The sequence below is a fragment of the Epinephelus fuscoguttatus genome, linkage group LG6 (genome assembly GCF_011397635.1).
Source record: "Epinephelus fuscoguttatus linkage group LG6, E.fuscoguttatus.final_Chr_v1".
Taxonomy (NCBI): domain Eukaryota; kingdom Metazoa; phylum Chordata; class Actinopteri; order Perciformes; family Serranidae; genus Epinephelus; species Epinephelus fuscoguttatus.
This window is the reverse complement of record NC_064757.1, coordinates 36,378,610-36,522,788: the sequence shown is the minus strand read 5'-3', so window position 1 is coordinate 36,522,788 and position 144,179 is coordinate 36,378,610. Positions and strand designations below refer to the sequence as shown.

The 144,179-nt window shown below is 42.0% G+C and overlaps 1 protein-coding gene across 1 annotated transcript; it reads left to right on the top strand.

Moving 5' to 3' along the window:
* Positions 1-69,731: 69,731 nt before the first annotated feature.
* Positions 69,732-133,466, top strand: rtn4r (reticulon 4 receptor). The gene is made up of 2 exons (XM_049578587.1): positions 69,732-70,279; positions 131,470-133,466. The coding sequence occupies exons 1-2, from the start codon at positions 70,258-70,260 to the stop codon at positions 132,849-132,851; spliced, it is 1,404 nt and encodes a 467-aa protein (XP_049434544.1). The 5' UTR covers positions 69,732-70,257; the 3' UTR covers positions 132,852-133,466.
* Positions 133,467-144,179: the final 10,713 nt, after the last annotated feature.

Below are 144,179 nucleotides of genomic sequence, written 5' to 3'. Positions count from 1 at the left end.
TAATAACTACAGTTGCAATATGCCAGAGTTAACTTTCTCCACTGTTTCTACATCCTTGTCATTTCTGTCTGACGCACGCACAATAGGTGACAGTTTCTGCCACCTTACGTTTTAGCATACAGAGAAACAGTGCATAAAGTAGTTCTCACTTTATTAAAAGCAGGTTATGTGTGTCTGTTAGTGTGTGCACCAGTGTGTGTGTGTGTGTGTCGTAGTGTTCGTTGACTGGCTGACAAGTACCAGCCAATCACATTCATACAAGTGTAACAAGATGTCTTTATAAGGACTGGAAGTGAGACAGAAACCCTGTGCCTTCAAAATCCCATTGATATTTTTGACAACACAAAGAGCTAAAAATCCAGCCTGGGGTTTACTTCATATATCTAGATGAGGTCGGTAATAATAATAATGATAATAATAATAATAATAATAATAATAATAATAATAATAATATTGTTCAGTATTTCTGTTTAGTGGCCTTAAACAAACACCATTTCCAGTAAACCACAGAACTTGTGGGTTAACAGCCATGGTTTAACAAAGAGGCTATTCCATGGGTGAGTTGAGGGGTCAGTTCTTTAAATGTTAAATAACAGGAAGTGGCAGGTGTCGGTGAATGACAGCCGATGTCCTTGCCAGTGAACAAGCTGGGAGGCGGGTGGGCTTTCAATGAAATAGACAAGCAGAGCTGTCTGATATCAGACAGAATTTTCAACTTGTTACACTCACTGACTGTTAATAAAGATGGATTACGTGTCTCCACTCCCTGAAGCCAAAATATCCTGGATACAGTCATGTTGCACTATGGACCTCAATTGGAGCTGGAGTCTGGGCAGTAGCAATCGCATCAGTATTGAGTTCCCGCCCATACAACAGTCCAACACATCACAAGCAGTGCCATTGATCACAAGAAAGAACTAGTGGTTCTTGTTCAGTGGTTAGCATTGTTGCCTCATAGCAAGAAGGTTCCTGGTTCAAACCCTGTGGATGGGGGAACCCTTCTGTGCGGAGTTTGCATGTTCTCCTTGTGTTAGTGTGGGTTTTCTCCGAGTTCTCCGACAGATGTTAGGTTAATTGGTGACACTGAATGGCAGTGGGTGTGAATGTGAGAGTGTGAATGCTTGTCTGTCTCTATGTGTTCGACCTGCGATAGTCTGGCAACCTGTCCAGGGTGAACACCAACGTCAGCAGGGACAGGCTTCAGCACACCCACAACCCCTAACAGGATAAATGGGGACATTTTTTAGTTTGACCCATGTCTCATCTGCTAACATGGAGGGGGCGGAGCTTCTGATCTATACTGAAGCCAGCCACCGGGGGCAACCAAAATGTCCAGTCTTACTGATTTCCGTTGGGGATGGGGATCCGATTTTTCCTAAACCAAACACTAGAGACCAGCATATCTTCCTGGATCTAACATCATTTTAAGTCCACACTGATGCGTAGTCATGCTCATTTACTTGTTTTGACAGGGCTTAAAGAGTGGAGTGAAGCAAAGTAAAAACAGACCACAATGTAGGGCGACATTACGAAGACATGCTAATTTAGATCAGCTTTGGTAGCAGCATTTATCTTGTCTATAGTGCTCACCATGTTCTTATTATTCCTCATTGATTCTGGCACAGGGGCGGCACAGTGGTGTGGTGGTTAGCACTCTCGCCTCACAGCAAGAGGGTTGCCGGTTCGATCCTGGGCGTGGGAGCCCTTCTGTGCGGAGTTTGCATGTTCTCCCTGTGTCAGCGTGGGTTCTCTCCGGGCACTCCGGCTTCCTCCCACAGTCCAAAGACATGCAGATTGGGGACTAGGTTAATTGATAACTCTAAATTGTCCGTAGGTGTGAATGTGAGCGTGAATGGTTGTCTGTCTCTATGTGTCAGCCCTGCGATAGTCTGGCGACCTGTCCAGGGTGTACCCTGCCTCTCGCCCAATGTCAGCTGGGATAGGCTCCAGCCCCCCCGCGACCCTCAAGAGGGTTAGAAGATTCTGGCACACGACATGACAGTGCTTGACAATGACGTTAGTCCTGCCTCAGTGCTGATCGGCTAATTGGTAGCTCATTGGATTGTTGTCTTACTATATCTTACTATCTTATAATGACGAAAACTCTGTCTGTGTGTGTGTTCCATGTTTTTCTCCTCACTGACTTGGTCAATCCATGTGAAATTTGGCACAGTGGTAGAGGGTCATGGTAGGATGCCAATGAAGCAATATTACATCAATTCGCCAAAGGAGGGCGCTATAGCAACTGATTGAAATTGCAAACTTTGATTGGGCATATCTCATGTATGTTGTAGAGACATGAAACTTTGCACAGAGATGCCTCTCCTCATGAGGAACACATTTGCCTCAAGAACCCATAATTTCCAATTATATAGATTTTGCCCCATTTTGAATTTTTTGAAAAACACTTCAAATCGATCTCTTCCTAGGAAGTTTGACCGATCTGCATGAAACTGGGTGAACATAATCTAGGGACCAATATCTAAAGTTCCCTCTTGGCAAAAGTTGGAAAACTTACTAAAACTGAGCTTCTATAAGGCAATGACTTTACCTATCTGCCTTTCAACGTGCTACCTCAACTACTAATGTACAGTTTTAGCCCACTAACTATCCCACGTTTGGCAATGGTACTACTGTACTTTCAATAAAGCAATCGTACTATCAAATTCACAAAAACTCTGTCTGAATACACTGCTCTTCTTAATGGGTTCAGTTGACTATTTAATCTGCAATTTCCTATGACCTGTATCCCAAACACACACCATGTGAAACTGTACTGTTTTGCTGTTTTTATACATGGCCCCCATTTACTTCAATTCATGTAGAAATACAAAAGGTAACACAGGTTGAGTAATTAATGTACATATGATAAATTGGGGGGTGAAATATTACCTGTTTGAGAGATGACTGCATTACAACTATCTAGGATGTAACACCAGGATTTCAGTTCTCACTATCACTCTGCGAATACGGCCAAACAGCTTGCTGCAGCAACTGCCTCAACATCCCAGCCTCCTGATATGATTGAAGCTTTGGCAATTTTGTCATGCTAACATCTAATGTTCATGCATATTTACAGCAATCTCTGATTCTGCACCATTATGTGTCAGGGAGAGATTAATTCTCCCAGTAGATTCCTTGTTGCTGCTTGAATTCTGGAAGAGCTCCAGGGCCTTACAACTGTATAACCATTTGCAATACATTCTCAGTCAGACGTGTCACAGAATTGACACTCACTCACTGTTACATTTATGCAATCAGTTATAAAGCACTGTGAAAGTGGAAAAACCAACCTTGTCACAGGATCACATGTAACAACAGCGCAGCATCCACATCTGTGAAACTTCATTTAAGAGGTGTCGCTATGGCTCACGTAATTCTTGGCATGGCTGGCTCCATACGCCACGAGCCAGTGCCATTAATTCAAATATTTCCTCCAAAGAGGTCTTCATTTCCCAAGACACGGCAGGGAAAACACATCATCAATCATGCAATCCTGTTGAGCTCCTCCAGTTCGACTTGCCTCATTGTTCATGGGCACACAGATTCAAAAGCTCCCCTGTGAGATGATTATAGTTGGGACTCAACTGGCAATCTCAGCAATTTGTAAACTTGGAGATGGCATTTATTTAGACGTCTAAATGCCATCATAATTATCTCAAAAACACAAATCAGGAAATCATTAGAACGTTAATATAATATGAATGGAGTTAGGAGTGGCAGAGTAGATGTTATGCTAACCTAATGTTTTAATAGTCCAGTTAGAGGCTTGTTAAAAGCAATAAGTGAGTGAGGATCAGTTCAAGGCAAATTGCAGGTCAATCACAATCTGGGTCATGATGACAGATTTGGAATATTTCACAAATATCTGACAACCCCTCTGAATGATAGCAGTTTATATAAAATGGCTTTGCTCTCATCGCAATCAGCAGAGAGTGATATGTTGCTTTGACACAGCGGCTGAGGCCTCTAACTGGATGTCGTTAGGATTAAGCAGCAGAATGAGGGTTTGCGGTTAAAAGGTGGGCTGAATATCCTCTCTATATTTCCAGACATGATAGATGCAGTAGGTACACTGAGCGAGAGCGCCACTGAGATTTTTATTTTTTTTCGAAAGCAGGGATTAACCTCCATTGGTTGTAATTAGATGAAGCAGTCACTTCCACTCCACTACAATGGATTTGTGTACCAGTGGCTCCAACACACTGGTGCTCCATTTTCTCTCTGATTCATTTGTCATTTGTCTGTGCCGAGTGCTCACCTTGGACAAAGAGCTCAAGGAGGTAAATGGGCTCCGTGCCAGGGAGTTTAGGATTTGGCACTGATCTGTCATTAGACCCCTGCCCCCCTAAACACAAAACACGCGCACACTTACATGTGCGCTTTCAGAGGTAGCCATTCATCACGACACAAATGACAATTCTGCGTCATTTAACAGCACTTCACATGCTGTAGTTTTACTTTTTAATTGTGTTTAATTGCAGATGAACAGCAGCATATCATGTAGTGATCCACACGAGCTCTGTGAGGTCTCATTGTTCCCTTTGACTTAATTGTCTTGTCACTTGTTCTGGCGCTTATGGTGGTGTAATAACAATCAGCCAACACAGCCTCTAATTCTCCAATTTCAGTTGTTTCACAGAGCTTAAAAGGAATACTTCACCTACAACATTACCATTGGTATTTTTGAGTCACTCACCACGTTATGTTGAATTTGTGAAGAAAACATTTTCTGGTATGCCTCCGTGTTGCACAAAGAATCCAGAAACGGGGAAACTTACAATTTAAACACTTCATGCATGGTCAAGCACATGCATTTGAACTTTACTCATGCATTTCATTGAGCACACTGAGCACATGTACACAGGTGCAAAACCTGTCCATGTTTGAGGCTGTTTCTCTCTGTGTTTTAAACAGTAAGGTTTTTAGCAAAAATACATGTGTTTGAGAGGTACTGAGCATATGACTGGATAAATGAGACTTGAGCTGAAAACACACTAGCGCTGCACGTCATGTGATGCGTGTCACGAGCCACGCCCACCACACACTGGGCGCGGCCTGCTGCAGCTCGTCAACAGACAACCATGCAAAGTTATCACTACTTTTACTTAAGGACCTGTACTTCCTCCACCTCTGCTTTAGCTTAAAATCATGTGTGGAGAGCCCCCGATTAACTTTATTTTTCACCTGAAGAGCTGATCTCCAGAGCCATGACTTGCCAGGCAATATCTTTTTGGCCATTGTACTTCTAATGATGGGCTTGTGGGTCTTTAAAGGGATAGTACACCCACTTGTGCACGCTTGCGTGTGAGACCAGCGAAAGCACGTGAACACACGTGAGCGGGGTCCACAGAGAGGCAGTTAGAGCTATAGGCTACAGTGAGGCTAAAAACAGAGTTCAAATGACGTTTTTCCAAACAACTTTTTATGTTGGGGCTTCAGGACACTTGGATCACTACGGACGAGTAGTATGGAGATATTTTGTGGTTTCAGTTATGTGTTTTTGGACGTTTGAATCTGGGGCACAGTAAGCCTCCATTAGGTGGAGTTGTGTTGCTACCCCCTCTCCCCTTGGATCTCCATGTGTGAGGACTCTAAAACTTCACCTGAGCCTCCCTTGGCATGCGGGTGAGTAGATAATGGCTGAATTTTCATTTTTGGGTGCACTATCCCTTTAAGCAGAGGATATTTCTCGACCACAACAAGTCAGCAACAGCTACAGAGTTACATCTATGTTGAGGAGAGGAGTCGAGCTGCCATAGGAGCAGAGAAAAAGAGCTGCTACAGGAGCCGGTATGTATAAGCAGAGAGTAAGTGGGGGAAAATGCAATTGATTCAGGAGGCCATGAGGCCAGAACTGCTGGTGTGTTTTGGCCTTATGATTACTCTGCATGCATTATGTGAGAGTTTGTAAATGATGTTTTGATATAGTCTGCTGTTGTTAAATGTGGCCCCCATTTACTCCAATTCGTCAACAATTTCTCCAGTTGTTGGGTTCTTGGATGACCACGGAGGTATGTGAGAAAAACAAACACATTTAAACACAACACAGGGTGACTAATAGATATACAAATGATCATTTTGTGGGTGAAGTGTTGCTTTAAGAGAGAAAAACAAACAGAACACCAGCACTCACAGATACTGTAAACAGGAAATGCTCAAAGCCATGTTTGTTTGCCATTACTGTGCACATGATACATTGTTCTGAGATTTGGTGCTGCCCACACTGCTATTTTTTCACTATTTCCTTTATGAGAGAAATGTCTATTCAACACCAGACCTATTTAATCAACAACATTAGATATGTGGGTGGTGATTCAGACATCTGTAACCTGGCTAGACTAGACGAGACTAGCCTGCAGCGGGTTGACCAGTGGGTGCAACACTACTTGATTTCCATGGTTAACTTTCTCTATGACACTTGGAATAATTCTATGCACATATTCATACCCTTTTGAACAGTTAAACATGCCTATCTGCTTGACGTACGCTGTCTATGGCCTTTGACATCAGCAGATGTGTCCCAGAGAGAGAGCCCTAACAATGGCTGATGTGTGTTTTGGTAATACATCTTATCACTGGGCTGAGATCAAACTGACAACACAAACACAGGATATAATACTGATAAAAGTTAGATAACTGAGATGTGACTGCCATGTAGGAAGTGAAATGAAATAATCATCCCATAAACCTTATCAGTATGCGACCTTTATTAAATTTCTCTTTGCCTTTTTTCTTTTGTCCATGCTCTTTTGAAGGGGTTATCGATTTAATGTCCATGCCTTTGCATTTCATTGTGTATATGTGCGCACTGCCTGCACCTGTTATGAGCGATATTATATTAATGTACTTCAGAACTCTGAAAGAGCATTTCAATCTATGATTTATAGCACTATCTATTGCATTAACCATTGACACATTTGAATGATGCATTTACTGCCTTTTCTGTTTCTTTCAGCTTGGCTTTATTCACTGGAACCAGTGTGGCGACTTCCCATCACCGCTTTGATATTCATCCAATAACATCCCACTTCTGTTTGATGGTGTGCAATATATCAGATATGTCTTAATGTTTTAGTTGACTTTTTCAATGATAAAAAGCAAAGATTAACCTCCACCGGCTGTAATTTTATGGAGGAGCCACTTACAATCCTACAAAATGGATTTATATACAAACAGCTCAAACCTGCTGCTGTTCCATTTTCTCTGTGACTCATTTGTCATTTGTCTGCGTTGAGGACTCAGCTTGGACAAAGAGCTCAAGGAGGTAAATGGGTTCTGTACCAGGGAGTTTAGGATTTGGCAGTGATATGCCATTAGACCCCTGCTTCCCAACATGCACACACATTCGCACATCCGCTTTCATCCCGTCTTGGCCAGCTTGTTAATCATTATGTAGATGACACAATCCTTCATGACAGACACGAAATAGCACACCATCGCGTCTAACTCTCTTATAAATCATTACGCTGACGACTCAATCCTGCACCACGAGCAGCTCGCCATCATGTACAGTGTAATTACTTTATCAATAAATGTTAACTGTTGCAGTTAAAAATCAACCTGACACCATTTAGATGTTCAAAAGATGATCTACACGAGCTCTGCAAATTCGCAACACTCCAGAACAATGGGGTGAGGACAGTGTGATTAATTCATCTCCTGGATCCAACAAAGCGCTCTTGTATGACAACCACCGGGGTCAGAATAGATAATCTCTCCGCTGCAACAAAAAGCAGATAAGACCAAGGGCTGAAAAACACATCCACCGCACACGTCTTATTTGCCAGCCAGAAAATCAAAGCAGCCACTTAATGAATCAGCACATCTCCACACAGTCAGCCATTTCAGAAGAAGACAATACTAAACAGCATTAAAATCCATAGTTCCATTGGAGACAAAAACCCAACGTGGAGGATTATCCGTTCAGCAAATTAGGCCAAAGAAAAACAGCTAATGTGTTAAAATGGGAGAGAAAAGGGAGGAAGAAAAATCTTTATGGGTGTAACAAGATACAAACAGCCCGATAATCCGCTTTTAACAAGATGAGTGATCATGGCCTTTTGTCAGTGCGTTGAAGCTGCACAATCAATGGTGGTGATTTAGCCCCCCGTGAGCTCCAGGGCCCCCTCTGTAGCAGATGTCTGGATCTTCATTTATCAGGCACATGTCCTGCACAAGACAGCGCCCTCGCCTGCGGTGCGGCTGATCAGGAGTAGTGGCAGAGGGGTGGAGAGGAGTTTAAGGGGAGGCAGGAGAGGATGAAGGTGGGGGGGAATTGGTGCAGACAGAAAAGGGAAAGACAAAGAGGACATGAAGAAGGAGGAGGGAAACACTAGGGATGGAGAATCGAAGGGAGGCGAAGGCACTGCACTCGTCCACTGCCCTGCTGTCAGGTAAATGCCATCTGGGTGTTTTACAGATGAGACTGTAGCTGTTGGCATTTTGAATGCACCTCCTACACTTTATCCTACTCGCCTCCTCGCTTACTTATTCTCTACACTGTGTCTCCTCTTACACATGCTCCGTGGGGAGGAGCCCAACATTTGACATTATCTAAATCTGGTTTACTTCCAGAAATACCAATTAGTAATATTCATGTTGGAAATCAGTCTCTGAAGTAAAGAAAGATGGAGAGGATAACCATCCTGAGGTACGGTGTTGTTTTTAGTAGCAGGGCTGTGACCTTATACAAATCTTGATCGTTGACCCTCCCAGGAAAACACTGTCAGGCTGAGGCTGTGTGGCTAAATACCTTGTAGTATTTACCTTCACCCACACTGTTAACAAAACCACAATGGAATTCCCAAGACAACCCATCAAGTCCATATTATTCCCATACTGGAGTAGAGAAAACCATAAGGGGGAACCTCCATTGTGACTTAATGAGTGTAATTTGATTTTCTTTGTGGTCGCCATTGATCATAGTCGGTCAGACTATTATTATCCCCACCAGGCATAAGCCCCACCAGGGTTTGGTCATGTGTGACCGAGTGTGCGTGTGATTCAATTTTTCCACAGGTAATTTTGCAAACTATCGGATCAATCAGCCTTATTTTTTGTGTGCACATGTATGACTGTATGCTCAAGGATCCCTCTTTGTTGTGGTGATTCATAATTGTGGAGAAAGCTGCTTTTTCAACTGTTTCATACTGTCATTTACTACCGACTCCTCACTCCTTTTAACTGGCTGATAGGGGCCGCATGCTTTCCGGAAATTGGCTTGACTAAAAACAACAAGCCTTACTCTCTGTTGGAGGCCACATTTGGGCCTTTGTCGTGGCTCAAAAACTGACATCAATAGAAAAGTTTGGTCTCATTTTGAACCAGAACATCTGCACATTAATTCCATACCCAATATTATGATCCACTAAAGCGAAACACAACACAGGATAAATAAAGCCCCATTTCCACCGAGCAGTCCAGTTCAGTTCAGTACCCTTTTTTTTTTCCTGTTTCCACTGTGAAAAGTTGTGGATGGTACCAATGGAACCGTTCCGTACCGTCCCCATTTTTGGTCCCCCCTCTGTTGGGGTACCTAGCACACAGATCTGGTACTAAAAAGGTGGAGCTGTGAACACTGCAGTCTGATTGGTCAGTAGAGGACGATCACTGCTGCTTAGGGCTGAGCTGTGGCTGGTTTTGAGGCCCATGTAACGACAAGTTTTACATACATTAGTAGACTATAAGTGTAAAATGAAAGGATGTTTTGCTGCCTCTCACAGCAGCTGGAGTCTGAGAAAAAATAACTCAATTCACTGGGCCGACTCCCAGCGACTTTTAAGGCTGAACTTGTGATGCTACTCAATGCAGGAATTGATGATGTGAATCCATCAGCACACCTTATATTTCACTGTGACAACTTTGACCATTGCTTTAGTTTTTATTGTCTCTCTTGGATGACACAGCATTTTAGTAATAAATGGATCTTCAGGTGTTTAAGAATATATATTAATTTCGACTGGATTATGTGAACTGCATATATTCTAAGCTTCACTTGAAGAGAAAAAGAATTGGAGAACTTTGTGGGCTCTGGCCTGAGAAGTTTTAAATGCACAAACCTGCTATTTTTAAATATCCCATGGAGAGAGACTCTCACTGCAGCCTGTTTTATTTTGTTCTGAAAATGTTGGCGTGCAGCCTCGTTCTGTGGACGATAAATGAGGTGCAGACGTTCTTCTGTGTCACCAGTGATGAGGAAATACAGTGAGTGCTGGACGGAGCAGTGAGTGACAACAACCCCGCCCACATTTAAGAGTAGTGTTTATGGTGGAAATGCTAAATGGACCTAGGGTTTTGGTACCATGTCTGAAGGGTTACTTTTGCTTCCAGAGGTACTGTACTGTCAGTGTTGGGTGGAAACAGGGCTTTACCATTTTGTTGGCTTGCTGCCCTCTTGACTGTAAGGAAGTCAGGAGGGCCAATTCCACCAGGCAGTGTGAAGTGTTTTGCCCGCCTGATTTTGCAGATTTTGTTGATTTGGTCATTTTTCCACTTCTATTTCAAAGAAGAAGACAGAAGTCTCAGTAGTTGAATTGTTACTTTTTTTGTCCATTTTTAATGTGTTTATTTTCATTTCTGTTGTTTTGTAGCCTACAGACAAAATTAATACGGCTGCTGGAATAGAGAAAAAATTGTCTAGAGTGGTCACATTGCACAGATTTTTTCTAGTTGATATCATCCTGTTGGCAGTTGCTTATTAAATTTTAACATTAAATGACTGGAGGGGATTTTTCTAGAATATCTAGAATGTTTAAACCCAGGTTCTGCAAATGTTTTCCAGATGCTTTTCAGTGCAACTGCAGGTTCTTGGATATGCTAAGATTTCCTTCTTTTTTTCCTAGGAAAAAAACACTAGCCCACTCAGATTTAGACCATGGTGACAGCACCATGCTGACTTTATCAGCTATCATTCACAATTTTTTTTTGTTCATGTGCAATTTAGGTTTTACCCCGCAGCTTCCAAAATATTTTGAACATTTGTGTCCTACTAAAATGAACGGTACCCTCCATAGCAATTTTCTCTGAAGGCCATGAAGCTCATGAAAAATAGATTTTGAAAGCCTTGAAATATTTTTACTCTGCCTCCAAACCTTTCTGCTCATAGAATAGCAACAATAACAATAGATGTATTATTGAGACAGGAAATGCCTGACAAAAATCATCCTCTGCCTCCAGTAATATGAGTGATTGTCCCGGGAGATTTGGAGGAACTGTGAGCATACCCACAGCCGGGGCATCCTGATAAAATTGCCCTGCTTGCTCTTAATTCCACAATATTCTCTCTGCTGTTATTGTCCATCTCTGAAAATGTAGGTCAGAGGCAGGATGTTGATGTTCTGCTGAAAGGTAGATTTACACCACCGCCCAGCCTGTCACAGCTCCTGACTCACTGACTGGATGTCGAGTTCACACCTATCCTCGGAGATAAAGCCTGAAATTTAATTCCTTTTCTTTCCTCTGACTTCTATTTGCCCCGTAAGAACAAACATGAGTTGGCTCTTCAGCTTCAGCTGCAGCCATTATTATTGCATTAAAGCTAATGGGACAGGGTTCCTGATGCTCATCTTAATTTCATATCCACTATCCCTCCTGCGGAATATGCAGAGTACTACACAACACAAATATTCTGACGACAGCAGCAGACACCCTGTTTGTTCAGCCAGGTTTTTCACTCATCTCTTTGTCCATGCATCTATGTCCAGTTGAAAGAACAGATTCACTTCTAGTACTTGATTTGAATAAAACTTCAAAAGGAATACTACAGTACACCTTCTCAAATGGCCATTCGTACATCAATTACTTAGTCCGTGTTGCGTGTAATTTGTGAGGAAAACTTTTCCCACATACTTTAAGTGAACTCAGAATGCAAAAACAGAAAACTCTTGATTGATGAAAGTAAAAGGTGTTTGTGTTTTACCTCGCTAAACATCTTCACTTTCACTTCAACTTTCGGTCTGAAAGGGCTTTGTGTTTTGGGAGTACTGAGCAAACAACTGGATAAATATGACTTGGAGTATACTGAATGAGCTGTTTGGGAATTTGTAAATGTTGGGATCACTTCATATAACTTTGTTGTTGTTAGACGTGGTCACCTATTACTTTAATCTATTATGATTTTTCTCCTTTTTGGATTCTTCGTTCACCAGAGGCATGCGAGAAAAAACAAGTTTGTAATGCAGGGTGAGTAATTTATATGGAAATAATCATCTGGGGATGCAGTATTTCTTTAAGACCAACTGACAAAATTCATAGTGTTTCTTTGCCCTTTTTTAAAATATAAAAGTAACGCACACCAAGAATTATAATGAGGTGCTGGGCACTGCTAATGGACTTGATTGTAGAAAACAAGTGTCCATATGCATTTCTTTTATTGTGAGGATTTTTCGGCCTTTGGGCCTTCCTCGAGATCAGCAAACATATTTAGGCACCGGTACACTGATCTGTTATATGGGCCTCACCTTTGTCACACAGCTGATGATGATTAGGTGATCATGCTATACCATAGGTTTGAGCGAGTCATAGTCACATAGCTGACGGTGGGTAGATAATCATGCCTCAGCATTAGGTTGAACAAAAAATATATCTTATACTATATGATGATGAAAACTCTCTCTCTCTCTCTGTGTGTGTGTGTGTGTGTGTGTGTGTGTGTTCCACGTTTTTCTCCTCACTGACTTGGTCAATCCATGTGAAATTTGGCACAGTGGTAGAGGGTCATGGGAGGATGCGAATGGAGCAATATTACATCAATTGGCCAAAGGGGGGTGCTATAGCAACCAACTGAAATTGCAGACTTTGAATGGGCATATCTCATGCCCCGTATGTTGTAGAGACATGAAACGTTGCACAGAGATGCCTCTCCTCATGAGGAACACATTTGCATCAAGAACCCATAACTTCCAGTTATATAGATTTTCCCCCATTTTGAATTTTTTGAAAAACACTTCAAATGGATCTCTTCCTAGGAAGTTTGAGCGATCTGCATGAAACTGGGTGAACATAATCTAGGGACCAATATCTAAAGTTCCCTCTTGGCAAAAGTTGGAAAACTTACTAAAACTGAGCTTCTATAAGGCAATGAATATTGCGGAGGGCGTGGCTCATCACATAAAGGTGTATAACATCAAGGGATTCACACATCACCACGCAACTTTGTAGGCATATGACCACACATAATCTGAGGGGACCCCTCCATTATTGACCCCATCAAACAAAATGGGGGCGCTAGAGAGCTCATTTCTTATCTAGGCCTAACCGCCACATGGATTTTTACTAAACTTGGTACATGTGTAGAACAGGACGCCTCAAGGTGAGTGGAGGAATTTAACTCTAATTACACCTGGGTGGCGCTATAACAACAGAAAAATGCTTAGAAATGGCGACCGATCGCTGTGGCTCCCCCTGTGGACCAATGTTTGTTGTTTTTTTCAAATTTTTGGTATGACTAATGTACATAATCACGGAAACTGTCAGTGTGTCATTCTGTCTGTCCCATGTTTTTCTACTCACTGACGTGGTCAATCTATGTGAAACTGCACATAGGCATTGAGGATTGGCATAGGTAGAAGGTGACAAAGCTACGAATGGGTATGGACTAGTATTTATATATATATATTTTGAGGCCCTCAACAAATCAAGACCATTAAACCCAAATGTCGTCAGGAGCTACAGCCAATCACGTCATCAAAACAAATGACAACAGCCATTACATAATCTTTTAGGTTTCTTGAAAACTTTCTTGCCCTCTGAAGGGCGGCCACTGAGGTTGAGCCAAATACGCGGATGACACAATTATCATCCAAGTAAAATGTGTCAACACCTGTTCCCACAATTACGAAAAAATCTTATTTAGGTAGTTGTATTCCTGAGGCTGTTCTGTAAATAGATTTCTGAATAATAAATTCAGCAATTTCTGATCAACCCTTGAATGAATGAATTTCAGGCGTAAAATAACTTTCAGTTAGGTTCCTCCAATTTCTGGTTCAAACCACACCATCTCCAGTATCAACTCTGTCCATTCCACGTATGAATACAAACACAGTTTATTTCATTGGTTGAACAGATACAGATAATGGTGTACTGGCTCATTCCTTGCTGCCAAACAGAAAAGACAATGAAAATGAAAATATCCTTGACATGACTATCTAAAAAGGAATGCATCAAAAGAATTAAAAACACTCCTACCTGACATGAAGCATATTTGCAATTCCTAGATGTCAGCTGATATACAGGCAGCACTACTGCAGATTGTGTAATATGTAAGAAAATGTGACAGTGGAAAGGAAGGAGAAGGAAATGATCCTGAAAACCAGTCATGATATGACTGGTTTATTTTGCACTATGCAGTATGAAGCTTTATATCAGGTCGGTCCCATTGTAGCACAAGACCCTGGAACAAGTGACTGATCGGCTGAGGATTTCGTACAGTTGATATTGAAATACACTGCGTTTAAATACTCTTTTAATCTGAAATGCAGTGTTGTAAGCCACACAAGAAATAGGATACTTAATATATATGTATAACAATCATCCACTGTAATGCCTGTAGTGTTTCACTGTACAATAATCTATCTCGAGAGCAGTGGTGGACATTGAACTGTATTCAGAATGCTTAGTGTCATCCATTATGCGCGAGTCTGGATTACAATGATTTGAAAGAAAAAGATTAAGACCCTGCTTGTCAAACTGTCAAAGCATGAGGGTCTCCACTATTTTAATCTCCAGAGTATGAGCTGACTGAATTGCTTGAACAATCCTGTGAGATGAAGTCCTTTTGAAAAGGTGTCACTGGAGGATAAAGATTTAAAATCATTGATTAAAAACCATTGATCCATCCCTGGCCACACCTTAACTATTCTTTCAGCCCGTTACCTGAGCTCTGAATCACCACCCATGTCTCAAATTTTCCCTTGCGATTTAATGAAATGGCCATTCAGTCAAAATCAGGCTACTACTCCATTGCTACAGCAGGCAAAATGTCAATGGCTAATTACTAATGGTTGCCGTACTGTGGTTCCCAAGGTCTCAGCTAATTGGCTATTTAGACCCAGGGAAATGGCACTGCCTCGAGGCCAGTCACCCCTGGATACCTGGGAATAAGCAACCCCAGCTTCATGAGCGGGAGACAGAAGAGGATTAATCAGTCAAGTGCGAGCAGACAACGAGGTAATGGGTTTAAAGCCTCAGTACAACGTATCTTTCAAGGTTAGAGCACCAACCTAATGACCCATGTAGGATAGTATAAAGGGTTAATGGAGCCTGGTCTTGTGAAATTTAGTGAAATCAGCGTGTTGTGTATAAAGGAAATAACACGGTCCATGCATGTAATTTGAGAGAAATGCATTTCCTAACCGTGGGAGGACTGGCGGAAAATGGGCTACAAACTAGCTTGACAATGATATAAGGCAGAGGCGAGTGAAGTGGTGGGAGGCTAAGGGGTCGGATACATTTCCAGGAACACAGCTTTGTCTCCCAATTAATGCAAAGACCTTTTTTTCTTCTCTAACCCAGTGAAGGCCAGTGCTAAAGTAACTAATAACCCTGACATTAAACCTAATTTAACCATACAGTAGCTCCTGTGCCTGTAGTGACAAAAGAAACAGTCCCACATCATTGAAAAGACCTTTAAAAAAACATTTGATGGATAATATGAGATTTGTAAGAGTAACATATATTATAAAATCAGTCATGACAGCATGCTCTGTGATGTAATCACTTCCGGCCCTGTGGCTCTGAGGATTATGGGTCGCTGTTTGACAAGCAGTGAAGCGCAATCAGATGTGTTGAAATGAGCAGAGCACAGATCTTGAAGTAAAACGCCAGCTGGATTTTATTCTGTTTATTGTGTTAAAAGACTGTTTAGGAAAGGCCTGTCGTGTCGTTCTTTCTGGAAGATGATACGCTTCACTTTGAGAATGCGGACGGGCTACTTTGGAGTGCCTGTGTGACGCCGCCGAATCGTCTTTATCTTATAATCCCAAATCCGTGGCAGATATGATTGAGTTTAGAGATATTGAGGCTAAAATTAGATGTAAATTTGCAGATTAAAAGACGAGCAAGAGGGACTTGTTCTGGAACTTTTCTGCATACATTAGAGGTCTTATTTTGCTGTGTTTGCACTGAACCTTACTGCGGGTAAAAATACAGACCTCTGTGTGGATCCTAAATAAATATGTATCAAGATGAGATACAGCCCGTGTCCTGACTGTAACCTTGGAGCTGTTTGACTTGAACTTAACCGACCTATTCTTTTCTAAACCTGAGTGAAAATGTATTCAACTTGTGCGACTGCAGAATCCTTCAGAAGTGTGCTCACTTTATTCCAGTCCACTACACGTGCTTGAGTCTATTGGGTTCACAGTTTGATGATGCTGTTAACATCAATGTTGTTCTTGTGCAGATACATGTGATGTAGAATAAGATGGCTAAAGGTGCGATATACAACACTCAACACATTATTGTTTAAAGATAGAGGAGTTATGGTGTCCTGAGCAGATAATGAAATCACTCCCTGTGTGTGTGTTGTAATCCAACCTTTTCCATTCTTTGTTTTAGTCGTCAATCTGGCCATGCAAGCATGTGCATGTTAGTGTGTGTGAGTCCCCATGTGTGTAGCTCACTGGCAAACTAATCAACGCCGCTCTGCACCAGTGGTGTGGCCAGATGGGGCCACTGAAGCTGGCACAGCTCAACCAAGAGCCATAACTGAATTTCAGGATTATGCTGTTCAAGTTTATATGCTGGTTGAAAACTTTGTGAGTATGGAGAGTTAAGTAATCGTCTACTGATGCATAGACTAATACTGGTACAGTTAACATTTTGAGCTCCACAACAGTCCTGTTTTAATGTGTTATGTAACTGTGTATACATGTTGGGTGACTCATTGTTCTTCAAACAGGCTGGTTGTCCTTAATCCTTTAAAAGACAGATATAGAGCTTTAATATGAAGGAGTGAACAAATTATTTCCTGGGAATGAGCCTTCTCACGTTTAGGGGAGACTTGTGGGTACCCATAGAACTCATTTACATTCAGATATCTTTAGGTGAGAGTTCAAAGGACCCCTTTGAAACTGGCCTTGACAGTTGTTCCCTTGTCAAAATGTAGGCTAACTCTGTCTAGTTAGCTGTCTTCCTGATGGGCTTTGATGACAAGGTTGGTTTCCACGGATGCCTTGGGTTGTATAATTTTAATAGTCCACCAAACGTTATTTGACCAGAAAGGTCATTAGTCAGCAAGCTTTGATTGTTTTCTGCAACTAAGCGACCAAACAAACAAAAACAAACAAACGTGAAACTCTATTAAGAGCTGCACCTTGTGAAAATAAATCAAAACCTAAATGACTGGACCATGTGGGAATTTAATTTGAAAGGACAGACACAGGAAGTGTCCACGCTCAGCAGTCAGACAGGAGTCAGGTTAATTTCCAGGGCTGGTACCTGCGGTTATTCCACAGGCTAGTTAATAACATGTCGGGCAGGAAATCCAAAGTGTGGGATCATTTTGAGAAGGTGAAGGACGAACCCAAGGTGATATGTAAACTCATCTTCATTGGTCGACTACAAACATGACATATCATCTGAAACATGGAAGTAGCTACATGCCCATTAGCCCACAGCGTCATTAACAGGCGGCTCGCTCAGTGTGTGACGTGCACTTGTAGATAAAATATAGGCCTATATTAATGAAGGTTCATTAGTACGGTTTTGTATTTCTCTATAATGTAGCACAGTGTTAACAATGTTACTGATACTATTCTTTCTCACACCTTCAAACTCAAACCACCAAAATATATCATTTAATAATTAAAATAATATCGTAAACATGCGGGCGATGAGTCGACTAATGGCCCTAAATGATTAGTCGGGGGCAGCCCTAGTTTTAAGGTGTGGACACACCAAACCGATATCAAAGAACTAGTGGCGACGAAAGCCAACTGTTGCGTTGTCTACGTCGCCTCACGTCTCCCTGTGTCAGTTGCATTTGAACGCACTACAGGGACTACATCCGACGGCCAAGTGGCACGTACGTTCTGCGCCTGTGTGAGAGAGAGCGGAGTGAGAGTGTGGTACATCCTGACAGCCGAGGGGTTTCCTATCTGTGCAGCCGAGCACCGCAGCACCTCCACAGACTATTACATCCAGAGGGTCCCGGTGTTTCCTCCGCAGGCTCCACTTCACTCAGCTGCCCGACAAACCCGCTGCTTCTTCCCACTTTAACCTGAATAACAAACCAGGGCTCAGTGCTCCGGTTGGATCCAAACAGAGAGCCGGGGCTAGCTCAGAGACTAGTGGAGGCTAACTGGCTGTGCTTCCCCCCGGTCATGCTGCGGCTAACACTCCGCTAGCCGCTCCCAACTAGCTCCAGCTCTCCGTTTGGATTCTAACAGAGAGCCGGGGCTTGCTCGGAGGCTAGCGGAGGCTAACGGAGGCTAACGGTGGCTAACTGGCTGTGCTTCCCCCCAGTTGTGCTGCGGCTAACGCTCCGCTAGCCGCTCCCAGCTAGCTCCGGTTTGTTATTCAGGTTAAAGTGGGAAGAAGCAGCGGGTCTGTCAGGCAGCTGAGTGAAGTGGAGTCTGAGGAGGAAGCACGGGTTAGCCCCGGTTTCACTACAGGCAGATTCACTCGCTACAGGGGCGAGGAGATAAAATCTGACCAGCCAATCAGAATGATCTCTCTTACCAATGAGCTCCGCCTCCAATTCAACATGCTCAATCGGCCGAAAAGCCGCAGACGCCGAAGTGCTGACGGTGCGGGACACTCCGCAAAAACTAGGCCAACAGATGCTCACCGACGGCCAATGTCTTTGTTGATGAAGCTTAAATCTCGGTCAGCGCTGCTCTCGCTGTTGGCCCATAACTGCCAGTCACCGGCTCAGCCACCTCCATGTAGAGAACTGAGTGCAGACAATCCCAGCTCACACTCTAAAGCATAGTTATGCTCTGAATGTCGTCTCAAGCTCCTTTAAGATTCTTTAAATTTATTATTTCCAGGAATCCAAACTATCATGAAAAGGAATTTGCAGGGAGTCGAAAAAAAAAAGAACATCTTCCTGGTGGGCCACTGTCAATATTAGTAGTACAGGACTACAGATACTATAAGCTGACATAAGCCAGTGTACACGGAAGAGATGATCTTTACATAATGAAAGAAGTACAAGTTAAGACTGAGGCTGCTGCTGAAGAAACATTTATCCTGTGTTCTTTATTCAGGGAAGGTGGATGTATCACACATGGTCTTTTTTCAGCACTTTCCCTCCCTCACACTCACCTCTGGGAGTCACTGAGTATAACCAGAGCTGTGGACACGAGAACACTTTAAAATAGATCACAAGGCACAGGAGAGTGGTGCAGGCTCGCACTGGGCTGGAATTTGAGCAAAGCCTTTCTCGCAGGTGCTTAAACGGTTAAACGGCAGTCTGAGTTATGAACAGCGAACCACATTCATCAGAGCGCTCTGCCAATCTATAGGCCACTACTGTGTAACACCAAGCAGCTGAGTTTGAGCTAGGTCAGCTTAAATAGGACACTCAGTGACTGTTAGCGTAAATTATGAATTATGTACAGCTGCTGTGGCACACATGACTAAGCATCTGAAGTATCACAAGCCCAACAGATAACAGATCCCTGTCCTGTCATTCACCTAGATGAAAGCGGCAAAAAGATGGGCAATGTATTTGATATCTGCTTTAATGTTTCAATTTTGTATTTAAAACATTTAATGGAATTAAAAAGGGGATGTTTTATTAATTTTCCTCAAATCCTGCTCATGATTCAAACCATCTGTTGGATGCCTTAGTCCCTTTTTTATGTTGCATAACCAAATAAACCAGACCAAATAATAGATTAATTATTCATGCCCCTAACCCCAAATATCAGAGGTGTGTTTTTTTCCCAGTGGCACGGAGAGGAAAAAAATGGCAGCAGTCAGCACTATGGGCTCTTGCACCGAGGGCACCGAGCACACAGACAGTTCTATTTCCAGCCCCATCCACTCTGCGCTCTCCCGAGAGGGAGACGAAGTTTTATCCCGGCGCAACAGAATGTCAGCCAAAAAAAAAAAAAAAGTGCATCCTTCTCTGTGAGGATGTAAAGCAAATGAAGTGGCTAAAACAGTCAGACATATTGTGTTTGTTTACAATTGGAACAATGACCCTCACCTGCCCACTGCAGCCTCCCCAGACAAGAGATTACACACTGCTGAATGGTTAATCAGACTGATGAATAGATTCATGCTCCGGAGTGTGTGCATGTGTCATGTACTATTGGGCTCAGTACAATAGGGTTTAACACAAGCCCCCATACTATTTGCAGTCTGAACGGAGATGACAAATCTTTGAGGCGAATTGGACCAAGGAGAGGTCAGACCGCCGCCAAAAGCAATTTCCCCTCCAGAAACACTCCACACACACACACACACACACACACACACACACACACACACACACACACACACACACACACACACACACACACGCTTGGTTTTTAAAACAGAAATCCACCCGTTGTAATCACATGTATTTGTGTGTTTGTTTTTGCCCCGTGGTGTTACCAGATTTGTGTGTGTATTCATTAAAATGCATCAGTAGGAAACTGCAAGATTTCCAGTAACCTGTGAACATAATCCAGACCAGCATTAAGTGATTAGCAGTTAGGCTGTTAGTTCAGTGATGTAATGGTTGTCGAGTTTCTGAAGCCACAAGATGGCATTTGTGTTAAAATTCTGACATGGTTGCATTTAACATGGATTAAAATGAAATTAAAATATTAATCTCAGTGAGTGCGGATTCAATACAATGGAGGGACTGTTCTTTGTTTATCAGAGGAAAGGCATGGATGGTGTGTGAGTATGTTTCTTTTTTATTATTTTATCTTATTTTATTTTTCTTGAACCTCCATGAAGCTACAACATTTTCTTTGAGCCTCCCTGAGTGACTGGGGGATGATCCGTGACCCTCCCTCCACCATAAATAGATTCTAACCAACCTAACAGCAAGAGGGTTCCTGGTTCGACCCCCAGGGTGGAGGAGACCTTCTGTGTGGAGTTTACATGGGCGTGGGCTTTCTGCGGCTTGGATACTCCGGCTTCCTCCCACACTGATCCCACAAAGACATGCCGGATAGGTTAACTGGGGACTCTAAATTGCTGATCTTTCATCCCTGCGATAGTCTGGTGACCTGTCCAGGGTGTACCCCGCCTCTCGCCCAGTGTCAGCTGGGATAGGCTCCAGCACACCCTTGACCCCCGACATGATAAGCGGTTATGTCAAATGAATGCATGAACACCAAATGTAAGCAAATGCACCGAGCAAACAGCTTCACAGTGAGCCAAAACTAACACTAATTTCTTCAGCAAAATGCAAATCTTCCTTACTAATTGCATCATGATCATCACCACACAAGCTGTGTGCATTTCAGCAGAATACGGGTGCATGACAGCCCCCCGTCATATTGCACAAAACCAACAAAATTGAATGTGCCTACACATCACACACACTCCAGCATGCTTACATGCATCACAGCGTGCACGCAGCTGACATTAGCAACATGTGCTTAAAGACCGTTTTCGCACATAAACTCTGAACATCAGCAGCAGCAGCTGGCCACAGTATTGGCACGGCAGACGTTATTAGATTTTAAATACCATATGATGTTTGAAAGTTTAAAAGAAAACCCTGGAGTTAAAATAAAATATATATTTTTGACTATTGTCATGCACACAGGGGTGCAAAATTTAAGGATTTTACAGGATCTGGTTTAAGCCCGATGGTTTATTTTTGGCGAAAACTTAAGAGACATGTCGACTAAAATAATATTTATGAAATATAACTACTACTACTAGTGTTTGTTGCCCATGACATGTTCAAAGACCATCGAAAATCCTAAACTATTTCTGTTCAGTTTTTGTCCATGATAAATGGTGTGATTTTGGTGATTTTCAAAAAAAGAAAAAAAGAGTGCCTTTTATTTTTTATTTTATTAATTTTTTTATTGGTGCAAAATGAACACAGAGGTGCCTTTACAGGTACAAAGCGACATGCCTTTTAAATCCACTGGGAAGCTTTAGAGCTCCGATTGTCTATAAAATAAATACAAATACAACAATTTAAAGTTGTATATCCCTCCCTAAGCCATAAATAATAAACAGTCCCTAAGACACATTGCTCAAAAATAATTTAAGAGCTTGCATTTGCAGAAGTTCATTATTTCATACATACAACTGCCCACATATCTATGGACATTTATTGCATATAAGATTTTCTTAATGTGCATGAATCCACAATATGTTCCTTCTCATAAGGAGCTTCTTTTGCACAGAAAATCTCAGGATAAAATATGTGTGGGGGAAAAATGCAATTCCATCATGTCCCAGTCTTGTCAGCGCTATAGCAGCTTTGCAGCTGAATCTCAGCTCTTACTGCAACGACATCAGGCTGTAATGACATTCTCCCAAACCTCTGGAGCCATCTGCATTTTATTTAAAGAGTGAAGGAAATTAATCCTTGATTTCTACAGCATAAACCATAGTAGGGTGCGTTTGAGACTGACGTGTTTGCAGCACCCAAGACGTTTAATATAAAACGTTGAAACCATTGCAGTGGTCTGAGTCTGTTTTATACCTCTCCCCACTGATGAGCCCCTCAGCTGCACCTGGCTGCACGTTAGCGTTAAGTGAAACCTCCCTGTAGGTTAATTGATCAACAGCAGCTCCTGCAGGAGATGCGACAGGAGCAGGGAGCCAGTGGAGGGACAAAGGTCAGGTTTATGTTTTTCAGGGTCTCAAAAACTGGAGCTGTGCTGTCACAGTGGCAGTGTTTTTTCCACTTCACTGCACAGCAAGGCAAAGTTGTTTACCTTGATGATGTGTTGGAGGTGTGCCAATAACAAACGTAAGAGCCTGTTGCCTGCAGCCTTTTTCAGGTCACTGTGGTTGTCTCTGTTTGTACTATTCCTCCCTGAAGTATTTAAAACTGATCTGCCAACCAAACAGCACAGAATATGTCCATATCTGGTTGGGTGTTTATATTGGAAGAAAAGCACAGTAACCTAACACATCTCCAATACGGATGAAATAGTAAAATAAAGCTGATATCTGAAAGTACAAACAGAAACACGGGAGTGAAACGAAACTCCAAACTGCAGAGACTCAGTTAGAAGCTACAAAGCACTGAGAGCAGAGCACAAAGAGACTTTTAAAAACAGAGCTTTCTCTGTAGTCTAGACAAACATTAGTTTAGCCGCTGAGGACACAGCTGAAGAAAAGGAGACAGGCACGGACTGGCCGTGGTCGGCCCTGCTACAGTGCAGCTATCCCCTGCTGTGAGGCTGCAGAGGAAGTATATGTTATCACAGGTTTGGATTGGCACAGGCTCATGGGAAAAAAGAAATATTACAGAATGAAAGTTTGCATTTGGAGACCAAATATGTATACAGGCTGACGAGTTACTTTAAAAAGGTGTCTGCATGCATCCGTCTTTTACTGGGAATTGGGAGGACACAATCAACACGTCCTCCTCAGCAGTACTTTGTATTACATAATCCACTGCGCATCAGTTAATTGTGTAATGGGAATATCGTGATCAAGTCATCATTAGTAGGTACTTGTAGTCAGGTAGTAATCAGTCACTGATAAATTCTGTGCATCTAAGACTTTTCATGCCACGTTAGAGCAATTAATTATCACATCTTGATTAATAACTCTTCAAATAGTAAACTATTAAAACACTGCAGGGTGTAAATAATGACAGCTCCTGTTTGCACTTGTAAGTAAAGTGGATATATTCATCTTGAACCTGACACATTATTTGCCAGTTTGCCTGTTTCAGCATTACATGTCACAGCTCATATTATAACTAAATGTTACACTTTTTCCACACTTGATAAGTGCAAAATCCTGGTGATTTAATTTACTGTGAAGTTTGGAGCAACACTTGCGAAAGCAGCTTACAACCATTATACATCCTTCAAAAGAGAGCAATCAGGATAATACACAATGTGGGGTACAGGGAACACTGCTTTTAAGTCAGGTGCATTGGCATTTTTAGATCTAGTCAAATTTAAAACTGCAATAATCATGTTTAGAGCGAGAAATAATTCACTTCCAGGCAACATACAAGAACGTTTTGTGTCAGGGAGGGGGGTTATAATTTAAGGAACCCGGTCTCACTCCGAAGTCATAGAAATCTGTTGCTTGGGCAGTGACATAGGGCATCAGAAATCAATGAAAAAAGGCATCATTTAACATCGACATGATACGCGGCCGGTTGCCGTTACAGTTTAGTAGCACCCGGTGACGTCATGGGGAAACGCAGCGGGACAAGGATGAAAGTTAAGGCGGTGAAAGTCCAACTGGGGGGCAGGCAGGAGGGGTGGTGGATGGGTCCAACAGCCACGGACTTTTACCCAGGAGAGCAGTGTTTGTGTCCCGTAGATTATAAAGCCAAACCCTGTTCTTTTATCCTAAACCTAACCATGTGTTTTTGTTGCCTAAACCCAAAAATGTGTGCTTGTTGTCATTTTGCAGGGTTGCATGTGACAGGCAGAACTTGACACGGCGTCCCAGAACGTCAACAACTAACACACCCAGGGTACCTTGCACGTCGTATGTAGACGTGGAAAGTCCATGACCAAACGTCAATATGTGACGAGGTCTGAGTGAGAATGTGTTGATTAAAGAGGAAAATTTAATTTTAACAAATGATGTGTTTGTACAACTAAGAAGAGTTTGTGTATTTCAGTGTGTGGCGTGGACTTGTGGAATGGGCTGCATGATGAGTTGAAACAAAGCGCAAATATTAATCGATTTAAAAAAGTATACAAAAAATATTTTTGTAACACTGGGTGGTACTTGGACTGTAAATAAACTGGATTTATTATGTATTTATTTAATTAGGTGGTAAATAGACTGGGGATGGTTGTATTTTAGTTGAAAATACATTTTTATTATGTTTTCTTTTTTTAATTTTGGTTCAAAATGAAGTCATTCATTCATTCAATTATTCATCTTGGAGAGTTCTGACTTTACAAGTTGAAAGAAGCCAACAGAACTCACCATTGGTTATTAGGCCCAGGCTCAGCTGCTGTTCAGCTCCCTGGACTGTGTCCTAGATCAGGGATCCACCGAAGCACCCGGCTTTGTTGGCTGACTCCTTTTGAGGATCCCTGAACTGCGACACAGCGATACAAATGAACCACACACAGGTTTTACATGCAAAGTTAAATGATAATTGGTACACATAAATCCATACTGCCATGACCTTTAGAACATCCAGTTCAAGTCTCAGCTTCATGTTGGTACGTACATTCATAAAAAAAAGCAAATAAAACAGCAGCACCTTTAAATCTACAGTATTAGAGTTTCGCTACAGAAGTAAGTCGAAACATAACTTTATTACCTCTTCCTTAAAAAAAATACAGGGACTTAGAAATATAGGGCAAGTCCATAATTTAAACCAGAATGCATTTGCAAATGTTTGGCAAGCCAAGCATTTGCAAATTATGTAAGGGGATGTTTTTATTGAGTCACTAACACTTTCAGACATAAACACATAAACCTTTAAACAGCTGCACTTAGAGAAGCAATGACCCGTTGCATTTTTAAGCAAAGTTATTGTAATTTTATTTTGCTTTCCAGTTAAAGGGAAGATTTCTCTTCTGCTAAAACTGCACTGCACATGCTGTCCATATTTATCTGCTGTTTTTTTTTCCAGCTAAGAAATACCCTGTATAAAATGCAGAAATAACAAACACTCATTACCTGCAATGAGTTACTACAGAAGTAAGCACGATGCCTGCAATGCCTGCCCTTTTTTTTATTTTAAGTAGCAACTGAATCTTTGGTCAAGTGTTAGGGCTCACTTGAGAATTTAGCTAATGATCCATTTATCTGACTTATGTTGTGAATTATCTACACTTGACTCAGTTCAGTTTAGGCGTACATATTACCAACTCCAAAGCTTGTTGGAGTCAAAGGACTCACTGTTTTTTTACTTAAACAAACACTCTCAGTGTGTTCCAATACCCATACTATCAGACTATTGAGTATACCAGAAGAGTGTCCCAATACAGAGTATGTCACATGCAGTATGCCAAAAATAAAAGGATGTCCTACAGCATCTGATTGATTTTGCAGCGTGTAAGCTAGCATGCTTTTCCGTCTTTCTGTGACCCACAATCGTCTATAAAGCAAAACGTACAGCTCCGCTGCAGACGGATGACAGCTCACTGACCAGTGCTGTCTCATATCTGAACAACAGAAAATGTTGATTTCCACAGATTTCCAAAACAACTTACATCACTGATGCAGCATGATTCTTTTCTATGCTACCAATTGGCAAATCTCATTCAAGGTGCCCTAATTAAACTGCTCTGGCCTGCCTACTGTTGCTGCTTCCTCTGCAAGTCGCTTTGCAACCTGCCTCCACCCAGCTCCTCCTTTTCATGCTGTGTCTGACTTATTAATGTCATTTCTGTTTGTCATTGATGCTGCTCTGTTCTGTTCCCAGGGGGTCTTGGCTGCTGCTCCCTGCCGTAGGCTTTCCATGTAGGCACATGGAAGGGCAGGGGAAGTTTGCTCTCTCTGCCGCAGGCTTTCCTTGTTTGCACGTGGAAGGGCAGAGAGGTGTGCTCTGTCTGCCTTAGGCTTTCCACATAGGCATGCAGAAGGGCGGAGAGGTGTGCTATCCGCCTTAGGGCTCATTTATGCTCCCTTCAGATACGAAAATGTATACGTCCGTTTCAAACGATGATACCGTCACTGCCCATATACTTCCATGTGTCCTTTACATTGGCATGGATGTTAAGCAATATATCCACCAGGAGGCAGCCCAGTGCCAAAAGTTTATGACAACAACGAACTCAAAAACAAACATGGCGACTGTGGAGGAGATATTGATATCTTGCATAAAAGACAAAAACAGAGGCAGCGTTGAAGGAGGCGGTCGTCGGTGAGGCCATTAAATACATTGCGACTGGAGGACGGAGAATTCTTTTCTCTAGTACTGCCGATGAGAGAAATTGAATTGTTATTTCTTCTTCGTGTCTCACTAGAGCTACGTATCGGGTAGTGACAGCAACACTGCCCCCACGGTTCCCGGTGGTACTGCTCCGTTTGGCCCGTATCCATAAGCTTTATGGAAACGTGGAGAAATATGGACGAAATGAATGCTGAGCACGGACAGAAGGCTCCGTCCGTATCTGGATCTGTATTTAACGTTGAGCATAAATGAGCCCTTGCTGCATAGGCTAGAGGAAAGGTAGAGCGGCCCTAGAACAGAGCCATACCGCCAAATATAATACTGCAAATGGAAAAGTATTCTTTGACTAAAGTGGTCCTGGCTGAACAACATATATTACCATTCCAATGGTTGCAGTTATAAACATGTCCTTAACATAATGAAACAGTCTGCCCCAAAACTATGTGGCTAGGTCTGGGAAAAACATCATGGTTTGGCATTAAATAAGTAAGTTTGTCACCACCATAACATACCCCTATCATGTCACATACGTCACATACAACACATCACATACATCACTAGTGCTGCATTCTACACATACTAGCATACTAGGCCATGTTGTTATTAAAAGAAGTCAGCTCTGACTTTGGGATGCTAACATTGGTCTCCTTGATGAAAGTTCTGTTTGTGTGACTCATCCACCATCTTCTGCCCACCATATAGGGGCTTCCTTGATATTTGTACAACATTACGTGGACATTTTTGTTGTTTTTTATGCAACGTCTTGTCACTCCCTCCTCTGCTCTTGTAATAATTACTATGGCCACTAAAGGGCGTCCCATTACAATAAACGTTAGTATGGGTCACAATAAGCTACTTGCACAGACAGCCTATGAGGTCATTTTTGCAGTGAGAGGAGCCACAATGACTATAATCAATCAATCAATCAATCAATCAATCAATCAAGCAATCAAGCAATCAATCACAAACTATCTACAATACATGCAGTTATAACTTAAATGTTTACATAATGACACCCACTGAATGACGGTCTAATGCCCATGGGTGTACTACAAGGACCATGCTGGGTTTGTGGAACACAGGCCTGTCCATATCTGCCCCAAGGGTGGAATGAATGTTGTGGACTCACGCAACCTGGACTCCCATACCAGGCTGAGCAGATGCAGGAAGTTAATGAGATTACTAAATTGGAATCAGCTTGGGTGGTGAAGAGGGATAAGGCCCAACCTTGGACACCTAATACTAGAAAATTGGCTTTGGGGAAAAATGGGTGGTAGGGCTCTCTGGGGTTTGTTTTGGGGTGACTTTCTTAGCAGATCATATCCACAGCATACGGTATGACTCATAGGGTTTGCTAAATGGACAATGATAGGGCTTAAAGTACTGCAAGTACTGCAAGATACACTGAGGAGCCATTGGTTGACTTTTCTTCAGCATGAGAGAGCTCTGGACTTCATTATGGCACATCAGGGGGTTGTGCCAGACAATGAATCTGACTGAGAAGAATTGCTTCACTTTGATAGCACATAAAGATACAACCATGACCACTGTGATTTGGGCTTTGGAGAGCATTCAGCAGGCACTCAACCCATCTAGCTCAGCGGGAACTAATGCAATGGCTTGGCTTAGTGAATATGTGGTGACTTGGGGAGCCACTCCAGATGTTAGTCCCAGTAGCCATGACACTTTTCAGTCTGATTTGCCTTGTTACAGCCCAAGTGATGTGTTTCAAGGCCATGGTGTGCAGGTGTAGGGAGGGTGGCAGATCAGTTTGTTCAGGTTCCCCATTGAGATCCATGAAGCCTGACAGACATAGTCATCACCTTTCACAAGGTGCCAAGTGAGATAGAAGAGCAATACACCTGGACACAACTGCTCAGCAGGACTTACAAGGATCCCAGGTGGGGTGATAGTCTGGGTAAATGATTCAAGCCAGTGCTCTAGTAACATCGCATAGGTGGAGATGGAGATGGAGGGGGAGGGGGAGAGGAGGGCTCTCTACTTTGTGTACAGTACATGGGAAAGAGATATCATTATCCAAGTGACACACCATATTAATTAAATGGACTCTACATGATCACAGATGTAAGCATGAAAACTGCTGTAACCGTATTGCTCCGAAAGTTCTGATATAGTTGGTTTAAAAAAAATAACAGACAAAAAAAAACCAAACCCACAACCCTTGCATAAATTGCAAGTAACAACAACAACCGTGCTCTTGAGCTTGACCCCTATCTCTGGCGAGCTTAGCGCCAAGGTAACGTAAAGTGGTAATGTTAACATTCCAAGTCACATAAATTGAATTTAATTTAATTCAAATTTTGTGTTATGGATCATAAAAAAATATATGAGCAAGAAGGTCAAATATCAAGGTGCAACATCACAACAAAGTAGTATGTCCCAACTGTATTCATACTTCATGCAGCAGTACTTACATTGTGAGGGCAGCTGCGGTACTGACTGAAAGCAAAAAGAAAAAAACCGATTTGACACCCAGGCTACGTTTAGAGTCAATGCTTCAGCCCCATGAATGGCTCCAGTCATGGGTTCATGATGCAGCAGGCATTGTTGATGGATAACAATTGTCAGTGTCAATAGACATCAATTTTAATTTAATTAGAAACAGAAGAGGAGTATAATAAGGTACACATGGTTAAAGCTGAGAAGCCTGCAGCTAAATTTATCAGAGCAAATAATCAGTCCAAATCAAAAAACACAGAAATAATTATGTTTACTGAAATTTGTAGAGATGACAGGACGTAGATTATGGTCTACTGCTGCTGCTTCCCAATGGATGCCTAGCGATTATGGATTGTTTGGTGTGAAATGATGTGATACAGTATGGAAATCTATACTGCATTAACACTCAATTAAGGTCTCATCCTAACCAGACCTCAGTCCTATTGGTATCCCACATCCCAGGAATGGATCTGCCATCTCATGCTACACGCTGACACACAGCATGGCGCCAGGACCAATACCACAGCCCGGGCGAGAAGGCAGGGAGATGAGAGGACTCAACGTTTCAACCGGCTGAGCAGAACCCGAGCCCTGGAATCTAGTGGAGCCTTGCGCGGGGGAAGAGTGACAACGGATCGATACCTGTGATTAATTAACTTCTAATGAGTTCATTTGAGCGTTGAGAGACCTAGAAAGTTGGACACATCCCATCATCTCTTTCTCTCTGACCTATCTCGCCCCCCGCCCTTCGTCTCATCCTCTCCTGCATCTATTGATCTGATCTGAAGGCAAATGAGGATTATCTCATGTTTGTATTTGTGATGTCACTCTTTTGGGATCTTTTTTATCGAATCGTAAAATAACAACATTTGAAATGTATAAGCAGTGCAATAACTTGAGATGGATTATTGGTTTCCAATTTTGGGTGGATGGCTGTCTCAGCATCGCAGCACAATGCAGGTACCTCATTGTTAACCATTCCTATTATTGTGCATCAATAACACATAGCACAGTGGAGATCGAATGCTATTGGGCTGACCTGATTTCCCATAGCTGCTAAAGTTAGAGCTGCGTAAGTCATGGTAAAGTCAGTGACAGCGATGGCAGACACACGGGTTCCCACATGTGATTACCACAGCAGTCATTATGATCCTTCAGAGAGTGAGAGTGAAAGCTGGGAGTGCAGGAGCAATGGAGATGAATGGCCGTGTGAATAGGGAAGTGGATTGGGGAGCCGAGGCTCCCCGTGTAGCTTGGTCTGCCATTTTCTCTCTCCATTCCTCAGCTCTGAGGCCCGAGCGCAGAGTTATTTGTCTCGCAGTGAAATTAGTAATCGCGCCGCCATCCATCATTGGCTGACCTGCTATTGATCGCCGGTGCACCTTCTCTTTTCAACTAAATTATATTACAAAAAAAAGAATAACAAATGTCTGCACATTCTGAGTGGGCCACACTTTTGCCAGCCTCGGCAAAAGACTCAGAGAAAGACTTTTTTTTTGTGTAACGTTAGTGAGACATGTCAAGCAGTTCTATTCAAAGAGATTAGTGTTGTTGTTCCGAAGGTGACAAGTGTGGAGCAGCTTTAAACCAACGAAGACTTTGAAGCAGGGGGGAATTTCAGCTATAGCACGGCTTGTTATACACCAGTGACACCTCAGTGACAAATGCTGCATGCTGTTCCCTTGTCCTAAACAATACACTGTACAGAATGGAACATGCTGATACAAGCATCGACTTGTAAATGTTTCAGAGGTGAGATACGTGCCCTCTCCCGTAGAAAGATCTTGCACAACATCCTGGATCTAAATATAAACTTTCAATTTCGAATACAGCTATTAAAATATACTGCAGTGCGCCAAAATGAGGTCAAGAGCAGCTTTTTTTGTCTAGACTTTTTTCCATTACACAGTCGATAACAAAGACAGGCACCGCACTCCCGATTAGCCCGCTATTGATCACTGATGCCCCATGACTATCAAAACACTGTACACAGAGGTCACTTGTCACCGCATATTCACTTGTGTCCCTTACAGTGGCATGACTACAATAGGATTTGCTGCTGCGAGTTAGATTATGAGCTTAGTGGCTTGCAGTTGGTGCATGATACAAATACTGACATGATACAGACGGACCGTTTGAGGCTGGCGTGAGTGGGAGAGAGCTGCACAAAATACAGTGAAGCGAAATGTCACTGTGACAGGGAAGCACATTAAAGCAGTATTAATTACATTACAGCTTTCTAATTGCAGAAAGAGAAAGGGATTGTGGGAGCTGAGCATATTGGTAATAGCTGGTCGCAGCTTCCAAAACCTGCAAAAAGCCAGATTAGAGAAACTGAGATTACCGTCGGGGGAGAGCACTGTTTATCAGGAAAGGGGTTAAAACCTAGTGGTGCATGACACACAACCTCTGCATTAGCTGCGTGTGTGTGTGTGCATGTGTGTTGGTGTGTGCAGAGTGCAAAGTGACGGGATGGGATGGTAAGGTTCATGTATTAAATCCCCTTAGGAGGAGATCAACACCAGGGCAAAGCGCTGAGGTACACGGCCCTCTACACAGAGCCCACTGTTTCGCATCTGACCAACAGGCTTCACTCACATTTTCCTATTTACAAATCCCTAATCCCCAGCCCCAGAAGTGGGACACTTTAGCAGAATTCTCCACCATATAATCACAGTACAGCAAAGTGTAATCCCACAGGCTCCATGATCTCTCAAGTGTACTGTACATGATGTGTAAAAACGATGTTTGTCACACAGCACAACTCATAAACCCTGATGAAAAGATGGCGCATTTGCTCAGCCTTTTTTTTCTTTCCTGGCTCTCGAGCAGTCTGATAGTCCGCTCTCTAACAGACACATGAACTTTCTCTATCCTTATCTCAGTCCTTCCATTCCTCCTCACCTTTCCAACCCCATATCCCCGTGGATTCTTTCACACACATTAGATAGCCTCTCAGTCATCCAGCGTTGTGTCTTCTTCAAATGTCTTTGCGCTGTGGACTTTGAACTGTGGATGCCCCGGGCACCCAGCAGAGACCTGAGAGGGCCTGCGGTTTTGGTCTCCAATCTATCATATCTCGCCTGCAGCCACAGAGAGACAGACTCCCTCCATCCAGCATAATGTTAGATTCGCTGCACACATCACAAGTATTGACCCCATCAACAGGCCGTTGAAGCCCAGTGCTTCTCAGATTGCAGTCAGATTGAGTTTGTGTGTGGAAAAAAAAGATAATATGACACTATACTTAACGGGGAAAAAAAAAGAAAAGTGGTTTAGCCACATGGCAAATCTGAGGCAACACTTATCAGTTCTGGAGCTTGAACAATATACTGGCTTCTAAGGGAAGTTTTTAGAGTTCCCTGAATCAGAAGTACATCTATGATTACCATAAACAAGAGGACTTGAAATACTTTTAAAATACTAAAGTCTTCCACCCTTTCACATCTAAAGTCACACACTAGAAGTCTTAGCAAAGACGAAGGAACTTGCAAGGTCACTATTTGCGAGACGACATCTACATTCTATTTGAGAATATTTCCCATCCTGCTCCTGGTGAAAAATATTACGCCAAACTTCCTTTAAGAAATATGAAATATTAACAATTTCTTATGTGTCCAACTCAAGAAACACAAGATGAAGGGTCTCAGATGTTGACAGTATTCTTTTCAGTATTCTCAGTTCAGCATGAGTGTAATCCATAAAAAAAACTGTTTTTACACACAGACTTTAAATTTTGGATTTTGTCACCTCAACTAGCCTTCATTGGTTAGCTGCACTATTTTAGTGGAAGGAGACATTGGGAATGAGAGGCACACCATTTAAAAAACAATTTCTCACTAAAACAAGTGCTGGTTGGTGGATCAGATACACTCTATATTAACACGGACTCTTGTTTACGCCACAACACCACCAGTTTCTCCTTCTCGTCACAGTACAAGGGGACTGAGACTTGTTCACGTTCTTGTTCCTCCCCCAACCCCATCTCACTCCGAAGTCATCAAAATCCGACGCTTGGGTAATGACTTCCGGCATCAGACACCGCCAAAAAAGCCGTCCTTTCACATCTGCATAGTACACAGCCAGTCACCTTTATACAGTAGTTTAACAGTGCCTGGCGGCATTAGGCGGTAAAGTGGCAGGACAAGAACGAAAGTTAAGGCGGCAAAAGCCTGAGTAGGATGGGTGGAAGTGGTGGTGGATTGGTCAAACAACCACCGACTTTGACCTGGATGGGTGGTGTTCACATAAGATTGCAAAGCCAAACCCTGTTCTTTTGTCCTAAGCCAAACTGCATGTGTGTGTTGGCAAAATGTAACCACATGCATTTGTTGTTGAAGGAACAAAAGCATCAGTTCCCTGAGTTATACTGCCGTAGTGCTTTTATTTTGAAAGAAGACAACGCATGTAACAGGCAGAAGTTGACACGGTGTCCCCGAACGTCAACAACCAACACACCCAGGGTACCTTTCACGTCATATCTGGACATGGAAAGTCCATGACCAAACGTGGATATGTGACGAGGTCGGAGTGAGAATGTGTTGCATCCCCAGAGTCTCCTCCATGTTTACTGTCTACCCAGTCTGCTGCTGGAGAGAGTGCAACAATCGGTTGCTGACAATGTCCACTTCATTGAACTTAATTCAACAGAGGCAGAGCCCTGTCCACCATTCAGAAGATCAGAGGTTCGATCCCCAGCTCCTCCCTCAGCATGTCAAAGTTCCATCAGTGTGTGAGTGTGTTAAAAACTAGGTAGCAGGTGGCACCTTGTATGGTAACCTCACCCACCAGTGTGTGAATGGGTAAAAGTGTAAAATGTGCTTTGAGTGGTCAGAAGACAAGAGAGGCACCATACAAGTGCAGGTCCATTACCATTTCTGGTAACTTTTAGCTTTTTTCTGGCTTATTTGAAACAAACCATGAGATGCAAACATGAAATCACATGGACTGATGAGTAACTTGTTAACTGGACATTTTTGGTGGCCTTTGTAAAATCATGTGAGTCATGCTGCTCATGTGCTTCGAGGTTCTACCCAAGTTCATAAAATGAAAATAAAAACTACACTCACTGATGAAGAAGCAGTGCTGGTAACAGAGAGCTTGTGGGTTTGAATTCCACAACCCGAGGTCCTTTAGATTTGTATCTTGTGATTCTTAAGGTAAAAGAGAACAGAAGTGTTTCCCCACGTTGTACTTCCATACTTAGATTTATGTTATGGCCACCAATCTGATATATTTCAACTTTGTTCCCAAGAAATAATGTGTCAGACATCATTAAGCATGTTGGACGGTCATGAGCCTTGGTCGCTGTTGCTATGGAGAGGAAGTCAGTCAGAAGTGCAAGTCAGGGCAGCAGCAAATTCAACATCATCACAGACATTAAAAGCGAACTAATTTAAGATGTATATTGCATCTCTGTTTTCTTAATAAGGTAATCTTTAGCTTCTGGTTGGAGATAGTTTTGCTGAAATACATCTTGAGGGTCGTAGTTCACTTCTTCTCTGATTTTTTTCCCTATACTCAGACCTTTGTCTTTTTATCAAAGAGCCACACATTTTCTAGTAGAGATGCTGTCTGTGGGAAAAACGATGGGTGTTTCTACCATGGGCGTCTGAAATAGTTCTTCCCACTTCACAACTCTATTTAACCATCAGAGATCATCCGTCTTGTTTTGTTGTTGGCGTATTTGTAAGACGTCAGTATGGAGCGGACTACAGCTATAAGGCAGACAGTATTTTCTTTGTTTTGGATCATGGAGATTCAACTACAGGCTTGAAAGTGAACATTGAAGTCACTAATTTAATAGATGACACAATTTTAACTGAAGTAAAAGACAAACAAACATATTTAAAAACTAGGGCTGCCCCTGACTCAGAATTTTCCTTCTCGACTAATAGTTGTCATTTAGGGCCCGCAGTCACCTGCATGTTTACGATATTAATTTAATTATTAAATGACATATTTTGGGTGGGGCAACACAATGGTTTGAGTTGAAGGTGTGAGAAAGAATAGTATCAGTAACATTGTTAACACTGTGCTACATTACAGAGAAATACAAAACCGTACTAATGAACCTTCATTAATATATGCCTATATTTTATCTACAAGTGCACGTCACACACTGAGCGAGCCGCCTGTTAATGACGCTGTGGGCTAATGGGCATGTAGCTACTTCCATGTTTCAGATCATACATACAGCCCTAATAAAAACACCATTGGGGTATTGAGATAAAGATGAGCTGAGTTATTGGTACTGCCTTGGATGAGGTCTATTGCACTGAAATGTTCAAAATTAAGCTGTTGTGGAAGCTCAGTTTTCTCACCATGTTAACACACTGCAATGACATTGTTCCCTCGCAGCACTGCCTGGACAGAAAGAGCCTTTTTGCGATTGAATCATCCCTTTTACAAAACTTTGCTGTTGGCAGAAACCCAGCGCTCCCTGAGCAATGCCTAATTGACCGCTTTGCTCTCAATTGTATTAAAATCTCTTTTTGGGGGGTCTGAAAACAAGTCTTTCTGAACAGATACCATTCTTTCCTCTGCCTCCCCCTGCCACTGGATAGTTTATAAATGGTCTGAATACCTCCATTAGTATCTGCATGTGTGATTTATTGGGCCCGGGGAGACTTCCGCCGAGGTGTAATGTAACAACTGGACAGTCAAGGCTGTATTTAGCTCGATATAATGGATAACTACACTGAAGAGCAGACGAGAATCTGCTGAAAAGCCAGAGATTTAAATGCAAAAGAAGAAGACGGCGTTCTCCAGGAGAAATGGCTCTTTCATTTCAAGTTGTATACTCTGTGCTAATAATTGATAGTTGTATAAAAGAGTAATTATAATGTGAACAGTGTTTTCAGGTTTAAAAGTGTCACCTTGACATTTTTTGTCCCAATCTATCACACGCTAATTAACACAATGCACCAAATTTATGCCTCTGTGAAGGTTGGCCTGCCCTCATCACAAACTCCCACAACTCTGCACCACTCTTCTGATCATCCATTCTAGAGGCAGCGCTGGGCGTTTGAACATCAACTGCCCGTAAACCTTCCTGACAGGAGAATGAAGACATATTTCCCTCGTCTGTCCATGTATCCCTGGTGATTGTCTGGGAGGATGAGAACATCATCAATAACGCAACGTTAGAAAGCGGGTGGGTGGCTGTCGCAACGGGTACACAAACCTCCCACTGACACCTCCACGGGATGCAGGGAAATTAAATCGAATCAAAAGGAATCACTTTGCTCTCGATGGTGGTGCACAAACAGTCCTCACGCGCACACAGATGTATTATTGTAACATTCAAACACACATAACAGAGTCTGGGAAAGCTCCATCTGTTCCACCTGCTCTCTTCCACTGTCCGGTTTTGTAAGAAAACACTGAAGTCGCACCCTCCAATTTCTGAATTTATCAACACAAGAGGAGCGTCCATCTGTTTCCGGTCTCCGTACATGGCCGAGTGTGCGTTTACCTTCTCGAAGGCATCCTCCAAGTCAATGCCGGCAAATTACAAAGAAAGAGAGAGGCAGCGATTGAAGGCTCAAACCATTAATTTCCCTGGAGAAAGTGTGCACTCTGCTTGGAGGGCCAGAGTGACCTTTTGCTGACAAGACTGGAGCGGAAGAGACAGGCGCAGTGGACAAATGAGATATTAGAATACAGCAGCAAGAGAGGATGGAGGAGAATACAGACAGCTGTGGGTAGATATGCAATCACTGCAAGCATGTTGAGTGACTCATATGTATCCAAGGACAGATTAGGTATGCTGTAATACTATTTTTGTGTGTGTGTGCTGACTATATAAATGCTATAATTGAGTTTTGATTTCATCACACATAGCCATGCTTTGTTTTGGTCCATATAGAAAGATGAACCTCTGAATAAATATTAGCTCGCAGGCAAATTGCCTTTGGCGCTAGTCAAAAGCATTTGATTGAGTCAAAGAAATCTTTGTAGAGTGTCTCTCAACAAAAATCAAATAACAATCCAAAGCAATTTTTTGTTGTTGTTTGCAACCTAGCGCATATCACATGTCAATCAAAAAGCCACTGAGGGCGCTCACAGTGCTTTACAACTTTGAACAGTGCAATTTAAAATAGCAGTGCTTGCATTTTTTTGTTGTACACTATTTTTCCGCTGCTGAGAACAAGCTTTTTTTTTTTTTGAAAACTCACTTAAAAATGTATCCAGCAGTACTGACGGCTTGTCACTCGGCATGACGCAGATGAAGTTGAGTTTAAGTTGTCAGCCCAGGTCTTACTGAACATATCAGCATGAGGAAAAATGTATATTTTTAAGTGGAAATATAAGAGTTAAGCTCTTCTGAGGAAAGGAATTTATTTTCCAAGTTCCAGAGTTACTTCTTTTGCAGTCGAGACGCCGCCTGAGATGACTGTCTAGCGCTCCCCAAGAAATCATGATTGTTTTGTCACAGTCCTGGTCAACTTTAGTTCCAACTCTGGCTTTTTACCCAGCTCTCCGGTATGTTGAGAATTGAGGTTTTATTTATGTGCACATGTGGTAAAAGATAAAACAGAAAGAAAAAAGTCCAGATTATGCAGAAGAGATACAAAAAAACCCCAAGGGGGTTATAAAAACTCCTCACCTCAAAATAAACAAAGAAACACAAGTTTAAAAAAAAGAGAGAGCGTGGTGATGAGAAACAACCGAGTCTGACTGCAAGTCCTATATGATCCAAGATAGAAAAATAACACCTGTAAAGGCAATACAGCCATATAACTGAAATCCAAGGCCATAACTGTCTCTTGGACCGTGAGGCAATTTTCTGATTGTGTGTCATTTTGATGGACAAGGTCACCCCATACAGTATACGAGTCTGTTGCAAGTTTCTTTCAGTTTTCTCATGCACACCTCTTCTGTGAAATTTATGTGTATTGTTTGCTTTGAGACCATACTTACCTGGCAGGGCTGAAGCTGAGAAAAGTAATAAAGGTAAGAGGCAAGGAGCCATTGTGGAAGTTATAACCACACTGTGAGTGTAGTGGCTCTGGTGTCTGGTCTCAAAGCCACTGTGGCTGTGTCGAAGAAGCCTGATATCGCTTGGACATTTTTTGACCTCTGCCAGCTTATACAGGGTCTAATGCTTGCACAAGAAAAGGGAAATTCCAGTTTTATGCAATCTGGGTTGTATTTTTTTTTATAGTTTTGGCCATCACTCCTGCATTCTTTGGCAAATACAATGTTATTGTAACCACTAGAAATGATGGCTAAAACCATGGAAATAAGACACAAATTGTAATAATGTTGAATTTTCATTCAAAAGGAACCTCCACACACATCTACAGTACATCTGGCTTTGTCCTCAAGGCAAAACTTCCCCTACTTTTGGCCTTATTTCTCCAGCATTCCCAACACTTGCCTTGCATGAATGCAGCCTATAGTGGAAGCAAGCGTTTGTAGCACTCCTCTTCGCTGATGTATAATGCTCACTTTTGAATTTGGATGTTAAGACATCGAATCACCTTTAAATGCTGATAGTGCTGAGGTTATGACTGGAGCTATTTTTGCCCACATAGGCCTCTTACGGTGTACAGAAGCCCACTTTGCTTTTAAGACATCAAATCACAAAACTTCAGGAGGCTCCTCAGATAAAGAACAAGCATAATAAAGTACCTTGTTCAAGGGTACATTAGAGAGTTTGCCTGGACTGAAAACCAGCAAGCTTTCAGCCAACCTGCAGTCCTGCATTAATTATAACTGTGAGGATGTGAGGATCAGCGCGGTAATCTCATAATATACATCCCCTACCCACACAGAGAGAAAATCAACAGCAACCCCAGCAGTGACTAATGACTAACACCCACTTGCTTGGTCTAAATTACACAGTAGCCACTTCAGTTCAATGGATATGGTGCACTAATGCGCATTGCTATGTTGGGGACTGAAAATATATGACAGGCATGGGCACTGGAAAATATCTGAGAGTGTACTTAGGCCGGAATGTCTAAGGTTATATAATATATAAATCAATTGAAAAAGCAAAAACATTAACGGTGTCATAACCAGCGTGGGAAATTGTGTTTTTGGTCAAAAAGGCACAGTAGCTTGCAGTTACCTCACATCTACTAGCCACTCATGATTTTACCATTTTCCCATTTTTTATATCATTACTACTATTGAATAATAGAATCCAACCCACTCGACAACCTAAGCTACAGTAACTTTGGTGCATAAAACACAGCTTATTTGTATATTTGAAATAGCTGGAGAATTACAGCATTTGTGAAAATACTTTTGAGAAAATAGTGTTTTAGGACGGTCACACTGATTTCATCATGGTCAACCCATTCGCCAGAATTGATGTTGGCATCGCTCCAAACACATCTGGAAATGTCCTGACCTATTGTTAAAAAATACCTGACTTTGTTGCCTCAAACATGGCTGGAAATTTCTCAAACTTTTCTGAAAAAAATATCCACGTCAGTCACTATTAATACAGCTGGAAATGTCCTGAAATACAAATACTCATTGAAAAAACAGCTTTTGGTGCTACAAACACAGCTGAAAATGTCCATCTGTTTTAAAAAATATCCCCCTTTATCACTACAAACACAGCTGGAAATGTCCTGAACTCTCTTTAAGATACATGCTTTTGATGCTAAAAACATAGCTAAAAATGTCCCAGCCTGTTGTTGAAAATGATCCACATTTATCCCCACAATCACAGCTGAAAATGTCTGTCTGTTTTAAAAAATATCCGCCTTTATTGCTACAAACGTTGCTGGAAATGTCCCAAACTCTCATTAAATATACATGCTTCTGTGGCTACAAACACAGCTGAATATGTCCCAAACTTTCAGAAAAAAAATACCCACTTGCTTTAAAAAAAATACTTGATTTTGTCCTTGGAAACAGGGCTGGAAATGTCTCAAACTCTCATTGAAAAAAAAACTCTTTTTTGCCAAAGACACAGCAGGGAATGTCTCAAAATGTCATAATTAAATACCTGCTTTTGGTGCTACAAACATGGCTAAAAATGTCCCAGCCTGTTGTTGAAAATGATCCACATTTATCGCTACAATCACAGCTGAAAATGTCTGTCTGCTTTAAAAAATATCCGCTTTTATTGCTACAAACACTGCTGGAAATGTCCCAAACTCTCATTAAATATACATGCTTCTGTGGCTTCAAACATGGCTGGAAATGTCCCAAACTTTCATAAAAAAAAACCTACCTCAGTCAGTATTAACACAGCTGGAAATGTTCTGAACTCTCTTTAAGATACATGCTTTTGTGGCTACAAACACGGCTGGATATGTCCCAAACTTTCATCAAAAAATACCCACTTCATTAACTACTTACACAACTGGAAATGTCCTGAACCTTTGCTAAGAAAAATACTTGATTTTGTTGCCATAACCATGGCTGGAAATGTCTCAACCTCTCATTGAAAAAAACTCTTTTGCTGCCAAAGACACAGCAGGGAATGTCCCAAACAGTCATGATTAAATACCCACTTCTGGTGCAACAAACATGACTAAAAATGTCCCAGCCTGTTGTTGAAAATGATCCATATTTATCACTACAAACACAGCTGGAAATGCCCCAAACTCTCATTAAAAAACACACACTTAGTGGTCTCAAACAGCGGTCTTATTCTGTCTAATGCCTGGCAGCTGTCTCGCCCATGTGTCATGCCCTCCACCATCCCCACCTCTTTCTAATGAGAAACTCAGCTTCTATCATGTAATCTAAACTACATCATATGTATGGATGTGCAAATGCCTACAATGCCATCATTTTATTCTGGTGACTGGGCTGATCTGGATGGTGAAAGTGAAAACACAACTTGCTATTAGACAAGTGGATGGCTTGAATATCCCAGCCACTCATGTTTTCATCATTCTGTCATTATCATCACCAGGGTGCACTTGAGCCAGACCCCTAACACCTGACTGCTCCAGTTGAGCTGTGCAGTGGCCGGCAGATTAGACTGTGTTTGTACAGGACAGGCTCCAGATGTGAACATGTGTTAACTGAGTGTGATCAAGATTTCCCTGCAAAATTAACGGTCTGAAATGTTCTTTACGGGATCCACTAGAATTGACACTCATAAAACAACATTCTGATAACCACCTTTTTAAAAACCACCATTAGGACACTGAAAATAAAAAGACAAAGGGCAGCAGCTCTGATGAAGCTGGAACATCGCTTTATTATCTTATTCTTGTAAATAAATGTTCCTAATAATCCAGTAACCCAAAATCAGTTTGCTGTGCATCTTACAAACTGAAATGTTGAGCACCTATTTCTTATCTCTTACATGTGAGCGCCTCTAACAGCCTATGATGCCAGAACATATTTAAATATTTCATCAGCCATTAAATGTTTTCCACAAATCTATAGCAATATACTGTACATGCATTCTTAAATGAAACACTTTGTATAAAGTAGCAATGCTCTGAAAGCATCACTGGTAACTGTAGCACAGAGGGTGTTCTCAGATTGCCAACCTGGTCGAGTAAAATTAATAAGTGTATGTATGAACAAACACATCCGCAGACATGCACTTACTGTACATGTAGCGTGTACTGTTTGTCAGTTGTATGATATGCTTCTAGGAAGGCAATGGAATTACACTGAATGTGTTCAGGAAGGAGTCCTTAATTGGGTCTGAGTGTATTGACCACTGGGTGCGTTATAGGCGGTCGATATACTGGGGCTAACAGTCAAAGGGGAGAGAACGTGCCCTGCTGCCTATATCCTCTGTCCTCAGGTCATTGGTGTGTGTGTCCATGGGCAAATGTTAAGAGAGGGGTCCGATGAAAGGCTGCAGGTTAGAGGGTTAAATTTAGCAGCTATCTGACCTGACTCCCAAAACTACAATTTCAATTTGGCTTAACCCATTACAAAGGTGCAACTTAAAGTGTTAAAAAAAAAAGCTTTTACACTGAGAAAGACATCTTATAATGACAGCTGAATCCAATGTGCTGTTGCCAACATGTTAAGCAGTTTATTGTCTGCAGTTTGCTCTTTTAGATTTATTCTGAACTTCACTGAAATATTTCCAAAACTGTATTCCATCCATCCATTTACAACCGCTTTTCCAAAGCCGGGTCATGGGAGCAACAGGATGAGCAAAGCACCCCTGACGTCCCTCTTCCCGGCCAAACTTTCCAGCTCCCCCTGAGGGGAGTGGGACATTCCCAGAACACCTCCAATGGGGGGCACCCAGGAGGATCCTGATCAGATGCCTGAACCACCTCAGTTGACACCTTTCAACGCGAAGGAGCAGCAGCTCTACTCTGAGCGCCTTCCAGATGTCCAAACTCCTTACCCTTTTTCTAAGACTGAGCCCAGCCACCCCACGGAGGAAACTGATTTCGGCCAGTTGTATCCTTGATCTCATTCTTTCGGTCAAAATGCCAATCTATCTCACGCTTCATTCTACCCTCATTCGTGAACAAGACACCCAAAATACTTGAACTCCCTCACTTGGGGCAGTAACTCACTCCCAACCTGGAGGAGGCAATCCACCTGTTTCCTGCAGAGAACCATGGCCTTAGATTTGGAGGTGCTGACTCTCATCTCAGCCGCTTCACACTCCTTCACACTGCAATCCGCCTCAGTGCACGCAGGAGGTCATGGTGTGATGAAGCCAACAGAACCACATCATCTGCAAAAAGCAGAGGTGCAATTCTGAGGTCACCAAACCCAACCCCTTCCTCCCTCTGTCTGTGCCTCGAGATCCTGTCGATGAATATCATGAACAGAATGGGAGACATGGGACAACCTGAGAACTGAGAAAGTGTTTGACTTTGTGCCAAGCCTTTTCCAACTTCACAAAGCACTTGTAGACAAACTCTCACGACTCTTCCAGCACCCCTGCAAGGGTAAAGAGCTGGTCCACTGCTCCACGGCCAGGACGGAAACTGTGTTTTGCAGAAAAATATCAGAGAAGGAGGAAGTGGTTTTGAAGCTGTCGACGTGTGAAAAGTTTCCCAAACAATACACATTTAGAAATTTGCATTAATTATTTAATTTCAGTATAAAGGATCCAGTTAAAGAATACAAATTCTACCCACATGAGTTGTTGCATTATGCCGTACAAATTACATACACTCAAAGGAATATTATTCACAATGGATGTAATTTTCTATGACTGTGTACAAACATTCAAGATTATGCAGCCATACCTGAGAACGATCTCGGCATGTTTTAACATACTTCCTTCTTTGATGTCATGAAAATAGATCAGAAAGCCTGCTTATTACTGGCCGGAACAACTAGATGGAAATGTGCCTCCGCCGTGTGTTCAAAGGGGATGTGAACTGCCATTTTGCATAGTATCAGAGAAGAAAATACATGAATAAAAAGTAAACACATTATTTTACATAAGCAATGTATGCAATTACAGGATCTGCAGTTGACATCTATAATGCACCAAACCACATCTCACACACAAAGAGCTGCCATGACAGCCATCATGCTATTTATATGCGTTTACATGCAAAAGATTGGTCGTAAAGCATCACAGTGTTATATCAGTGGACATGTTTAAGCTGTACATTTCTTTGTTCAGCTGGTGTGAATCGTGCCTGAAATAACCTGTTTCATTATCACAGCATAATTGCAGGCAGCTCCATAGCATGATTAATCAAAGTGTTTTTCCGAACCGGCTGGAATTGCCTCTCTCTCATTTAGAGGAGCACATCCAATCATGACATCACAGGCACATCACAACAAATTAGACGGGGCGGTTTCCATCTAATGATGTTTATCGCTTGATGTGTAGATGTAGGGACTTAATCACATTTCCTTCACTTGGTGTGAAACTAAGTGTTTATCCTTGAGCTGGGCTAACACGTTTGTGTTTAGTGATGCTGTAAGTGCATCATGACTGGAAAGTTATCTACAGAGGACGTTCAATTACATCCTGACAAGAAGGGAGGTTTTTCAGACTCTACGCAAATGCTTTTCTCCTTTAAGCCAATTAAGGGCTTTTGACGAAAACACTTCTTTCATTATTCATCATAAAGCGTGTCGGCCTTGTCAAGTAGGACTGCTCTCACCCTGATCTAAGTGCTGTTAAACACAACACCACTGTGAATAGTGAAACGTGTCAGAAACACAGATACTGGCTCCGGGTGCTGCCGGTCTGTTTCCACCAGCCCCTGCCAAGGATTTAGTCCTGTGAAGATGGCCTGCCGAGCTGACGGTAATTAAACTCCACATTTCCATTGATCTCCTTCATCTCTTCCTACATCCTCCCTGCCTCCTCCCTCATTCCCATTCTCGTCCTAAGGAGGGTTCCTGAATAAATAATGCAGGTTTCCAAGTGCGGGTGTGTTAATTGGCCTGTCTTTATGAGCTCAGAGGGTTCCTGCTGACCTTTTTGTGGAGATAGCCAGTAGCCCGGGGGCAGACGCCTGCAGAGAGACAAAGTGAGAGCTGTTAGCTGTGGGACTGTGCGGAGGCAGCTGCCCAGATCTTCTAGTTTAGCAGGGATAAAGTGCGGCCTTTGAGCTCATCATGCCAGGTCTAATACCACCTCACCTGTGATCATCCCATGAGATCTGTGATCACTGCAAGCCTAATTGGTGGCCATATTTATTTGAATCTTTATTTTTGAGTTATTTCAACTGAGTGAACATCAAGAAAGCAATAACACGTTACTTTGGATACACGTAGTTCTAGTAGTCACGGTACGGTTTTAAGTGTAGCACATGCTAAATGAAAACAGGGTGTTACTATTATTAATTGCTGTCATCCACTGTTTCCCCCTTTAAACCAGGCAAACCCCCAGCCACAAGCTTTGCTAACCATTAGCCTACCAGCTCCCACCAATTAAAGTGCTGTACTCCATACACAATTGAAGCCCATCCGTGGTTAATCATCATGTTTTTCTTTAATAACACCAGTAATGGTCAGAACCATTATTTTAAGCAGTAATGTGCTTTGAATGCAGGAAGAGGAAGTAATAATTGACAGAAATGTAATATAATATAATGTTTTCTTTGATGTATAATCATAAGAAAATTGAAATTGTTGTGTTTTTGTTACCTTAGAATGAGCTGTTTAAATCTGCATTAGGGAGATGATCCTTGTCCACAGATTGTTACACCGAGTCTGCTTCTTTTATATATTTTTGGAGAGGAGGAGACCTCTGTGGATAATTTGGCCCCAGTAAAAACCTCCTGAGAGTTTGGATCTTTAAGTTGTCAGAGAAAAAGGTCAGCACACATTAGCAGGTGCTGGGCTAGCAGCTTGTCTCTGCCGAACAGCGTGGGAGAAACAATGATTTGTAATATGAAACTGCTTTTATTCAGTGTTTTAACCAGTTTTAATACCCTGGTTCATTTGTTCTGTAGAGGAAGAGAATTTGGCTCCTGGTAAAAACCTCCTGAACAATGAACACTGAAGGAATTCCAACTGTGAGAAGTTTCAGCTGGTTGCAATGTGCAATCCTCACCACTTGATGCCAGTAAAATCCGCCCAAATCTTACACACTGTTCCTTTAAAGTCGACCGCCACTAAAAAATGTGTTTTATAGTCTGGTCCTGACTATACTGACTTGTATCTGTGACTTGCAAAGTTTGTCACTAGAGACGTATTTTCACATTCCTCTACTGGAGGGGACGATGTCTGTGCACTTCCCTAAAACCTGACATTCAAACGTACGCCAGGCAAGATAGATTTGGCACGACTCTAATCTGAAAGCCAATTGCTGTCAATGGTAAATCATATATCATTGGAGTCTGGGTCAATGAGTCAATGAGTCTGGGTCTGACTGAGGCTAAAACAAATATGACTTAATCTCTCCAATGCTTCCTCTAACGCCATCTTGATGCACACTGCTCTTAAGGCCTTGGCACACAGAGTCTGAGTCCGTTTCCTTCGGATGCATTTTCATCAGAAAGAAATTTTTACGCATAGAAACGTTTTATTGTTCTATCTGTTGCAAAAATCTGCACTACAATACAATAAAAAGACACTCTTCTCTCCACTGGACTTCCCTTTCTAGCTGTTGCCACTCTTTCCCCGTGTCTGGTATTTGGCACAGTGGCTAAAGGGGCCGAGTTGGCCTCCCTCTTTGTCTCCACACTTTTGCTATCTCTCCATCTGTGTGCGGTCCACATCCTCCTCCTCGTCATCATTATCCACCTATTACTATCTGACCTGTTGAAAGTAAGCTATCTGATTTATAAAAGGATACTGTACAACCCGTTTTTCTGTCTTGTCAAGGATGTCAGCAAACAAAGGCCTTTACGCTGGTCAACCAAGCGTGAGCAGCACAGGAGAAAGTGGAAAGTCAAGCCAACCATAAGCTGTAGATCTACTTCTAGCCTCTTCTCTGGGTTGTTTTATAACTATTATACTGTATGGGAAAACCAGGTTGAAGAAAATGTTAGTAGAAGAACTTTCTACAAACTTGTCTGGAAAGAGACTTTAAATCTTACTACTGATGGAAACTAGAAATGTCCAACAGAGCCACAAAAATGCTAACAAATGGTCCTTCCCGGTGTGGTGCCGGGCTCCGCAGATGGCAGGTTCACGAGTCAAATCTGTGACTGCAGGACACATGACGGGTGTCACAGGCTGATGTGAGCCATCAATCACTTGTGAATTTTTCAGAAATGTTTTGGACATGGACAAGAGGCGGCATAGACTTCTAGCCAACCCCTGAATATATTGACCATTTGTTGAATTGTTTTCTGTGGTAAAGTGGCACAATCTATGAGTCTGTCTATACATGCTCCCCTGGTGCCTGTTATGAGGAATGTAATGGATTTCAGTCCATTTGTTCATTAATTTCTGTGCTAAGCGCTAAGCTCATAAGTGCCTTGGGTTCATATAAAAGAGCACCATGTTCTCCTTGAGAGATCATGCCAGCGTGGTGAGGAGTCATTATTTCACTTAGAGTGGATCATGTTTTAATGTAAATGATGGCAAGCTTATACATTGTTGGATAGATGCTTATACCCACTGGGAAATATATTAGCTCTGCCTGCTGTGGAATGCAAACTACAGTCACAGACATTAGCAAGCTTCTACTTTAAACCAAAATTGAATTCGAAAAAAAGACCTTGGATTTAACACCGTCCCTTTTCTTGGCTATCTAAGTAGAGACTCCTCAGGCTAAACCCCTTGTGATTTTTCATCAATTTCACAAGCAAAGCTGGCAAAGTAAGCAGATGCATCCTGCCAGGCTCAGGGTTACCCAGCTTCCTCTTTCACTTCCTGCTCAGGGCTACTTTGAAGCCCCTTGCACATTGGACAAGTTCTTTAAATCAAATGGACTGCCTCATCTGTAATTCATTTGGCCAGAGTACCTGTGAAATGGATAAGGAAGATTTACACAGTATTTCCAGGAAACTATGTATATTTATATGTTCTGCTAAGAGGCTTTTAGGGTTGTTTTTGGCAGGCAGAGGGGATTTCTAAAGAAAATGAATAGTTGTGAAGCCAGACTGGCAGATTACTGACAAATCTGAGAAAACATAGCATGTTTTTTGTGGTTAATCATGTGCTGGGGTCATTCTTTTAGTGACCAGGGGCATGCAATCTTGATGCTTGTGTCTTATCGCCTTTCATAAGCTTGGGGGAAAAAAAGATTTACATTCTACGCAAGATTGATTGGACAATTTCACTGAATCCCATATCTTACAGAAAACCATATTATTGTGAAAGATTTAACAACAGGCAACCTTTAAATTTGAACATGGACGTGCCATCAGACTATCAATCTGACTCTCACGCTGTGCGATACATGTATGCCACAAACTATTGATGTCGTAGCACGATACCATCTTTATATCTAGAGAGTAAGAAGATCTCATTATGTGATTTCACATTACAAACTCAGTTAACTGTGGCCAGGGACTGCATTTGAATTTTAATATTGGACTCCAGTGGATTGAAAGATCTTCAATTGATAAAGCTCTCTGAAATAACTTTGCGGCGTATCATGTTACATTTCCTGAGAAGGAATGACTTTAGACGGTAACTGTCTTGAGGAATAGGACAAATCTGATTGTGCTGGGGAAAAGCACTGCATCATTGCACTCCTTGTGATGCTTTCCCCCTGAGACGAATACAATGAGAGAACAGAAAAAAAATAGACTAAGCTCATAATCCAATCTGATTCAGAACTACAATGAGATCTGCCTTCACTCAGCTTGTGAACAACGAAAGCCCCAAAATAGCCTGGAATTTGGTGGCAAATCCTAGACTCCCTTAATAAATTGAGAGATGGAACTGAGGCAACCTTTTGTCTGGGTTTAACCGTTTCCTTTGGCTTAGCTGTGACGAGTGTGACTTCTACGTTTAAAAGAGAGCTACCCATTATGTCTCAATATAACCATACTATGGGCAGCACTTTTTCAGGTTCTGAGTTTGATGGTGAGAAAAAAGATCGAGTCAAGAGAGAGAGTTGTTGAAATGAGGTTGGCAGTGGAGATTACACTGAATGAAGTGAGGCAAATTACCTAATTCCATTTAGGGACGGTGTGTAATCGGTTTTATCTACCGTAGAGATCGTATTAGACCCCTAAATAATCTGAAAAGAGAAGGATTTAAAAAATAAGGAACTGAGAAAGAAGTGCCTCAACTGATGCTTGTCACCTCACTTTGGAGACTTTTAATCTGACCTGCATTGACATGGAATCCAAGAGAGCCCAATATGGCTTCTTTATGTGAGACTCCATTATTCTGAGTTGTTTCTTTGTTCAGGGCAAGTAAGGACAGATTGTTCCAGCGTACGGCTGTTACACAGTAACACAAAGAAGACTGTTGGCTATTTAAGCCAAGTGTTTGATCTTAAGGGTGGTTGAGAAGCTTGTTTTTAAAATGCAATGACCCACACTCCTAAAAAGAACCAATAAATCCTTGTCCTTTATGAATAAATGATGTTGAATTTAAGAAAGTCTTTCAAATGACAAAATTCTCAGAGAGTACCAGACAGAGATGTGTGTAAAATAGAATATTTGGGAGCTGTGGATAAGTACCTTACAAAATGTTCTTTAAATTTGGCCCTGCTGGAGGGCCCTAAAGGCTCATTTATACTTGCTTACATACGGAAACAGATACGTTCATTTGAATTATTGAGACTGTCATTGCTCACATACCTCCATCCCAGGCAACATTTGTATGTGGGCCCATATCGGTCTCAAAAGGACGGAAAAATGGGCCCTGTGTGGGATTGTCCACAGGTTCCACATTGGTCCTATGCCAGTTGCCAAGTGGGCCCCAGATACAATGTCCATTTTGGGCCCATACTCACTTCGTACCCAGGTAGCCTTAGAATAACCTATATGGGGACCACTTGATTGAATCCAACCATGTGGGCAACTGGCATGGGGCCATTATGGAACCCATGGTTAATCCCATATAGGGCCCATTTTTAATGCATTTACAACCCACATGAACCCCACATACAAATGTTGGCTAGGATGCGTCCTTTATCTATGAATACATTCAACAGATGGCGCTGGAGGGCACAAACGTTTTTGACAACAACAACAATGACGACAATGGAAAAAGTCGTAATAATGTACCTTTTAATGGAGGCAGTGCTGATAAGGTGGTCTTTGAGGCCATTAAATACATCACAGCATATGGAGGGAGAATTCTTTTCACTATATCAGCAAATCATTCCATTCGGCCATTTTTAAAATGTCTTTGTCGTCTCTTATGATTGCATCTCTTTTGAACTATGCTACACTGGTCCCACAATCTCCAGTGGTAGTGCTCCATTTTGTCCCAAGCTTTCAGAAAACTTGCACAAATACAGACAAAATGAACGCAGTGTACGAACAGAGGGCTCCGTCCATGTCCGTATACGTATGTTGAGCAAAGTGTTAGTTCAGGCAGGACACAATGTCAAGCTCAGCTCACATCCCTGCTACATCAGCTGATGTCATACAGCCCAATCGATCAGCTGATTGAGGGAGGGGAATCAGCTGATAGATTACACGATTCCCTTCTATGCAACCAGTTGGTAAATCTCATTCAGGGCACCATATTCAAACTGCTCTGGCCTGCCTGCTGTTGCTGCTTCCTCTGCACGCTGCTTTGCAATCTGCCTCCCCCCAGCTCCTCCTTTTCGTGTTGTTTCTGACTTATCAGTGTCATTTCTGTTTGTCATTGATGCTGCTCTGTTCTGTTCCCAAGGGGTCTTGGCTGCTGTTCCCCCTGCCTTAGGCGTTCCATGTAGGCGCATGGAAGGGCAGGGAGGTTTGCTCTCTCTGCCTCAAGCTTTCCTCGTTTACACGTGGAAGGGCAGAGAGATGTGCTCTCTCTGCCTTAGGGCTTTCCACACAGGCACACAGAAGAGCGGAAAGGTGTGCTCTCTCCACCTTAAGCTTTCCATGTAGGCACGTGGAAGGGCAGAATGGCCCCAGAACAGAGCCAGACCACCAAATATAAAACTGCAATGGAAATAAAGTTTTCTGTGTCTAAAATGTTCCTGACTGAACTAATGTTAAGCATAAATGAGCCATTAGGACGTATACTGCTTGTCTGTCTGTCTCTCGGTCCAGACCAAGTTGTCTCAATGACTGCTGGCAAAATTTACATAATTTCGCACATCTGATCATGTTTGTCAAAGTGCCACAGTGAGGCCAGCATTTCAAATTTTAACTACTCTTGCTGCATGCCCAGGGATGGCAATGTGCTGTCGGTCTGTTGTGGTGTAATTAGTTGGACCCAAAAGCAGAACACAGACGAGGAGTCAGCTGAAGGTTAATAAGTCTACTGTAATGTTACTGTAGAGGGTAGAGGAGATGGGCTGAAGAGAGGGAATAGCTGGTGACAGCAGAGGGAAGAGGAGGAAAGAGCAGCAAGGCAGTGTAAAGGCAGAGGCGGCAAAAAAGGGTAGGTTAAGAAGCAGTTCAAGTTATTTGTTTATCAAATGCACACCAATTACAGAAGCAGTCACTGCCATTGAAAATCTTGGGTCTCAGGCTCCCTCCAAAAATGTTAATTAATGACACAACCTAAAATTTTAAAAAGTGACAGATACAGGGATAAAATATAACATAATAAAATATAAAATGAGATTAATATACAGTACAGGCCAAAAGTTTGGACACACCTTCTCATTCAATGCGTTTTCTTTATTTTCATGACTATTTACATTGTAGATTCTCACTGAAGGCATCAAAACTATGAATGAACACATGTGGAGTTATGTACTTAACAAAAAAGGTGAAATAAGTGAAAACATGTTTTATATTCTAGTTTCTTCAAAATAGCCACCCTTTGTTCTGATTACTGCTTTGCACACTCTTGGCATTCTCTCCATGAGCTTCAAGAGGTAGTCACCTGAAATGGTTTTCCAACAGTCTTGAAGGAGTTCCCAGAGGTGTTTAGCACTTGTTGGCCCCTTTGCCTTCACTCTGCGGTCCAGCTCACCCCAAACCATCTCGATTGGGTTCAGGTCCGGTGACTGTGGAGGCCAGGTCATCTGCCGCAGCACTCCATCACTCTCCTTCTTGGTCAAATAGCCCTTACACAGCCTGGAGGTGTGTTTGGGGTCATTGTCCTGTTGAAAAATAAATGATCGTCCAACTAAACGCAAACCGGATGGGATGGCATGTTGCTGCAGGATGCTGTGGTAGCCATGCTGGTTCAGTGTGCCTTCAATTTTGAATAAATCCCCAACAGTGTCACCAGCAAAACACCCCCACACCATCACACCTCCTCCTCCATGCTTCACAGTGGGAACCAGGCATGTGGAATCCATCCGTTCACCTTTTCTGCGTCTCACAAAGACACGGCGGTTGGAACCAAAGATCTCAAATTTGGACTCATCAGACCAAAGCACAGATTTCCACTGGTCTAATGTCCATTCCTGTGTTTCTTGGCCCAAACAAATCTCTTCTGCTTGCTGCCTCTCCTTAGCAGTGGTTTCCTAGCAGCTATTTGACCATGAAGGCCTGATTCACAAGCAGTCTCCTCTTAACAGTTGTTCTAGAGATGGGTCTGCTGCTAGAACTCTGTGTGGCATTCATCTGGTCTCTGATCTGAGCTGCTGTTAACTTGCGATTTCTGAGGCTGGTGACTGGATGAACTTATCCTCAGAAGCAGAGGTGACTCTTGGTCTTCCTTTCCTGGGTCGGTCCTCATGTGTGCCAGTTTCGTTGTAGCGCTTGATGGTTTTTGCGACTCCACTTGGGGACACATTTAAAGTTTTTGCAATTTTCCGGACTGACTGACCTTCATTTGTTAAAGTAATGATGGCCACTCGTTTTTCTTTAGTTAGCTGATTGGTTCTTGCCATAATATGAATTTTAACAGTTGTCCAATAGGGCTGTCGGCTGTGTATTAACCTGACTTCTGCACAACACAACTGATGGTCCCAACCCCATTGATAAAGCAAGAAATTCCACTAATTAACCCTGATAAGGCACACCTGTGAAGTGGAAACCATTTCAGGTGACTACCTCTTGAAGCTCATGGAGAGAATGCCAAGAGTGTGCAAAGCAGTAATCAGAGCAAAGGGTGGCTATTTTGAAGAAACTAGAATATAAAACATGTTTTCAGTTATTTCACCTTTTTTGTTAAGTACATAACTCCACATGTGTTCATTCATAGTTTTGATGCCTTCAGTGAGAATCTACAATGTAAATAGTCATGAAAATAAAGAAAACGCATTGAATGAGAAGGTGTGTCCAAACTTTTGGCCTGTACTGTATATATATAGTATAAGTATATACATACAGAGGTATAAACAGCTCGGTATATAAAAAGTAAAGTGACAGCATGATGTAAAGTGACAGTGATAAAGTGATGAGCTCAGAGCTCAAACTGCCAGGCAGGCTCACAGGAGCACAGGAAACAAACAAGCATTAACACAGGTTACAGGAGCTACTGAGCTCGACCTGAATGTAGCTAGCGCAGTAGAGGAGATAACAATCTGGCGATGAGTGGGATAAGAGCCAGGGTTGATATGCACGAGAGCTGATTGCAGCCAGGTGTGTGGTGAGCTAGAGCCGGGAGAGGTGATGAGCTGATTGCGGGCAGGTGTGCTGGGAGGCCGAGTCCAGGTGATCAGCAAGACAGGATTAGACACACACATACACACACAAAGAGGCAAGCTGGGGACATGGAAAAACACAGAGGGAGTGGGGAACATGGGGAAATACGAGGGAGAGACAGAGGAACTGCTGTGGCTGTTACATGGTCAGTCTACCACTTTGTTCCAGACTAAAATATCTGAAAAACTAGTGAGTGAATTGCCATGGAATTTTATTCATGGTCCTCAGAATAAAACAGACTTGGTGATCCCTTGACTTTTTATCTCTAGCGCCATCAGCAGGTCAGCAGATATCACAACATCAAAAAGTTTGATGTGCACCACATTTTGTACATTTGCTCATGGTTCCCAGACAAGACATCCAGATGACTTTGGTGATCCAAACTTTTCATCTAGTGCCACCATCAGGTCAAAATTTCACTTTTTTCACTGTTTTGGTTTATGACCAAATATCTGCAAAGCTAACGTCATTCCAATGAAACTCCACTGTGCATTGTTTTTAGTGCTAATTAGCGAATGTGAACTAAGTGGCTGATCTAGTGTTGGTGACAGTGGTAAACACTATTTGTGTTAAACATCAGCATGTATGTGTGAGCATGTTTGCATGCCGACAAACTCATCAATGCTGTCTCACATCTAAATGCCAGAATAGATCGATTTCCACTGACATCCAAAACAACTTTTTTGACCGCCCCCAGAAGACATATATTACTACCTGGTTAAGTTGAGGCAGCAAAACTACATGGTTAGGTGTGGGGGAAAAACATCATGGTTTGGCATTAATTGAGTGCTTTTGTCAACACATCAATAGCGTGACATGCTACACATACTACCATACAAGGCTACATTGTTTTTCAAAGACGCTGATGTTGAATTTGGGACACAGATGCTGGTGTCTTGGGTGAAAGTCCTGTGTTTGTTTGACCAATCCACCACCCCTCCTGCCCACGTAGGTGCTTCTTCAATATTTGCACAATATTACGTGGACTTTTTTGCCGACCTCATCACGTATTGACGTTTGGTCATGGACTTTCCAAGTCGATATATGACATGCAAGGTACCCTGGTTGTGTTAGTTGGCGACGTTCTGGGACACCGTGTCAAGTTCTGCCTGTTACATGCATTGTCTTCTTTCAAAATACACTTCTTTTTTCACAGGAAATGTACCGCTTACATACAGTTTCTTTCAAAATAAAGCAGTACATTGGTATAGCACAGTGAATTGATGTTTTTATTTCCTTCAACAACAAACGCACATGGTTGGGTTTAGGCAACAAAAACACGTGGTTGGGTTTAGGAAAAAAGAAAAGTGTTTGACTTTACAATCTCACAGGGTGCAAACATTGCTCTCTCGGGTGAAAGTCAGTCTTTGCTGGACCCATCCACCACGCCTCAAACCCACCCAACTCTGACTTTCACTGCCTTATTTTTGTTCTTATCCCCGCCACATTTCCCCCGTGACGCCACCTGCCGCTTTAAAACTATAATGGTGACCGGCTGCTTATCATACCGACGTTAAAGGGTGGCAGATTTTGACGACTTCGGAATGAGACCAGGTTGCATTTTCTTCTCTGCTTCTGTAATAATTACTACAGCCACTAGAGGGTGGCGCCTTACAATACACGTGGGTCATAATAAGCTGCTTGCACAGTCGAGTGGGCTGGTCTCACGGGGCTGCTAACATGGCTATTGACTCTTAGTGCGCGTCCCAAATTCATATCACTTATTAATTCTACACACTATACTACATATGTAGTTATCATAAATTAATGTTTGAGCCGTTGATGCATAATAAATCAACATATTTTAACATTTGTATCAACAGGAAATGATCCAATATGCACAACATCAGACATCAGTGTAACTGCAGCTTTGGACTGCTGCTGTCTGCTAAATTTTAAGGGGATAAAATAATGTCTTAATTGAGTTTTTTTTTTACTTCATGGCCTATTATTTTTCATTTGTGTGTGTGTTTTTGACTATCTTTCTGGAGCTGTCTCACCACCACCCACTGTTTTTTCCAGCTGAAAGCAGCTCCTCCATTTCATTTGTGCATTGCATTATGGGAGACTAGTGTCCATTGACAGCTCACTCAAAAATCGACCTTAATTAGCGTGCGAACTGCACAGTTTGAGAATACTTCATTTTATCACTTTTCCAGTGTGAACACTCTGCGTACTCAAAATCTGCTTGGCATTAGTATGTAGCATGGATTCAGAACACGCCATTAGTCTTGTCCAATCATGTATAACATACTGTATTTGGTGTAGCAATGCTATGCAATTTGCTGAACACATTTATGCACTTAAGGGAGCACACTCTGGTGCCTCTAATGGCCCCATGGCCTTCCATAGTATTTAACTCTCAAGAAAAAGCTTTATATTTCCAGCCCTAAGGCAAGGTAACAAAAGCAAAATTATCAGTGTGTTGTTATAACCTTTCTAACACTTTCGGATGAGGCGTAAAGAACACTGCCGCCTCTGGGAGCTGCTAGACCTTAACCCTCTTTTGAGCTAATAAAAAATGGAACGGTGTGTGTAGTTGCCAACAGGTTTTCACAAGTTCCTAAAAACTTTTTTAACTTGTTTGAAATTAATTTCAGGAACTCAAATATTCCTCATTAAGTAATGACTTAGCCACCATAAGCCACCCAGAGACTGCAAACGTCTGCCAACAGTGGATTATACTCAAACGTGCTACTGGAAATTTGATCTTCACATTTAAATTTATTTAAATTTGCTGTTTCCTGTTAGAGATGATGGATTTTAAAGTTTGAGCCAAGGGTTTGTTTTACATCTGTGGAAATAACAGATCTGATTACACGTTCCTGGGCCCAAAGGCTTGATTTGTGCATCAGTTTTCAATGTTTTTTAAAATTTCAGACAGCCAGAAGCAAATTTAAAATCCTGATGTTGCCGTCATCAAATACAAAGACACATTTCTCAATCAGCTGAAAGACATTTCCCTGAGTATACACTGCTGTGGATGGAAACGGGAAGAAGCCATGGCTGACATCTGCTATCTGTGCCCCTATCACCCAGCAGACAAGACCAAATCAAATCCACATGAGACAGATGCACAAAGGCTGTGTTCATCCAAGCATCACTCTCTCTCTCTGTCTCTCTTTCCTTTGCCATTTTTTCCCCCTCTCCGGCTCTCACTTGAAAAGGAAGAGAAAATCAAGGTCAGGCCACCGATCACGTGAAGTTGCAGGAGAATAAATTTCCACATGCTTGTCCTTTCCGACCCATTGGCAGTCTCAAGGAATGTAGCCTTGTCAAGCCAGGTAATATACGACTAGTGAAGACATATGGCATGTTTGCATGAGACCCTTTGTTACAGTCTACCTTCCCTCTCCTATCTCCTCTCTCCTCACACACACACACACACACACACACACACACAGCACACACACAGCACTCATATAAGGAGTGATGGGTTGGTGGGTGGACGCTTGATTCATGAGTCAAAAGCCACAAGTCCACATTGTCAGTGTTTGAGTAGAGGAGAATCTAATTAAAATGGCAAATGGAAAGAGAAGAGAGAGTGAGTGAGGGAGGGAGAGGGAAAGTGAGTAAATCAGCATAATTACAGCTTAATGCAAACAACTCCACATTGTCTTTATTCCAATGAGTTAATGAGGTTACAGACTGGAAAAAACAATTCCATCACTGCTTTTGTCTTCTGCAGGCCACCAAGGAAAATGAGCTGTCACCCGATCTTAATGGCGACAGGGTTTTCACCCGAGCCAGAATTAATATCTGACACCCAGGCCTAATGAGCAAGAGCCGAGAAAGCGGCGTGAACTCTCTGTCCTGCGAGTTTGGTGAAGAAAGGAGAGGAAATGCAAGAAAATAAAAATAAGGAATGGACGGCGCGGAGAGTGATAGCACTTGTGGGGGAATACATCGCTGTGATTGGATTCTGCTCCTCAAGGGCTTTTTCAATTCAGAGATGCCTTATCAGCGTGACCATCGGAAAATTAACAGTCTTCTCAAAGTGCTTCAGTATAAACCGAAAATGTATACAGAGACATAATAAGGGAGTAATAGTAATGAAATTCATTACAGCTAATTGCACCGTTGCACCTGCCATCATGTAGTCAGGTGTTGAAAGCATTTTGGCCAACACCAAATTTATATTATGGTTAAATATGCATATTCATGCTGTGGAACTCTGTACACATGACTGTAGCTCCCACTAAGGACACTGAAGTTATGCCTCTGTTTGTTTTTCCTGGGAAACCAGTGTTGAACTTGTTACTGTAAAAATGTAATATATTCCTCAGTACTCAAAAGTAACAGCATTACTTTACTTATTACTCCCTGCCAACGGTAATTCATTACACTACTCCTTATATCACTTTTCTACTACACCGTGGACTCAAACACATTACTCTGAAGACATTTCAGGTAAAATAACAGAGTCTTCACTGGTCAAAAGGTAGGTTCAGTACACAGAAGGTCTATCAGTGGAGGCAAACAAATCCAATAGGGATGAGGCAGAGCCAGAGTCAGTCAACAGGCTAAATCCAAAAAAACAAGAACAGGACAGTGGGCAACAAAAGGCTGGAACACTAGACACACAAGGGGCTAAGATGAAGTGGCACTGAGGAGAAACAAGACATACTAAATACTGAGGTGAGGGGAAGGATAACGAGACACAGGTGGGGTTAATCAGGGCGGGACAGACAATCAGACAAAGGTGAAGTCATCAAAAGGGAGGGAAAACACATAGGGGCAGGAAGTGAAGTGATGTGAAATGAGAGGAGATGTGAGTTTCAAAGTAAAACAGGAAACAACATGAGTGAATGAAATAAAAAAAAAAAAACATGACCTAAGAAACTTGAGCTGTGACACACCCCAGAAAACGATGATGATTATAAAGGCCTCTCTCCCCAAAATTCAGATGTGAGGCTCTAAGTGAATGTCAGTGTAATCAGTGGTGAGTGTAGCTAAGGCTAGATCGCTCGCGGATTATTATAAGCATTATCATTATCATTTACCTGGGGTCTGTTGACTGTGACCAATATTTTCCCCAAGGCTCTGCCCAAAAGATGAAGAGTCACTCATGGAGCAACATCTCATCCACCATTTATCCAACCATAAGCTTCATTACTTTATAGCCTGCAGCTGCCCATGAGTAAAATCCAATTTTGGTTGTTTAGCCAGTGTAGGGCTACCACCGACATCCGTGGCCAAGAGGGCTCACCTTTGGAGGGGTGTATTTCCTGGAGCTTCATGTTGTTGTGCTGACAATTGTAGCAGGTTTTTCAGACTGGAGGTTTGAGGATGTATTTTTTGCAGTGGAAATAGTTTTAGTATGTTAGTATCCTTCCTCCCCACAAAATGAAAGTAATGGGAATATTTGCTGTCGTTAAGGAAAGCGTTGCCATCTTCCAAATTAGCTTGCTGCTTTGTGGCGTACCTGCACAGCCTGATGATTACGAAAATGAGTCCACTGATGTGATTGTTGTATTTCATATCAGTAGTGATGCGATAACAAAAGTAATGTTGTAACAAGTTGTTTGGTTTTGGGGAAACTGTAATATTATTACTGAAATTTTATTAGTAATTAGTTACACTACTCGTTAGTGGGAAAAGTAATATTACCAGTATATTTCTATACTATGATATACTGTATGATATTTTACATTCTGATTCCAGCATATCTAGACCCAGTCGTCAGAATAAATGTTGGCATTGTACATTTCTGCATGTGATTAATGTTGAAACATATGCATATATTTTGGTTCAGGCACAAAACCACTTAGTTTTGGGTGAGAAAAAAATAATGTTTTGGCTTAAAATAGCCAGATTTGATGGCACAATCAGCAGTAGAAATGCAGCAACGTTTTGCTAAAAAAAACACTGGTTGTTTTTGTTTGTTGGTCTCATACAATGGAACTTAACTGCAACTTGACAGGCTTCTCAACAAGATGTTATACCATGCACCATTCCCTCGACCTCCTGATGATAAAATCAGCTCTTATCATGGACAGATTACTGAACGAGCCTAACGGATACACACGCCCAGGGGCCTAAAGTGTCAGGGGCTCCCCTTGCCTTTACCTGCAAAATGTCACTCAAAGAGACACGGACAGACCTAGAAGAGACTTAAAATGACCACAAAGAGACACAAAATGACCCCGAACGACCACAAAAGACACAATAAAACACAACTATGAAGATGGGGCCTTCTGCAGTTCTGTGCCCAGGGGTCCATAATCTGCCCATGGCTCATAAACATATAATCAGAAATACATCGCTTTAGAAACGCTGCTATAAGAAGATTGTTTTTTATTTTCTCATTTTGTTTATTTAACCTTTATTTAACCAGAAAAACCTCTTGAGATAAAACAAATCTCTTTTTCAAGAGTGTCCTGGCTGAGACAGGCAGCAACATACGTTCCAGACAGACAACATAGAATTTCAAACGACCGTGAGGAACCAAAGAGTCATACTTCAAGCCCTTCTGCAGAAGATTCCACATATAAAGGAGCTGCATACATAAATGCTGGCTTGCCAAACTCTGCATGCACCCTCGGCACAGACAATAAAAACATGTTTTGTGACTGGAGAGCATAGCCATTTAAGATTAAATGTTTCTCCAGCAGAATTGAATTGACAGTGTGGAGAGAGCTTCAGAATAACAGTCTTCATGTTAAGACATACAATTTTCAGCACACGTGTTACAGTTGTATGAAATACCTCAGACCATGTTATTTCCAAATGTCCTGCTATAGGGCCCTGGCTGTAAGGATAGCCTGAGTGTAAATATGCTCTATTTGCATGACTGGGTAGTCATTACTGCTACAGCAGATATATGCAAACACATACATTACACAGTACGCACTGGGTTCACAGTGTAACACTGCAGACAGCTGTTTTCTCTTTGAGTTAACAGAGCAGCTGTGGGTTCTAATCTACATATATATTTCTCATCTCCTGACCACTATAGTCAGATTTACCAGAGGAAAGATTTGTCTCAACAGCTTAAAATTCACTTTGTTGTTTATTTGTTTTTTTTACTTTTTTCAGAAAACAGATTTTTTTTTTTTTGACATATTTCTACCTCTTTTCTTCTACGTCTCCTAGCCCTAGTGTCCTGTATGGGGACCTGGAGACAGCTCAAAAACGTATCTCACAGCTTTTCCTAATGTTATGAACATTTCTTTTGAACATGAGTTTCAAGTGGGGCTGCTGCAGCTCAGAGGTAGGTCATCCACCAATAGGAAGATCGGCGAGTCGATCCCTGGCTCCTCCACTCTGCATGTTGAAGCATACCTGGGCCAGATACTCAACCCAAAATTGCTCCTGATGGCCGTTCCATTGGTATGTGAGTGCGTGTGAATGCTCACTGAGTAGCAGGTGGCACCATGCATGGTAGCCTCGGCCACCAATTTTCAATTCAGTATTATTTACACAGCCCAATATCCCAAATCAATCATTTGCCTCACAGGGCTTTACAGCATAGGACATCCCTCTGTGCTTTGGACCCTCACAGCGGGTAAGGAAAAACTCACCAAAAAAACCTTTAACGGGAAAAAAAAAATGGTAGAAACCCCAAGAAGAGCAACTGAGGTGGGATCCCTCTTCCAGGACGGACAGACGTGCAATAGATGTACAGAACAGATCAACATGATGAATTTACAGTGATCCATATGACAAAATGAGACAGAAAGAGAGACAGAGAGAGATGCAGGGCAGACAGTAGCTATGATAACATTAATTATAGTAATAATATTCTCATAATAACAGCAGTAGTCAGAGCCAGCAGGCAGGACCATGGCAGCAGCACAACCACAACACACGATCCAGGTGTAGCTGCATTCACCAGTGTGAATATGTGTATGTGTGTGTGTGTGAATGTGACATGTAGTGTAAAAGCGCTTTGAGTGGTCGGAAGACTAAAAAGGCCCTATACGCACATTTACCATTTACCAAGTGATGTCATGCTTCAGAGCATGATTAAATACAATGGATTTCATATGGACTACAGCTGTGGCAGCTGTTGATAGTGCTGTAATCTCCATCAACAGATATTTGCATAAACTGATAACCCATGGGATCAAAGATGGATGTTTACACAGCGTACCCCTCCCGAATTCGAGATAAGTTCATTAGGACTTCTGTTACTGAAGTTTTACAAAGTTGCCTGACAGGAAATTTGACCCATCGAGTTTAACTGTCCCCAGAAATAATTAAAGGAGAAGTCCGGTGTTTTGCACTTTGAGCCCCATTTCTGGGTTGCTTATGTTGAAATAGAGTGGTTAAGACCAAAATTGTTTCGATTACTCCTTTTTGGAGAATTTGGCTTTCCCCTGTCTGGCTTAACACTGCTGTCTATGGATACTTCAGTGTCAGAAATACTTCTGACGCTGGTGTAATGATGCAAAGTTTGTGGCAAAGCAAAGGATTCCCATTTGTATAATTTTCTAGAATTGGGTTTTAATAAGAAAGAAAAAGAACATTTAAAAAGAAATTAGTGTTAATTTTGCAATAATAATATTTTTTTACACTGTGAGACCCCAGACTATGAGAAAGTAAACAGAACACAGGAGCTTATTGACAATGACACACGTTTTATCCATACCTGTATTTTTATTACTGTTTTAATTTTATATAACGCCCCATCAGTGCAATCTCTCCATACAAAGGTATTCTTTAAGTGTTTCGCAGCTTTTGTACCTTCTGATGCATTTTATATGCCACTTTTTGTGTGTGTGTTTGTTTAATGTGGCCTACAGGAACAATCCACCAATTTCTTTATTATGTGCGGAGTTACGAGACCAATAAAAATAACTCTTATTCCAACGATTAGTGTAAAAAATAACAGCATTGCTCTGAACTGGTTTTACCTCTCATATTTCACACAACACACAATGTGAAACTCAGCCAGCAGGGATTCCCTACCCGAGGAGGATTTCCATTTTCTCTCCTTTTCTTTACACAGATTTGGGATTTTTTCTCGCCCCTCTGTTCTTTTTATTAAATTTAAGCATTTTTTTTTCATCCTGGTCACCCCATGCTGCGAGTTTGGGGGGAGAATTTGTAAAAAGAGTGCTATTGCCTGAGTGACAAATGTGCTATTCCAGCTTAGTTATAGTTGAGCAGCGGCCAAATACAGCAAAGAGGGTGTCATGGAGGTGAACACCTGCATCTCTCGTACTGTTTTTTAATATTAACATGTTTTGGAGACTGTGGAGGGGATGCACAGGTGGATTATGAGGTGGGCCCCTGGGCATAGACATGCAGCAGGCCCCACCACCTCTCCTACACAGAAGATGTTTTGCATCTCTTTGAAGTCATGTTGTCCTTTTGAGGTAATTTTGTCTTTCTGGTTGTTTTGTGTTAATTTTAGGGCATTTTGTGTTACTTTTGGGGCAGTGGGTTTCTCTTTGGAGTAATTCTGTCTTTTTTGGTTGTTTTGTGTTTCTTTGTAGTCATTTCTTGACTTTATGTCTCTTTCAAGTCATTTTGTGTCTCTATGTGGTTGATTTGTTATTCTTTGTAGTTGTTTTGTGTCTCTTTGTGGTCATTTTGTCTCTAGATGTTTTGTGTCTCTTTGTTGTTGTTTTGTGTCTCTTTGTAGTTTGTTTTGTGTCTCTTTGTGGTCATTTAATGAGTCTTTGTGGCCGCTTTGTGTCTCTTTGTGGTCATTTTATGTCTCTTTGTGGTTCTTTTATTTGTCTTTGTAGTCATTTTGTGTCTTTGTGGTTTGTTTTGTGTCTCTTTGTGGTCATTTAATGTGTCTTTGTGGCCGCTTTGTGTCTCTTTGTGGTCATTTTATGTCTCTTTGTGGTTCTTCTGTTTGTCTTTGTAGTCATTTTGTGTCTTTGTGGTCGTTTTGTGTCTCTTTGTGGTCATTTTGTGTCTCTTTGTGGTCATTTAATGTCTCTGTGTGGTTGTTTTGTATCTCTTTGTGGTTTGTTTTGTGTCTCTTTGTGGCCGTTTTGTGTCTCTTTGCGGTTGTTTTGTGTCTGTGGCCATTTTGTGTCTCTTTGCAGCCATTTTATGTCTCTTTGTGGTTGTTTTGTTTCTTTGTAGTCATTTGTGTCTTTGTGGTTTGTTTTGTGTCTCTTTGTGGTCATTTAATGTCTCTTTGTGGTTTGTTTTGTGTCTCTTTGTGGTTTGTTTTGTGTCTCTTTGTGGTCATTTCATGTCTCTTTGCGGTTGTTTTGTGTCTCTTTGTGGTCATTTTATGTCTGTGTGGTTGTTTTGTGTCTCTTTGTGGTCATTTTATGTCTCTTTGTGGTCATTTTATGTCTGTGTGGTTGTTTTGTGTCTCTTTGTGGTTTGTTTTGTGTCTCTTTGTGGTCATTTCATGTCTCTTTGCGGTTGTTTTGTGTCTCTTTGTGGTTTGTTTTGTGTCTCTTTGTGGTCATTTTATGTCTCTGTGTGGTTGTTTTGTGTCTCTTTGTGGTTTGTTTTATGTCTTTCTGTGGTCATTTTATGTCTCTGTGTCGTTGTTTTGTGTCTCTTTGTGGTCATTTTATGTCTCTGTGTGGTTGTTTTGTGTCTCTTTGTGGTTTGTTTTGTGTCTCTTTGTGGTCATTTTATGTCTCTGTGTGGTTGTTTTGTGTCTCTTTGTGGTTTGTTTTATGTCTTTCTGTGGTCATTTTATGTCTCTGTGTCGTTGTTTTGTGTCTCTTTGTGGTCATTTCATGTCTCTTTGTGGTTGTTTTGTATCTCTTTGTGGTTTGTTTTGTGTCTCTTTGTGGTTCTTTTGTTTGTCTTTGTAGTCATTTTGTGTCTTTGTGGTTTGTTTTGTGTGTCTTTTTTTGTGTCTCTTTGTGGCCGTTTTGTGTATCTTTGTGGTTTGTTTTGTGTCTCTTTGTAGTCGTTTTGTGTCTCTTTGTGGTTGTTTTGTGTCTCTGTGTGGTTGTTTTGTGTCTCTTTTTAGTCATTTTGTAGTCATTTTGTGTCTCTTTGTGTTTGTTTTGTTTTTCTTTGAGTGTGTTTTGCATCTCTTTTTGGTAGTTTTGTCTCTTTTTGTGGTCATTTTTATGTCCTTTAGTCATTTTGTTTGTCTCTTTGAGGTATTTTGTGTCTTTGTGGTTGTTTTGTCTCTTTGTGTGTTTTGCCCTTTTTTATTTTGTGTGTCCTTGCAGTTTTTGGTGGTCTTCTTGTGTTTCTTTGTAATCATTGTGTGTCTGTTTTGTGTCTTATTAGTCATTTTGTGGCTCTTCCTTATCAGCATGGGTTAATATGAGTAACATTTTGCAGGTGAAGGTCAGGGGGGTCCCTGACACTTTGGGCCCCTGGGCCTGTGTCTGGTTGGCCTGTTCAGTAATCCAACCATGAGGAGATTAATGCTCAGTCGAGAAGATAAATGAATATGTCACAGTCATACTTGATGTGAGTGTGTGATGGATTGATGATCTTTGACATACACATAACATTAGCCGCCAACCTTTTCCCTCTATGATCGACAGCGGGTTAAAGCCTTCAGTTTTAGCTTCCATTCATATACTGTAATTAACACTGGTCCTACTGTAGCTCCCGTGGCAGTGGGACACAACTAACTTCACATTACCAAAGGAAGTCATTTATGCCCCCATTCTCCTTTTGATCCATCAGACTTGTGATGAAAAGAATAGAGGAGCCTCGGTCTAGGATCCGCTGCCTTTGAGACTCTACAGCTTGACTCATTTCATTACTGTCATGAATTAAAGATCCCCAATCTCCTTTTTTCCATTCGCATGGCAATGATCCACCCTTAGTTAATTTACAGTCGCTCATTGTGCAAAGGCCTCCAGCCTCAAAGTTCCCATGACAATTTACCTGTGTCCTTTTCACTTGCTGGCGCATATCATTGTGATATAGTATAATGGAATGAGCGGGGGACTCTGGAGTGAGTGGGCATGTTGTATAATGAGCTGGGGGAGGTATAGTAATCACTTACAGTACACCTTTCACTTCCTGGCGCAAGGGGACATCTTAAGCAGTGAGCCAAATTAGTGTTTCTTTAGCTAGGAATATATTTAGGAAGGGTGATACTCAGGGAATGTATAGCTTTGGATGATTTTTTGAGATCACATCAACACTGTACCAGTGATTTCTTTATAGGGTGGTCAGATGGGGCTACAAAAAATCTTGGGATGGCACACCAAAACCACAAGCCATAAGTGAATTTCGGGAATTTGTGTATGCTGTTAACATATGTAGGATAGTTGAAGAATTTAGGAACCACATACTGATATACTTTGGTTTCTTACTTTACAGTAAATATTACTAATTATCTGCATAGTCTAATACCAGTAGAGTTAACATCTTCAATCGCGTTTTAATGTGTTGTTTATCAATAAGTTAGGTAATTCATTGTTCTTCAAATAAGCTAATTGTCCCTTTCTTTAAAAAGACAAATATACAACCTTAATATAAAAGGTGTACATTGATTATAAGGAACAAAACAAGGTGTTTTCTATACCTCTGCTAGACACTCCCCCCTTATTTCTCTGGCAGTTCTGGTTGGTCCAAAGGTCTCATGTGCTTCCAACACACTCACCTTTATTAGTGATTCATTGGCTGAGATATATATATGTGGATGCATTGGTTACATGCATGCATTTTTTATTTTTTTCTACTCTTTCAATTTCAAATGAACCTATTTAAATGATGTGTGCAGTATGTTTCTTTATGACCCTGATGAAGGCCACAAGCCGAAACGCATTGGTCAATAAAGTTTTTTCATACCACAAGTGTTGCTAGAGCTCTTTTGACATTTTCCAAGGAACAAAACATTTACAGGAAACAAGCCTTGTCAAGTTATATATATATATATATATATATATATATATATATATATATATATATATATATATATATATATATATCCTTTATGGATCGGCCAGTTAAGCATGAAGGGGAGAGAGAGAGGGGTAATGACATGCAACAAAGGGCCACAGGCTGGAGTCGAACCTAGGCCGCTGCAAGGCCCTAGCCTTGTCAAGTTTAGCGGAGACTCGAGGTTACCCCTAGAACCCATTTTCATTCACATATCTTGAGGTTTGAGTTCATGGTGTTCCTTTGAATATTTCTATATCCAAATTTACCCTAACTTTGGAGCTTTATTTAGCCCTCTTCTCTACAACCTACACCAAAAAGGTTGGGACTGACGGATGTCTTATGTTGTGTTGTTTCACACGATACCACTGCCTTTGTACTAGCTGTAAATTTAAGTTTGCCACCGCCTCTTAAGCCCAGTTCAGACCAAAGATTTGCGACGAGACGAAACCATTTTAGAAAGTTGCAGAGAAATGTTGCAGCAGTGTGAACTGGCTGGTCTGAGCTCAATTCAAGCCAGCTGATAGTGTCACCTGATCGCCGGTAGCTGGTTTTAGAACGTAAAGCACATCACCTGTTTTAACAGACACTCTGCTTGTAGTAAAGTCTGCCGGTCAAGTCAAAATGACTGCAGACGGCGTGGTCGCTTGCTGCTGCTCGCTGTATGTGCTTATGCCCTCCCATAGAAGCACACACTCGTTGGCTGATCAGTTAGCGTTGGTTATTTATCTTATTGCGGCATATTTATTATGAATACAGTCCATCTGATGCTGGTTTTGTTTCTGTTTTTCACCGTTTCATCACTACTACAAATGCACCTGTAGCCAGTATCTCACTATCACTTTCCTTAATCATATTTCAAGAAGCTACAAATTATATTCAGCCACAAAATAAATGTGAAAAGCTGGAAATCAGAACAGAAGTACAGAGAGTTGTTGCATAGAGATGATACACCATCTCATCTAGTTGCATTGGTGTGAACCGGCAGGTTTTTACAACGTTGCAGAACGGCGCTTTGCAAGTAGTCTCATTTCAAATCTTTGGTCTGAACTGGGCATTACAGACAGAAATATCAGCCTCCATTTTTTTCCTGGATTGGCCATTTGTATCCTGGGGGCCATACCCACTTTACTCCACCCTTGTGGGCGCCACTGCACTGTACAATGCCACTTTATTAAGATCCTATTTTAATGCAACTCGTGTTCTTGTCTATTTAATGATATTTTGGTTTCAAAAATACAAAGTTTTTTTCACAGAAAGTATGTAAACGTTTCTCCAGACCTGGGCTACTCCAGAGTATATTTTCTATCGGCTGTAACTCTGTACAGCACATCTATGAATGTTAGTTTAGGAAATGCAGCATTTGAATGTGTATTCCATCTGTTGCCTCCAGCCTTGTTAGTAGTGGTGATAACCGCAGTGTTATTTGTTATTATTATTATTTTTTTCCTCTTGAGAAAAGCCTTATAAAATCCAGCACAAGAAATGGCACTCTGCCTGTTACAGTACACTCCCGGGCATACAAACAAGCAGCACACAAATGCATGACAGGATTATGCACACACATGTGTTTGCCCACACGGGTGCTTTCAGATAGAGCAGGAGAGACAGAGACGACCGTGAAAGGTGACAGCATTTCCTATTCTCGCGGGGTGACCTCGTTCTCAGCAGGTCGCTGCGGCGGCTTTGGACTGTGTCTCTACTGGCCATCTGGCCCTGCCGGTCTCCACTGTGAGCAAATACCAGGCGAGTGGCTCACTGACATATTCTGATGGTGTGATTCAATATTGGTGGTAGTTGTAAGCTTGGGATTAGCCTGCTGCACATACCCCCATTTCACTCGACTACACCACCCACCTGGCTGTGGTTTCCATTCACCTGCTCCCTGTGGTAATCTCTTGGCGTTTTTTCTGTCTCAGTCGACGTACTAAAGTATAATTAACACAAACATTTGATCTTGTGCCAGTGGGGCTTATAATACCCACAACCTAGTATCTTATGTATTTCTCACTATACAACAAAAAAAAAAAGATGCTATTCCAAGTGAGAGTTTGCAATTTGGAAAGTTTCCCATATTTCATTATGACATGATGCACACAGGTGGAAATATTCCAAATTCCCATATAGGAAATTTGATAAATAAAAAGATTGTCTTCACCGTGAGTCCAGTAATTTCTCTCCCAGAGCTCACACACACACACACACACACACACACACACACACACACACACACACACGGTATGATCCCCTGCTGTCTCTAAGGGCGAGCAGGAAATCATCTTCCACAGATGAGGCTTCTCTGTCTCTGTCCATGGTGCTGAAAGATCTATTTTCCATGTTCGCCGGTAGGGGGCGTGTGCTACCTAAAGATAATAGCACCGCTGCTGTGAATCTAATCCCCCTGGGTCTGAGCAAAGCAGGCATAGCTGCAGAGTAGAGCGACGGTGAGCTGGTCCTTCGGTCCAATCAGCACTGCCAGAGTGTGTTTGTGCTGCTCAATAGTCTAATCACTTTGTAAAAGCAGCCATTATCATATCACATGCGTGAAAACGGGATGTGGGACTCTCTGCAATGACATGCCATGCTTGCAGGCATTTTAATTTTCCATGTGGAGAAAATACAGAGAAAAAAAATATATATATATGTGAGCCAGAGCAGAAGATAATAGTTTTAATAATTATGTACAAAATTGCTCATTTATTTTCTAAACTATTTTAAAATATGAGCAATATATTATGATGAGAAGAATAAAGGGGAATCTAAGAATAAAAATAAATACAGTAAAATAAAATATAAAATATAAAATAAAATGTTTGGTAAAAGTCCTGGGTCACAGGTAAGTTTGAGGATTTAAATGTTTTCCTGTCCGGTTAACCAAGCAGAACTGATTTTTTTCCCCTGTCGGGTTTAACAACTCCGCCTCCGACATCAGAGCAGCCAAACTGTCCAGTCCCCAGGAGGAAGCGCTGGTCCCACCGGCAGGCCAGGCTCTTCGACTGTCTTTTGGGGGGTGGGGGGGTGGGGTGTTTTCGTATGCATGTGCGTGCCTGGCCGTGGCCGATCCAAATAGATTCGCCTCACGTCACCTTCCTACCCACCCACCACCACCACCATCACCACCCCCCTGCACATAAAACATTCATTAGAGCGCAGCCCTGCGCTGCAAGAAATGTCCGTCTGAATAAGTCATTAAGTCTCAGATTCACTCCTGAAATCTTTAAAGTTTATCATGTATGTAAAATAACTTGTTTTCAACTACATGTGTGTTTGTGTGCGGGATCTATAAATAACTGTAACCAGGCAGAAATGAACTAAAACCTCCTCTGCTTTGCTTTATGAAAACCCCACTTTGAGATTTTAAGAGGAATATCTTTTGCAGCGTGATATATGCCCATAAAACATTCATCTCTGAATTCTCTCACTCCCTCTTTCTCCCTCTTTCCGCCAAACGCACCTCGCTGCCCCGCCCTCGCTTCCCACCTCCCCGCGGTAAACGCACACTGACGCTCACCAGTGCGGCCGACATCCGTGCGCATCCACCACACTTTTCTCCGTGTACTTGGGAAATATACAGCGGGGCAAGTGATCGGACTGGATATGTGCTGCGATTTCAAAAACATGGATCCAATACTGATTTTTCGCCTGTGTCGTTGATTCTCCACTTGTGCGTTAACACTTTGAGCTCTTCTCTGGAGCTGTTTGCGCGCCCTATATTTTGGGGAGGTGTCGACTGGTGTGTCGAGTCTGCTGATCCCAATTTGGATGTTTATTGCTGACTATTTTTTTAATCCCTCGTCCAAATGACTGAGCTCGGGTGCAGCCGGAGACGTGGCTCCCCACTCGGGAAGACCTACGGCTAAAGTTTGAAGGGTGCAGGGGTGCTTTAGGCTGTCCGTCTCCCCACCGTGCACTGGATTTGCAATTACCCCCATAAATTGCAATAAACAGCGGATATCCTATCTGTCTCCGCACACGCTGGGATTCATTCGACTTGGATTTATACAGCTTCTGGATTTCACCCCAATCTAAATCATGAAGACCGTTATTATTGATGGTGAGTACGCATTAGACAATAGGACGTCTTTGTAAAGTTTTCACATAAAGCAGACAGGAGGATCCTGCTTGGTTACTGCGCAATGATAAAACGCACATCGGGCAGTGTCACCCGTCTGTGGAGAGCAGACACAACCACAGATAAATCAGATGTCCTAATTGGAGTTTACTCCGCTGGCTCCTCCGGGGTTTGGTTAAACTGCTACATGACTGATAATCTGCGCAAAAACACCTCCAATCTGCACAGTGACACATTGTTCTCTGATTTTTGGTGCGTAAAAAAACCCAAGCGTCAATATCAGTTATGGATATTGCGGCTGTAAACGACCTTGACTCAGTGGCTCTTAATTGAGTCATAATTCAGAGCAGATTTTGTGCGTGTCCTTTTTCCTTGTTTCCTCGTTTGTATGCGTGCGTGTTGGAGTGCGCGAGTGGGGCGCGCGTGAGAGCGAGTGAGAGGCCGTGTAGTATTTGTGGTGGTCAATATGCTCTGCATGATATCGCAACTTAACCCGGGCATCCGATCAGCCCGTCTGGCCGCTGTGGGCTGAGCTTTTGATGAAGTCTGCAGATGGTCCGCTTGGCGGCCCAATAATACCGCTTTGCTCTCCAGCTCCTTGGCTTATAATTGGTGTTTTTGAGGCATCGTCCCACTCAGGGTGCCGCCAAAAAGACAGGAAATTGGGCCTTGTAGCTTTCACCGACTGGACGTGGAGCTATTCTAATGAGGACAGAAATGCTCCTCCGTTCCCGCCGGAAATGGCTAAGAATTTCATTTCTTGGCAGGAGCATGCCGTAGGCTGTGTGTGTGTGTGCGTGTGTGTGCTGTGTTTGTGTGCGCGAGGAAAGGTGGAGAGAGAGAGAGGGAGGGATGAGGAGGAGGAGGAGGGGGAGAGAGGAGGAAGCACCTGGCATGTCAGTGCGTGTGTTCCTGCACGCCTGATTGTACCCGTGCCTGTGTTGTGTAAATATGTTTAATGCAGTGCAGAGAGAATAACACCGGCATGGCGTGTAATGTTCGATAAGCAGCACCACGATGAGATAAGTGCATGTATGCAACATCCAATTTGTTCCATCAAGAGCTTGTGGAAAACCCTCATCTCCACCCTGCCCCACCCCTGCACACACACACACACACACACACACACACACACAGTGCTTATGCAACATGCTGTACACACTCCCTCTCCCTCACGTTGTTCATTACTTGGCTAAAACTGCGGGATTATGGTAAGAAAGCCTCAGATTATTGTGGGCCTGCAGAGTAACTTTGCATTTCACAACTAGCAAAATCAAAGGGGCACGTCTACTTGTGCATTCTCTTTGATATGTCACAGGGTGATGCAAATTCAAGTGCACACCCTCTTCATTGGCACAGAATGGCTCTGGGTCCCTCAGACCCTTCAGGCAGGTTTTTCATCATCCAACTGCTGGTGTGATTTAGCACCAGGCTTCTGACACACACCTATGTCTGACTTCTTTTTTTTCCCCCGCCTCATTCCGGCTGCAATTATAATTGGTATCCATCTCTCAAGGCTTCTGATTTGGCTGAGAAAATATGGCCTGTCGTGTCTTGTGTTTAAAGTGTCAGAGCGAGGAGGGACTTTAATTTACACTCTTTTTCACCCAGTCAGCATATGATCAAATGACTCTGTGGGAAAACTGTTGCTTGGGGGTGCCATTGCTCCCTGTCTACTGCCAAGCAAAGCCAATAAAGCCCAAATGAATGGATAAAACCATTATGGTGGAACTGAAAGCTTTCTCTTCGGGAGTTTTAAACCACTACACAATGAGGGCATTTTTTTTTTCAATTAGTTAACTTTGTTATTGTTTTGGCGGTGCCTTGCCAAAAAACTCTGGCCTATTTTTAAAAATAGGCCACAAGATGCTGCATCTGTGGTGGCGAGATAATTGTTTAGAATATTATCAAGCCGTAAAGAAAAGGATGGAACGCAAAAGAAAAAATAAATAAATAAGAACAACAATGGCTGATTTACATAGCAGCATTAGGTGGGATCAAACACCGTGCCATAAACTGACAGAGACATGGCATCTTCCGCATCCTGAAAGGGAATGTGAAATTGATCCATCTTTGTGTTTGTATGGGTGTGTGTATGAGCACAGAGGGAGGGCTGGGAGGGATAATGTGTGTGTGGGTGTAGTGTTCTATGAGTGCACGGGGAGGTGTGAGGAAAGGAGAGGCAGGGGAGAGAAGGAGAGACAAAGAGAGAGGAAGAGAGGATGCATGTGAAACTGAGAAGTGTGAAGGTTGTGTGACGCTTGCGTGCCACCGTGCGTTTTCAAGTTAAATTATCCTTCATCACCTGTCAGCGTGCCATCTGCATGAGTGCCGCAGCAAAGCCAGAGAGAGAAAAAAAAGAATTAGCGACTCTGCATTTTTCTGTGTGGAATGTGTTACTTGTTTTTGAGTTGTTCTTATTCTCCTAATTGGCCGAGGCCGGCGACGACACCAGTAAAAGCACAACTCTTCTCTTGAGGCAGGCAAGGGGAAGTATGCAGGAATTTTTAACTCCCCACAGAACAAAATGACAACAATATATCCGGAGCTGGAAAGGTTGTTGATCAATACAACTGACTCATTGATTACTCTGCCAGGTGCTGAGATTTCTGGCTTTCATTTCCAGCTTTTTTTTGGCCTGAATTTCAGGACCCTCCCAGTCTCCCCGGCCTCATTTATTCACTTTTTCCAACTCTTTAACAATTGAGGATGGTGCTGTGAGGAAGACCTTTCAGCTACGAAGACTAATAAGCCTCATTACCTGATCCAGGGACCTGAGCAACTCCTAAAGGAGGAGATAATAACTTCTGCTAATGTTGTTGCAATTCCTTCTGGTCGCCAATAGAGGTCGATAAGGTCACACATTGGCTATTGTCCCTTTGTGATGAAGTTTTGGGGGTCATAGGAGTCAACACAGCCATGATGGTGCAACATGTGGTTTGGCTGCAACCGAGACCAAATCACACCGAGGCTGGCAAACACAAGGTTTGGCTTGGTGTCCTTCCACAAAAAATATCAGTATTGTTTTGTGTGTTGGCACTGGATCCAGTAGACAATGAGTGTAAATACAGGAGGTAGTTGGAGGATAATTGGCTCCAGTACAGTCCAATGCAGACATCCAGCCTTTGTTCTACCTGTCTTTGTCTTATCTGCACAACACTGTATTTTTTTTGTTCCATCACAACAAAATCTCTTTGTTTCTCTCACAAGTCAAAAACATTCCCGTCCAATGATGTACCAGCTCACCTAGAAATATAATTAATGTTTCTTAGCAACAGAGCACTAATTGTTTGATAATGGTGTCTAAAACTTGCCAAAAGGGATTTTAATTCTTCTAAATATGTCCGAAATGGAATTGTGCTCCTTGAGCATGGGCGGATTGTGAGACAATGGGCCCCTGGGCACAGATAGGCAAAAAGGCCCCACCACCTCAGCTACATAGGAGCAAGACTTAGGTTTAATGGTGGTTTTGCCTGGGGGTAGGAATCACCAGAGGCCCTGTGATACTATAATATCACAATGCTAGGGTCACAATATAATATCATTGCAATTTTAAATGTTTTGCCGCAGTATTGCAACAACATATATTGAGATATATTGTGATTTATTACATTTTTCAGCGGAAATTATGTCCCCAAAGGCCCCCTGCAGTCTGTTCATCACCCATTAGTAAATCTTACTGCAGAAAAATGTCTGCTGAACTGCAAAGAAATTGATTTTATTATTGTAGTCGGCTACCAAAGTTTATTTTGTATTATAATTTATATAATAAAAAGATCAATACTTGGCATCCATTTTTGGTGTTATTTTTATCTCTTTGCGGATCCTTTGCAATTCTTTGTGGTCTTTTTGTGTGTCTTTGTGGACATTCTGTGTAGAGATGTACTGATACCACTTTTTCCTTACCGATACCGATTCCGATCCCTCAACCTTAGGTATCTGCCGATACCGAGTACCGATCCAATACCAGCGTGTAAAATAAAAATGGATGGGATATGAATTGTTGCATGTCTCAACTCCTAAAACTCTATGTAAAATATTAAGAAATAAATACATAATAGTAGAATGAATGCCATAAAACTTGTTTTTAATTATTATTATTATCCAGTGTTGACACAGATCAAGACACAGGTTAAAGTGCAGCCACACAATTTGGTAAAAAAGACAATTTAAAGGCTACAGTCTAATGCTTTTTAAACTCCGCTCCGTTTCCGTTTCATTTGCCTGTAGCGTGTGTATGCATAATGACGTGAGGCATTACGTGGTATTGGACTGGTCATAGGCTGTACTCGCCGATACCGCATTTTAGGCAGTATCGGAGGCATTTCCGATACTGGTATCGGTATCAGTACAACTCTAATTTTGAGTCTCATCCTGGATAGTACGTCTTAATTTGAGTGACATTTTGCTGGTGAAGGCTGGCAAAACCCCGTTAGACCTCTGACCCCTGGGCCTGTGGTCGATAGACCTGTCAAGTAATCCATCCATGTCTCCATGTAATGCACTACTTGATGATTATTAACATCTCTGAAGAGTTGTTTAAATAATAGGGTCTAGTTTATACATGCAGAATTAGTGGTAAAGCTGTAGCAGAATACTGAATTTATTACTATCCAATGACCCTTTTTTATTCATATTCTGTTACAACTGGGTAATTTTTTTTACATGAAATTGCAAGATTATAATTGTTATTTTATATATTTTTTTTATCATTGTTTCAATTTTCTTTAATGACAATTTTATATCCAACAAAATTAGGAGTATTTTTCATTATCAGTTGCAATATATGATGCAAGAGTTTGTGCGGAAAAATGTGATTCCTACAAAAAAAAAAAAAAAAAAAAATCTTTTGGATTCCTTTTCACATTTGTGATCCTGTGAGCCATAGTATTCATATTTCCTATCGATCGCTCCGTGTCTAAAGGATGAAGATGTCAATATTTTGTGCTACATAGCCTTGGTGGTATTAATGCCTTAGTTACAGTGACAGACTGCAGCAGGCTATCTGAGAGTGGATCTGCTATGTTCACTGCATCCTGATGAGCACGCTCCTTCAGGGGCTTCTTTTAATTGGCCGCGCCCTTCAAGTAGCGTGGCATTTGTTTATACAGTACATGCGCGCGCACACACACACACACACACACACACACACACACACACACACACACACACACACACACACACGCAGGCATGCAGGCCTCAGATATCCTTGGAACTATCCGCTCTAGGTTATCCCAGCCTCCCAGCCCTTCACTGCTAATCAGCAAGACAGAGGAACTAAGTGGATAAACGAGTGAAATTCTATTTGTTTATACAGAGGAAGCTAAGGGGCGAAATAATACAGAAAGCAGTAGAAATGGAATACACTATTCCCCCAGATTACCAGCCCTTAATCCTCTCTGTGGGTTATTATTCTTCTGTCAGAATATTTGGAGGGACAATGAGCAGAAGACTGTAGATGCTAGCCCTCCACTCCTTATATTCCTCTACTGAAATAAAGAAATAAAACTAACAATATGAGTTGGCTTTTGTCTTGAGGAGGGTGTAGGAGAAGAGGGAGGACCAGAAGAATTAGTGTTATGCAACTTTAGGGTGAGGCGGGTGGAGCCTTTATGGAGGGATTTATTTATGCATTTTTTTTTTTTTTTTTTACAAAAATCCACTTTGACACTGTATCATAATCCTTTAAAGGTGCCTATGCATGACCGAGCAGATCAAAACCTCCCACGTGCCAAAGCCCGACCCTTAAATAAAAGACAAGCAGAATGTGCTCCCAACGTGTAGTTGTATCAGAGCTGCGTTCACACCAGACTTGTGATACATGCTGACCCCGCTAAGTCAGCAAGCGACTCAAAGCCCACCCTCAGGGGAGCAAACACACATCTGTTGATTCCTTTAACGCTGCAATAACATCATACAGCTGCAGCTCGTAGCACGCACAAATAGAGCCGGCTAATTTGTCGAACACGTTGCACCTCTCACTCCCCTGCACAGTGTCATCTTTCAATCTGGGGTTTCGCAGTTGTTCTCGCCGCGTCCTTGGAACGCGCCGTGCCCACTCTTCTGTGTGTGTATATCCATGAAAGTTGGATGGTTGTTCTAATTCCACTGCAGATGCGGAAGTGTGCACCGAGCTGCCTGAACGCCGGTGACGCTGATTATACCACAATGGGGAGGCTGACTGATGGCCTAGTAAATTGTTAATTAGACAGAGCAGAAGCCGCTCTTAAATTAGACGCATGAATGGAGCCGTTGTCAGCCTTATACGTCAACCCTGCTCCACTCCTCTTCTTGCAGGCTGCAGTGCCACTCAGATAGATGAAGTGGTCGGTGGATCCAAGACGTGAGGGTACAATGTCACACACATAGATAGATAGATAGATAGATAGATAGACAGATAGATAGATAGATAGATAGATAGATAAATTTTTCTTTCAATAGCCCGACACCCACGAACAAACTGATTAATACTGAGGGAAAAAAAACAACAACAAAACAAAATGACGTGAAGTACAAGAGTCCTTTCTTCGTATTCCACCACTCCATTGACTTGGTGAGCTTTGGCACCACATTTCAAAGCACTATCCCTTCAGAGGTGGTAAAATTTTAATGTTTTGTGATGCATATGTCTAGCCTTTTATTAATTTCTGTTGGCTTTACTGACAGACAGAGGGCTAGCTGTGCAAACCAGGCCCTGGGCCTTGAAGCCAATTTTCATAGTGGCCAAACTGTGGTACTGCAATTTCCAGTGTCTGTCTGTGATGCCCTTTAAAAATACCTTTTCCCATTGACTTACAATGCGAAAGAGATGCCTGTAATTCAGTGGATAAGTTTTTTTGAGTGTCACAGCCAGAAAATGATTTGTGTTTAGGATTTGATTCATTCAGTCCAATAACATTTGGAAAGTCTAGAAGAGCTGCAAGAATAAATATTTTTATCTCCATTCAAAAAAGCAGAGCGCTAAACCGGAAGTTAGCCTTTTGGCTAAGTCTTAATCAGCTCATGGCGCTTTTAGTCGTTATAGTTGTTTTTTAAAAGCAAACTAAAAGCGTATCTTTTGTCGCAGGCTTTTAGTTTGGTTTGTAAGTGTGTTCTTATCTGTTTTAGGAATTAGTATTATTGTTGTTATTATCTCCCCTTTTTTAAGAATAATGATAATAATGTTAATACCTTCTTATTTTGTTTGCTTCTATCACGTCCTGCTTGTATTCATGTATGTGATACTTTAATATCATATATGATATTTAATATTTGTCATGTATGATGTAGCTTAAGCACACTGAGCTTACGCTTGTCATATGAAATGTGCAATATAAATAAAGTTGGCTTGACTTGGCTGATGGAAGTTAGCCAGTTGCCTGTGGATATTCTCATTTATCCAGGTCATAGTTATCTCAAGGCAATTGAATCGAACGCAACTGGACTTAGTTTTAAATACCTGGGTTTTTCCACACCAGTTTGTCAGACTAGTTCCAGCCTAGTCAGACAAGCATGAACTGATGAAGCCTTTTGGATAAGAGGTGAAACGTCTTCTAAGACAAAACTAAGTCCAGTTGCGTTCGATTCAATTGCCTTGAGATAAGTTAGCCAGTTGGTTACACTCAGCAGAGCTCGGCCAGCGTAAGTCTCAAGAGCGCTTGCTCTATGAGCTGCACGATGCGTAAGTAGTGCCGATAATCCCAGCATTTTATATGTGGCAGTTAAACCACTTTGACTCCATGCTCCACTGAGCAACTCTCATAGGAATGAACAAGGCCCCACATTCAGTGCTGTATCCATGTCTGCTCATACATCATGGTTTTAACCTTCAGAGTAGTGCCCACTGCCCACCTAGTTAGCTTTGCGCTGCGCACCACATCCCTAATAGATAGGTGTAAGTACTGAAGCTATATACCTCAGAGGAAGGATATCCTTTGTATTCACACCTGAAACTGTTTTTCATTTGGTTTGAACAGAGGGTTTCAGTATCAGTGCTGACTCAGAATATAAAAAGTGACACCTGTAAAATAAAAAGGGTGTAAAAGTTGTCATATTTAAAACAAGCAAATCAAACCATGTAATAAATCTTGAAATATCAGACCCAGTGTCTCCTGCCGTACCTGTCAAACCCTGACAGATAGATACATGTTTTAAAGGCGTGCGCAAGATCGTAAGCTTTGGACATAATGTGTGTAATACAAAAACTGATGATAGCAAAGAGGCAGGTGCATCAATACTTGGCTTCAGTAAACACAGAGGACATTTTGATATAATTAGCCACATTTTGCTGACATACGACCTGATCTGAAGTCTGCACTCAGTCAGTATTGGCTGCTGTGCTTTTAACAGCAGGACTGCCAAATGTTCAGCTGAATATTTTAGAGGGAGGATATCCTAAAGAAAAACCTTTTCTTTTTTTATCCCCATGGACGGATAAATATTCTCTCATATTTATAGCCATGTTGATCTCATTAGCGTTCGTGACGTAAAATGGACTCCCTACCAATCCTGTGATCATCCTTTGTGAGTCTGCCTGTTGTTGTGATTAGCATGCAAACTCGACAGATGGGAGTTGGTGTTTTGATGCTGCTTCTTACTCAATCCCTGGCACTGCGTCGTTGAGGCGTTTAAGCCAAGGGGGGGGGTCACCTTTCTCTACTGTATGCATTGTTGGATCCTGTTCTTCTCATTATTTATCTTCATTCAAGGCAAAGTTCTAAAAGACCACTTCAGAAGGACTCTGTGACTTGCATAAATAGCTGCATATATGGGTGTTTTTTTTTTTCATGTGAAGGACAAAAACTGTATGCTGAATTTACAGACTGCATATTTCAGCAAGCTTTCAAAGGGTGGTTCGACAGCGTGGGGTGAAAGAAAAAAGCACCTTGAGATCCCGGAGCCCACTTAATGACAGAGAGGGCGGCATGTTCAGACAGGCAGGCTAGACAAACCATAAATTAGACAGATAGTTTATCTATCTGTGGCATCAGAGCAACACACTGAAAAATAGTCACCTTCATAACAAGGTATTAATTACATTATTACATCCTAAAATCTAATTTTCTTAAAAACAAGTTCATTAAAGTCTTCCAGGGTGGTTTATATGACCCTTTTTTCCCAACGTTAATCATATTATTTCATGTCTTTTCGTAAAGCAACTGTCATTTTTTTGATTACGGTGTTACTATCTGGATTTTTCCAGCCTTGTTTAAAAAAAAATCCTTTAAAGTCCTCATGGAACAACATTTCAAGAGTTGCTAGCTGCAGTACTGTGACATATTTTCAAGATAGGCAGACCGGACATAACATTAAAAGAAATTTAATTTTATCGTTGAAAACTGGGTGAGTCATGAATGAGAGGCCCCGATGGTGTACACTAATGGGATAGTAATGTTAGTGTCCATGAGGGGGAGAGACAAAGCCCATCATGTGTAGTATTAGCTGCTGAAGCAGTCCACTGTAGAAAATGCCATGTGCACAATCTGAAGCTGTCACAGATACCACTTTTCTCAAAGTGAATAATAATGAAGACACACCTACGTACCATGCTGTTGTCGGCTATCTAACTTCACCTTAGCTCTGTACAGCTGAACGTTGCAGATTGACTGATGGTGTATGTCATGCAAGTGGTTGCTATTAGCTTATGTGAGCATCATTTATTATTGTTCTTCAGGAAGAAAATGACTGGATTTTGATCTAAGTATATGAAGAATTTTTTTGTCTAGTTTTTTTTGGCATATATTAAGTGTGCACAATATGGAGAGGGATGTGTTCTAAAAGAGTTTAAAAGGCATTTTCATTTCAACAGTCCAGATTGATTGGTTGACACTCATGGTTACCAAGAGGCTTGAATGGTATCGCTGTCATGAATCAGTTCAGGGAGGACCCATGTGCAGAGCAGCAGGCAAGTGTAAGGGTTAACAAAAAGACATCCAGACCAAGCAGGTAACTAAAAGTCCAAACGAAAGCAGAACCAAAACTGAACTGAAAACCAACCACGATAATATGAACACCAAGAACACAGGACAAGAAACAAAGGAAAACACAGGTGTATATATACACAGAGAACTAATCACAAGAACGAGACACAGCTGGAGTAGGTCGACATGGGCAAAAGGAGGGAAAATGGGGGTTGGCTAACAACAGGGGTGAGGTTGGGAACACTAGGGTGGAGCAAATAAGACTAATACAGAACAGGTGTGAAGGGGAAGACTCTGGGAACAGGGAAGGACTAACGAGACAGGTGTGACAGAAAACAGGCGGGAAAACACACAAAGACATAAAGTAAAACCAGACACGACACATGAGGAGAGAATCTACAAAATAAAACAGGACACAGATTAAAGATGAATGAAAAACATGAAACAAGGAACACAAACAGAAAACCTCAAAAGAAGTCCATAGGAAAACAGAATTTATATACAAAAACCCAGGATCATGACAATCACAGTATACCAGTGTATTAAAAAAAACCAAGGATATGATTTACATTGCCCTCAAAAATACAGACGCTCATCTTTCTCATATGGAGGCTGTAGGACATAATTTATCTAGTGCGCATCATGCATCACCGGAAGTCTGTCTCTACTGGTGAAACAGGCAGCTGAGCTAAGAAACATGGCGACAGACTCAGAGTTACACTACAGAAATACCCTCATATACCGTATACCCTGGTAAAAGTTCAGGAAGATATGAAGGTATTTAAATAAAGACACCACCTCTGCAACACCATGGTAGCAAATGTTGCTAATTAACGTACAAGGCAAGTCACAAAAATGCTGATACAGAACACTTGGCAAGAATAGGCAGTCTTGCGATACACTATCCACTTAACGGTACGATAGCACTATGTTTTATTATTGCTTCATTTATTAACATTTTACCAAACTCAAGATCTTTCCCTAATCTAAATCAAAGTGCTTTAGACAGGGGTCTGGACGCGATCCCAATTCTGTCACAGTCCTGCACTTTGGATGTTTTCCATCCACCCCGAACACCTTGCGAAACCAGTGTGGTACAAGTGTGTCACTGACAGAGAGAAACGTCTCGCAATCCAGGCAGCAATTACGTTCTCAACGCAAAAGTAATGTACAAATGTAATTTCGAAGAGACAAGGTTGATTTGGTTATAGTGCAGCCAAACAAATTCATGTTGAAAGTAATAATAACGACCGTAACCTCCTGCTGCACATACAACAAGTAAGACACAGTAAAGTAAGCTACTTTGCCGAGAAGCAGCAAAATTCAAAATAAAACCATTTGTCTTGTTTTGTAGGCACATTTTTGATAAATGACTGCAGTCAGCTGTAACCACTATGACATACACTGCATTTTCTGCGGCTGCTCCCCAATAAAAGCTAGCTGAACTCCTTTAATGTGAAGCTGCAGTAGGACGTTCTGTTTGCCTCAGCCGTTACTAAATAAGGCTGTAAAGACAACAAACAGTAAACTGTGAGGCTGTCATCGATGAGAAAATATTGCACTGGATTAGATGCATGCCTCGTTTCTAAGGAGTCCGGTGATTCCCTCGTCATGCTCAGGTAGGCATGGGGGAATCACATCCTTGCATGGTAATAGAGGGCCCTGTCACTACCAATAAAGTTTTATGTAGAGAGATAATTACTGAATGTATTTTGGAGAAGGTAGAATTACCCGGCTTCTTTGGGCAGAGGTCTGACCTGGGAAAAAACCTGATTCTTTTTGTTTTGGAATAAAATTTGAATCAAAATGACTTGTTATGATAGATGTTTCTGAAATGCATCAGATAGATAGATAGATAGATAGATAGATAGATAGATAGATAGATAGATAGATAGATAGATAAAGGACTGCATTTTACATTGCACCATACCCACATTTAAAACTGAAGTAGAACAAAGCCTTTCAGAATCTTAGTGACAGATTGTGCTTTCATACAGTCACGTTGCTGTTGTGAATGTATTGCAATGTGTCTCCCCATGAGCCTGGTAGGTAGTTCACAGCTGAAATATGTATGGGGAGCCCTTCAAAGGAAATGGGTCGTCACTCCTTGGGCTCAGGGGAAATTGATCTGTTATAGATGTGAAAGCTCATTCCGGAGGTGCTAAACATATATAATATATACCTGTTCTGGTGGCTTTACACAAGAATTCCACAAATTATAGGTGGCAGATGTAACGTTCTTTCATACACAAATCAATGTCCTCAATGGCAGGTGGGAGTAAAAGGATTTGTTGAGCAGGAAATGCATAATCCTGCAACTGCTACAGGAGTAAAGTAAGACTTTCCAAACATACTCACAAGCACAAAAGTAGAATCAATGAAGATCCCACTCATCTGCTCCAATAAGAGTGCCCTATAACCTTCACGTTGAACGAACAACACTTTTGTTTATCTGGATGTAATTGGACAGGGCAGCCCTCGCAAAAAGCAAAATACAGTATGAAGGGAAGGTAACTCCCTCCAAGCTAAGATGTAACATCTGTGTTCAGGGATGTTCATTTGAATCAGGTTTCGCTCTCAGTCATCTCAGGGGCCCGAAGTAGGTCATTCTTATTAGAATGCAAATCTGACAAGTGTGCTTCATCGTTACTCTCCTTTTGTCCCAGTGGATTGTGTGCCGAATACATATTCCTTCCGATTCTTTGCAATCCTTCCTTCACTCTCACTTCCTCCTGCCCGCCTCACACCGCGTTGGTCATCCTTCCCTCTCTAATTCTATTACTGTCTCACCCACATACACACTGTCGCTCATCTTTCAGTCTTCACTCTCAGGTGTAAATGCTGATTATCTTGTGTAGATATCAGGCCACGGCAAATTAAATGTGACCGCAGCTAGCCTGCCAGGACGTCCATTATAATGATATCTGTAATCTGCTGGGCTCAGGGGAAGCAGCAGGGAGGGGTGGGAAGATAGAGGGATGATGATGGAGGGGGATTCAGTATGTATCTGGTGGCTGGCAGGGGATAGCGGACATGGATTTTCTTCCACTGATGAGGTTCGTGTGGACTACAGGACCATATGTCATCCATGGGTTTAAGTCCCATGAACCAGAGTTGCATCAAAGGCTGGAGCAGCATCCAAAGCTGAGGTCACGAACCATTGTATACAGTATGTTGTGTTAGTGGAGAGCAGATTTTTCCCCTCACTTCAGCCTTTTTTTCTTTTCCCACTACAGCTCTTGCGAAGTGTTCCTTGTTGCTGTGTTTCTAAACCATGAATTTTAGGTCCTGATCACCAACTGTCAAGAGGACCCTATTTAAATTAAGGAATTATTATTTGAAGAGATGAATTGCATTTCTGAGGGACTAAAGGTGCTCGACAACTCAGAAAATTTGTGCATCAGATATTTGAAGTCGCGTGTTCGGGTGTGACAAAATGGCTCATTAGCGCCCCCCTATAAAACATCAATGAAGTAGCCCCCAAGGTACATTTCACCTAGATGTACAAAAACTGGAAGGCACATGTAACATATAAAGACTAAAGAAGAAAATTCCCTTGGAGGTATACTCTAAACCGAACAGGAAGTTAGGTTTTGATTTAACTGTGCAGTTCGAGTGAATGTTTTGCCATTTACAGAGGTGATACTTTTACAAACTTTTCCAAGAGATTGAACCCAGTGGACTTGAAATCTTGTCTTTGCCATCTTATCACCTTCGAGATTAAAAGTTCTTAATAGCTTGAGTTTTCATCGAACAGTGCAGCTGTGGCAACAGGAAATGGTTTGTCACTTGACTGTACATATTCCAATCTGCCCCAAACTTCATGTCTCATGTCTGAGCCTGAAGACATCTACATGCCAATATTTGGTTATAGTTATAGCTCCACCTGCTGGCAGCAGGAAATAGCATGTTTTATGTTTTGATATACTCCTTCTAGCAGTTTCACCAGATCTATTTGTTGTGGAAACCCTCAAGCCCTTGATGTTGCTTTATTTTAAAGATTGTGAGTTTTTGTTGAATAGTGTTGCCATGGCAGCATCACAAATTTCGATGTTTCCAATCTGCCTCAAATTCAACATGTTGCTCAAGGGTCCAGGCCTGAAGAGAGCTACACACTCATATTGAGTAACGGTCATAGCGCCACCTACTGAGAACAGGAAGTCAGCCTTCAAATGAAATTCATACAAGATGATCTACACATGATATACAGTAACATAGTGTTTAAATAGTGTGTTCTTTAGCACCACATAGTGGACACAGGAAGTGGTACTCATTTGTGAGATGTCATTTCCAGTGTCAGGCACCCCATGCAGGAAACGTCTAAGTGTCAGACAGTAGCAGAAATGTCAACCGGTGTCATGTCAGAGCCCCCGATATGTAGGAAGGTGCGAGGGCCCATTGACTGCTGCTTGCAGCTTTAGTTATCCTTCTTGTAAAGTATTAGTTTCAGTCATGTGTGATGATCTTTGTCTGTTAAGCCAAAGCAATCAGTGCTCATGATAACTACCCATTTTTTGTCCAGAATGGTATAAGGCATAGATTTTCCCCAACAAAGGTCTACAGTGGGTGTCAGGAACAGCAAATATCAATGCTTTTTTCTGCTTCATATGTTATCAGTCAGCGTTTAGATCCTGCAGTGCAGCGTTTTGACACGACGCTCAACGCATTAGAGCAGGCGGGAGACCTGCATGAAAAAAAAACCCATTCCCGTGGAATCCCTTTGACATTCAGGATCGGAGAGCACAAAGGAAAGATTGATCTGATGAGCGAGAAGATTGTTCTGGGGATATGTCGCTGTTGCGGGCGTGTCAGCTTGGCTCCGTTACCAAAAACCTCTAATCAGAAATGTTGCTTGTTTTCACATGCCTGTCCATGTTCCCAGCAAAGCCGATCATCACAGCAATTATTCCAGTGAGGGAGATGAGCACTGCCAACACTCCATCTCCGAGCTGTAAACAAATTATGCTGAGGGGTCTTGATGATGTCTGTGTGAGGAACGAAATAATTTGAAACCGACGCTGATGGTCCCGCTGTGCCTTCTTGGGTCCTCAGCCAGCAGACACTCATGGGGTTGAAACTGTGCCGCCACTGGAAGGAAGCTGGCTGCTACAGTAGTGCCTTCCAGATGTATGTTGTAGCTGTGATGTATTGTTTTGGTTTGTTTTTTTGTCTTCCCAAGCTGTATTTACTCGTTTTGCATCTCTCATCAAAAACACAGACCCCGCTCCACTTGTTTGGATAATGAGTTTTGACAGATCCAGCTTTTTCTCTGTTAGCATAAATCAAAGCCTGAAATTTCCACCTGGCACTTTCAAGAAGTAATTGATGAAGATACAACCGCCATATGCACCCTTAAATGCAATATAATTCAACTTGATGCCATTAAGTCAGAGGAGGTTAATTTTACTGACATGATTTTGTAATTAGTCAAACAACCGGTGGCTTGTGTTTTGATCTATCGCATGTTTAAGCTCTTTTGTCTTGTGGAAATTTCTGGTGGTTTTCAATAAATCTTTCAGTGGTTTTGCCGTGGGTAATTGACAGGTTATGTTTTCTCCCCCTCCATCGCTCCCTTGGAAGGCATTAGCATATTGAGTTTCGTGCCCGACTGTGAAGCGATTCCCACCATGCCTTTAAAAGGCATCGCATGAATAGGCGGCACATTACACCACAGAGAAATATGAGACAGGAGAGAGAGCACACTCTTCCTCCACTTTTCCTCTCGGCTCATACACACTTCAGCGGGATGAGCTCGACGGGCACGCGCTCGCGGACGTACGCACACACACACACCGGCTGCTAGAACCCCCTGCTGCTTGCTGACTCACACAAGGTTTAGGAGGTGGACCGTATTTCAGGTGAGGTGAGGAGTACATGTTACATTCCCATCTCCCGCAGTTAACTCCGGAGAAACAGCCATGAAATAGGTACACCTTCCCCTCCAAGTTAAAGACACCTCAGCCTCCCCTGGTTTTCCTCTTGTTTATTGTTGCCCACTGTGCCGTGACGCTGAAATTAAGGCTGCAAACTCTACAGAATCTGATCAGCAGTTTAAGATCACACCTAGGGATACAACTACCGGACAACCAGAAACACATAAATCAAAGTGCTGGAGGACATTTACACCAAAAGTCAGAGTTTAGATTTACTGCAACTGTCCCAATGCACCATCGGCATAGATTTCGGGGGGATTGCCGTAGACATGCCTCCCTCAGTATTAAGAACATGTGCCTTTGCCTTTGCTGCCATGACGGTAGTAACAAGTAAAAGTAAGTGAAAACATGAAAGTAGCTGAGGACTTTTATTTTGACAAGGTTGATAATATTTTAAACTTTAAAGCAGGGGTGTCATCGGCCACTCATTCATCAGCCACATACACAATAACCTATGAGTAACCTTAGCTCAAACATTTACCTTTTTTGTGATAAGAATTACAAGTGCATTCTGTAGATGCTCATCCTTTTATAAACAGATGAACAGCCTGAGATATCATAAAACAAAGAAATGCCATTTTAACATTATGTCTCAGTTTTTCCACTTTCAGTCAGTCTGCTTCTCACTGTCATTACATGTGCATTTATCCAAACATTTCCTGACTCAGATTCTTTGGAAGTGAAGCTGCTGGTTGAAAATATTTTGCATGTCCATGTCCAGTATCTTTAAACATGGTCAGAATAAGTATTCATTATTATATCAGAGAACTGTATTCTGATCAGGGTGGGAAAGTCTCTGACGCTAGCCTCGCGTCACCAGAGCCTGGTTTCTATTCGCTCTGAATTTTGTCTGGATTCTGGTTCTGGTCTAGAGAGCGGATGCGGAATTCACCAAATTCACCAAAGTAAAAGTGTTCACCAAAGTATAACTTTAAATTCATCGATTTGGGGTGATGAGGGATGTAAGAAAATCGATTAACTGATGGCTTGGGGGTTTTCTTGTAAATTATATTCTTTAAATTAAAAAGTTTCACCGCATTTTTATTAGCTTGGTGCTTTTATTTTGACGGAAAGGCGCATCCATCGAATTCCGGATCCTGTCTCACTCGCCCTAGTTCCTTACCAAAACAGCCACTAACGGCCCCAGACTACTCTGACGCAGAACACATTGTTTCACTTGCTCCTGAAACTTGACACCTCTTAGTCTGGTCATCTAGTGGGCCAAATTGGACCCTCTGGCGGGTCAGCTCTGGCCCATGAACCGTATGTTTGACACCACTGCCTTAAAGTCATGCAGAAAAAAAAGCACAAATTAAGTGTTTCTCACTCAAAAACCTCGAGCAAAGGACCTCTAAACCCCTGTTTCATATGTGTCTATCTCAATGTTGAAACAAACCTACACCCCTGTTACCATTACATATTTTTGAGACGGATAATACAATATCTCATACCGTGTTTAATATATTTTTATTAAGAACATTGAGTTTCAGCATTTTCACTTACATAAATTAACATCACAATGAGGGAAAGGAGCTGTACTTTTACTTTAAATGCAACTTTCGATTGTCTTTTCTGAAACTTCCATTAAGTTCAACATAAAACCATTCCTCACAAGCCTTAAATAAGCCGCTGTTTATAGGCTATTTAATGAAAAGGGGCTTTTCAAATCAATTATGCCATAGAGCAATCAACACGAGCATATGTGAAAAGAACGTAGAGGTGAAGAAAGGCGGCTAACATCCATATGTCTACATTAATTATCCCAGGAACCAGCAGATAAAAAGAATCACACAAAAGAAGATTGCAAAGTATTAAAAAACATGGATGCATACATTTAAATAGATTAAGTGAGTAACAAGAGAATACGAGGATGCATCACAATCAAGATCACAAAGACAACTTTAAATACTGTACTTTGGATTTAAGTGACTAATAAGCAAGAGGAAAAAAAACAGCTTGCTTTAATTGTCCTTTAAGTAAATGTACAAATTAATTAAACGGAGAATGAGCACAGTAATGCATTTCCACTGGGACTGCATGGAGTCTTAAAGGGACAGTTCACCTCCAAATCAAAAATACATATTTTTCCTTTAACCTGTAGTGCCGTTTATCAGTCTAGACTGTTTTTGTGTGAGTTACAGAGTGTTGGATATATCAGCCAGGGAGATGTCTGCCTTCTCTTGAATATAATGGAACTAGATGGCACTTTTTATTCTGACGTGAACTGGCCCTTTAAGACCTTAATATAGTGGAGGTCAATTGTATTTTTGTGCTCAAAGAATCCAGCAATATGTCCTTTTAAAAACATTTATTTGTGTTTGTCAGTATGATCCAAAGACCTCACTATTAACAGTTTTCATTCATTCATTCATTCATTCTGAAGGTGGAAAATACTGATAGCTGAAATATGGTGTGAATGGTTGGGTTGTCTCTATTCTTGTCTTTGCCGCTGAAAGAGTTCAGATCTTTATTTCATTCAGATTTTCTCCACAGCTCTGGTAATCTGTGTATTTAAGTAGTTGCCTGAACTTTGCTTTGCATTAACTTAACATCTGCAGTTCTTTATAGGCTTCTTTGCTCCGGACAATTACATAGGGAGCTGGTTTAAGGAGGAAGAGGACGACTTTTAGCTTTCAGCAGAGTACTCCCATCTGTCGGCTCCATATAGAGGATTGTGTCCATTAACAATGCCTGCTTAAATACGCAGAGACGTATATGTACATTTAGAAATTCTAGGAGGTCACTTGTGGTATCATAGTATTTCCCGTCAACGGATTCTCTCTGCACACAAAGTCGTAATAGAGACCTGTTATTTCAAAAGCTACAGCATCATGCATTAGAAACCATAACCAGCCATTAGCTTCCTCCAGTGTGAGAGCAGTGCACCTCACCCCCGGCCTGGCAAGGCATTACTCAGCAAATGGAGGGACTGGAGACTGGAAACTTTATTGCAGATGAGCGGATGAAAGGAGATATGGTTTACTGACATGGACTTTATGGGTCTCTCTTCCTCAAAGTAGCCTCATTTACTGAATCTGCAAGGTTTTTATATGGGGAAGCATTTATTGGGCAAACACTGTTGACTAAAGCTGAAATAATGATGTGTTTGTGTTGGCAGTATTATTTCAGACAGCTTTCACTCTTGAAAGACTGGAAAAATCGGGCTCTTATTGTAGCTTTTGTTATTTTTTTTTCCAATTTTGCTGTACCCATATTCTTTGTCTTTCCACTCATCCCAAGGATATGTTTACTTTATTTTGACAGGAAGATGTCATAATAAAGTCCCTTTCCCCGTGCTGACAATAGGCGCTGCTGATGTTTCATCTCCTCCAGTGGAAACTTATTCTACATTATGTAACTGACATTGAAACTGCTCCTCTATAAGGATCCCTCTGTCAATACAGCAGCGCTCTAATTATGTCCTTTTCATATCAGAGCAGTGAGTGAGTAGTGCCTGATATGCTTCTGGAGTGTGTGATACCTCCTTTATTACTGAATGGGTTTATCCAGCCCGCCCTCTGCCATTGCCGTGCAAACTATCCTCCTGTGCACCACCTTCTCAATGAGATAGAGTCGGAGCTGTGCATATTGGGACTGTATTACAGTATCGACTCCTCTTCCACTTAACTGGAGAATCAGCTCCGTTTACGACTAATTAAAGCCATTAAAGGGGGCACACGCTAATGCATTTTTGCACAGATAACAGAAACATGGGCGGCAGTGGCAGCCGGGCTCATTTTACCGGCAGGTCAAGATGAGAGTAATTAACTGGGTATTAAAGTCGCAGCGTGACGCGCACGCCGGCTCTCAGACGAGACAAGATGGAAGCTTGGGTGCTGAGCCCTGATACGGGTTGTCAAAACTGAGGCAGATTGCTTCTTACACTTCACACTTTTTAGTTTAAAAGCTGTCCTCGAGGATCCTTGGGAAAAAAAAATCACGTGCATCAAATGTTTTGCTAATGAGTATTAGATGAGTAGAGCTCTGATTTTCTAATTTGAATTATGGATCAACATCAAAACACCTGCATTCACACTTATTTGCACTTTATCTACAGGACACTGAGGTAAATACAAAGCCTGCAGCAGTAAAGAGGAGAGGAAAACAGCAGAATTAGGTGCTTGAAGAAGTGTTGAAAAAGCTGCTTTCCAACCACAGATGCTGCATTTGCAGACACTCGTTTGTATTGCAGTATTCGCTGAAACTCTGCCTCACTTTGGAGCAATCCTCTAGAGTAACTCTTGAGAAAAATTATAGGTTACATCATCAGAATTTACATAAAATTGTCTGCCGATTAACTGAGTTTTGTACCGCAATGTACCAAGTTGTTTCTCCTTTATAACACTTTCATTATCTGCAATTCTAATGGAGGATTATGCAGGTTAAATGCATGAAGGACTTGCATAATGGCTACGACTGCGTACACATAGTTGGCGTTACTGTGCAGGCAGCCATTATTGCAGTAACAGCAGGAGACAACAGCCTGCAGCCTATGAGCAGAAAGTGCTTCACTTCTCCTACTTCACATACGCACATTCCCATCATACAGACCACGGAGGAGGTTAATCTACGAGCAGTGAAAGTAATGTTACTCAAGTACTGTCCTTATGTCTGATTTTGAGGTACTTGTACTTTACTGAAGTATTTGATTTTATGCTACTCTATATGTCTACTCCTCTCCAAAATATGATGTATTGTTATACATTTAAGCAGTAGTTCTCAAATGGTGTGCCGTGATGCAAATCAAGGTGTGCCATGGGATTTTGTGATAACCACACAGTATTGTTGCAATATTCAACTGGGCGGATACAAAAAGTTATGAGTGAATTTTTAACTGACTGTGTGAGTATGTTGTGCAGGCCCATTCCCTAATGAAGAGGCAAACTCTACCTAAAAAATGTAATTTTATTAAAAAATCTTCACAAGAACCTATTTGTTAGAGTTATAAGTGTTTGACACATCACATTATCTTACATTATTTCCCATTTAAATGGATGTGTTAAGGGTGCTTTGATGTAATTTTTAAAAGTTTACAATGATTTGAATAATTTTGTTCAGAAATATTTCGTGAGTAATAGTTGGTTGTCAGCTGTACATTGATATTAGTCAATAAAAACAAAAATTTATGTTAGAGTGATAACACGTGATGTTGAGGCTATTGTACACAGATATAAATCCAGGTGTGCCTTGAGATTTTGGCGTGCCATTTGGTGTGCTTTGGGCACAAAAAGTTTGAAAATCATTGCATTAAACTGCCCATCAGCAGCCCATATACATCTGTTAAAGTTACTTTAAAGCTGCAGTAGGTAACTCTTATGAAAAACAACTTCTTGTCACATTTGCTCAGTCACTCAGCCAGTCTTAAAAAAAATCAGGTTCCTCTGGCTCCTTTTAGTGCTCCTAATGGCATTTGCAAGACTCCATCGTGCCTGAATGAAAACAACTAGAGCCAGGAGGACTAGGCCCTCACTCCATCCAGCTCACGGCTTCGGGAGAACGTTGCAAACACAATCGCTGAGAAACACGCACGAGCAATGAAAACTGCCCATTCCTCCTTTGCCAACAGTAGTGAGCATGGCAAAGACAGGTAAACAGAGGAAGATGAATGATGAAAAGCAAGCCTAAAAGAAAGAGTTCAACCGAACCCCAGGCAGCATTAGTTTTTAGTCCTTTCAGGTCCTGTAGCCCTCTCCGATGTTTACTCTCATATTGTCTCAGGCTTGGTGTAACACTTTTTCTTTAGCTTTTTCTCCTCCATCTTTTTCTGTTTCGTCTTTGCTGTGTATGCTGTTGTTGTGCAGTGATTGATATGCGCAGAAACTCCTTGGCTGTGATTCGTTGTTTTTGCAGTGGATTCTTGCAAATGCCATTAGGAGCACTACAAGGAGCCAAAGGAACCTGTCTTTTATAAAGATTATCTGCCTCATGCACTACTGCCAGGGTATAATAACAAAATGTTATTTCTTTTATAAAAGTTACCCACTGTAGTCTAAAGCCCTGATCACACAGGCCCCACTTTCACAGTAATTAGTATCTAGTTCCCAAAATGTTGAGGCAGAGGGTACTTGCTGTAGCTCTGGTCGAGGGTGAGAGGCTGTCAGCAAATAGTTTGTTGGGCACAGGGAAACAGAGATCTGTGTGGGTACATGAGACCCTAAAAAAGAGGGTGGGTCATGGGGAGCATCACAAGTTGGTCCAGGAGCTTCTCCTCCATGATGGCCGTCTCCAGGCCTAATTTAGGATGACTTGGGGCAGTTTGACAACCTCCTTTCTATTGCCGAGCTGTGTAGCTGTGAGTATCCAGCAACTGCCATTGTTTACCAACTGTGATCTTGTTGTCATGACCACCTCAGAAGGCCTGCCTCTCAAATCATTCGATTAGACAATCGGAAAAAAAAGATGATGAAAAAAGAAATGACATGAGGCATTGTCTGTTGAGTTTTTTTTTTTTTTTAATTCGAGGAGTTCAGAGCTCTCCAGCAAAAATCCCAGGTGCCTAGAGCACAGAAACGCAAGGTGCACTGCAACACAAAAACTGCAAGCAAAAAGCTTCATTCTCATTAACAACAATTACTAAATGCCGCCTCCAGGTGCGAAAACACCAGCTACAGCATATAATGCTGCATATACAGCAATGCATCTGCAATAATCTAGTCATATAGTATCACACTGGAAGATGTCACAATGCAAAACAATTACTTTTGATACTTAAAGTACTTTTTTGCTATGAATACTTTTACTAAAGATCTGAATACTTCTTCCACCACTGTGTGCACCCTTGGAAAACCAGCCAGACAGGCAGTCTGTGTCTCTCTGCAGGGAAGGATGTAGGAATAAGCAGAAATTACACAGATAAATATTCAGTGTCCAGATGTAGATTAAAAAGACAAAACAAAGCCTGGTTTCTGCCACAAGGAGCAAGATGAAAGCAGAGGGCTTTAAGAGTTCCTCCACCTAAGGTAAGCTGTTGCTAAGCTGAGTCTGCAGTTATCTCTTATCCACTGCGCTGAATACAGGAAGAGGGGAAAGGGAAGGGAAAATAAGGGCTAGGCATTCTGTTGCCAGATTGACTCCATCTTCAAAGAGATATTAACATAGCGCCAGTTTCCCTTTTATCTTCCTTTAATTTCAAGGATGCCAGCCCAAATTAAAATGCAGTGCGACTGAAATGAACCTAAAATATCAGACACACAAAGGAAGGAGAGAGGGAAGGAAAATAAAAAAAGGAAGAAAACACGCAGGTTATAAACATTGATCTGAAAGAGAGGAAACATCTCACTCATTATCTGCACCATCTCGGCTCACATTTCCACACTAATTCATTGCGGTATTGTCCACATTTCACTGCAACATGTTCCAATCTGAATATTAAATACTGATGGAGTCTTGTAAAATCCAGACTGATTACAGAGAAGATATTTTGAATTCAAGTTAGTTGCAGGTTTAGTAATTTAATCACAGAACCGTCGGATTCATTAACATTCAGATTAGATCTGCATTCAGCTTTAGCCTCACTAAATGGGACACTTGAAGCTGTATTATTATTATTTTTATACTTGTTTAGAAAAAATATTGTTTGGATGTTTGGCTATGGCATCAGGCAGCAAACCTAATAGCACTAATAATGCTGAATTTCAATATTTACCAGGGCGAGCTGGTTTGTGAATTCTCTCGATTCCCAGGTGACAGTGCTTTTTCATTGGTACGCAAAATGGGCTCCGCAAACACTCCAAGTAACTGCTTTAATGACTGTTTTCCGTGTCGGCAACAAAATCTCCAGACTTGCAGCTGTTCCCCTCTCAGTTTGTTAAAAAATGAGCTTCTGATGAGGCAATGCTGCCTCCCAAATGTGGTGTGGAAATTAAAAAGAGTTAAGCCAAGTGCAACTTGCTCTGAATAACAAATAGAAGGTTTAAAGAAAGTCCTTATAAGTCAGCACGGGCTGCTCAGATCAGCAGGGATATTGAAATAGGGTATTCAGGATTGACTGCCACCGTGCAACAAAACATACAGTACAGGCCAAAAGTTTGGACACACCTTCTCATTCAATGCGTTTTCTTTATTTTCATGACTATTTACATTGTAGATTCTCACTGAAGGCATCAAAACTATGAATGAACACATGTGGAGTTATGTACTTAACAAAAAAGGTGAAATAACTGAAAACATGTTTTATATTCTAGTTTCTTCAAAATAGCCACCCTTTGCTCTGATTACTGCTTTGCACACTCTTGGCATTCTCTCCATGAGCTTCAAGAGGTAGTCACCTGAAATGGTTTCCACTTCACAGGTGTGCCTTATCAGGGTTAATTAGTGGAATTTCTTGCTTTATCAATGGGGTTGGGACCATCAGTTGTGTTGTGCAGAAGTCAGGTTAATACACAGCCGACAGCCCTATTGGACAACTGTTAAAATTCATATTATGGCAAGAACCAATCAGCTAACTAAAGAAAAACCAGTGGCCATCATTACTTTAAGAAATGAAGGTCAGTCAGTCCGGAAAATTGCAAAAACTTTAAATGTGTCCCCAAGTGGAGTCGCTAAAACCATCAAGCGCTACAACGAAACTGGCACACATGAGGACCGACCCAGGAAAGGAAGACCAAGAGTCACCTCTGCTTCTGAGGATAAGTTCATCCGAGTCACCAGCCTCAGAAATCGCAAGTTAACAGCAGCTCAGATCAGAGACCAGATGAATGCCACACAGAGTTCTAGCAGCAGACCCATCTCTAGAACAACTGTTAAGAGGAGACTGCGCGAATCAGGCCTTCATGGTCAAATAGCTGCTAGGAAACCACTGCTAAGGAGAGGCAACAAGCAGAAGAGATTTGTTTGGGCCAAGAAACACAAGGAATGGACATTAGACCAGTGGAAATCTGTGCTTTGGTCTGATGAGTCCAAATTTGAGATCTTTGGTTCCAACCGCCGTGTCTTTGTGAGACGCAGAAAAGGTGAACGGATGGATTCCACATGCCTGGTTCCCACTGTGAAGCATGGAGGAGGAGGTGTGATGGTGTGGGGGTGTTTTGCTGGTGACACTGTTGGGGATTTATTCAAAATTGAGGGCACACTGAACCAGCATGGCTACCACAGCATCCTGCAGCGACATACCATCCCATCCGGTTTGCGTTTAGTTGGACGATCATTTATTTTTCAACAGGACAATGACCCCAAACACACCTCCAGGCTGTGTAAGGGCTATCTGACCAAGAAGGAGAGTGATGGAGTGCTGCGGCAGATGACCTGGCCTCCACAGTCACCGGACCTGAACCCAATCGAGATGGTTTGGGGTGAACTGGACCGCAGAGTGAAGGCAAAGGGGCCAACAAGTGCTAAACACCTCTGGGAACTCCTTCAAGACTGTTGGAAAACCATTTCAGGTGACTACCTCTTGAAGCTCATGGAGAGAATGCCAAGAGTGTGCAAAGCAGTAATCAGAGCAAAGGGTGGCTATTTTGAAGAAACTAGAATATAAAACATGTTTTCAGTTATTTCACCTTCTTTTGTTAAGTACATAACTCCACATGTGTTCATTCATAGTTTTGATGCCTTCAGTGAGAATCTACAATGTAAATAGTCATGAAAATAAAGAAAACGCATTGAATGAGAAGGTGTGTCCAAACTTTTGGCCTGTACTGTACATCTAGCAGACAAAACCTTCTCTCCCTGTCACCCCAGCCTCATATATGTACAGTATATATTTCAGCGGCCTTCAGCTTCTTTGAAAGTTTCTTGTTTGTATTTCTAAACTTGTAGTAAATTTTAACCGTGTCCCCTCAGCAGGAATATACATCCTTCTTCCTCCTCTGCGGAGCCAGCCGGCAGCACAATGTTAGAGATCGAGTGTCACAACTGCTTCCCGAGCTTCTCAAAAGAAGATTTCAGCTGCTCCTTCCCCATGCGACGTTGCTGTCACCGACATAGCATGTTTAAGATAAAACAGGGAATAAAGGATCTTGGAAGATGGTGTAGCAGGGCTGGTGATGGCACAGAAGATCAGACTGCAGTAGAGAACTCTGGGAACTCAGAAAGACAGAGAAGGAGAGGGGAAGCTTGCATACTAATGCCGCCCTCTGGATTTTTGTTTCTCTTTCACTACTTTGCATAGGGGTCTTTACTTCAACTTTCAAATTCAGTATTTTTGTGTAATGATGCCTCCTACACAATATTCCCCACTGAAGCATTCATGAATCACCGAGCTGAGGTTGTTTTCATTCGGTGCCGTCAATCTGTCATCCCGATTCCCCTCCAACTGCCTTTACCTTGGTGTCAACCTGATAGAGGTGTCTGCATTGCGCAGAAGTCATTTACCTATGGTATACTGAGGGTAATAACTGACACAGCATATTGACTGGGCTAATTGACTTAGAAATGATGGTGGTAAGAAGATAAATGACAGGGTGTCTGTAGTATATTTGTGTCATTAGCTGCATACTGTAGCACAGTGAATACCTGAGGAGGTGCTCAAATGGGTTATCTGTCTGAGAGGAGGTGATGAAAACAGATGAAAGTGACTGATGCTGGCACGCTCTCAGCAGAGGCAGAGATATAAGAGGTGATTTCCAAAGGTCCATATGGCCATACATTGCCTTGGTCATATGTTAAGATACACTGCAAAGAGACATTTTGATATCCTGCAGTTTTGGTCATCAATCATGACACTGCACTCATGCCGTTCAAGCTGGAGTGATTGATTTTACATATAAATGAACATCCATTACATTTAAGCCCTTGCTAAACGAGTTCACACAATGCTGATGAAGCCTATCGCTGTCGGGGAAAGCTCTCTGTATTTCTAGAGATGAGGTGCCCAGTTTCTGTGGTGACTTACCTGCGCAAGAGCACCAGAAATAATGATGGTTTTACGTCAAACAGCTAGAGCTAAAGACGGGGGCCCTAGCTACCAAGTGGTGTACGGCAAAAGCTATAGTGGTAAATGGATGCTCTAGATAAAAACAAAACTCTACATTCAGAGGAAGGATTAAAATACCTCTGAAGTCGCATGGGAAGTCTTGAAGAGAGTGTTCTTGGAGATGTGGGGGATGTGCATATGGGCATATGTCAAAAGCACGCAATGACAGTGTGTGTGTGTGTGTGTGTGTGTGATGACTTTTACTGCCAGAGGGGGGAGACAAAAAAACAGTTTACAGCTTCCTGGTTACTGTTATCTGTCTGTTATTGTGTGCAAGAGATCAATATTGGACCTTTCTGGTGTTTTACATCCAGATGAACGTACGGCTGCCCTTAACGTCATGAAATGGTTGCAGTTCTGCTCCAAAACTATGTGGTTAGGTTTAGAAAAAACATTTCACCGGGCATTAAAAAGGTACTTTTGTCACTAACATAACGTGATATGTGTTACATAATATATGTCAGATATGACATGTCACATTCATTTATCACTAGTGTAGCATGCTACACATACCAGCAACTAGGCTATGTTGTTGCTAAAAGTTGGCGTGCAAAAGTGCTGTGTTTTTTTGACCCATCTTTAACGTTCTTACAACACACTTTGTCGCTTCTTATGCTACGTCACTTCCTCCTTTGCTCCTGTAATAATCACTACAGCCACTAGAGGGTGCCACCTTGCAATGAGCGTGAATATCGGTAATAAGCTGTTTGCACAACAAACCGATGTGGTTGTTTTTCCGTGAGAACGGGCTGGACAGCTTGTTTACAATCTGTAAGGATCAAGTGTTCACTTGTATTTCTTGCCCAATTGAGCTTTGTCATTTTCCAGAGCTCAGCAATTAACTAAATTAACTTAACTGGTGAGTTTTTTGTTGTTGAGTGTGTTGCTTGTTTTTTATTTTAGTGTGTATGTCATCATTAGTGATAGATATGACAGCCAGACAACAAGAATAAGATCCAAGACCAAAGTTGTAACAGACTAGGGCTGCATCGAACAATTGTTTTTTCATAATCGATAAATCTGACCGTTATTTTCTGGATTAATTGATTATTAATTTGTTCTTTAAAACATCAAGAAACAAACAAACAAGAAAAATGGAGCAGAGTAGAAAATAGAGCCATTTTCTCAGACATTGAAGCACTTTCTTTAGAGCCACAAAATACATGTATGCACCTTTTGAGTCTAAAAAGGTTTATTTTTCCACTGATGCACATTCTGTAGTGCTGCTGGGCTCGGCTCACAAGAAAAAGAGGCTACTTTGATTAAATGGGGATAGCCCATTGTTCCGACGGTCCATTATTCCAAAACCCCAATAGTCCAATAAATGTCCCAGTGGACCGGAAACCCAATTGTCCCACAGCCTGTTATCCAGAAAACAAACATCCCATTGCTCTGAAAAAACACACTCTCCCAAACAGATCATCGAATCTTCCCTGTGGCCTGCCTTACTCTGCCTCTGATTGGTGAGAACTCATTGCCTTCGTTGGCTGGATTGGTTGGGTTTAGCGATGAGGAATGACACCGGTTAGGGTTTGAGTAAGACTATCTGGGTAGGCCCATCAGAGGCAGAGTAGAGTGGGTCATGCCTTCTCCATAGTAAGACAAAAAATATTGCAGCAGGGCCGACTGATTACAGGCCATGAATCTTTCTAACTACAGGGAGTGTGTGTGTTTTTGGAGCAATGAGCATTTGTTTTCGAGATAACGGCTATGGGACAAATGGGCTTTTGTTCCAGTGGGACATTTTTAGGAATATTGGGGTTTCTAAATAATGGGCCGTCGGAACAATGGCACTGCACCGATTAAATACCAGATTTTATTCTCTACATTTAGTAACTATTTGTTCACCTTGAAATACATATGGGTGGTTTTTCAAGTAGCAGAGAATGTGGCACACAACAGTGGGATGGTGTTTTAAAGTAAACGGCACTGTGAAAAGATTTGACTTGACTTGTGTAAAATACCAAATGGCAATGTTTAACTGTAGGGTTCAGTGTTAGACAGCCCATGTCAAAATACAGTTCTAAAAGAGAAAGTAGGTCAGAAGTTGGCATGGGACCTCTGTCTAAATACATTCACACCACCAACACAACGCCTGGAAACAAGTTCCAGGATTCCCTGGCAATGTAAAGGCAGTGCACTTCTAAGTAGTTCACAGACACGTGTTTAGATTCCGGGTGACATCCGTAGTCAACAGGTGCCAGAACACAACAGCTGCTGCCGCTGTGACTCGCCTGCTCTGAAGTTGCCCTGGGGAGCCTGATGCCAGATCTGGTTTGGGTTCATCACGCATCCCGTTTTGCATCTCTGCAAAGTTTGTTGTGGCAGAAATGAGACGTGACAACGAAAAGGCTGAGGGGAAGTACACGTTACGTTTGGGGAGAGCGGTGTGAACTGGTCTTTGAATACCCTTCTTTTTATTCAGGAGTGTGCATGGCATTTGATTTCATTCCTGAAGGTATGGGCAAATGTTACATAGAGCAATACCCTCAGAAAAATCAGCCTGACTTTAATGTAAGTGATAGAATAAAGAGAAAAAGACAGAGAGCTCATTTTTGGGATTTGGAAAGTTTTGGTTCTCAATCAACACAGCAAAGAAGGACCCAGAAGTTCTTGAGGGTATAATGACCTCTTGACCCCTCTCCAAATAAGAGAGATGGAGAAGGTCTCCTCTTGGCTCCTTTGGTGCCTATTTAAGGAGCCGCCCGTCTGCTCGCTCCCTATTTTATCTGAGCCACAGAGCGGCTATTGGAGTCCACATGATTGATGTCGTCTCATCTCTCAGGCTGTCACGCTCTCCTGATGAGCAGATACTTTATCGACTCCGTTTTGGGGAGTGTGTCTAGTCTCACTGCTCACAAGAAAGTATAAGCTCTTTTAAGGAATAGACTCCAAATGGTGACCTCAGCCCTGATCTTCAAAATGTCGATTTAAGTGTAAGGTCCCATCAGATAAGTTCTCCTTGTAGGATATTAGTCTTGAGGAGAGGGCAGAATCCAACAGACTGTTGGCGCTCGGTGCCAAATCCTATTGACAGAACAGGAAATACTGGAGTTTAAATAACGGCATTAGCTAAGGTGACAACAGCCCATTGATGTTTGCTTTTGATCTTGAGTCTTTTTTCACCACGACTATTGGCTCCATTTGGCTGCCAATAACGTCTAGTCAGCTGGTCAGCTGGTCAGCTTGCAGTGAACATCAATCCTGCGAGACAAACAAATCCCTCTGCGTGTGCGCACATGTATGGAAATGCCAGACAAGAAACCATTTCAAACAGGCCTGATAGTGCATTTAAAAGTACAAGCGGATTTCCTGCTTTTGTTTGCTTATCCCTGCTTTGTGCTGTGATATTCAGTTTAGGGGAAAAAAATATATTAAAAAACTGTAATTCACAAAGTCTCTCTTCCCTTGCAACGAGGTGATGGCTTTGCATTTTCACTCCTAAGCTCCACCGGCTGTATCAGAGGGCAGCCTTCACAGAGGAGATTGTACGACCCCATGTAATAAGCTGCTTCAGTTAGAAAGGGCAGGTGCTTATCTTGTCCATATAGGATCCTTTGGTCAGACTGATCTTGTGTGGACACATTAGTTCATAACCTTCATGTCTAGTTCTGTGTCGAGCGAACATCTCTTGCGGGGAAACAAGCTCTCATGTGAAAAACCAGAGGAAACACTGTGGAAGAATCCACTGAGTGAGATGCTTTCTTTGGTGAGAAATATGTGCTTTTCTTTCCGTGCCCCTTTACCCTTTTGTATCTTGCACTCGGTAAGGGAGTCGTGGTTAAGACAACCAATTTGTTCCACTAAGGGAAGCAGAAATGCTTAGATAATAGGACTAAGTATCAGGGGGTTGTCAGCATTGTTTTTCTGTGCCCTGTTAAATCATAATGAGCAGACAAGACAAGGGACTAAAAGTTAAAAGAGGGAAGCAGAAATGAGTTTGCAACTTTTCAATAGGATTTACTAAGTCGTGGCCTTCTAGCACATTATGCTACCAAGGCTGTCTGTTTTATGCTGTTTCCATGGCCATCTCTCACATCGCTTCCTGTCTTTATGCCACCACTTTTCTAGTAGACTCGTTAAAAAACGTCTTTCATTTCAGCATTTAGCCTGACACGACTTTGAATAGTAGAATTTTAATTGTGAAATCATACAACCCAAAATAAGCAGCTTGTTTTAACACAGACTGTTGTTGCATGTAGGCGTTTCCTGCCCCAACCAAGAATTGGCCCTCAACAAGCGAGAGTTTTGACTGGGAGCCAGCATCGTAGACAGTCAGGGTTTCCAGTGTTAGGATTCCCAGACTGCAGAGCCTGGGAATAAAAACACCACAGAGCAGAGTAACACTGTGATAACACTACAGCACTATGTGTTAACATAGAATAATATGTAATGAAAATATAAGGTTCTGAATTAGCTCTTGACTCTTGCGGTGTCCACTGGTCTAATACTGAAATGACTAATCGAGTAATTTATTAGTTTATCAACAAAAAAATGAATTGCTTGAGTCATTTATCAAGCATAAATTCCACCTTTTCAAATGTGAGGTTTTGGGGTTTTATTTTTTTGCTCATTTTCTCACCCATGGCTGAGGACTTAGAACGGGTCATCCACCAATCACACACTCAGGTATGATACCCAGCTCTGTCTCTCCACATCTGTAAGTGTCCTTGGGCAAGATGCTGAGCAGCAATTTTCTCCCGATGGTTAGGCCAGTGCCTTGCAAGACAGCCCACTGCCATCAGTGTGTCAGTGAGTGTGTAAATGGGTGAATTGTAAAGTGCTTGGGAAAAAAGCACTCCACAATGCAGCTATTTACCATTTATAAATGGATATCCCATGGATGTATAAAAAGATACAGCATCAGAAAAGGGGCCCTGGTCATTCCTATGAAAGCTCATGAAATCACTCGGATGATCTGCACTGCTTCAGGCACACTAAGACTTTGTGCTACTTCTGGTTTAGGGATGAAATGATTTAATCATGCAGCTCTTTCCGACTTTTCAAATGTTACTGGACTGAAAAGATGAAAATGATGGTGAAACATATCATTCTGGGGGGTTGTGATGCTCAGAAAAAATGTATCCATGGATATATAGACGTCTTTTTCGCCATGTAAGTCTTGGTGCCGTAGCATTGTTCCAACCTCTCATCAGTCTGACGTCCCGTTGTTCCAATATGTGATTATACTAGGCTATACTGTATTTGTGTACCACAGAGGATCAGCAACGCAACAAAAGTAGGCTACTGCTCGAGATACAAGTGCCATAGAGAGGAGAGAGTGAAACACCATAACCTCCTGTTATTAACTCTGGGGTCAGGGTTGTGTGGGGAGCTCTCCGTGGTGCTGAACGGCTCCCGGTGGGCGTATTTCTGCCTTGATGGTGCGCCGCGACCGGCTCTGGGTCAGCTGGGAAAGGCTTGAGGCGAAGCAGGCTCACGGCTTATGTGTTTGTCACGTTCTTTTTCATTTTAACCCACACCATGATCTTTTCCTGACCCTAACCAAGTGGTTTTTGTGCCTAAACCTAACCAGACCTTAACCACAGGGCATCATGATGATTTCAGAACAACGGGACCTCAGAACATTGGGTTTAATATGGTCGGAACAATGGGATGACAGACCAAAGGGCTGTCGGACCAATGGGCAGACCCCGTAAGTCTTTGGGAGAAAGAATTTTTGGGCCACATGGCATCACCTGACAGTTGTGGGTTCATTGTTTGCCACTACGAAAATTGTCTTCAAAGACCAGGGCACTTCCTGGAGGTCTGAGAAATACTGGGGTTCAGGACTGTTGAACAAGTAATCTCATGATCCTAGTTCTTGGACGTTGTGATGGGCATGTTGCCTTATTTTCAATTACATTTTAGAGTGAGTAATTTATCAACAAATTTAAAGAAATGACAGATGATTAAATAATTTTTACTCACATCGTAACATTGGTCCATAGCCAAAAAAAAGTCTCTTTCTTGTTGATGCATTTCCTGCCATGCTCTTTCTTTGATGGACTGACTCAAAATGGTTACAGTTTGGCTCTTACTTCTTACTTTGCACTTTTCTAGTCCACCTATTTCATACAGTACTTTCATACGAGGCACACACATAAAATCCCTGCCAACTCATGGCTTGGCTTACAGTTTCTAGCAACTGTATTGTTTACAAATGGATTATTGATCAGTCTTTTGTCCTCTTGTCCACGAATATAATCACCTAACTGGAGGATAAATCCTTTCTTGACAAGCTGTTGATTATAGGAATTTACCTTGACTCGTGCTATTGACGCTGTTCACTGATATATATATATATATATTTTTTTTAAAGTGCCATTGATAACCATGTTAAGCCAATGACAGCTAAGCTGCTACAGTCACTTTGCTGTGATTTGCCTTTTATACCACACTGGCTACTGGGATTTAAGCTGTCAAACTGCAAAGTTGAGCTCAAAACAAAGAGATGTAAGAGACAAAAACACTTTAGAACATCTCTCTGGTGTACAGCATGGACACGAGGACGGCGTGTCTCATGAATATGCCTTTTTCACATGCACAGACAGATGTTGGCTGGACAGCTGGAAAAGGTTAACAAATATGAAAATGAACTGCATGCAAGACAAACAGCACTTCAGGCATCTCTCTGCACCAGAGAGCATCATAGCTTATACTGATATGTTGTATGACTGCAGTTCAATTAAACTTCTGTACCTTTGAATTTACTGTCGGGCTGTTTTCTCATGAACTTTACGATTACTGTGGTCATATTCATTTACAGTATCTTAATCCAATTACGTTTTCATTAAATAACTTTATGTCATTTCCTTTATGCAAGCATGTTGAATGTAAATAGTCTTTTGTGTTTTCTTCGTTTGGCTTGCCTGGTGCTGGCATTTCACTGTTGAATCACTGCACGTTATTAAATCAAATCTGCTGCTGGCAATACAAAATGGAGAATTTCCAGAGCTGAGCGGAAGAAGGTCTGGTTAATGGATCGCATTCTTTTTTATCTTCCAAATAATGAATCTTTCTATTAATGTAGTGCTGACTTTGATGTCGATTCACAGGCTTACACACCATTAGTTATGAAGCTGTCTACTTCTCACTGTATTTTCTTTTATTTTTTCCCACTGTAGGACATACTTTTTTCGTGGCCTTTGATGCCAGACTGCTTTATTATTCATCAACATACTTGTAAACCCAGAAACAGAAAATATTCAGACGCTGGATTCCAATTTCTACATCTGTCTGTCTCTATCTTTCCATCCAGTAGTTATCTAAAAAAATGGTAGAGAGAGTGGTCAAACATCGGCCAGACTGCCAGTTTTATTCATGAATAAATAGCATAATGTATTCTTGTGCCAAATACAGTAATTAAAATAGAACAAATGACTGACTGCAAATTATTCTATCAAAACAGTGAAAACATTAATATTCACCGTGACGGGTTTGAATGATCCTTAACCATTAAACCCTCAAAGGTATCATGTTGCCTCCATTTTGTGGCGTTTACACAGTTCATCCTTAATCATGTTGCAGTAGTTTAACCTCCTGCAACCCTGTGTCCTTATATATGGACACTACATTTTGGTTTTGTAGCACCCGTTACTTAATTTTGCTTAACTTCTGTTGTGTCATCTAGTGGTACCAAAAACACAGTGAACTAATCCATGTAAAAACAAGAGGGCAGGCATCTCTGCCAAGTCAGTCTATAGCTGATACTGAAACAAAAGTGGACAAGATACAAAACCTGATCAGGTTTTATCGTTGTAACTTGTTAATTTATGTTTAATGATTGTAATTTGACAAGGCATGCAAAATTTGACCAATTTTAGCAACAGTCACAAGCTAAGACACTGTTGTTAAGTAACATTTGAGGACTATATTATTATATTATCGCAGCATGTGACACACTGTTCCTACAGACAAAAAAAAGATTCTTAGCTTGGAGTATGGAGCAAAGCGGTCATACAGAGTTACAAAACAAATCACAAGACTTGTAGATATGTTGCATTGATTGCAATTTTGCTTGCCATGTTCAGGCATTCAAATGAAGAGTATTGAACTATGTTACACTTGAACAGTGACCCCTCACCCACAGTTACCAAACACTGTTTACAATTTAGTTATTGCACAACAATATTCAGGCATTGAAATAAAAACTGTTTCATACTTTACTGCACACTGGGAACTATTAAAAATATTAAGACCATGATCTCCATATGAGGACATTGTTCTATTGTCCAAAAACTACCAACTGTTCAGAGACAATGCTAGTTTTGTTTTTTTGTTTTTTTTTATACCTATCAGGTCCTACTAAATTAAAAATGCCAAACAAAAGCTTGGGTCTAGGGAGGTTAAAAAATAGCCATGGCCCTGAGGAAACAAATAGTAGTGTTTATATTGTCACGTGACTCTCTGATGGTCTTACTGGGGCCCCTTTTTGGCATCTTCCTCACAAGATTCAGCTCCATTATTTCTCTCCACAAAAATGGTTAAAAAAAGTCTTTTTTGTCATTTACAATCTGGGAAAAAAGGAGTGAAAAAAGCGAGGCCAGATGATTCCACTTGTTCCCGGTGCAGCTGCCCTTGTTTAAGAAGATTTATTGAAATGAGCATCACCTTGAAAATCAGAATCCTCTTAAAAGCAAAAAGGCTGATAGCTGCACAGCAATCATGAAACGACAATTGGTCAAAGAAAAATCCGAGAACAATATGTTCTGAATACAGGCCAAATTGGCAGTGTTTGTTTTAAAAAAAAAAAGAGATTTCTCTTAGGATGTAGTAACAGGCATAATACCTTGTTAAGGAGGAGATTGCTTTTGAACTGTGTTGCTCTGCTGCCATCAGAGACAGGAATGAACACTAGGGGGCAATCTTAAGCCTCTCTCACATATCCATAGCATATTTAGGCAGTTCCATCTCCTCTCTGCTCTCCCATCCTTTTACACTTTAAATTGTGTGTTTGCTTCACCGTGGTATACGCATGTGACAGACTGTGAAGTCACACGTTTGTTCGTATTTGTTTGGGTGTGGGCTTGCGTGTGGCGAGCCACCCACATTAATCTTAATCCAAAGATAACATTCACTGGGGTATGTACTATTCTGATTGAGGCAAGTTGTGTGGACTTCTGGCATCTCGGATTAAAAATGGATTGCGTCCTCAAATCTTTTTCTCTCTTTCTTCCCCTCCCTCTTTCTTTCTGTCTCTCTCTGCAGCCCCTACACACACTGTCAGGTCTGATGTTGCAAGCTGTCTCTTAAGATACACTAGCCTTTCTCTCTTTCTCTATTCTCTCAAGCTTTTTATACTCTGCGTTGAGGCTATCTCATTGTACAGCAGTTACACTCGCTTTCTATCTCTCCCTCCTTTGTCTCTTGCCCCAACCCATCGTCTCCCTTTCCTCTGCTCCTTCACTATCGAGAGTCTCTCTCATTGCACGGCGGCTCCTTTGCGGTGCCTGACTCAATTTGCATCATTCCTCGGTGTGCAGTGTCAGCCCGGGCCTCCTGATCAAATCCCAGCAGCTGATGACTGCTTTCATCCCACATTTAGCTGCCTTGCATCCGTGTATCTGCCCTCCCTGTTTCCCACAATTCTTTGCTGGTGCGGGGAGTGGTGCCCGCCTGTGTCTGCTGGTCTGTCTGCTGCGTTGGTCTGTCTGTTGTTTGTTGCTGGGGATCGGCGAACAGATGGTGCGCTACGTTTCCCCCTGCAGAGTGTGAGTGCTACAAAGTGCAGCATCATGCAAGATGGGTTTTTACTGCAGAAAGGAGTAACACAGTCGATCTCTCATACTTTGTGTGTTCCATCAGCACGGATAAATACCACTGTATCATGTTCTAGCACCTCTTCGCTGTAGCGTTCCTTCTTGTTCTTTGAAAGGTTTATCCTCAAATTACTTTTTTTGTTTGCTAAATATTTAATACTCATAATGCCTCGCTAAAAGTTTTCTCACCAAATTAAAGCTGCGAGATTGAAAGGATTGTCCTTGACTGTTTTCAATGGAGAACTGGTGAATTATTAAGAGCTTCGTTAGGGGACCTCTTTGTGCCATACTACTCTGAGATCCGCAGTCGTTTGACAGTTCCCAAGTTCTGTAGAGATTATGGGCTTGTGCAGAACTCCCTGGGCAATGCGGCTATAGCTAGAGATATATTTGCGAGAAACTAGCATTGGTTCAAGCATGTAGCCCCCCCCCGGGAGAGCGAGTGGGCTTCTACGGATGATAACTCTCAAGAGGCCCCTCTTGCTAAAATATTAACAAGGTGGATGAATTCATTTTGCTTAAAAGACAAAATATAATTTCCTGTCAATGAGTCTTGCCACTGATACTGCCAAAGCACATAAATGGCAGCGATTGGGGGATCAGGTGACATCAACATCCGTGTGGCCGCCATCATGCGGCGCTGAATTGTGCCATTCACAGCAGAAGTGCATTTTTAACTGCTAATGAATCAGTTGTGTTTGGGCCAATGCCAGGCACTCAGAAGCCAAGATTAAAACTCTGCTCTTGCTAATCATAACAAAAGCCATGGGATTAGTCATTGGAGATAGAGTCAAGGTCCTTGCCCACACAGCTAATTGAGCTCTTATCTTGGCCCAGCCGGTAATGCCATTAATCATAAATGGCATGTCATGTTCGTGAAAAAGTGCAGAAGCACCATAAGCTCCTGATGAGCTCTGAAAGTGCATAGTGCTTTGTTTTTAAAAGCCCATGCAGAGCCTTGTGGATGCTGTGTGCGCATCAGCCTATCAGGGTGTTCTGTTGGTTAACTTGGACTCATAAGAAAAGGTAATACAAACACGCTGTGATTTGTTGCTCTTCTTTATGACCACATTTGTGCTCGATTCATTGCGGCACAAACCTCTTGTCTTGCTCTCTGCTGGCTGGTGAAACTAATGATAATCTGTGGGAGCATGATTTGTTGCTCGGAGCAGACACAGAGCCTCTATTTTCTTGTTTACTCTTCTTTACCGGAGGCGGTTTACCATAGATATAGCCAACAAAAGTGGAAGAGCAAACATAATCTATTGTTAACCACTTCAGTTGCTGCACAGCTATTTCTAGATGCCCTGTAGGACTGCACTGGTGTACCTGTGAAGCTACATGTACTGTAGCTAACGCTCACTGCGTTCTGCCCAGAAGCTATTTTCCTCTTTGGAAAAACGTGTGTGTATAACCGCACACTGTTGTCTTATGACCTTTGATTGAGCGGATTTTCCCCAGGAGAGGGGGGAAAATGATTGTCTCTCGTGCTTCTGTTTGAAATCATGCATGACTTTAATTGCCTGCCCATGATGGGGTCTATGAGAAAGCTCTAAAACCTGAGTGCTCACATCAGTGTGGACTAGTAAATTAGCATGACACTGGCGGGTGGCTGCATTGGGAGTAAGAGGGAGGCGGCAGTGGAGGCGGTGGTGAAGACGGGGTTACGAGCTCAGCAGAATGATTGAAATCCCTCCTGTCAGGTGATGGCTGCTCAGGTGATGCGGCACAACGCTAGCGCCTCTCTAAGCAGAATGCAGACGTGGAGAGAAGACTTTAGAGGCTTTTCATACGAGAGGGGATCAGGAGGGATTTCGTCCTGTGCTGTCTGTTTCTTTCTTGTTTATTGTCAGGGCAGTGTGTAACGTGCAGCCACTAAACATGTGCATAATGTGAAGAGGCACATGTACAAACCACTAGTTAATACAAATGCATCAGAGAGATAGGAGAGTACACATTCTGCCATATATGTTAACGCAAACAATCAGTCAAAGGATGTTAAGTAGAGGAATGGACGAACTTGAAAGACTTGATGGCTTGGATGTGTTCATGCGGAGTGAACAATATATTTGATATATTAGCATAGACCAGCCTGTGGACAAGTGAGAGAACAAAATAAACACCTTTATATGGAAACATGGAAGTTTCTTTTCACATGTAACATCCATTTAAAGATAAAATTCCAGCCTGTTTGCTCATGCATTGTCATATATTCAACTACCAATATTAATGTTTAATTTCAATTCATGTCATTTATTTGACTCACAACCATACCACATGGCATGGAATACAAACATTACATACAATAATAAAACAATGGCACACAGCCTGGCTGAAGTACACCCAATGTTAGTTAAACAAAGGAAGGGCACTCTTCAAAAAAAGCACCTAGTTTACAAATTACATTTGGCTTATCTGATTGTAAAAACAAAATTAATTTAAACATAAATGGAAGGTTTAAATAATACTGGCAAATATCCTTCTTTCTTAGTCATTACATTCTGACATTCAAACAAAATATGATACTCATCTCCCACACCATTATCACCACAGAGGTTGCAGATCCTCTGGTTTCTGTCCAGCCCTTTATATCTTCTGGTGACTTTGGGAATTCTGGTGTTGTTTACTCTAAAACTGCAGATAGCCTGTCTGTACTTTTGTTTTTCAAGCAACAGATACTTCTCCAGTCTGAACTCATTTGATTTCGATATACGTCACATGATGTCCTATTTCTAAGTTCACTTTGTCACTTGTAAATATAACTTAATGGAAACCAACTACAGCATTAAAAATGCTGCTTATACTTTGCGGAATCAGCAATAATAATCCAGTAAATATTAGTAATGTACATCCAGTAATCTGGCTGATTATAAATCTGTGTTTTAACTTAAGTAAAGCTCCTGATATTGGTAAAAGAACTGCAGCGACTGGCTCGAAGACCATCTGGTGTGAGGTGCATATTTAAACACAAAAGCTGTTTCAACAGTTTATTGCTTTGGCAATTACAATTTGATGGATGTTGTTTTTTTCTATACATAAATACATAAAAACGAAAATATTACAAATCAGAACACTAGCATCGAATTACTTAAAGCTACTCTTACCTTTCTTGCATTTCACACAGCACTTAGAAAAAATTTGAACATCCACAACTCCCGCCTCCTTCCAAAGTCCCATCCTCCTCCTGCAACTCCACCTCCCTCCAAAGGCCTACTCCCCCCTCCTGCATTACATCCTCATTATGTCCATGATAGACGTAGGCGTTGGCAAGGTAACGTTAGATACATGGAAGAGGAGAGTGAGTGTAACGTTACAACCAAGACAGTCAAACACTGTCCCGGAGTTTTACAACTCATCTGGAGTCAGTGATGACTGATGAGTTTTAGAATAAGGTTACAGTGCTAACGTTAGATAGTAGCTTTAACGTTACTAATAAGTAGAAACCCACAAGGAAGATAACTCTCGATTTGGTCCGAATGCAATGATTGGTCGTAGTTTTCTTAGAACCATATGAGAACGGTATAATATAATTGATCAGCTTATCAATAGCATTTTAACCTAAACAAAGAAAAGCATAAAATTTCCAGAAAGGTAAGTCTTGTTGTAATTAGGTTATCATTACTGTCAATTCCTACTGTCAGTCAAATGCTACATTTAAAGGGGCTCTAAACAAAATTCAGAGTTGTATGCACTTAGCTTAGCTGGCAGCTAGCAGCTAACAGTACTAACTCCATAAACAGTGCCAAACGACGGCAACAGTGCTGACAGAGCTAACAGTGTTAACCAGGAGGCAGCCAGAGGGTGGGTACTAAGCTTTCGGGATGACGCCATCTGTATATCAGCAGTTACTGCCATATGAGAGCAGTGCAAAGCAGCGGTAAAGAGCTAGCAAGCGGGATACACACACGCACTAACACACATGTGTGGTTGTAGCCTACTGTCTACCACAGCAAAGAACTGGGAAGCACGGACGCCATTACTTATACAATAGTGTTTGGCTGCTTTATGAATGCTAAATGCTAAATGGACCTGCACTTGTAAAGCACCTTTCTAGTCATTGTACCACTCAAAGAGCTTTTTACACATTCACCCATTCAGTTACTGGTGGCTGAGGCTACCATACAAGGTGCCACCTGCTGCTCAGTTTTTAACACACTCACACACTGATGGAACAGCCATCAGGAGCAATTTGGGTTTGTATCTTGATCAAGGATACTTCAACATAAAGACTGGAGGAGTCAGGGACTGGATTGAACCGCCAATCCTTTGACCAATGGACAACGGGCTCTATCATCCGAGCCACAGCCGCCATATTAATGCTCTGACTGTTGCATACAGAACCTCTAAAGAGGGCTAAGATATGTTACAAGCCTGTAAAGGTGATACACGTCTTTAATTGCTGATGTGCTGTGTCATGTGGGTACGGAAGCCCTTTAGTTTTATGTATGTTTGTACATTTTTGCCACATTTGTTTTATGAATCAGTACTCACACACTTGATCTGCACTGTCTCAATCCTGAAATTGAGACACTTGTGCAAATTTGTGCACTCTAGTTATTCTAATAGTGTTTCCCTTGTTTTCAGCATTCAAAAAGTGTTTTAACCTGGCCACAGACTAATAGCACCAGTCCACTGGTTAGGTTTTGAACTCACACATATATGGCATTTTGTTGCATTGTGCAGAGCAAGTCTTAATCAGTAGGGCATGGATGGACCAAAAGTACCATTAAAAGCACTGTAATGCATTTGTATTATTCAGACATATCAGGCCCATTAGCACAAGCACTAGAAATGGCATTCATTTTACAAGCCACCAAGAGCTTACGAGCTGGAGCTCCAGGGAGAAAGGAACAGCTGAAGGATGCAGTTTAAAAATACCAGATTGTTTTTCTCCAGGGCTGGAATGACTCATTACCCAGGCAGCAAAGCAGGGAGTCTTGTCAGTTGGGTCGTCCCACAGTACAGTGACGCGCAAATTGCGCCGGCGCGTCACTTACAGCGCTACAGTCGTTTGGGGACAGTGACAATACACACATACACTTGTACACAACTTCCCATAAATGCACCAACACCTGTGTTGGAATCTGGGGAAGTGATGTGGGCAGATTGTAGGTAGGTTAAAGAGTCAGGTGGCTGCCAAATGCTGACGTGTTTATCCCTTCTTCTCATCTTGTGGCTCACTTGTTCAGAAGTGAGGGGTGTTGGGAGATAGCCTGACCAGCCCATCGCTCAGTTACTGCAGTGCCACTGCGACGACTTGCCACTATTGGATCTGTACTCCGGTCTTATCTGATGGCCGCTCTGCCGTGAGGTGTTGTGAAGCCGGCGCTCAAACGTCACCAGCTGTCCTCCTATCTCCCTGGATGCAGCCCAAGGAGGTGCGAGGGAGATGTCGAAGGGGTTAGAGGGCATATTGGGGGCAGACTGGCACGGCACTCAGCCCTGGATCATCCCTCACCTGGGAGATAAAGGGCAGGAATGATGACTTCCCAGCTTGAACCGAGCTTTGGGCCAATGTCCGACCTTTTCAGTGAAAAAGGTGACTGATCCGTGGAGGCCTCTGATGTAAAGAACTGCCCTTATCAGGCCAACAGGGAGGAAGAGGAGGAGATAGCAGATAGGCTTGTGCGAAGAAATTTAACTGATTCTGGGCTTGGCTGGATGGGAATGTTCCTAACGTCTTTCAGTCTTCATCCCTTCATTTTCTGTTTTCTATCCTTTCCTCACTCTATCCTTCTTATCTGAGCTCCTCTGCAGAAAAATCCATTTTCCTGCAGTAGGCCGCTTTGTCTGCGCAGGGTGCGCCGGGACTGAGGCGGGTGGTAAATAATGCACAAGTCTTTCTCCTTTCATTCTTCCAAAGGAGGGAGTGCTCACTAAGACCCTCTCTGAAGTGGGCTTATTAAACCAACCAGGCCGCAGCCGTTACTTTTCCCTTTTTTGGGGGGCAAGGTGAGGAAGAAGTAAGAATGTCCCTAAAGAAAAAATCTGCTGCAAGAGCCCATTATCCCATTCCCTCAACTCTTAGCCATTGAAACTAAAAAAAAGGGAATCCAAATGGGGGATGCATAATGCTCCCAAAGTCACTAAGTGCACCTTTGCTGTGGTGCACTGCAGAGATTCTGCAGTTAGTTGCCTGATTCCTGACATGCCGGTGGATTCTCAGATGGTACTTTGCTGTGTAAGTTTTAGTTATGAAAAGGGGGAGCAGATGGCCATCGTCTTCTGGACAGGATTCAATGGTTGATGAAATTCAAGTTTGCACCTTTCTTGACAAGCAGCGCTGTAACCTTGACATGAAAGTGATGACTTACTCTGGCATGTCCCCTTTTAGCTTTCCCTCCCTCTTCTGAGTATCATCACAGATTTTCTTTTACCTTATTTTATTTTTGATCTTTTTTCCATTTGCTCGACAAATAAAGATGTTTTTTTTTATTCACCTCCTGTTTTCACCCATTTCTGTTACTCCACTCCGGTGGTGTTTCATTTTCAGTCAAGATGCTGCAACGGTTGTCATTTCTCTTTAAAGCATAGCGAAGAATAGAGACCTTCTAGTGTGCTTGAAGATCTCTTTTCTCTGCTGTGCTTTGATATATATGGTAAATACTGTATATATGAGCCAACAGAGGCCGGCCGAATTCACTTTCAAAGCTGCAGTTTTCACATGCTTTGGGTTTAAGTGGAAGGTCTAGGATGAAGAATGAATCAGATGCATGCGGAGGCAGGGGAAGACATGAGATCCTATACCTCTCTAATGTCAAAAATCCACCTACATACGCTCACAGAGTATTGTAGCCTCCACAAATATTTACTGGATTTTAAAGAGTTTCCATTGCGCAACAAATCCCAACACATCCCTTTGACAACACTATTTTGAAAAGCAAAAAAAAAAAGATCCAATGTGACGGGAGCAAAATACTGCTGAGAACACTGCTCTTGTTACAGGGCAGAACAGCAGAAGTAGGCCTCGTGTTATTGGCCCTAATACATTTGCTTGCAGGAACTGACTCAAAAGATGAAAGGAAGGGAGAGGTTTGTCTTTTTCAGGTCAACATGCCTCCAGGGCTGCCTACACATCCAAAATAGATGGATCTACAAGAAAGCTGGCCAGAATTAGTTAACGCTCGCACAATGATCAACCTAATTTATTTATTTATTTGATTCTTTTCATTTTCTGCTAGTCTCAGGACATCTTTCTTCCTCTGGCGATTTCTTACAGATGCTTGTGGGCACATTGTGTCTCTGTATTCCTTCCACTGCGTGTCTGATGAGTCATGCACAGGGACCAGAAAGGAATTAAACAGTCATTGTTTGAGATAATGGATATCTAATGGCTGCCATATGAGCTGGTGTTTGAGAGCGAGTGTCGTGTGAGACGGAGCAATTGAATGTGCCGTAAATATGAGATGAGAGATTAAACATGCTGACACTCTGATGTGATGAAATAGGCCATGTAAATACCACCCGCACAACAACAACAAGCCAGTCAGTCATCACAAACCTGCCCACCTCATCCAAGTTTTTCTCTCTTATTCATCTTTGATTTCATTGTGTCGACACTTTTAGTGTGAAAAGTAGCTGCAACACTAACTGGCTTCTGCACTGAATTCAGCCCACGTGTTTTGATACAGGGTGATTTAAGGAATTCTTGTTCCTTGTTTTCTTTGGTGTTTATCTTGTGAGGACTAGACACAGATGGCCGGCTTCAAGGATGTTCCACCTTTAACATGAAAATTTCAAAATAAAAGTCCACGGCAAAATGTTACATAATCACTACACAGTCACAGAGAGGTAACAGAAAGATGTGGAGGAGGAATTAAAGCCTAAGTAAATATTAAAAACCTACTTCAAAACTCTTGTAGACTACAAAACTTAGATAACTAGAAAAATTATTAATGCTGAAATCAATATTCATCCTCAAATCGCCTTAATGCAGCCTGGGGCACGTTCAATCTGAAAGCAGTGTGTACCGTTTTGCTACAGTTACCAGGGGTGAATGACATGTTTCCTGAAAATGGTTTGCAACAGACTCTGAGATATGTTATTTTTTGTTAAGCAGGTGTGTCAGAGGTATTATCTAATCAGCAGCGACATCTTTAAAAACCAAATGCAATTTTTAATTTTATTTCACACTTGCTTTGGCAGTGCAAAGCCATGCTTCTCATGCTAATAAAGCTAATAAAAAATGGAATTGAATTCAACCCCACTATTAAAACCAGGGTGCTTGTGTAGTACAACAGGGTCTTAAGTGCTATATCGTAGGCAAGTGGACTTGCGTCCTGAAGACGTTTCACCTCACATCCAAGAGGCTTCTTCAGTTCTGACAGATGCAGAGTTGTAGGCTTTAAACTCTCTGTGGGTGTGGACCCTTACAGAGTCATCAAGGTTACCTGTGTCTGGTTAGGGTTAGATGGGTTCAGGTGACAACGGGAAGGTGACAATGGGATGTGATGTTGTCTGGGGAGGCATCCCAAGACTGCATTGTAGGTGGGTGATAAGTGGTGTAGGTCATCTCTTCTGTTTGACAATGGGAAGTCCAGTTCTACAATGCAGTCTTGGGATCCCTCCCCAGACAACTTCACACTCATTCTCACCTGGACCCATCTAACCCTAACAACACACATGATGGCCAGGTGGGTGAATGACTCACAGGTGACCTTAACGACTCTGTAAGGGTTCACACCCACACAGAGTTTAAAGCCTGCAACTCCACACTAGTGTGTTAGAACTGAAGAAGCCTCTTGGATGACAGGTGGAACGTCTTGAACAAACTCAAGTAAGTGCAGTTGCGCATACGATATTGCACTAAAGATTACCATGACCTTGATGACTCAGAACTTTAACCAACAAAATACAACAGGATGTGCAGTGCATCATCATTTCTGTTTAGATAAACATTACTGGGGCTGAACACAACTTTGGTCTCATTCCCAAAGTGTCAAAAAACATCCCTCTGGGCAGGGGCCCACGGCATCAGTTACAGACATACAAATAGCATCTGTATGAGACACACTAGTCATTCAATTTACTCCAGTGTTAATGGATGGGGATGGGTCCAACAAGCACAGGACTTTCACAAAGCAGACTGGTGTTTGTTTCTCGTCAACAACGTTGAGTGATTTTGTGATGCCAGCTGTTAGTCACGCAAAGGTGTAGATTTCAGGGGGGATGCAAGGGACATATCCCCCTAAATATTTGAAATGAATAAAACAGAGTAATTATTTGACCAAATTGAAGACATTTACACCACAAGTTGATGCAGAAAAGGAGCAAACTGGTGCATAAAAATTCACCAGAATGCAGGAAATTAGGTGCTTGATGCTTAGAATTTTTTGGTGTTGGACTTTCATCATCATCATCATCATCATCATCATCATCATCATCATCATCATCACTTTATTAGCCAGACACAGGGTCCAAATCATGACATACACACACACAAGACACATGTGGCTCCTAACAACACATAACAGGATAAACAAGGATAAACATAGTATTATAGTTGCACTAGTTGTTATTTATGTGAGTCGGGTGACATGACTAATGCCAACCACCACAATCTTTTCCTCTTTTCCTAACCTTAATCAGTAGTTCATCAGTAGTGTTATTGCTCAAACCTTACCACATACCCAAGCCCCAGGGGGTGCCCCCAGGGGCTTCTGCCCAAGGGTCAGACTAAGACTAGTAGGAATGAGATCAGGAATGAGGCCAAAACACATTAGCTGAATGCAGTGCAGACTACATTTGGTTTCCTTGTTAATTAAACCTGCCCTTAACCAAAGCTGTAAAATCACCTTTGACATATTAACAAATTAAGTTGATATGGCAAACTTGTTAGCAGACATCTCCCTCTTTGTTGCTGTTTCCAGCAGATATGCAGCAACATTAGCATTCTTTGGATCTATGTCTCCAGCTATCTGATGAAAAAGGGTACAATAATCACTTTCCGAACTCTTTTTCGCTCTCCACCAACGCTGAGGGGAAAGATTTTAGTCTCTTTAGCTATAAAATGCTTTGTTGTGTTCCCCAGCTAGTTGCTAACTTTGCCCATTTGCTTTTTGGTGCTAGGCCAGTAGCATACACAAAACTGCTAGAACTGCTGCTAAGAGTAATAAACTCTGGGTTCATCACAACAAGCAGCCCTGTCTACAAAGTCTTGTACTGTTCTGATCCATTATTAATATAAAACAATGATTTTAGCAGCTTTTAATGCCAATTGACAGGGCTGTCCCTAGTCCTAGAAATGTTTTAGATTTTTTTATTTAAAAAATGTAAAAGGAATAACATGCATGTTAACTGATATCGGGGTAGCAGATGCAATGGTGTGCTCAAACCTTTTGAAGCATGTGGATCATATGTCGGCCTATATCTGTATGTGCGTGTGTTCTGCATGCCATGGCATATGGCCATAGAATGCATTGTATTCCCTTCACTGAAGATGAGCTCAGTGATGTTTGCAGTTCTCTAAAGCCACACTTGCTGGCTAAATCTTGTCTTTCTGGGCTTGCCCCATCTCAGTCAGTCTGAGGTGATTGCAGATGACACATTCGCAGCAAGTCTGCATAGTCAGCTGGTCAGCCCAGCAGAGTGCAATATTGCGAAACTGGAGAAGACTGATGAAGGTTAGATGACACATTATGGCAGTAAAAAGAGGTGTCAATAATGGTTTGTCTTGTGAAGAATTCTCAGGCACATTTTCACCGCCCCTCGCCTCAGGCAGTGGATCCACCTTTATCATTCATTCCTTTTCACATTAATGAGAAATCTGCCCACTCAAAATACCTCTCTGTGCTGTACAATGCATTCACCTATGCATATACCCTTGGAATGACTAATGTGTGCGCTTGCAATTGTTTCTATCCTGGGCACAAGGGCTCTGCAAGGTTAAGTAGAGCGTCCATGTCAAGAACAAAGCAGCAAAGGTGCTGGCAATTTAGAAATCCTTTTTGGTTCCCCCTAGAGCTACACTTTGCTACACAGTGATTCTCCAAACCAACTAAATGGATTACTCACAGAACGACTTCAGTTTAGTCTTGACCGGTCAAAGATTAAGTGCTCGTTTGATATATTTTTTCCCCAATTGTAACTCACACAAACACAACACTTCATCAGGAGCTAGTTTCTCTTCGACAAGCACAACAAGTGCCAGTCTAAGAGGGCCCGCTGCCAAACACAGGAATTTTGTAGTAATGAAGCTGTCAGAAAGATGTGGAGTGGATAATGTTTGCACCCGCTCCAGTTCCAGGTCTGGAAAAACAGAATGGACCATTCTGTGAGAGCTCAACTATGCCTACAGCAAAGACAGGCTACAATGACATCAAACTGCGTAACCACTCATTACAGCGTGTTCTGTCCTCAGACCACCTCAATGTGTTTTCTCATCTTCACATGCCCAAATATACAAGGCTGCCTGTGGGTGCTGTCACTGCTCTCTCCCTCTCCAGCTGACACTTCACATGAGGAGGTGCTAGCATTATCTGAAGCTATCATCCAGTATTTACCGGGGCCGTTATCCATTTTTAGATAATGTAGCAGTGATTCATTAGGCCTCATTTGCTTTTGTGCCAGTGCAGTGCATTAACTGTGAGGGCTCGCAACAATCCTCAGCAATTTCAAATTGTTGACACGAGAGCCCCGGCATTGCATGACAGACCCATTTTAGGAGTGGCCAATCATGTATTTTTTTTTTTTTAGAATACCTGAAATGCAGGACCTTGTTCAAAATATGATGCAACCCTTCTCTTTCTCTCAGAGTCACCTGATACTGCCAGAATCAACACCACCTATTTATTCCAGCTATATCAATGTCTGTTCATCTTAAATAATAAATCATTTTAGAATTAAATGTATAACACTGACTATAGTACAAACAAGAAAGGCTAGCAAGAACTGCATAAATGTAAAGCAGTTAAAAACGGGCCACACCATTCATTGAGCGTAGGATTATTCTTGCTTCGAACACAAAATTAGTGAAAGTATTTACCATTGGATTTATGCCACATGTGCTATGCCAATGTTCTTACCACCGTGTGAATGTAAATGTATCAGTATCATTCTAAACTGAGGCATTTGCGTGCTATGTGCAACCAGCACACTGCCACACCATGAACAGAATCAGACACAAGAAAAATCAAGGCGGAGCCTAGTTTGGTCACCTCGGAACCGCATCTCTGTTTTTTGCAGATGATGTGGCTCTGTTGGATTGATCACACCTTGACCTCCAGCATGCACTGGGGCAGTTTGCAGCCGTGTGTGAAGCGGTCGGGATGAGAGTCAGCACCTCCAAGTCTGAGGCCATGGTTCTCTGCGGTGGATTGCCCTCTCCTGGTTGGGAGTGAGTTACTGCCCCAAGCAAGGGAGTTCAAGAATCTTGGGGTCTTGTTCATGAGTGAAGGCAGAGAGGAGTTCACAGGTCAGGGCAGAATGGACCATTGTGGTGAAGAGAGAGTTGAGCCAGAGGGCAAAGCTGTCAATTTATTGGTCCATCTACGTTCCAACCCTCACCTATGATCATGAGCTCTGGGTAATGACCAATAGAATGACGTCGCGGATACAAGCGGCCAAAATGAGTTTCCTTAGAAGGGTGGCAGGGCTCAGCCTTAGAGATAGGGTAAGGTGCTTGGACATCCGGAGGGCGCTCAGAGTAAAGCTGCTGCTCCTTTGTGTCAAAAGGGGTCAGTTGAGGTGGTTCGGGCATCTGATCAGGATGCCTCCTGGGCGCCACCCGTTAGAGGTGTTGCGAGCACGTCCCATGGGTAGGAGGCCTCGGGGTAGACCCAGAACACGCTGGAGGGATGACATATCTCGTCTGGCCTGGGAAAGCCTCAGGGTCTCTCAGGAGGAGCTGGAAAGTGTTGGTGTGGAGAGGCACATCTGGAATGCTGTGCTCAGTCTGCTGCCCCCGCGACCCGGCTTCGGATAAGTGGTTGAAAATAGATGGATAGATTGATGGACACTGCCACACCTCCATTTCTCTATATAGGGAAATATGTCCCATCGTGATCTATTTCCCTCTGAAATTTGTATTCTGTAGCCCAGACACTAATAGTGTATAGGACATGAACCTGAGAAGATATTGGATGAGAGCAGTGTGTTTGATGACGTAGTTGCTGTTCCATGGAATTACATAGCTGTTCATCACCCTCTTCAAACATGTGCTCCTGAAGGCACAGGCTTTTTAACTAGTCAGTTGGCTAACAATGAACATGGGTTACATATGTGCAATTTCATGACACCAGAAATTGGTGCACTTAGACATGCAGAAAACATTTACTCAAACATGAATAAATATACAGTGCAGTATGATTCATATACAAAACAATGACATTTTGAAGTAGCTGAGCCATGAGACAAAGAATGACATATAGGAAGGAGCAAACACAGCTCATAGTTCAATTATAAAGCACTCAGCTGGAGAACTTGATACTATACTGTACGAGCTCAAGTCCCAACTGATATAATGCTGTTTCCTCATTTGTGTGTATTTCTTTGCGGATAGATTTTCACACAAATCCTCTTAAGTATTTGAGGAGGATGACACATTCTGTTTTAAACAAAAAAAGGATGCCTCCCTAAATGCTGTTAACACCTGTGCTAAAGTCTGCCTGAGAGCAAAGCAACACCAAGACACATGGGGCATGTACAGTAGCAGCTACCCTCATTTATTTTCTCTCCAGCCATGTGTAGATAAGATAAAGCCTTATACACTCTGTTAAGCAAAAATGCTTGGCTGCACTACTGGCAGCCCGCACAGTACAAAACCCAAAGTAGGGCATTCCGAATTTCCGCTCCTCTGTGGCCTGAAGAGTGCATCTGGACACCCCCACACACTCATGCTCAGCGGATGCCTGCATTATTTTCAGCTTACAATACTTGAATTATGCATTTTACATGGTTTCACATGTGGAAATTGCCCATGTCTGTGACATGTGGAGGCGGGCACAAAGCTGGATTTGAGCCATTCTGCAAAACCTCACGGGTAGACTTGACTCCCAACGCCTCCCATGGAACATTTCATAGTGAGCTGTAGCAGCACTGAGGGCGACTTGGTTTGCTGCCAACTATACAATAGAGTTGTGAGGAATGTGCCATTTTTGCCCCCTAATCCAGTGGCGCTTTGCCACCACACGACAATTAATCCTCTGTAGTGGCATTTAAGCATACCAAACTCCATTTCAGCTATCTTTAAATGCACCTAAGAAGAAAAAGCATTGTCATTTTAGCAACTAAGGGGATTGATTGTTGCAGGAGTGCTACCCATATATACAGTCAGTCGTGTAAGGAGTATCCATCCTTTACTAACAGCAATTGTACATGTCACAGACTGTTTAATCGTCATGAGGAGTACTACACAGCCGGTGGAAACAGCTGAATATTGCTTCCTGTGGCTCTGGAGGAGCTTTGTTAGGTCTGAGAAATTTTCCAGGTGACAACACTGGAGTAATTCAACCTTGGCTTATAGACCACAAATTTGTAACGGGAACCCTGCAATACTAACTGTCATGGAGTTTGAAAGACATGGGCATTATCCATCCTTCAGTAGGCCCTTCCTGCCTGATGATTGATTAAGTTGTGTGGTTGTGGGATCAATTGTTTTTGGAGCTTTTGCTGTCCCCCTCTGCAAATTTGATAGAAGTGCAACACTAAATCACTAGAGTGATCTTAAAGGAGCTGAATGTGACACTCAGAGCATATCTATGATTCAGAGTCTGAGGTGGGATTGTCTGCACACAGCTCTCAACATGGTGGTGGCTGAGCTGGTGGCTAGCAGCCAACGGTGCTAACTCCATAAGCAATGAAAACAACCACAGTGCTGAGTTAACATTGTTAACCAAAGGGAAAAGTGGAGGGTGGTCGCTACGCTTCCAGGTAGGGCTTGCCCGAGTGTGTCGAAGCTTCAGACACTGCCATGGTAAATGACATCCAAAACAGTATGTGAATGCTTTGTTTTTTTTTTTGTTTTTCCACCAGTAAAATGGTGGAGGAAACTGAAAAGAAGTGGCAAGTGTCACACACGATTGAAGCCAGCGTCCTCACCGCAGTCATTGAACCCCCATTCAGGCACTTAAATTGGCTGTCTGACAAGGGAAAGGAACAGGTGAGATGAATTGCAGATGGTTATCCGCAGGTGGCAACTGTAGTGAAGTACTTGCATCTGGTGATGCAGCCTGACCTCAGCTGTTCCGAGTTATTAATGACTTTCTTAAAGCACTATGGTTCTACCAAAGTTGGGTTGAGTTCAGGTGACTGATTAATGTTTATGAATATGATCCCATCCTCGGGGTCCTACCATGTCTTGTCTAGGCTACACATATTTGCGGGTAATTATTAATGAAGCTTTGAAGCTCCAAAAAATGGTATTCAGCACAGTCCTTCTTACATGACGCCTGATATCAGTGGTGACCACCGTATGAACACAGTGCAGACTGGCGGCATTTAGCGAACCAGTGGGAAGCACTCACAGGGACTCTCATGCACTATGACAGTGGTTCCCATCTGGTCCAGCCACGGGGTCCAGATTTCTCTTTCGTCATTAGTTCAAGTTCCACACAGTTTAATACATTAAGTGTCATACTTGTGTTTGGCCATATTGTCGAGCTAGCTTGCTGTCTCTGCAAAGTAGATATCCATTAGTCATTCGATCTACAGCAGGAAATGGCTCTTCAAAATAAAAGATCTGTACCAGAAAATCACTGTACTTAGAAATACAAACTTAACACATTCGTAAGTCAGTTGAAGTCACTCCCACAGTTGGGAACCACTTCACTAGGATGCATGTGTGGCCGGGCCATCTACACAACAATGAATAGAGAAGGGTTGATTACAACACACAGAGGTAGCGTGGCTTTATTTTCGGCTCGGGAAGCCATTACTCTACTATATCTATACATAGCAAATAGTGGTTTGCTGCTATATTAATGCTCCGAATGTCACATACAGCTCCTTTAAGCAATACCTCAATGCAAAATGCTCCATTACAAGAAAAAATCAACAACCCCTAATCTTCTTAAAAGAACAAAATGCATTAACAGCACTTGGGTCAAAAGTATGTTACTAGTGTCAATATCAAGGCAGAATGTCAGTGTTAATTTCTATTACTGGAGCATTTAAGTGCAGGCAGCATTTAAAGGTGCAGCTGGTTAATGTGCAGCTAATTTGAATTTTTATCCTCGTTTTAATCTTTACTATTAGGTGATTTATTCTTTCATAATTTACAATATTCTATGAGCTGAGTTTGTTTGTAAAATTTAACTGGTATATTTAACTATAGCTGCTGAAGCTGTTGAGTGAAAAGAACATTTGGCTATGAAATGTTTTGAAGTAAAACTATAAAGTGATATAAAAGTAAAGTATAGTACAAATTGAACAACTGTATCTAAGTAAAGAAAGAAAGTTATTTTTCACCATCGCAGACAGCAACAACAGTTTGTAAATGTTGAGACCACACAGTCTTGACTGATATCCCACTGAGTGGAGATTTGAGCAGCTGGGAGGTCAGTGCATCACTAAAGGGTCGATGGTAATTTGATGTCAGTTGTTGAAAGGGAGAACTCTTCACTTCCACTTTCGACTCCAATTGTTCGCCAGTCGAGGAGGGATTCGATCCGACAGCCCCCCCCCCCCCGATTACAAGCTCGTTCTCTCGCTGTCAGGATATATCCAGGCCCCTGCCTCTGTCTCAGACATGAATGCATGTGCACATACATGCATATAGATCCATACAGACCCTCTTTTTTTCCAAACACACTGTTGCCTGGCTCTGCTTTTCCTTCTGCCTGCCGACCTCCGGTTCCCTCAGTTATTCATGAGCCATCTGCTTGGGCAAGTGCTGTGTCAGATGTGTGTCAAACAGGACCTCATCTGTCCCCCCTGTTCGTCTTCTAATTGTGTCCTCGTCTGCATGCTGAAGCCGCCACTGATGCCCCTGCAACACTCCATGGTTAGCGAGGGATTTCAGCTCCACTCTCTAGTCCGTCATGTCCTAAATAACCTGTTTGATCTGATGTGTGCATCTTTATTTAAGATCATAGCATCTGGTTCATCAATGTTGTAAGGGCATGCACAAATCTGTCTTTGTGTGTGTATGTGTTTTGTAAGGGTTCAAGATGACTCGTGTTTCCATTGAGATACAAAAGTATAGGCAACTTTGTAGCTGTACACTTTCAAACCAGAATCACATCATAGACACCAGTAGGAAGTGGAATTAGACAAGATAAGGTAAAAAAGTGAAGAAACATTTGACCTTGAAGTAAGAATAATTGTGCTGAAAACTGAGTCAAAGAAGAAAAGTAGCTCTTTTGAACACTGTGACGGGGTGAATGTGGTAACCATAAAAGGGCCAATGCTGCCTTCTGATCACAACCTTTTCCATATGAATATGCCCTACCTACCAATCCCTCTGCAATTCAGTGATGCTCTTGAAAGTGAAGACCATTTCTTCTCTTTAATAAAACTTTTTTCACAGGCTTATGAGGGGAAAAGAGGTTCAAAGCAAACTTAAATGGAATATTCTCCTGGTCTGCCATGACAGTGTAACTGTAGGCTACTCCGTAATTCTCGACTTTGAAAAGTAGTCCTCTACTTGAGCGAAAGTAGAAGCTCTGAAATGTAAGGCACTCCAGAAAGTTTAAGTAGACAAAAGGGATTCATTTACAGTAATGAGAGTACATATGAATTGCTTTAGCTTCCAGGATGGCATCACTTAAATCCCATCAGAGCTGAAAATGAAGGCTTGATAAATCACTCAGGAGTTAAAAACATGAATTTTTGTCCAGTTTCTCTATTGTTCCACACTCTTGTAGTAAATAGACCACTTTGTGGCTCATAAAAAGAGTGATGGACTGTGTGTGTGTGTGTGTGTGTGTGTGTGTGTGTGTGTGTGTGTGTGTGTAACGTTCTACAACAGATTAAAGGGACAGTTCATTCGCAAATCAAAAATACATATTATTCCTTTTATTCGTAGAACTATTTATCAATCTAGACTGATTTGGTGCAAGTTGCTGAGTGTTGGAGATACAGTCATATACATGTCTACCCTCTCTCGAAAATAATAGAACTAGATGGCACTTGGTTTGTTATGCTGAAATCACCAAAAATACATTTGAAAAACTCAACAGCAAAGTCTCTCTGCAGAAATCATGACCCAATAATTTAAGATAATCCACAGACCTTGTTGTGAGCAGTTTCATCTTATTTTATCTTCATTTTATTGTCATTAGACATTTAAAATAGTGTCAAGCTGATTTTCATTCCAACCAGCATTTAATGTCTGTGTGATGCAGGAGTCTAACTTCTGTCCCGTGTCATCTTGTTGTCCGGCACCAGCTGAGAAGCATCTACTCATTGACGAGAGGCTTGTGCTCATTACACAGGAAATGTACAGGTTAATGGCGTCCTCTTCTGCTGAGCTCTAAAGTCAGCTAACTCAGTGGTGCAATGTGAGCTAGCAGAAGATGTACGCTTTCTTCTGCATAGTAATACAGTTGGTGAGTTTAGTTCCGCAGAAAGGAAATAGTTCCTACATGAAACTGCTTGCAACATAGTCTGTGGATCATCTTGAGTAATCGAGTCATGATTTCTGGAAAGAGACGCTGCTGTTGAGTTTTTCAAGTGTATTTTCTTGGCACTGAGCACCACAGGCCGAGTGCCATCTAGTCATATTATATTGGACAGAGAGAGCAGACATGTCATCAGCCGGTGTTTCCAACGCCAGGCAACTCACACCACAACAATCTAGACTAATCAATAGCACTATGGGTGAGAGGAAAAATGTGTATTTTTGATTTAAGCCTGAACTGCCCCTTTAAGTCTCATGAGAAGTGTCTGACTGATCCCACTTACCTGAGAAAAGTCCTGGTGAAGCAATGTTCAGGACTATTTGTCACAAGCCAGTCACAATCATCAAGGGTGATAAAACTGCTGATGTTCGGGGTGAGTGTTCCTCAGGAACATTTTGTACATAGCTAACTACCTGCTTTGTGCTCAGTTTAAAAGGATTTATCATGGCTAGATAGCCAGGCTGACCACATGTCATATTTGTTTGTTCAGGAAAAAAATGGCAACTCGGAGTACCAGAAGGGAGAGCAGAAGGAAGCAGAACAGTCAGAGACTGATGACGGGCATGAGAGGGAAAAGAGAAATCAAATTCAACACAGACAAAAACAGTCTGATAATAATTGATACAAAAAATAGTGGCGTCCCAGTCTGACTGTCTGTCTAGCTAAAGTATAAATGCCAAACTTGGAAAAGTAGAATTCCGACCCCTTAAAATAATGAAGCAAAGAGTCAAAGTGCAGTTTTAAAAAGAACACAAAAGTAGGTCTTAGAAAAGAAAATATTTTCTCAGAAGAAGAAGAATGCAATCTTCACATTTGTGTGTTCACTCCTCATAAGAAATTTGTGAGTTTGCGAGCCTGCACCGAGTTATTGCCCTTTTATTACTTTCGGTTCACAAAGTCATTTATAGCTGCATCGCCTGTGTTGAAATTCAGGCTTCATACAACTGTCATATCCTATACGGTTTCTCCAAGTAATTCCTTTCAACATGATATAAAAACAATTTATGTATGCATGGATAAACTTACACAAGATACATGACCTTAGAGAGGGGATCATGACTATAATAAATGCAGGCTCGCCTCTGAGCAACACAATAATGTATGATTTCAGAAAGAGGCCAGGAGGTCCCTCTGGAGAACCGCTGTGATTCATCTCTGACAGAGACATCACTTCCACTCTGGGCCGAGGGGATAAGACTGTCATGTTTGCCGTCCCTGCCCAATCCCCCAGCCCTTCAAAATAAAGCCACCGTGATGAATCGGAGGCCTCCTGAATGTGCTGTCCCAACATGCCCTCTGTGTTCTTTGCAGGTTTCAGAGCATGAGGAAGGGTTTATGTGTGTGTTGTATTTTCACAATAAGACAAAGGAGTGCTGAGAGTTTGTTTAGAGCTTCAAAACATGCCAGGGACACTTGCAAATGAGCGAGGAGTCTGGCTAAGTGATGCACTCGTACAGTAAGTAAACAAAGCTGTCTGTGCCCACTTATACCACTCCTGTGGGCATCTTTCTGTTTTGCTGCTGAATGTTGCAGTGTTGTAGTAGTCCAGATCGCTCTTGGTCTCAAGACCACTTTTTGAACGTCCCAGTCTGCTCTCCACCACATTTTTACTCTGCCTTTTCTCAAGTCTCAGACAAAGAGAACTCTTGATTTTATTTTAAGACCTGTCAAGACCACAGCTGCAGGTGTATTACTAAAGTGCTTATGCAAAACAGGAATGCTGAATAAAGATGGCAGCATGTGAAGTATAAGGTGAATTTCGAGGGACTTCATGCCCCAAAGAGAGGACTGACTTATACTCTTGTTGCAAGGAAACATTCATAGCTGCAACCATGTACGCCTGCTGGTTTTATGTCAGTACATCTGATATATGATAATCAGTTTATGACCACATCAAACCTCCACACTAGTCTAAAAACCAAACATCACAGTATGATAATACGGACAACTAAAGCAGGGCACAGTATACCTTGCAGACTGATGTACTCTATCCTGTAGTTTATCGGCACAAATAAGACTCAGACAGGTCACACAGCAAAACACATTCATGCATATACACACATAAGCATAAACACCAAAAAAATAGACCAGGCTGCCTACAAGGGATACATGGTAAATGCACTTGTATAGCGTCTTCCTAGTCTTTCTAGTCCAGCCACTCAAAGCGCTTTCACACACTGGTGGCCGAGGCTACCACACATGGTGCCACCTGCTACTCAGTAAGAATTCAGTGTTGTAAACACAGATGAACGGCCATCGGGAGCAATTTGGGGTATCTTATGTAGTATCTTGCCCAGGGATAGGCAGACTGGAGGAGCCTGCTGATCTTCCAATTAGTGGACAACTCGCTCTACCTTTGAGCCACAGCCACCCACGATCTGGTCCTCATTAACACCCATCACAGTGCTAACAGTAAATAAAACTGTTCACTGGTGAAGGGATGAGTAATAAATTTTAGCACTCGTGGTTCCTTTGTGTTGAGGTCAATGGATTTTTTTTGTTTGTTTTGTTAGATGCCTGAAAAAAGGTCTGTGGTAACACAAGCTTAAGAGACTTTAACGTTTTGTTCAACAACATGAAATACAGCAGTTAATACCCCACTATAACCGTGAAGCCTTTAGGTGTCTTATAGAATGTGTTGCTAACAGGTGGCTAAATGAGACTACAGACACTTGACACAGCCATACAGCCTCGTTGTGGTGGTGAAGTGAAGTCATGCGTCCATGGTGTTGCTAGTTTACAGTCCTGTGTATGTTCAAATGTTAACTTTTTACTTCTGGTATTTACTCTTCAAAAATCACAAAAGAAGTGTTAATCTGTTGGGATTATCTTGTTGAAAAAAACATGCCAGTCATAAACTTTTATTGGCCACAGAGCTTATCCAAAATCCAATGGGAAAATGCCTTTGACTTTTTGACGAGGGAACCAGGGCGACATTAACTTCTGCGTCAGCCTACAAACAAATGTCAACTCCACAGCATTCTATGGCATTCACTTTAAAACAGAGGCAACGCCATCAATAACAGCCTTATTTTATGCATGATTAATATTACGAGGAAGATATGAAAAAAGAGAAATGCATGGCAAAAAAATAGCACATCATCAATATTTTAAAGATTACTAAAAATTTTACAAATCATGTTTTCAGGGGAGCTCATGTCTTATAAGTTGTAATACATTGTAGTTCACTGAAAGATGGTTAAATTGAATTTTTAGCATGTTCTATATTTTATAATAAGCATAGGATTTGCCCTCCCTTGGTCTTGGTCTTGGTCCCAGTGTAGGTGATCTTAGAAATACAACACTGGGATGTAATGTCCTCGAGCTGCCTTAGACTGAATTTGCGGTCGGCTGATATTACTTATCTCTATTTATTTTACTTAATGCCCAGTTTTTTTTCTCTCAGTATGTAATCTTTGTTTCTGTCCATGGGACAAAACTCCTCGCCTCCTCGTTTATTCACTGCAGGTCCTTTACATTGTACCGTCTGAAGCTGGCTGAGTAAAATCTTTACCTTTTTGATCCAAGCAAAGAACACTGAAAGCCCAATATCCAACTTTTTTTGGTAGAAGACCATTATCAGCTCAATTTGATGTCCTAACCAGAGTGTCCTCAGGGGGATTACAAGATTTTGGAGAATTTGTTTTGACAGACAGTTCAATTAGTCCAGCAGGGAAGTTGTATCACCCCAGAATACTGGTCGCCCGCAATTCTTTAACCTGCCATATATTGTCAGGCTCCCATTGTAAATAGAAGTGCTTGTCCTGGAGGAGAGGGAGGGGGTGATGTGATGTACTCTACTCAAAGCTGAAGGGGCTACAGTGTCAGTCGGGAGGAAACAAAGAGGCTTGTCTGCTCTTAAACAGAGTGATGATTGGTACTGTACAATAATATAGCTCTCAGAAGAGAGGCCACTGGCAGGGTCTGAAACAGGAAGGCGGTGCTGGGAGCCATGTTTTGACACAGCAGATAGGGGAAGATTAAGTGTTGAAACCAAAGCTGGCAGAAGACGATAAGGAATGGATTTTTTTTTCTTTTTTCACCCACAACCTTGTTGCTGTATTTTAAGATATTTAAGTTTGTGTAAACAACAGCTGTGAGGAGAAACAGCGAAGCACTAGTTCCTTTTTGTGTAATCTCTGCTACGATTTAGATTTGGAGCAGAGACAACAAAGTAGTGATGAAAACAAAAGGGGAAAGACCAACACTGTTGACCGATAAATGGTGTGAACACAGCCCTCACAACATCAGCTGTACATAGATACAAATCTCTAGAGTGGAAGGTGAGAGTGAGAGTTTAACTGTGAAGTCATGCAGAGGTTATTCAGCAATGTGATAATGTAAGAGACATAGCAGAAAGATGTCAGGGAGCCGTGACAAGCAGATATATGTTTGCAACATCTGGTAATGCAATCAACGCGGTGCAGATGAGAAGATGCTGTGAGCGAGCAAAAAAATAATTGGGACGGAGTTGATGACATTGTGGGGCTTATGTTGTCATTCAACAGATGCTAACAAAGACAAGACATATTATGCCGAGAGCTGAGGAAACCAGGCTTTGACATGCAACGCGTGGGTGGAAATAGCCTGTTAATGAATAGACAGCAGAGGGGGGAAAAAATGAAGACGGCAGAGGAGATACACGAAGCGTGCTGTGCGATAAAATATGGCTATTGTTAGGCAGTGCTGAGGGAAAAGTGCTGCGATGCAGAAAGAGTGGAAAGTCTTGACAGCTTTCCGGTGGCAGTCTGACGGCTGAGCAGGGAGATTGGAAGGAAAGTGCAGCAGAGGGCTGCTGTCAGGCCACACCAGAGCTCCGTTTAACAAGGTCCAGAGATGAGCTGCACCGCAACACATTGCAGGGGAATGAGAAGATGGAGAGCGGGACGGGCGGAGGGAGGGCTGAGTAAGGCTCATGCATTTTCCAGAGCCTCGCTACCTGTCATACCCGCAAGCCTGGGATTCCTCACATGTGCATGGGAGCAGAGATTGGAAATCCTCAGTAAGGACAGGAGTTGAGAGGATTCAGAGATTTGGAGGAGTACCTGCCATTATATGCTGCTGCTAGACATGCCTGAGACACTTTGACACCGTCATCTCTACATGAAGCAATGTGCAAGCCCCAATGGGTGCTCTTCATTCTTCCCTCTTCACCAAAGCTGTACCTACAAGAGTGTAATATCGGAAGTGATCATTCCCATGTGGTAATCCAGTCTCCTTCACTCACCGTGGCACTGTGAAGCAAGATGATCCACAGCAGAGGACGAGCAGAAATAATTAATGCGAGCAAATGCGGAATACGCCTTATTTTAAACATGGATGCCTTCAGGGCAAACACATGCAAGGATCTTTACAAGCTTCGCCCTGAGTGCTACCCCACCTCCTGTATATCTCATCTTCATGCTGCACTCAGAAAAAATGCTTCAGTCATGGCTGCACAGTGGAAACTCTAGCAGGGTCTCTGTAGCGCTCTTTCCACCTTGGCCCCAGGCATCAATCTCTTAGCTTGGCATGAAAGCTTATCTCCCAGCGTCAGACTAAATGTCAACCTCAGGAACGCCGAAACACCATTAGTTATGTCCGCCCTATTAGAGCAAGCTAATTCCACATAAAAGCCACCCACCCTATTTTGAATGAGCCAGCGTTCACTTGACTCTCTACAGCTGTTTCGGTCCTCACGTCAGCAGAGGCAGCAGGGAGAATATGTGTCCCCAGATCCAGATAACATCACTGGTAGAATACGTGCTGAATCACTGTTGTGTTGAGGATTCCCTGTTCTGTGATAATGTGCTGAAGGTTACACAAAATGCTTTGTCTTTTGTCAGTTATCTAATTTGATGGCATGAATGGTGTCTTTAAATATTACCAATATATCCTCAGTGTTTTAAAAATGTATTTTCAGTCAAGAACTACACGTCTATTTCAGGCTGATTCCCAATTATGTTGTCTGATTAAAATGTACCGTGTTCTTTCAAGGGTTTATGCATATTACATCCTGACCTGAATTCATCTGTGTCTACAGATGTCTGCAACTATATTAGAAGTGTGACTTTTGATATTTACATACATGTTTTTTTCTAACCCTCCGTCTTTTTTTTCTGTCTCCGTAGGGGGGCGACTCCTGTTCCTGGTGATGTGGCTGCACCTTGTGCCTCAAACTGTCAGCTGCCCTGCCAAGTGTGTGTGCTACAGTGAGCCCAGGCCCACTGTGGCCTGCCAACAACAAGGACTGTTTTCCATCCCTACTGAGATCCCTGTGCGGAGCCAGCGGATATTCCTCCAGAGCAACAAACTAACGGTGGTGAGGTCCACCAGCTTCAGCTCTTGCCACAATCTCACTGTTCTCTGGCTCTACTCCAACAACATCAGCTACATTGAGGCTGGAGCCTTTTATGGCTTGGAAAGACTGGAGGAACTGGACATTGGAGACAACAGCAACCTCCGCACCATCAACCCTACAGCCTTCCGGGGCTTAACTAAGCTGCACACCCTCCACCTGCACAGGTGTGGCCTGTCAGAGCTCCCCGTCGGGGTTTTCCGAGGAATGTTCTCCCTACAGTACCTTTACCTGCAGGACAATAACATTCTAACCCTGCATGACGACACCTTTCTGGACCTTGCCAATCTCACCTATCTCTATCTGCACAATAACAAGATCAAGATAGTAACAGACAACATGTTTCGAGGCTTAATCAATCTGGACCGGCTGCTGCTACACCAGAACCGGGTTATCTATGTCCAGCCAAGGGCTTTTAGTGATCTTGGGAAGCTGAAATCCTTGTTCTTGTTCTTCAATAATCTCACTGTCTTGTCGGGGGAGACCATGGATGCACTGGTGTCTCTCCAGTATTTGCGTTTAAACGGGAACCAGTGGATCTGTGACTGCCGGGCGAGGACCTTGTGGGAGTGGTTCAAACGTTTCAAAGGTTCCAGCTCTGAGTTGGAGTGCCATGTTCCCGAGTTCCTGGCAGGAAAGGACCTGGCACGACTGAAAAGCGAAGACTTGGAGGGGTGTGTGGAAACGCCTCAAATCCAGACCAATCTCTTCAACTCCAAGGGACAGTCTGGGAAATTCTCTTCCACCGAAAATCCTCTTGGTGACACCATTCCCAGGTGTTGCCTTGGAGATAACGACAAGTCCTCCATCCTGTCCGGCAAGAGCCGCCAAATCACTAACAACCCCCTTAAGGAAAAGGAGAACATGTCTAAGACTAAATATAAGGAGCCGGAACGAACGAAAAACGAGACCCAGAATAAGCAGAATGATGGACCACTGGGAACGTTGTCCAACACCCTGGACAAGTCTCTGGAAAACCTAAACCCTGACCTTATAGACAATCTGGAATCATCTACAGCGTCAAACAAAAAGAAAAAGAAGTGTTCCAAAAAGCCCAAATCAGACGCCCACTGCATCAAAGGCCGGGGTTCAAATTTGCAAGTGCTGCGCTTTCTCTTCATTCCCATGATCTGGATATCTCTAGCCATGTCTTAGGACTCCTGATCTCACTCTGAAAAAACAGGACTCAAGATTGTTGATGCTCATGACAATGATAACAGAAGATGCAGTGACATCTACAACAGACAGTGACTGAAAAGCGAGGAGTCGCGTTGACCCAGCGTGGGCGAGGACAAACAATGATGAAGATGTTAGAGTACATTTAACAAAATGGATGCCTTTACAGAACACTACAGATCTAATGTATATAATGAATTGGTGCCCAAAATTGTTTGTTCTCTATGTACTTAACTGTACTGTGTCTAAGCTACACTTCGGAGACTTCCTCCCTCTTTCCCTCTCAAAAGCTTTTACTGCTTAGACAGACCACCGGAAGACGAAAAAAAAAAGACAAAACAAAAAAACAAACAGGAAATCAGAGACAGAGCGCACACTAAGAATGTTGGGTCCGTTTAATGAGGATAAACGATCTCCCCCCCATTATTTATTCAAAGTGATGCATTTGTTGGGTAATGTTATGTTTTTTTTTTTTTATGTTTATAAAAACAAATGTTTTACCTCCCCCAATTTTTGTTCTATTTTCATGAAAGAAAGGGTTTATGGGTAGCATTTACCAAAAGAATGCTGTCGATTTGTTTATGGAGATTGCAATGGAACCATAGATATGCATTTTATTTTACTTGTGTACAAGTATGAATATATTATGAATAAAAGTTCTTATTTCGTAGAGCTTTTGATATTGTGTGGTATTTTTCAGCATGTCAGAGGACATGGACTCTGGCTTTTTAAATGTGAGGACTCCTGCTTTTGTCTTTTATAGCATTGCAAATCACCTTCTCACTCCCAGGGCATCAAAATTTGCTGTCTGAATAATGCCTCTGGCGTCATTATAGTGATGCTGGGTTCCTGTTTAATCTCTGTTTGTGACACGCTGGGCTTTCCATCAACTCATGACTGGACGCTCAGGGCAACGGACGTAGTTTAAAACAGTGTGAAAGTCCGCTTAGGGTGGTTAGAAGGGGAGGTGAACAGGCCCAACAAACACTGGACTTTGGCCAAGGAGACTGGTGTTCAAGACCAGCAAACACACCATCACCTTTCCAGCCGTGTTTGTGCCACTCAAAGACAAGTGTTTAATAGCAACACATCATCGCCTTACAGATGCATTTGTGCCACTTAAAGCTGAGTATTTTGTAGTGACACACCGCTGCCTTCCTGCCACATTCGAGCCCCTCACAGCAGGGTGTTTGGTAGCTACACACGGCCGCCTTTCCAGCCGCGTTTGTGCCACTCAAGGACAGGTGTTTGGTGGCGACACACCATTGTCTTTCCAGCCATGTTTAAGCCACTAAAAGCCTTTGTTTTGTAGTGACACACTACTACCTTTCCAGCCGCGTTTGTGCCACTAAAACACTGTTTTGTAGCAACACACTGCTGCCTTTCCAGCCACGTTTGGGCCTCTTACGGCTTGAGGTTTTGTAGTGACACCACGGCCTTTCCATTCCCCATCTGAACCACTCAAGGACAAGTGTTTGGTGGCGACACACCATTGTCTTTCCAGTCACATTTGAGCCACTCAAAGCCGTGCTTCATAGCGACACACCTCCGTCTCTCCAGCTATGTTAAAGCCACTCAAAGCCTTTGTTTTGTAGTGACACACGACAACCCTTCCAGCCGTGTTTGTGCCACTAAAACACGGTTTTGTAGCAACACACTGCTGCCTTTCCAGCCATCTTTGTGCCAGTCAAACCAGGTGTTTTTTTAGCAACAGACCACCACCTTTCCTTCCTAATCATACCCAAGTTATGTCGCCTAAACCTAGCCACCCACCCCGTCTGTCAAGATACAACACAAAAGGCTGCCATGTCATCATTTTAGTAATGCTGGGGCTAAACATCAAGATATGACAAGTAGGGGTGAGATCACATTGTGCAAATGTATAGGTTTTGAACTGTTGGATTGACAAAAACAAGCAAATTGAAGACATTGGGTTATTGTAGGAATCAATAAACTTATCCATACAAAAAAAAAAAAACATCACTTGTTGCAGCCCCAATACCTCAAGAAAAATTAGACAATTCCCAGACCTCTTGTACCAATATTTACAGCTCAAAAAGCTCTTTTGTGCTCAACTGCTGGTTTACTGTTTTAATGAGCTGAAGAAAAGCTACATTAGACGGGACTGTATTCTAAGATTGTGTCAGCAAAACTGCTCTAAATGAGGACCAAAATGCATTTGAATTTACAAAATGCATTTTGAATTTAGCAAATAACAGCAGCTCATATTATGTCTCACTAACCACGCTGAGAGCCAAACAGCATTCCTCCTCCCAAACAGATGGTGGGCCTACTGCGGCGTGTTCATTGTTTTCAGGATTGTTAGGAGTGCGATGGCCGACTGCTTTGTCAAATCTGGCCTCATCCCAAACCTCAGGCGTCCAGATTTTGTTTGTTTTCTCCACAGCCTCTTCAGGACGTTGGCATCGCAGTGCCCGACACACTCCAGATAAGAGCTGTGTGAGGGCAGTTGGGGATGACATAAATAGCGGAAATAGATGGAAAACAAATTACCTTTTTACTGATATGCATTTTGAACTTTTCACCTGTTCTTTTTCAACTGATGTAACAACCTTTCTTCACTTTGATCATTGGTCAAGGAACCATTGGTCTAAGAATAACTCATATTGAAATGAAATGATCAGGCCTGTGTTTGATCTTTATTAGCTGCAACCTCACCGTGTGGTACAGTCTCCTAAGGCTTTTTTGAAAGATCAAACAATTCAATGATTACGCCATGATATGCAATTTAAAACAAGGTCAACATCCATCCATGAAGTATATTTATAAGTCTTAAGTGACTGCTGCACATGCAGTAAGATGATGATGTTGAATGAAATGCCCCGGGCAGCTTAACAAAATTCAGCATATGATTAAACCTAGTTATGTATATTACAAACACTGCCGCATTTCATATAATTTGAAGTGAATTATTAAACAGTGTATGGAAATGCTGTTGGAATATTCAAAAAGTGACTCCTCATATCAAAACCTTGACACTGAGAGCAGAAGAGACCCTCAAGGCGTCATATTAAGTAGTGTTCCTTGACATGGAGAAAACACTATGAAACGTTTGAATAAAAAAGATCATTTAAGCTTTCAAATGTCACTTTGTCCTACAGTTCTGCTGGGCCGAGTTGCCTGCGGTGGGTCCATGCTGGCGTGTCCACAGGCCAGGATAACGTAGTGACTTATATTCTATACCAAATTAAGTCGAGATCTTGTCAACAGCCCTCGCTTTATCTTGCACAAAGTGAAAAGATTAGAAAGCAGGGTCTCCACAAATCCCCGGAGCTTTCCGTTGTCGTCGATTAACCCTGGAAAGTAAGAGGACTGAAGGGGACCTGAGAAAATATTGATCTCGAGTACGAATCATCAGGGAAAATCAACAAGGCCCTTCCAACAGAGTCGCACCACCCTCTGCTGATACACAAGCAGATGCTAGCTGAGAGGATGCAAGTAACTCAGTGTGACTCAGTCGAAGCTCTCCTGTATATCTGCTCAGGCAATCATCAAAAAAGCACTCCCTATCTGGGTCCTATTCATGTGTTAAACTGCTGAAATGACTGTTGTGCATAAGAGCCTGCCACTCCTCTATTCTACGACTACACCTCTATTGTAACGCGTAAAAGAGTCTGACAAGTCTTCTGGTACAGTTGTGGGAAATGTACAAATAGCTTTTACACATGAAACCTGTACTAACACCACAAATGAGAGATGTTTGAGATGTGGTTAAAAGCTTCAAAAAAGGTTAGTATTTGAACCTTGCATCCAGTTTTTTAAACTATACTTTCTACACACATACATACATCAATCAACATGATTTCCAGTACATCTCAAATGCATTTTATTATACAAATCAAGACATATATTCCCAGTTAGCTGCAGAAAACACAAAGTATTGCCTATTTTTTTAAAAAAAGCTTCTTTCTTCCTTTCATGTTTTAAAATTTATTCAAAATGAAAATAAGAAATACAAGACCATTATTACTCCTTGAGAGTTGTTTTTTCGTGCAGTCTGCTTCTTAGTTTATTCTTTAGTAGAATAGCTCAATAGCAACAGAAATTCTAGAAAAGATTTTTGAGTATAAGTTTCTGTAAACCACAGGTGCGTTATATTACTACATTATTTTTTAGCAGACACATTGAAAATTAATATATTTGTTGAAGGTTTGGTAAGGCGATGAAAAAGATCCCGTTTTGGCTTAAAATGTCTGTGTTTGGTGTCACAAAAGCTGCTGGAAAAACAGGGACAGATCAGTGAGAAACAACCAGGATTGGTGGCTCCAACACTGCTGGGAAACACGCACAATGTGTGATCTGTGGCTTAAACGCCGCTGGGAAATATTACAATGTGTCGCTGTCTTTGAAAAATGTTTGAATCATACATTTCTGCAAACCACAGATATGTTATATTACTACCTTATTTTGTGGTTGATACCTTGAAACTTGACATTTTTGGACAATGCTGTGTTAAAGGCTTGGTTAGGCATTGAAAAAGATCATGTTTTGGCTTAAAACATCCATGTTTGGTGGCACAGAAGCTGCTGGAAAAACTGGGACAGATCAGTGACAAACAACCAGGATCGGTGGCTCCAACACCACTGGGAAACATGCACTTTCTTACAGTCTTTTAAATGTTTTGAATTGTACATTTCTGCAAACCATACATTATATTACTACCTTATTCTGAGGTGGATAGCTTGAAACCTAACATTTTTGGACAATGCTGTGTTAAAAGTTTGGTTAGGCGATGAAAAAGATCATGTTTTGGCTTAAAACGTCCGTGTCTGATGGCACAGAAGCGCCTGGAAAACACAAACAATGTGTGATCTGTGGCTCAAACACCAAGGGGAAATGCTACAGTGAGTCAGTGTCCCTAAAAAATACCTAGTTTCGGATTGGAGCGGCAAATGCTGCTTGGAATAATCACAATGTGTGACTAAAAACACCTAGTTTTAGTAAAGATGACACCCAGGTTTGGTGCCACAAATCCAGTGGAAACACTGCGAAGTGTGACCAAAAAACAACCAGTGTTGCTGTTTGTAGAGGAGTAGTCAGCGGTGGTCTGCAGCTTGGCAGCCATTTCACCTAGGTGACACATCATTAACGGTCTCCTTCTCCTCTTGATGATCCAGATCATCTCCTATACTATGCCGCTATGTATGAAACTTAAAAATGTAAAATATCTGGTCTGAAAATGTCCCTTCGGAAACTAAAGGGTTAAATCACTGATGCTGCTTCCATGTTTTTCAGTGATTCAGCTTTGGGGTGGCTCTCACTGCTCATGCTACTGTATGTTCTTCTGTTTATTTCATAACACTGCTGCTGTTTGTCATTTAGAAATCACTATTGATGCTGTTGCAGTCGAAGCCTTATCTGGTGCACTGGAAGGAATCGCCACTGGGTTCTGTGATAGAAGTCCTTGTCCTGGATTTTTACTTTAAAGGCACTTCTCTGATGAAAATATTATGAAGTGTCTTGACTTCAAGAGCACACTTTTAAATTAGCTTGATCATCACAAGCATTTCCATGCTGGCAAACACAAGGCCTGTGGATTTGAGACTTTGAAAAAGAGACTCACGCTGAGAGGAAGCTAGAGTTCCTCCTGGCATTAACATTTGGAACATTTGGCAAGATACAAGGATCCGCCCTCACGAGTACATTACATCTCATTCACACAATGGAGGATATATTTTCCCTCTACATTCACACATACATACTGTAATTAGATTTCACAGTCTCTCTGAACTTCCCTCTAATTGTATGTCTTCATTCTCTCGGCAGATTCCTGGTTTTCATGCAGCTCTCTGTGGATTTTCCTGTGAGACTTTCAATTGTCTTGTATTTTGGCAATATTTTGAAAACAGATGTGGCTTTGTTAGATGGAAGCATGAATCAAGCATGCAAATGATGGAAAATATAAAGAGGATGTCCCAGATGTACAGAGCTAGCCACTGGCAGGCAGAGGGTCATATTTTATGATATGGTTGTGGTTCAGGGCTCCCCAAAATCCAGATCTAACAAGGCACATTTGTGGAAGTTATGAATACAAGGATTTTGAAGGGTTATTAGTCTTTGTTTCAAGTTGGTTGGCAGAACTGCGCTCTTTTCCAACTTTTCTTCCTGCCTTGGACGGCTAATTCCCCTTTACTGTGGTCCTCTTTACGGCTAACTCAGCTGTTATGCTCTAATTCCACTTTCCACATCTAAATAGTTTCAAACTTGGAAATAACATACATTTTGACAGACTGTATAATGCAAAAAACATGTCAACACATCCCCCTATACAGGTACCCAATGCAGTATAAACAGAACTACAGGTCAGTGTCCATGTCCATTTTTATACACCCCATTAAAGGGTAGGTTCTGTATTTTTTAACCTTGACCCTATTTTCCCATGTTATTGTGTCAACGTGATGAATGGGTACAACAATTTTTGAAATTGGTCCAGTATTGAGCAAGAACACTGCACCTGCAGCAGCGGAAAAGGCTGCAATGTCACAACTTGGGGCTTTTTGCCATGGATATGTTCTGATGATTCATTTAAGAGTCTAAAAAACAGATCTATCTCTGTAGGGATCCATTTCATAATGCTGACAAAGAGTAAGATCCTTTTTGTTTAACCAGAAACTGCCCCGAAATCGCCATCGCAAGTCACAGTCGAACTCCAAAGTTGTCAAAATCTGGCGCTTGGGCAGTAACTTCTGGTGTCAGACACTGACAGAAAAAAGCTGTCCTTCGACACTGGCATGATACATGTCTGGTCGCCGTTACAGTTTGTAACAGCGAGTGTCAGGAGGAAACGTGGTGGGACAAGAAAGAAAGTTAAGGTGCAAAAGTCTGAGTAGAGAGGATGGGAGGGGTGCTGTTTGGATCCACTGTCCAGGAGAGCGGTATTCGTGCCTCGTAAGATTATAAAGCCAAACCTTGTTCTTTTTTCCTAAACCCAACCATGTGTGTTAGTTGTTGACGGAAAAACAACGTCAATTCACAAACACTGACTTTCACACAGGAGAGCGGTGTTCATGTCCCGTAAGATTATAAAGTCAAACCCTGTTCTTTTTTCCTAAACCCAACCATCTGCATTTGTTGTTGAAGGAAAAAAAAACATCAATTTGTGGTGTAGTATGGTAAATTTCCTGTGAAAACAGAATTTTGAAAGAAAACAATGTACATAACAGGCAAAACTCCGACACAGTCTCCCAGAACATCAACAACCAATGCATTCGGGGTACCTTGCACGTCATATCTGCACGTGGAAAGTCCATGACCAAACGTCGGTATGTGACGAGGTCATAGTGAGAATGTGTTGACCATCGCCAACTCCACCTGACTACTTTCAAATGAACAGTAATTTTATCATCCTAAAACACTTCATTTAAGTAGACAGGAAAAAAAAAAACTTACAAAAACTGTCTTGGTTTGTCATTCCTCTGTTCCAAGAATCACCAACTCTGGGTGGTTTCTGGTTAAACAAAAATGATCTGGTCTGTCTCAGTAGGGGTCCTGTCCATAATGTCAGACACAACCTGTTGAACCCTCTAGAGCTGCTAATAAAGGCCTGGTGTGTATCAATACACTGATCATAAGAATATAGTGATGTTGCCCATCAAATTTAACAACAGAACCTCAGCTACAAGGCTGTAAAAAACTTTTTATATGCCCCAAACTCAGTTTTAACATCAACTAAATAAACAACAACAACAACAACTAACTCCAACAACTCCAAACAGCACCAATATCCCGATCCACTTGGTATATTTCGGCCTCTAACTCGACTACACGTTATTCAAAACACAAGCCGTTCATCTCAAATGAAAGCTGAGACTCCACTCTTTCGTGTATACTACTGAAAGTTGTCCATCATTCAAATAAATCCGGGCAGAAAAAAAGGTTCCGGGGGAACAAAAACAATGACCCCTCACAGCAGCTGACATCTCCCCACAATGTGTTCTGCTGACTCTGATTGGCTTACAGTGCTGTCAATCTCATTTTGGTTAAAACGAGATTAACGAATCAAACGAGGTGTCATTCACTCAAATCGGCCAAGCCGTCGTGGAGATACAGGTCTCCAAAGCTCAGAATAGAAACTCAGGTTCAAATGTAGTAGGTGCATACTGGTCAGTTTGGAGTGGGAAATAGTGAAAAAACAAAACAAAACAGACAGTTCTATGTGTATACCCTAAACATCAGTAGGGATTTACAGAAACAAAAAATGAAAGAAATAGGATTGTACATGACAAAAATCACATGCAAACATGGTGCAGTTTTGGACAGCTCGCCTGAATTTTCTGTACTAAAACCTCTCTTATATTGTTCTGCTTCACTTTATCAGAATCAACCTTTGCAGAGTTAATGTTCACATATTGTACTATGATGTGATAGAGGTTTAGAGCTGCTGCTGCATCATTCCAAAGGGATACTCATCCTAAAATGCTTTTTTTTTTTAGGCAAACCTCAAAATATTTCATTTGTGCTGTGTGCCATCTTCATTTACTCCTCACATATAACACATATACTGATATTTACACATCTTAACAAATTTCACAAGTGCTCCCTTTACCATGACACCAGAAGTATTCAAATAGACCTTGTGGTTGCAGAGATATATTCATTTCATGATGGATATGCAATTTTCGAGCAGAGGCCTTTAAAATAGGGTCAGGGTTCATAAGCCTGGCAGTGGCAAAAACAAGCACTTCAGTGGAGGTAACTGACAGTGGGAAAATGCCATGAGTCATTACATTGCAGCCCGTTTCACTTAATACCAGACCGACTTCAAAAATAGTTGTCCCAGGTTGGAAAATACCAAAGTTTCCCTTTAAGAAAGTAGACAGCCAAGATTTACATGGTGCCAACAACCATTTCTTTTAACCTGATATTTGGAAGTTTAAGACTGTGTTCAGACCAGCATTTGCACCATTTCCAAAAACTGATACCACTGTGTTGTCATGGCAGAACTCCGAAAGGCAAAAAAGCTCTGGCAAGAAAATGAAGAGTCGTCTGGCAAAAAGTTTGAACGATGCCCAGCGTCTGCCAAAACAAAATCTAATGTCAGCTTGCAACACACTATCTTGGTTTTCCTAAAGTTTCAAAAATGTCTTACAATGTTAAATAACTGCAAACTTTTGGGTTGGGGGAGTTAATCATTCAAACTGGACTTCCTGAATTGTATTTAAGCGACCTGTAGCAATCACCCGCACTTACACAGCTTTGTTTTAATAAGTTGCAATTTTCGGTCTGTAAAAGCTGGGCAGGTTCAGTCTGCTCTTTGCTAGAGCTCTCTTTCCTTCGATGCTCTGACCAATCATTTGGAGTCACTGTAATTGAGCGACATGGACACACTCCCTCACTGGCTTCCCACCACTTAACACTGCCAATTGTGCTGGTTGGGATTTCCAGCCAAGTCAGAAAGAAGTATATACCTCACCAGACTTATTCCTGAACCTTCAAAGTTTCTCCTGCTGCCACACACATACTAACACACACACCAACACCACGGGATCATTCCAATTTTCTTCCAGCTGACCGCCCAAGGAGACTTAAAACCCATCAGGCCTGGCCTCTTTACAAGCCCCTGAAGTTGTGTGCGGAGGCTGTGAGGTCTGACAGCAGTGTCACGCTGGGGCCACAGCTCCATTTAACAGTGCCTAGAAACACTATGACCTTAGCCTGCGGGCGCCTGCTGGACGTCAAGAACTTTCTCATCAGACGGTGCAACAACTGAAACCCACCCCTCAGTCAGAGTCTATTTCTTGGACTCAGTAACAGTTTTACCCTCCTTTCGCACTGATGAAGGGAAATGAAGCTAATTATGGGCACTCCATCTGCAGTGAGGGTCCGGATGCAACACGGATTAGCATCTTGGCAGGGAATCAAAATAACTACAGGCAATGGAAGAAACTCTGGTAAAGGAAAATAATCAGCATAGCAAAATGTTGCATTTAGCTGTTATTCTGCACTCTGCAGCTGACATCCATGTGAATCATGCTTTCAACATTCACCAACAGCCATTTGTCATACTTTAATGATATCAGGCACGGGTCTATCTCAAACATCGTAGTTAGTTTAACAGCTATGGGTTTGGATGTGGATATATTTGGATAGAAGTCACTATTCAGTCGTCTCCAGCTAAACATTTTAATGCCAGAAAATTGCCAGTTTTCTCCCCATCATTTTAACTGTTGCAGAGTATAAAGTTTATAGAAATGATGGACCTCATCATGACACACTAAAGCTCTCCATCAGACTCAAAACAGCTTTAAAAAACGATTAAAACTCCTGCGCTTTTTTAGCAGGGGCGAGGCAGGTGTTAGTAACTGCCACTTGTGAAGCTGGCTGAGTAACACTGACTGATTTTAAACTGAAAAGTCAAGGAGATGTGAACCAGCTGGAGCAGTTGTAAGCTTTTTACTGGAATGTGCTCAGAAACCATGTAGTAATATTTCCAGGGTGCACAGCTCGGCTGCTGGAACTCCCAAATAGCAAATATTAAATGCATAAATAAAACATAATGAAATAATCATATTAATACAGAAATATCTTTAATAATTAACCGATACATTATGAAAAAAAATCAGTAAATTATTAACGCTCAGCTCAAATGTTATTTCTTTATTAGCTTCACTGTAACAAGAGAGGCAGTGAGAGAGTATATTGTTTTTCTCTTGCTCAAATTAACGCGAGGGAGCTGATGGCTGCTGACAGACCGGGGGCATTTGATTGGCTTGAGAGCGAGGGGATGCAGACTGATGATGACAAACTCATGAAAAGTGAAATTAACTGTGTTTCGATCTATGTTCCTAATGAGCCCGCTCCCTCTGTCAAGTGCTGAAAATCAAACCATAAAATATGTCATTTGAAACCCCTTCCAGAATGATGCATACACACATTCTGACACCGCTCTCATCAGGGTGACATCATTAGTGAAATCAGGTCACCAGAATAAATGATGGCTTTGTATGTTTCTGCAAATCATTGATATGTAACATTTGCATGATATTATGAAGCTGATACACTGAATTCTTTAAGGTGGGGTTATGTTCAGGCACTGAAACCATTTGGTTATGGTCAAGGATGTAGGTTTTCTTTCAACATTTGGGGACACACACATTAAACGGATGGTTTGGGGCTCCTTCACCGAAAAATTTTGAATATCAAACCCAATTTCTTGCATTGACTTGTGCCTTTTCTGCACCAATTTGTGTTTAATGAAAAAATGTCTTTAATTTTGTCAAAATAAGAGCTGCTACTCTCATGATTTTACTGGGGGAGACGAATGTTCCAAATACTGAAGGGGGCATG

Excerpts from the sequence above, each read along its gene's own strand:
- rtn4r (XM_049578587.1), top strand. The coding sequence starts at position 70,258 with ATGAAGACCGTTATTATTGATG. Across the intron at positions 70,280-131,469 it reads GAAGACCGTTATTATTGATG|GGGGGCGACTCCTGTTCCTG; the intron begins GTGAGTACGCAT and ends CTGTCTCCGTAG.